Raw genomic sequence first — 140,406 nt, forward strand, 5'->3', positions numbered from 1 at the left:
CCCAGCTACAGGAGTAAACATAAATGAAATAAAAACAATGCTATTTGTCCATTTTTACCACTCATCCCCCCCTACAGAGGGGGAGTTGAACAGTTTAATGGCAACTAGGAGAGAGGGTCTCCTGTGGTGTTCTGTGGAGCACTTGACTGTGATCAGTCTCTGGCTAAAAGTGCTCCTCTGTGCAGCCATCACACAGTGGAGAGGGTGGGAGGGATTGTCCAGGATTGAGAGAAGTTTGGACAATATTCTCTGGTTCTGTTCTGAGGGAGAAGCTTCTCAACCAGAACCAGGCCTCCTTATTAATTTGTCTGTTACTGTCTGCCACCTTCATATTGCTGTACCAGCAAACCACAGCATAGAAGATGGAGCTGGCTACTATAGACTCATAAAACATTCGCAGCATGGTGCTGCAGATGTTGAAGGACCTTAGTCTCCTTAGAAAATAGTAGTGCAGGTATTTACTGTACAACTTCTCATTGGCTGAGTATTAGAGAGGGACTCATCACATGTCCTTCCTGACAGATGAAATTGCAGTATAGCAGCTCAGTGTCGCCTCTTGAATCACGGCAAAGATTCTCCTAAACTACTAGACATATTTTTTAGTTTGGGGGCTTAGTTACAGTTTATTTTAACCCCGTTTGCTGCCAACTGCAGCCGTTTAATTATTGAAGTATTGCTAACAACCAGTTTACAGATACAGCACTGTGAAGGCAGCTCGGGTTTTTTGCTGTTTACTCTGTGAGCTCAGCTGGTTTGCCTCGACTGGCTTCCCGTTTTGTGTGTGTGTGTGTGTGTGTGTGTGTGTGTGTGTGAGGGGGGGAGGGGGGTCAAACGGGGTGAGGATCCGACCCGGGCTGAACCGATGAACGGGGGAAGAGCTGATAGAGGGATGCGGAGCTTTTCAGGAGCGAAACCATCCGGACGCCTGTGAGGCTCCGTGCGTTTCCTGCGTTTGACTGAGGAGGTTTTTTAATCACAGATTTGTAAGTTAATCATTTTGTTTTCCACGTGATTTATCACAGATTTCGTTAATTTTATAACTAAAGAGAATCGTTAAATAGGTTTTAAGAACGTGAATATTTTATACATTGAAAGAATTATGATGGGCATTTAATAAGCTACTTTTATATAACAACCTCTTAAGGACTCAACAGTTTGCCTGTCACCACGTATGTCAGCGAAAATATCTTTGTAGCATAATGATAATAATAACTGGTTATTTCCTGTTGCGTGCACATAGTTTGACTCTACATCAAATAAAAAAATGGATTATACGTTTTAATTACTCTTTAGACTTATAGACTTTAGGTAAATATTATAAATCTGAATTGCAGTTTAGTGCCGAAAATACAGACAGAACCGCAGTTTTATGGCAAATTCGAAATTCTTTGTTATTAGTCTATATTTGTATAGCTTCTCCGCTCTGAAATTATTTGTTGTTTATACGTTTGCATTGTTATTATGAAGTAGCTTTCAACGCAGAATTATGGCGATGAAATGTTTCGCAACCTTAAAACAAGTTCCTGCCGTCTGTGTTTGGGTTTTCACCACTAGGTGGCGCCATTGCAGCGCATTTCACCCTGACCCTCCAGCTGGCATTCTAACAGACCAAGCAGCTTCCTGAAGGGATTGAACATGACAACTCAGGCTGTAAAACCAGTCATCCGGGACGTGTCAATGGCCTCAATTGTGGGTGCCGAGGGACTGGAGTCCAGGCCTCTGGGCGGTGCTGTGTCCTTCACTGGTGAGGCTGTTAACATCCTGACCTCCACAAGCCAGCTGGCTCGAACCCTCCTGGGTCAAACCTTTCCCCTTAAACACAAAGCCAGCCCTGCCAACACTGAAACTAAGACTTTCAGCAGCTGTGATGACGATAATGGCAATAATGCACGCCGCAAGCGAGAGTTTATACCAGATGAAAAGAAAGACGAAGGTTATTGGGACAAGCGGAAAAAAAACAATGAGGCAGCCAAGCGGTCCAGACAGAAGAGACGGGCCAATGACATTGTGCTGGAGAGACAAGTTCTGAGTCTGCTGGAGGAGAACGCAAGCCTGAGGGCTGAACTACTGGCCCACAAGTTACGCTTTGGTCTGATCAAGGACCCGTCCGATGTGTCCGCCCTGCCAATGTCTGCGTCCATCTGTGCCCACCCACAACCCAGTGCAAGATATAATTATCATCCTCAAACCAATGTACCATCACACATCAGCACACAGCCTGACACTAGCACTCACCACGTCCATCCTCACCGCTTGCGGCAGAGGGCCATCTATGGACAGGCAGGAGCCAGGCCTCTTTCAAGTCAAAGTGTATCCGAAGAGTCTGGCGTTTCCACCTCGTGCAGCTCAAATGTGGGCAGCCCTGTGTTTTTTGATGACACACTAAGTGAACATGATGGGCCTTCATTGAGGGAGCTGGTGGAGGAGCAGCAGAGCTATAACTCCCACATTTGTCCCGTGGAGGTCAATGAGGGTCCACATGTAATGAGACAAGAGTCACCTGAAGGTTTAAGGAACCTCCCACACAAGCTGCGCTTCAAAGGCCCTGTTGGAAGCAGTGATGCAGGGGAGTTGTCACTGTCTTTTGATACCAGACACAGTAGACCCCCTGTAGCCACAGTGGGGCCAAACATCCAGGTGAGGAGCCAACACCAGGTGTGGTGGGATTCTCAGGCAGAGCGTCAGGTTCATTGGCCCAGGGAGGAGGCCTGTGGTGTGCAGCAGTATCAAGGTCCATCCTCTGGATATTATAACTCTACTCTGCAAACCTCCAGGGATCACAAGCGCAACACAGAGGACATCAGTCTCAGGTCGCAAATCACATGTTTGTCTGAAGAAGTGGCCCAGCTCAAAATGCTCTTCTCTCAGCAGCTGCACACCAAGGTTTTATAAGACGTGTGAAATGGAGGATCAAATCTGGAATGAATAGACTTATAGATTTCATATAACGCCTTTCCAAATCACGGATCTCTGTGCTGACATAACAGTGCAGCATGGAACTGATGGAAAAAAATACTGACCACAACCGCTGTCAGACTTTACTGCTTTACTGGGAAAGCTTAGTTTGGTGATTTGTTTTTTCTGTGACGGTCAAAAAACCTATGCTGTAAACCAAAGTTCTGCACACTCACTGCAAAAACTAAAGCTGGTTCACTGTGTCCAAGGTGATTTCCACAAATTCTAAACACACTACACATCTTATTCAGAAACACTGGAAGAACTTGCTAATAAGCACACATAGAATCATAATTCATGACACTTCTGTCTCACTATTAGCACAGCTGTCAATGCATGTCAGCTGTCAACACAAAATACCTTTGGAAATGACATTATGTTAATTTTAAACATGTGTTAAATATAACAAAAACGAGTGTATTGTGATTTGTATAATGTGTCTTTGTATTTGGTTTATCTGATGACAGCAAGCATTGGAGATGTCATTATCGCTGTAGGGAATTGTAACTGAAATTAACTGTATTTGCAAATAAAAACATATTTTATATAGTGGTTGGGTGTATGTTTTATGAACAACATATTCTTAGGGTAATTGTACTTCCAAAACAGATCTTGGGGATATTACTGTTCTGTTTTTGCACAAATAGAACAGGCCAAGCCATCAATGTGCAACATATCTGCAAGCAATGTAAGAACCTTTGAAACCGTTTCGAATTGCTTTTGTTTTGCATTACACACACCGAGAGTGGCTATGTGTCAGTGGAGAGGGAAGGTGCACTGCGCAAGAGTATAAACATGTCACAAGTTTCTTTTTCAGCTAAAATTGCATCATTTCAATTTAATTTGTGGCCTGCATTCCACCACCTTGATGTCAGTCTGCCTGTACTGAGCTAAGCTTATTAAATGGAGGGTGACGGTGGGGTGTCGGACCATGCCAGGGACGGAGGGGTACATGCAGGCTGAGAAGTGAGTCTCTGCATGAGTCATCTATCACGTCAGCAGTAGGAAAGCTATTTTTAGCATTTAGGCAGCTGTGCTAGAGGCTGATTGGCCCAAATGGGAGTGAAGAATAAAGGTTCATGATACATTAACACCTGGGAAAAGAGCAAATATCAGACTTTCTGATCTCAGACATTTACAGGGAAACCAGAAAGTTACTCTACGTACACTGCGTATTAAGTAGTGACTGGAAATATGACTCATTTAACCTGATGTCATCATTCTGTATTAACTCCAAAACACTAACATTCAGGATCCATTTTCAGCACTTTGTCATTTTTGAAATCAACACCAGGTGGCGCCTGGTGTCTTTGCCAGCATGGTGCACAGATTCTCATTTATTCATTCATTCATTCATTCATCCATTCATTCATTCACTCACAGTAGTTTTGCTACAGAGGTGGTCTTCTCCATTGTGCTCATGGTTGTAGCGCATGCTGTACATTCGGAACAAACACAAAATTGTGCTAAACAAGCAGAGCACTTCCATTTTTCATTCATCAGTTTTATTCGCAAAGCACAGTGAAAGCATGTGACAGGAGCATGGCAATTACATCCACAAATACATTTAATGCCAAAACTGTGAGATTAAAGTGATAGCAGGAGTGCTGCACAGCTGCTGTGAGCCTTTTCCTTAAAGGGGTTGTCCTGCTCATCTACAAAAAGAAGATACACATGAGGTCTTTTGTCTGTGATCAATCTTCATCTGGCCCAGTCTGCAACCCCCCCCAACACCGTAAGCAATATAACAAGGAGTGAGTGCCTTTTGGTTGCTAGGCAGGCGCCACCACACCAACACAGTTGCCAAGGGAATGCCTGCATGCAGAGGCAACTGGAGCAATGGAGGAATATGTTGGGGGTTGGTGGTTCTAACAGAGGACTGGTGGAGGGAGGAGCTAGACAAGTTCAAGGCTGCCGTCTCCCCACTGTGGACTAATGGTGGTGGTGATGGAGTGTGTGTGTGTGTGTGTTTGTGTGTGTGTGTATGTGTGTAGAGACAAAGCAGGGGGAAGGGACGTGAGTGAGAAATTGGGCTGGAAGTGGATGTGTGTATGATATAAAACAGGGCTGACGTAACTGCACATGAGATACAGTGGTGATGAGGACAACAGGCTTTGTGGGATAATAGAAAAGCTCCTAAGCCGACAACACACTTCCATTTCCTGACTGGATAAACAAGAATTGAAAATTGTTGAAGGAAAAAAGAAAAAGTAACAAGGAGGAGTTTATAAGAAGGTACATTTTATTTTAGTTTGACTCCATTTTATTTGCCACGATTAGTAATGAGAATTCACTGGGGGCAGTAGTGACTCAGTTGGGGATAAGTTAAAAGGACAAAAAATAAATAAAATAAATTTAAAAAGTGATGTCAATTGCTCTCCGGGTTTTAGGTGTTTTTTTCATTTAAAGAATGATTTCTGCCACGACTGAGATTCGAAATAGAAACCAGAATTCATTCTTTTCTCTTACTCTTCATTGGGGTAAACCTTACCACAGAGTGTAGCAAAATAAAAATGTAACGAATGTACAATTTATATTAAGCAGGCAAAAAACAAATGAGCAAAAATGGAACAGTGCAGCCAGTATGTGTAGAATAAAGACACAATAAAAAAAATGTAATCAAAGGGTTAAACTCTGTCTGGCTCTAAAAACACAACTCAGTGTACAGGTACTGATCTTACAGACAGTCTGGAGCTGATTGGATACTATGAGAGCAGGTGGAAGACTTAAATAAACAATGCAAAAAACAACTTGATGACAATCACAAGAAGATATTTCCCTGTTTTATTTGAGGATTGTTGGACGTATTTCAGCGACTGGTGAAATGTGTGTGAGGGAAAGTGGTGAACCGTCCTGCTAAAAAAGACTTTCACACAAATATGTGTCTTGATGTCATTTTAAGAGGAAACTCTGCTGTTTAGCAGTTACACAGCAACAGAGTGAAGAAAAAGACATCACAAAGTTAAATGAGGACAAAACGTGAGCTGTGTTACAATGTGTACAGGACACCGTCTGGCCTTAATGTGATTAAAGCAAAAGAATTCCCTCTTTGGACGGGGCAAAGCTTTAGAAACACCTCTTAATATAATGCACTCCACCCACCACTATTACCTCCATAATAAACAGAGAGTTTATTTCTGACAGTTTCAACTTAAAAACTGAGACATTATAACATTATAGAATTTATGGCAGAGCTGCTGTGTTGGATTCAATAGATTGTACAGGTGTACCTAATGAAGTGGCCAGTGAGTGTACATAACATGGTATTGCACTGATATGACCTATATGTCAACCACATTTTTTTTGTTTTTTTACTTTTAATTACTTGTTTTTCAGAGTATTTTGTTGGACTGATGACAGCAACGTATGTTTAAAAGCAAAACCTTTGGGAAAACAAGTGAGAATTTAACATATTGAACACTTATTTTCATATTTCACCATTAAGTATGTAAGTTGATTGTCCTACATAACCTAATTACAGGCTACTCCGGATTTTACACATACATTGTTATGGTTCTGATGTAACAACAGCCTGTATTATAGGTTGTACAGTCAAACTTTGAGTGATGTAAATTCAACAAAACCCAAAACACACAAAGCTCTGATTAGAGAAATCTAAATATATTATGCGTATTCTTGTAATTTCTGTGGCTAAATGCCTTGAGTGAAAAACTATACATCACACGTGTGTCCATCAGAGTTGAAGGACATGTTCTATTATTGGACCTCTCTCGTGGTGTCTGCGTAAACGTATTCGTGGCCTCGTTACAAACTTAACCACTCCCGTGAAAAGAAATGGCATTACACGGTGGAGGAATGATGGTGATGGAGACGGAGATGGAGGGGTGGAGAGGAGAGAGAAAGAGAGGGGTTAACAACACACACACCAACACACACACAGGGAGAGAGACGGTCGCTCGGAGAGAGATAGGGGACAAAAAACGTGACTAGGCAGCCTAAGAGCTGTTATGCAACCACTGACCTACTAACACATATTTCTCGAAAGGGAGCAGGAGAAACTGGAGCAAAGTGTCCGGTAGCGCACAACACACAGCCCGAGCCAAAAGACAGAAGCAGCATCCGCTCGACCCACCGACTCAGCCACAACTGACCCCAACACCGACAGGAGAAGGAGAAGAAAGTTTGTCTATCCTCGTTGTTGGGTTTTCTTTTTAATTTGCGAGGGGGTTTCAAGAACAAGTGAGAGAGAAGGAAACGGGATCGAGACAGCTTTTGTGTCGGGGAAGCCTGAATCGTTTCCCCTCCTCCAGGACACAGAAAGGTATGTTTTGACTGAGCGGCGGGTGCATTCAGGCTTTTGTCTTCGCCCGGTTGCTTTTCTGAGTATATTCCTCGGAACGGTGTGTTTAAATGTGGCCTTTATGTGTCTCGGCTGTGTGTGTGTGAGCATGTGTTGAGATAATAACAGCATTCTTATGGCCGGGTATTGTTTCACATGGCGACTCTCTGCCGGTAGATCCGCGTGTCCGTCCGTGACTTTGAGACGTTTGCTGCAGTTTTTATTTCGGTCACAATACAAGACGTGATACTCGCGAAGGCAATTTGCTACTTTGTTGCTGGTCATTTGCGGTGTTATCGGTATCAAACATGCAGCAGGGGGGTGGTGGTGGGGGGGGACGTGCTCGGCTGAATCCCACATTATGCGTTCAATGTCAAGGCGAGGTAATTTCCCTCATGGTGGTGTTTTCTAGGGAATGGGGGCAGCTGCTGTGCTCGCGCTGTGTTGTCTGCTAAATGCAGACACTCACGCAGCTACTATATTAGCGCCGGCACGTGGAAAGCTGCTGTTTATCTGTGTATTATTGTTTTCACGTAGGTCACCGGATCGCATCAGGTGCTGAGAGAATCATTTGGACTGTTTCGTTGTCCAGCAGGGACAAACATCCGACTTGAGCACAGCATGCCTTCTTTTAGTGCAACTGGTTAAAAATAATCTTTGTGGGGGGGAGAGACTGGTCCAACAAAGATAGACACCACCTGTTAACACTGTATAAACGAGTATTGCAGAGATATTATGAGGAAAAACATGTAAGTGACCTGCTATGTTCTATTACAATAAATGGATTATTTCATTGTGTCATGTTTCCAGCATTACAGACCTAATATCCTCCAGATGTGCAGAGTATTTGCTTATCTTTTACGTCACTCACATATAATTTTTCAGAGGATGAAACGAGGACAAATTGTCAGATTTCTATTCAAATTTCAGTCACTGGATGAATCGTTTTTTTCTTGTAAGGTGGGATAAGTAAAGCACTGAGCTTTGCTTTGAGGGAGTTGGAGGGTATGACATAATCAGTACACAGCAGGGAGAAGCAATAAACAGCAGCTCTCTCCTGGGACAGACAGGCCTGTAATTGATTCCCGTTCACACCCTGCGCTTTCTTGCCATCATTCTTACCCAGATTAACCCTGAATCCTTAGTTCTGAAGCAGATAGTCATTTAGCGAGTCAGCACAAATTGGAAATTGTATTATAGAAACACTTTTATCAGTGATGTAACACGACTGCTCGGTGTCTGCAGGCTATTTTTAACTTGCTCATTCATTCACCTCCAAGGGAAGACATGGAAAAGAAAAAGCAGAAGTGTGGCTAACCCAGATGTAACAATGTTTCATCTTTTGCTTAGGAGTTCATCTCCCAACATCCTGCCAACAACATTGTGAAATTAGAATAACAAGTGAACAACCAGGATGTGATGCAATGCACGGAAACCCCAGTCTGGCGAAGGCAGGCAGAGTTCTGGTGAGCTCTTAGTCTGCCCTCTGCCAGCTGGACTGGTTGTAGAGCTGTCTACATTGCTGTGTCCCAGTCAGCCAGCTAGCACTCTGAATATAGGTCAGAACTCTATCTGGGTGAGGAGACATATGAGGTATACAGGGCAAACTGTGGACTACTTTGACCACTTTGTTGTGGCTCCCAGAAATACAAGATAGGCTGGCTCCTCAGCTAGTTGTCCCAGTTTTCCTATTCTGGTATTTGTTAATCAAAAACCAGATTTATCATTTTTCTAGACTCTTGTTGAGTTTACCTTGTGAATGTCCTGTTTGTAAGTGGCAGAAATGTTTTTACGCGTTGGTAAAAATGTGCAGTTTCTGCTGAATAAAATGTAGGTCACATGTAACCAATTGACCAAGTAGGCTAAAGATCAAAACATAAAACACTGTGCATTGTAACTTTCTTTTATAATGTGGTTTTAGCATCTGCCTCCGATCATTATTAGAAATGCCTTTAGTCACATATCACTTTGAGGAGGCGTTAAATGACACATTGTCCAGCTCAGTGTCACGGATTGACCTGGAATGTCTGGATTCTTCATTTCACACACAACCATGGGGCAAAATGGAGGCTCATAGCAGGGGCCCCTCCACGTGTGTGGTGTTGGATCATCTAAAACATGGAGGAGGGGAAGAGGATGCCGAATGTTTTACTCACACTTGCCTCAGAGGGGGTCAGAGGTGAAGCATTCCTTCCTGAGTGGCAAGTGGCTGGGAGGTATATTAGAGCAATATTTTCCCCAGCCAAAAACAAACAAACCGCTTACAGTAGCTGCAGTGGGTCATTGCTTTGAATAGGAAATACTGCTAAAAATGTGAGACAATTAACCCCAGTCAGTGTCCCTTTCATTTCCAACTTGACTTCTCGCTGTTATTCGGGGCTCAACGTGCACTAAGCGGATAGGGAAAAGGAAGAATGCGGGACATTCACAGCCAAAAACCTACGGCTTCTGTTGCTATGTAATATGCATGCGTTACACAAGCTTTGCTCCGCAACAAGAGAAATTCAGAGCACGTACGTTACAAGCAACAACAGCAGCCCCTCCCCATGCAGTCCTGAGAGGGAGCCCGTTATGTGTGAATTCGGCTGCAGATATGGGTGTGTGTTCTGACGTCAAAGCCATCTCCCTGTCTCTCACTGGCTTTTTTCATCTGCTACTGATGCATATTGTTACGTGCATTGTTAGACGTTGCAGGCTTTCTAGAGCGAACTGGAATTAATGTTGCATAAAAATCACTGGGGCTTTCGTAATGTTATTTTCGGGCAGATAATTTATTCAAGTGTCTGTTTTTTTCGTCCCGCTGGCGTTTCTGCAAAATTCCTCTCAATTCCACCAACTGATTCCCTTATGTCACCCCGCTCTTCTTCCTGCTTCCTCCCTCCCTCACCTCTTTCTGTCGCTCTATTTTTAGAGTGCACTCTAATACTCTTCCTCTCCTGCCCTCCCTCCCTTGCAGTTCCACTGACCTATTTTATGGTGCACCGTACAAGACAGGAGGAGTGTTTACTGCTTAGCGTTGTTTCTAGGTCAGTGGGACAGCAAAGACGTATGCGTGCTTCCTTTCCGCCTGCCTTTGTCCCCCACCCCTTCCATTTAAGTCTAAATGAAAATAGTTCTGAGTTGCGGCGGATAGTGGCAGGCCCTACATTTTTCTGTTGACGGTTATGTCCGAATCCCTTTCTGTTTAGCGTATCATTGTTCATGTTCTTTAAGAAAAGAAGACAAAGAAGAGATGAAAAAAATATTTTATCTATGTTACTCGGGGCAGAAAGCAATGTGAAGAACAGCTTGCAGCATATCTAGACTTAGTCCCCAAGTTACAACATAACAAGCGTTGCTAAATATGTGGTTAATTATTCAGAGCAGTAGTCAAGTTTTTTCAAGGTCACGATCTGGGTTTTTTTTTTTTTTTGAAGGTGAGATTATGTAACAGGGCTTCTGACTCTGGGGGAAGATGAAAAATGCAGCTAGCAGAAGATTTTACTAGATGTAATAATTATGTGGCATTGACTGAGTGATCCAAAGCAAGTTTTTTTTTTTTTTTGTTGATATGGGAACAATGCACTGCAGGATGGTGAAAGAAGTCAATGGGAGTCACTTTTGGTCAACAGGAACACTTTTGTTTTCGTCTTTTTTTTTTGCCATATTGCCATTACAGTTTAATGAACAGGAGCAGTCTGGGGCAGTCTATGTTGTGTGGTTTCACAACAAAAGCCTCATTATACAGAGAGAACATGAGACAAAATGGGGTCATGGATTAGGACCAGTTTGCTGATGTTTCAGCAACAGCCCAGAATTCCTCTACACCTTCTTTTACTTGACGTTATCTTTACTGGCAGTGTTTACATAGCAAAAGGTTGCAGATGTTTCGCAGTGATTTAGCCACTGTAACAAAAATCCTGAACATGACTCATTTAGCAGTATGTTGTTTGCATCCTTATGTTTTTTATGGACAGGATTTCAGTGTTTCAAACTGGGTGTTCGGATACATTACCAGAAAATAAATATGGAAACACGATTCTAGTGAAAGCATTCAGGATGATAAAAGTTCCAATTTGCGCTCCGTTTAATTCCCATGTTGCCAGGGAAAAGCGACACCAGAGGGGTCATTGTTACTCACAGGCAGGGTGACCTAGATTATTCCACTCACTCCGTGTGTGTCATAAAAAGATGTTTTCATGTTTGTAATGGACTCCGGGGCTCAGTGTAATGTATTAATAATTACTACATATCAACTGTGTAATGCCGTACAGCGAGAGACCCAGAAAGAATCACAAATCAGGCCTAAAACATGAGCAGATCTGGTTATTACATAACACCGAGTTGCCGTCAACATCCGTCTGTGCCGCATTCTCTATTGTTGTGAACTTAATGGCATAAGACACGCTGGGTGGGGACAGCTTCCTGTTGAGCTAAAACATTGACACAACATAAGGAAGTTCACCAGCTTGTGGTGTTGTGTAATTTCAGTGTGTGACTAACAGCTACCAGGTAAACACACACACACAACACAGCTGTGTGTCCTCATGTGTCAGTAACTGATGAACCCCCCCCCCCCCCCCCCCCCCCTCCCCCTATTCGCCCATTTTAGCCAGACTTCAATGACATACAGACATGTCATACAGAGTATTCCATTTGGTCTAATTATTCTTAACAGATTTTATTCTGCTGTGATGCACTTATGAAAATGAAACCAATGAAAAACAGAGATAATGTTTACACATAATTTGTTTCACAATACATATGATTATAACAAGCGTAAACAAGATGATATGCCTGTATCCTCCTCCCCCCAGCTTTTTATCTGTCAGTCTCTGCAGAGCTGGCAGCAGGTCAACCTACCTCAGATGTCGTTATGAGACTATGGCAGTGTCTTACACAAGAGCTCTGCAGCAAAACTAGCACATACATTATGTTTCATCTCAGCCAAATCCCCATGTTCTTGTGTGCGCTGCTACTTTAGACTGCTATTCCACCCACTTTGTCTCTGTGAAGTCAAGGGAACAAAACATGAAAGACCAACATTGTGTAACTCAGTGTCAAAGGTTTTGTGGTGAAGGTTGAATTGTGATAAAGTGTTTACTGATTTCATGCTGATTTCAACAGGTCACACTAAAGCAGCACAGAATAAAGATTTGCCCTACAGTTCATAAATCAAAGTTGATGTGATTAAAATGTACAATGTGCCATAATAAACTGCAGTGGTTTTGTAACTAATCTAACTCTCTTCTCTCTCTGTCTCTCTCCCTCTCCCCCTCTGTCTCCATAACTCAGTTAGTGGTCAGCGAACAGCAGCACTGAAGCTGGATCCTCAGGGAGCTCCGCAGTAGACAGACTGACCTACATCCTATGTAAGATAGCAAGAGAAGCAGGCCAGCGAACTGAGAGCCATTGCAGCGCTGCTGAAGATTGAGGAAGGCAATAATAAACTCAAAACCGCCTCCAGCGAAACTCCAGAAGCTGCTTTCAGCTACCTGCCAAGACAGCTGGAAGTGTCTCTGCTCAAAACACAGAATTTGTTTTTTTTCTAGGTTCTTTATTCCGAACACTAGTTCAATGTCTGAGGTTTTTGTGGAGTTCCACCTCTTTTTAATCTTCCTGGCCAATTTGGACACTTGAACATCTTTTAAATAGTAACAGAAATCAATGAGGCAATCTCTTCAAGGAGCACAAATACCTCATCCAGAAGTTTTTGCAGATCCTGCAACATAGGTCAGATTTCTTAGTAACAAAGCAGAAGATTCATATAGTTTTACATCTGATCCCTTCCCCCTTGCCCTTTGCTAGAGTCACACTCTGGCCCCAAGCTGGAAATAAATGGCAAGTCTCAGTATACACCTCACATCCACAAGCGACAAGAATGCCATGGAGGTAGACACATTTTCTTCCTACAGTGGGAGTCTCCCATCCCCTGGCCCAGAAGGTGGAGCACGGATTAGCCGCCAGGCTAAAGGTAGCAAGCCTGCTGTGAGCTCCCGTCGCAAGCGAGAGTTCATATCTGATGATAAGAAAGATGCTTCCTATTGGGAAAAACGAAGAAAGAACAATGAAGCAGCCAAGCGCTCAAGGGAAAAGCGTCGTCTCAATGACATGGTGCTAGAGAACAGGGTCATGGCGCTGAATGAGGAAAACGTTCGTCTTAAGACAGAGCTTCTTCAGCTCAAGCTGCGCTTTGGCCTCATTAGCACAGCTTCATACATGGAGAAAAGTCAGCAGATTTCCAACAGTGCTGCAGCTGCCGAGACTGGCAGCAATGGGAGTTGCAGCAACGGCACCCCAAATAATAACACCTACCACTTCAGCAGTGGCTACTCCAGCGCGTCCCAGGTGATGCTGAATTCGGATTCATCTGAAGCGGAACAGTCGAGCCTTGGTGAGCGCCATGCCACACTCCATAAGTACTCTCCACGGGGTTCTGTCTCTGACATGTCTGATGGCTCCTCCAGAGACAGCCCCGAACCAATGGGCTACAACATAAAAAAAGAGCCCTCTAGTATGGAGATGGCCAGGCTGGAAAGCAACGCGATTCTCAATGGCATCTCTAATGGGATACCCAGTGGAATGACAAATGGGGCTTATCATAGCAGCCACACTGGTCTGGTTTCTCCTCACCAGCAGGGCACCCAATCAGCTGAAAGTGACATGGACTACCAGCACCACCAACAGCAGCCACAGTCCCACATAGAAGCCTCCAGTCCTGCTCCTCAGGCCACTTCTGCACAGAGGAGTGTCATCTTGTACCGCTCCAGCAGCGGGTGTTTCCCCATGGAGAGCCAAAGGCCCGAGGACCAGCAGCCCCACCAGAGCAGACCTCCACAACATGGCCAGCACACATCCACCCTAAAGTTCTCTGACTGCTCAGTGACCATCACAGAGGTTGCTGAGAAGCTAGAGAGGACAAAGACCTTGGACTCGCCTCAGTATGACTACACCACTGGTCATGCTGACTCAGCAGACGAGCTGCAGCAAAGGTTCAATCCCAGTGCCCAGCAGCAGCATGACAGCCATCATCATTACAGCTACAAGGGTCAGGAGAACAACCTTCAGCATGCAGAAAGCCACCAGAACCCCTTTGCTCCTGATTTGATCCATAACACTGAGGAGGACAAGTCCTCCTTCACACAGCACAACGGTTACCTCAACACACTGGACGAAGAGCCCCCGCTGCTTACATATGAGGGGGGCCCCAGAGCTGATGGTTTTTACCAGGAAAACTCCTCGACTAAAGACACCTCATCCAGCGATGGGGACCCTCGTAGCTCTGACAAGGAGGGCTCCACAGATGACGAGTCCCCCTCCTCATCCTCCTCAGACATCAGCAGCTACCGCCAGAAGGTGACAGGAGCTGCTGGTTTTCACGGAGAGTGCCAGGCTGAGGTCAAAGCCACTGCCCTGCCTCACAAGCTCCGGCTCAAGTACAGAGCACTGTCTAATGGGGCTGCAGGAGAAGGGCCAGTTAGCACCTCAATGTCCCCCTCCCCCACCTTGCCCCAGCACCCTTACTTAGCACTACCCAGCAATCACAGCAGCCAGGCCAACGGGGAAAGCAAAGAGGTGGAGAATGAGACTGAGTATGCAGAGGAGCATCAGGTGAATGAGAGGATGGAGGCTAAAAAAGAGGGAGGGAAAAAGGGATCTGGCAGTGGGAGAAGTGGGCGTAATAGGAGGCGAGATTAGGGACAAATAGGTGCAGCTCAAGCATTTTCCTGTCACCTCTTTTGTCTAGAGCAGACAACTAGGACTCACATCGACACCTTACGGGACAGAAAAGAACTAAGTGATCTGTGTGGGGTGTAGTTAGGATGTGAATTCACCATTAAGATTCACTGTGTCACCTGTTTTCCTTCCCTTTATTATCTCTACCTCCCAACAATTCCTCTTTTTAAAATAATCAATCACTTAATAAGGAAGGGGACAGAATAAAACTCTCCCGAGCTGGAGTTTAGAAAATTTCCCTTGTGGAAAAATCAACCTTTCTTTAATTATTCATTCAGTGTAAACTGCCTCGGTGGCTGACGAGCATTTATTGTGGCATTATAGGAACATTCCTTTGACCAAAGATTTACATCCTTCCTTTAGCGTCTCCCTTTGGCAAAGAGTTACATTCTTCTTCCCTCTGAACTGTACCATTTGATCCTCCACCCTGTTACCATCTGCACACAAGTCCCCTTCACATCTGAAGCACTTAGATTGTATATTACTGTGACATATAAATTTGCATATATGGAATATATATTTTAAGAAAAAAATGTGGCAAAACAACAAAAAATAATAATAAAGCAGTGGGATGTGGAAATTGTAGACTTAAAAAGTGATCAGTTTGTTCTTGTTGAGACACCGTGTACAGTTCCTTTTGAGAATGCCTCAAATTTCTTTGTAGCTATGAGTAAGAGCCACAAATTTTGACTTCTTGAAAAAGGAAAGTAAGTTATTTTCAGATGTACTGATCAGTTCGGGTTGCTTATTGTGATGGTCCATGTTCTGAGACACTTGAGAGCTGTCTAAACAGTCAAGGCCAGTAATCCGCATATCAGTCAAGGCTATGCAGTCACACATTGCTGTTGGCAAAACCTGACAAGCACAAAGTGAGCCTCGCTTGCCAGCCGATCTACTAATATTAATCAACCTCCATTTTCAATGAAATGGCTCTCAAGGCGCAACCAGCAAAGCTGCTCTCTCTTCATAAGGTGCCTCTTTCTTGTGTTGTCCCTCGTCCCCACATTGGCCAATGTCTTAATGACCCCACTCACCTCCACACTGACTTGTTTTAGCTAAAGTAGCCGCAGTAGATCACACAGTCTGTACCAGTTTAACTGTTTCACTTCCTGGTGCCTGCCTCTGGCCGCTATGTATAAATGTAAAGTTGTCTCTCTATCTCTTGTATACTGCTGTCATTATTTTATTATTATTTTATTAATATTGTTATTTTCTATTTGGTCATAATTATTTTGACTATCCTGTTGTGTCATTTTGCTCTATGCTCTTCCTGGTTGTGCTGTGTATTTACCAATTGTGCCCTTTGCCCCATTTACCATTTGTACTCTGTGTTACTGTATAATCTTTGTTGTTTGCCGAAAAGGTTTTCCAAAAATGGGAAAAAAATGAACAAGGCTAGTCCAGAAGTGATTATGTATTGCTAAACTTCACGTGGATATGCAAAAGGTTACAAAAAATAAAACCCATTTGTAATTGTGAACGGTTCAAAATGGGGAAAAAAATAAAAGGTTGTTGAATTTATGTCTTGTTTGGGTATTTCTAAGTCTCTGTCATGAAATGCACTTACACATCCAGTCTTTTTCTAGCCGGAGTAGCTGATTCACAGACAGCCCACAGACAGCAACATCCCAGTCTGCCAGTACAGCTCAGTGTAAGCCAGAAAAACTTCACTAGTTCACCACGTCAATACTACAGGCTCTCTACTGCCTACTGGCAGAGATTCACTGAAAATAACATTGGAACAATACACAGACTGTGAGGTGCAGCCGTACAGAAGAGAATCTGTTATACTTAACCTCAGTCTAAATATTCATGCCATATATTCATAGTCTCAAGATACACGTGGCTGCAACATAAACCATGTATTTAATTAACAGTCTCCTCATTAAAGTATGCACAGAAGATAAATTATTAAATACATAGACATATTTAAGGTTTGAGCAGGTATCCCACGAAGAAATAATGTGCATTAATAAAATATGACAAATACTTAAAATGGTACAGAAAGGCATTGGGGAAATCAGTTAATGTACCAGACAAGGACGTCAACTTCAAAACACTATTTGTCCCCATGGGGCAATTTAAGTAGTTTAACAGCAGTTCAAGTGCAGAAATGATTTGTCCCGATTTAACCTGCTCTTGAAGAGAATGTTTGGACTATTTTAGCATCAGCTGCCCAGAATGTAATGTTTGGTTCAGCCTTGCAGTGTATTTCAGAGCAGGCAGACACTTGAGTAAAATTATGGCCTGATAAATCAACTGCACTACAGGTCCCCAGCTCATGTTGACAACTAGCTTTTGAGCAAATAGCAGCATTCAAAAGAGCCTGATGGTTCCCTGACAGGGTTGAAACCAAAGCAAATAAAAGGAAAATGATCATTAGACTGTGAAACTTTATGAGGTGTAGTAGACTATATTTTTGTGTTATTTACACTTAAGCCACTGTCTTTAAATAATAAAAACAGGCTATGTTTACAGTAACTCAGCTGAAGGAAAAGGTTCGGGCTTAAAACTTACGGTTAGTTAAGAATACAAGGCTTAATTTGCTGTCTATTTCTGAAGTAGTCCAGAATTGCTCAACATTATGAACCAATAACAAACTTCACTTTGAGAATCAGGGAGATAACATTTACTGAATGTATCAGAGTGCAACAAGCAAAAACAAGTTACACAAGTGTCTTGGGAGAGAACTGCATCAGACTGAACAGTGAGTGTGGCAACCTCCGTCTGACCCTGCTTTTAAAAAAGCAATAGCTGATGGGAAACCCAAGTTGGCATGGCCACAGAGTACCACTGACAGTGGTTACATAAGAGGTATCAAAGCCACAACAGCCAAATCTAATAAAGAGGTGTTGCAATTTCAGGGAAAACGCTCAAGTTTCTTAACAATCTTAGGACAGCAGCTCTGGAGTGACAGTCCGAAATAAAGCAACAGAGCCCCTTTCATCCTCACCAGTTTATAACCACTGTGCTTCAACATTGGGCAATTTTGTGACGCAAATCATGTGCATTTACAGCACTTCTTATAACCAGCAATTGACGTTCACATGTCTCATTTTCAGAAGTAAAAGAAGGACGCGTGTGACCATAATATAAAAGGCTTATTTGTTTTCACTTCTGCACTTCATGCCACCCATCGGCTAAGACGTTAACATTCCTGAGGAAACCGCAGTGTTTTGTAATGCACTATCCTTTCCTCATTCTTTCTCTACACCTTCCCCCTACTCTCCTTACCACCCTCCCTCCTTGTATCTCTTGTTCTCTCACTCACTTATACCCATTTTTCCCCCCCCCAACCTATCTTTGAGCTGTAAAAGCAGCTTTGTATTGTGCAGAGGCTCATGAAAACGGGCCAGCAGAGTAAAAGTAGGTCAGTGAGGAGGGATAGGGCAGGGTGGAGGAGAGGAAAATGAGGGGAGGGGGTGAGGAGAGCGGGAGATAGAGAGAGTGCAGGGTTATTCAAAGTGAAGCGCTGAGAGAGAGATGGAGGGAGAACAAGCGCGAGGGGAGTAAGAAGGGAGGGTTACATCACATGCCTCTACACTGTAGACTTAAGCAAACTAGTCAGAAAGAAGCTCACTCTCTTTTGTTGCCTAAGGGAGCAGGTCAGCACACACATACACACACACGTACACACACTTGGCTTACATTGGTCAACTGTGTTTGCTGTTGTATCAAGCTGACATTTTAAAATAAATATGAGCACACTGCCTGATTAGAGCTTACAGGATTATGTAATGGAAAGCTCCATGACATTTTCATACGATTAGATTATTACTGTTGTTAAAGTTTGATGATCGCTATTATTAATTTAATGGGTCATTGTGTAGTTTTACTGATTTAAAATATTCTAGCTTTTTTTTTTTGCTCATAAACAAAGTGGAATTGTTGTGGGGAAAAGTTCGACTTTTGAGCAAAACTGTTACAGTAACATCCACTGTGACTGCGACAGTGAATCATGATGGTGCCAGTTGATAGAGTCCATTTGGATGCTCAGAACATTTTAGTTTGACCTCATTTGTATGATTGTCTCAATGTTTGCTCATGCACATTTTTTAAATCCACCTGTTCTTCAAGGGTGTTCACAATATTATAGGTATGACCCTTGATCTTACATTTCCTAAAAAATTGAAAAAGTTAATAAAACTTTATAGGTCATAGCCTATGTGGTGTGTGTGAATTTGTGAAGCAGAGAAGGGGGTGTTGGCCCAGCGCTGCCTGTGGTGATCAACAGCCCTGGCTGGTTATGTAACCAGGATGCTGCAGTATGTAGGTCAGCAGCACAGGGAGTGCCAGGGATGGGGTAAGAGGGATGAAGCTGAGGAGTGTGTTTTAGACTGTGCTGTGTGTGTGTGTGTGTGTGTGTGTTCACACTTTTGTATTACAAAATTGAGTAATTTCAGCCAGTTGTTCGCACACACACACAAACTCTTAGGATTTACCATTGATATTATGCAAAGCAGATGTGAAAACAACACTGTCACTGCAAAATTGAAGCTGAAACTCACAGGATGAGAAGAGGAAATCAAGAGATGCTCAATACTGTCATTGTGAACCTAACTAAATAACCTGCACTGAAATCCCAATAAATAGGTGGAATTAATTAAAATGAGATATGATAGAAACCTATGCTGTGTCTGTTGGAAAATTTAGACATGAAATGAAAATAAGGCTAATCATCATTTAAATAACCTGTATTTTGATATAGCCACTGTGATGTTCCCTAGTTAAGGCATAAACTTTTTTGTACCATGACTGGACATGGAGCAAATCAAGCATTTCAAGCTCTTTCAGTGAATTTTATCCGAGCTGGTAAAAATCCTTATAGTGCACTGTTTGAATTAAGTTATATGAATAAATCAAGGATCAACTTTGTGTCTCTACTACAATTTTAAAAGTGCAGGTTCTGTCCTTCCAAAGATTTTTTTATTTTTTTTTACTTGGGAATATACTTTTTTAAAGTATATTGCTGCTGATATTAATTAGCAACCTAGGGCCAAATGAATCCTGACTATTTCACATGATAATTTCTAAATGAAACCATCATGTCCTCTGATGAATAAAAACCCCATAAAAAACCACCGGGCAATGTGAGATCAGTACAAATAACAAAAGCTATATATTATATTTCCACCCTAAGAACTGGAGCTCAGATTTAGGACACGCCTGAAGAAAGCCAAAAACTGAAAGAGCAAGGAAGAAAAACGACTCCTCTGTTGAACATGCTTGGTTGGCTGCGGTTCAGGACAGAGTTATGTTGCCTGCTGTGACCCTGCTGCCTCTGTCCCACACAGAACTGCAAAATAGGTCAGAGTGTGTGTGTGTGTGTGTGTGTGTGTGTGTGTGTGTGTGTGTTTGCAGATATGTGTATGACAATGATTTGTGGACTGCCAACCTCTGTGGCGCACACACACATGCATACAAGTTAACACACACTGTTCATGCATTTACATCATGACAGAAATAGGCCACAAGAAAGTTGTTCACTCTTGAAAAGAAAGTAGGCCACTAGAAATAAATGTGTATGTGACTGTGTTTGAGAGATGAATCAGCTCTATGTTATGCAATGCTAAACCACCCTTGGGTCCCATTACCATATCTTGTGCCCTCGTGATACAGGAAGTAGCCAGTTGACGTTTGAGTGTGCGTTTGTCCAAATGGAGGGCACCTAATTTCAATAGTTTTCAAATTGTAACTGTAAAGCAGCAAATACCTGCTTTTAGTCAAAACCAAATCATAATAATTAAAAATAATAATTAAAGAAGATTTGAAGAAAGAGTTGGTGTATCTTTTTTTTAACTAAAAATATTAAATCTGTTCCAAAATGTATCAGAATGTAGAGAGGTGCTGGCTTAGCGTTAGAATAGGACTCTCAGAGTCTCATCTGGAGATTTTTGCTTGTAAAGGTTTTGAGCGAGGGTCCCCCTTCTAACCAGTAACTTCAATTATTTTTGAACCACAGTGCAAAGAGTATAATAGAGCAGGGGGAGGCAGAGCAGAGGGGTTTGGTTTTGAGTCTAGCTTAGCATATTGTAGCTCTATATATCTAGTGTAGCCTGTCAACCTGCTGCTGGCTGTAAATGTTGACAGTATATTTCTTGAAATGTAGAACTAACCCTTTATTAAAGGGCGGGTGCACCAATTTTCAACTTGCATTCTATGGCTGTAGTTTAGGGTATAAATGGACATTAAATGTCCCTCTGACCTATATCCAATCCAGACTAGACAGGAAACGTTTCCCATTACCTACTCTCATGTAAAATACTGATTCAGTCAAGACACAAAACTTCCCACAGAGCTAAAAGTGCTGACTCAGGGGTTGTGAATGCTTCTCCTGGGTTTTGATGTCAAAAGACTCACATTTGTGAGTTTACCTGTATCAGGTCAAATGTTTTACTAATAGTTCATGAACACTAATGGCTCTTGAACACACTGGCTGAAGAGCACAGTATTGAATCCAAGCCACCTCGTTGTTCCATAAATATTGTAACTGAACATCAGTGGAGATCAATATAGTTAATTAGATTATAGAGTAGGTAGAATGCATGCCTTTTTAAGGAACTTATCTATAGCATCATTACAAAGGTTTATACACTGTAACAAACATTATCTTTATCAGTGAGAAACATCATCATCGGCAATAAATTGCACATTTAAAAATTACAATGCAGCTGTGCTCAGTTAGTGTTTCTGCTGTAGTGTAATACAGAAATGTTGTTGCCTTTGTCTTTAAGCTTTCAGCTCAATAACCCTTTAATAATGAAATGCCCTACTTATATCATCAAAAATGTAATTAAAGGCAATGTTGAATAAATGTTCAAGCCTGCACCCAGCTTGCTAACATGTAGCTGCCTGCACATAGTTACGCATTAGGCAGCAAGTTAGAGGGCATGAAGAAACATGTGGCCTCAGTGTGGCCTACTGATGGGAAGGTTGTAATCATGGAGCTCATTTGGCACTGAGGAAAAAGCTAAGTCAAGTTCTGGATTTGTAAACCATTTAGAAATTCATTCACAATGACATTAATATGTCACTGCTGCTCAATTTCAGCATTGTAAATTTAAAAAAAATAACAATTTGGCAAACACAGAGTGCTTATTAAGCCTATAGGAGGCCTGCTGGCTAACTGGTAGAGCATTGGGTTGAGTAAGCTTCATACCTCTTCACAGAGAGTGTGAAACTAGAGAACACTATTAAAGTGACTAATAACTCCCTCACTGTACACATACGGGCTTCTGATCGTTACTAACAGACTTAAGTCCTTTAGCAAACTTTGCTATCTCAGTTTGATGCTTCATTATCGGTAGAGTACACTGATGATGACTGACTAGATTGCTGATACTTTGCTGTTTCATCAAGAATTGTGCACAGTGGGCATTTTCCACATAAGCCAACATGACTGGAGCTGCAGTGGCCTGACAGACAAATAGCACGCTGGAGCTGTGGTGAGTGAGGTAACCTGCAGTCCTTTGTGGTGGATATTAAGTGGATTAACCCCTTTAGATTAGTCTCAGCCATTTCTCCCATCTGTCTACTATTACACCTCAGGCCTGCTACTGTACAACCACCAAAGGACACATACGCAGAAACACGCACAGGAAAACACAACAATAGACAATTTAGAAATACGTCTACATGACCAAATGACCAAATCTTCTTCAACTGACCTACTGTGCAGTATACCTGTGTATTACTTCACAGCTGCACACACAAGTTGTTTTTTTTTTTCCACATTAAATGCGTACGTTTAATGTAGGCACGCAGTCAGTTGAAATTACACAGTGACCTCGTCCTCGCATGCAAGAAAACACGCACACACAGACTAATCTGGGATTAGTTGTTGGTTATTATTCCCAGTTGAGTGAACAGGAGAAATGCCACTGGTACAGTGCTGACACAACGAGGTGAATGTGACATGTGGCTTCAGATGCAGCTGCCTGTGTGGAGGAATTTAGACTAAATGGAAAAGTGTGTCACTGTGCCTCTGTCTGTGTGACACTGCTGAAGGTGTAATTTGAAATGGATCAGTATCATCTGGGTTTTTGAAAAGAGAAAATGAAAGAAAAATACATTTAAAGAAATCACAAAAGAGCTGCACGCAAGGTACAACCGTCTGAAACTTCTTCATGATTGATCATGTTATTGACATTGTAAATTTGCTAAAGAGTTTATTTCTGCTGGTAAAAACACTCAATATAAAGTAATTTCAACAGTTTGGAATGAACCTTCTGTGAATCACCCTGGGATGAACTGAAACAAATTAATATTCAACTTTCACAAGATCCCTATTCCCTGAATATTAGTCAGCCTGTTGGTTGATTGAACAGTTCATGCGAGCAAAGTGGACGTAACTGGCCCTGTGTATGCTGGGAGTCATTAAGACTCAATTAGCCAAGAGACAGCAAGGCAGAGGAGGACGAGATGAAACCACAACCACCAACAAAGAAAAAGATCCAGCTCTGCCTCCAGTGTAATGTTACTGCTTGGTTATTTCTGTTCTTTGTATAGTTGTAAGCTCTCATTCACACAAGAATGTCTTAATGTAATATATGCAGTCAGCTGAGGGTGAGGGGAGCTTGTGACTGTCCCTGTGACGTCCTGCACAGGTGGTCACACAGGAAACGAATATAGCTAATGACACACATACACTATGAAGGATGGATTTATTTCCCTTTTGATGTGAAGAGAAACAGACAAAGAGAGAGACAGAGAGAAAAAGAGAGAGAGTAAAGAGAAATACTGTATGACTAAAAGAGATGAGGAGGGAAGTGGAAAATATGAGACACGCTTGTACAGAAAACATTACAGTAATGAAATCTAACCCTGCTGGCAGTAGAACTGTTAAAGTGATGAGAAATGTGTTCAAAATATGGAAATTAAGACTTGAAAAATATGTGGCAGAACAGGCCAGACAGGTCACAACCTCGCATTAACACACACATCTGTCACTGGGACCTTTGACCTGATTGAGGATGGATCAGGGTGAAGAGGCGTGAGAAACCACCCTTTTAGCCGGATTCTGGGTTCCTCTCATTCTATTTTAGCTACATCTCTGCTGCACTTCAGTCATGGTGCTTTGGTTTTTTTTATTTCATCTCTAGCCTTTTTTTAAAATGCTCCAGCCACATTGTTTCCCTGTGGAGATTTTCTCTGACTTTGCTTTACGCTATTTAGGTCACTGCTGAAAAGCCTGATGTTTGACTGAAGGACAAACCAGTTGTTTGTGTTTCAATGGAACCAGGGTGAGCACGGCAGGGTGAGCACGGCAGGGAAAACATTCACAGTGTGAGGGGGGGACTCCACCTAGTGGTCGGCTACAGCCATTATATCAAGTCAGTGTTTCACTTATAACTTATAACACACAGTTACACCCTCACAGACCCACAAATCCAGTGTTTCTTAAATACTTACTGTTTATTGAAGTCTAAATTTTATATTAACCACAACAGTGGAGCATGTGTTGATGGCAACAGATCCACTACAAGATGTTTCCCTTTCTGATTTCACGAAATTCTCTTGTCATATGCAATCATGGATGTATTACTGAACAGGCCTTTTGGGCACAAGGGGCTCAAGAGTTTACTGTGTCCTGCTGTCATTCAGTTTGAAGTGAGAGCTGATATTTCTTGTTTGAAAATCACAGACAACACACAACAACATAGGCATGTAAATTTTTGCAGACCCTCTGGAAGTTCATAACTAACTTGTGTGCGCATGGATGCTTTATCATTTACATAGGCAAATTGAAATCTATCTGATAAATAAGATTTAAACCCACCGAGTGCAGTTCTTAAAATCCCAATGACATGTTGTGGTCTCTGTAATAAATTGTTGGGGTTGGTCAGTGGTGTCAAATGCAGCGCAACGATCAAAAAGGATGAGTATAGAGACAAGTCCATTATCTGAAGCTGATGACTCTTACTTGGACTGCTTCTGTAACAGGATGTACTTTGAATAATGAACAATCCTCTAGCCAATGATTATTCCTGTGCAGGTGGTCAAATTATTGCTTTGCAACTACTCTTTCAAGGACTTTAGAAACCACAGGTAGATTAAATATTGGTCTATCGTTGGCTAAAACACCTGGTCAAGACAAGGTTTGTAAGTTGGGATTTGATTACAGCAACCTTGTAAGCCTTTGGTACATAGCCTATTATTATAGATTGATCAAATCTAATATGTCAAAATGGGGACCAAGAAACATGTTGGTAAGTTGGATGAAGCAATAGCTGAAGTTGGCTCAGAGATATACAGAGAAGAGGCTGATGCAAGTGAAGATCTATCTGGGATAATTGTGGGATCAGGCGAAAGAAAGTCATTGTAGCTGAGAGCTTTGTGAATACTGGACTCAACAGAGCTATGGCTCTTTGTGAGCCTGGTTACAATGCTAAGAGGAAACCCGGGTTGTTCTTATTTTCCTCTATTCATGTCATATGGAAGGCTTTTATAAATATACAGTATCATAAAACCGATTTTCCAGGGTAAACAGGATTTTTTAAATTAGGGAAACATCACTTCCTTTCCAGTTTTAGTGATTTCTGATTTAAACTGCTGGTTTGTGAAGGAATAACCCCCCTCCCTCCTATTCTCTCCCTTCTTTTTCAGAGGGGCAACAGTATTGAATATTGTACACAGTGAGGCTGCAGCCTTATCAACAAAATAATCAACTTGTTTGTGACTAAAGTTTAAGCGGTTACTCTCCATTGTATTGAGATCTCGTGGTGAAGTAAATGATGAAGGAATCATTTCCCTAAATTTGTAAACAGTATTTTTAGACAAAAACCTGCCAATGGATTTTTTTCCCTGAATGCTTTATGGTCTATTATTGTCAATTCATTATTGTCAATTTAAAAAGGGCAAGTAACATTAATGGTTTTTTGTCTTTGTTACTCTAGTCCTATATAGGAACAGTAGAGGGCAGGCTCACTTTCTCCTAATTTGTCCATGTATTCAACACAATAAATAAAGATGATAAATCTTGGCTTTATTAGTGAAATTAAAAACTAAAACAAGTGCTTAGATCACATGTGAAAAATAAAGAATCTGAATATACTAGGATAAAGACATTTAGGTTTAAATTACAATGTGCATAATGTCAACAGTTTCATGCACATTTACGGCACATGACAAGAATGGATTTAAAAGCAGGTGAACAACAAAGTCACGCTATAGACCCTTCATTTATGTATTGCAGCTGCCAGACCTTGCTTATAAACCTTTCACTTGACTTTTAACAAGTTTAGCTTTAGAACTGGACTTAGTGATGTAAAATCACATGAAACACAGACAGGGTCTCTGCCGGTTTGTGTGTTTACATCTTTAATGTAATATATCCAATATTAGTACTTGCAGAAAGCTACCCGTTTGCTTTGGGGAGGATTTCACATCACCAAGTTGATTACAGATGGCAGTTATACTTCACCTACTGAGACGCTTCTTGTTCACATACAAGAGCCATACTTGAGGTAAATCTAATTCACAGAATTGCACATGGGCAGGTGGAGCTAGTTTCCACGTGAGGCACAAGGCTTGAACCTTCATGCTGAATCAACATTCTCTGTATTACAGACCTCAGCTGGCTTGCCTCAATCAGAACCTTTAACTTACACGAAAGATACATTCGCGTCACCATTTCTGCTTTTCTTTGACAAACTTCAGTCCAGGCAAGACTACTGAATCTAAACATGTATAACGTGCACGCTATGCTCACATACAGACATCTTTATTTAATAACAGTGGCTGAAATCTGCATTCAAACTGATGCAAACTTTAGCTGAGCTTATGAGATACTAAAGGAACTTAAGGACATGTACAGTATGTCTGAGAACCACATAGCCATTAAAGACTGAATAGAGGATCCAAAATGAACTAACACAAAGAACAAACCATTTCTATCATGCCACTTTTGTTCTAAAAGCTTAATACTGAACTTTATAATAATAATTTAATAAAAATCCCATTTACTTACAATAAAATATTTAAAACCTCCACTATAACATGACTAAATACTTTTACAGAGAAATTGTCTCTCCTCTATGATTGGAATGAGTCTTCTTGTTTTTCAGTGTGGCTGGCACACGACGTTAACATTTAACCCAGATCTGTGCAGGACCATCCCACCCTTTGTCAGTCTGACTAACATTTCTTCATTTCATACAGAGTGGTAAATTGAATCAGCAGTCCTGATAAAAGTCCCACATCTGTTCAACAAGTCCCCTGTGGAGTCATGACAAAGAACTGTTTTGTCAGGTCAGCTGCTCCAGATGTTTGTAAGTAGCTGCAGTAAAAGCTGAAGTGTCTTCCACAATATAACACAAGTGTGTTTTACTAAGGACAAGCTGTCCTGCATAATTGTAGTTCCTTTATCTACATGTTTCTGTATGCAGAAACATTTCCCTCAAGCAGTCCAGAGTAATACTTGGTATTGATTCTGGTTAAGACCATTTCCTGATAGGAAATCCCCAGGTTTGTTTTTCAGTCAATGCTTTTAGGCTTCTCCACTGCAGAGCCCCCCATATCTATTGCACAACAGCAGTTCTTCGGTTATCTAGTTGTGCTCCTATCCCTCATTCAGGACAGATGATTTAGACTTGTCATGGCGGATCTTGGGTTGAGTTCCCGGGCTGGAAGTACTGCCCAGATATCCACTGTGACTCCTCCAACGCTGGCGCAGCACAAAGTCATAGTTGGCAGAGGTGCACATGGCATAAAATACATTGGCTTTGTCAGGGATCTGAAGCTCTAAGGCAAAAAAATAAATAAATAAAGGAATGAAGTGATGAAGTGTTGCAATTTATTTTCCATTAGTCTACATCTCTTTCATTTCCTTCATGTCCCACACCATGGATAGTAGTGTTTGAATTATACATTGATATAGGCAGTGCGACTGGAGGAAATGATGTTCGCTTTCTTTACGATGGATTTTTTTGATGCACTAAAGTGGCAAACACATTTCCTCCATTTAAATAAAATAGTTTCAAATATTTATATTTATATTTAATATGTTTTTGTCTATCCATTTTATTACTTTTATTAAGTTACTATCCAAAAACAGAAACATTGACAAGAGGGAGGAAGTTAGACCTGAGAAAAAAAATCTAATTGCCATAGAAGAGCTTTACCTTTGCCATTGTTGAGCATCTGCCAGAGGCTGAAGTCTTGGCAGCTGGCAGACATGTTGTGTTTTTCAAGAGCCCTCTGAATCACCTGAGGTGTGTGGTCCTGACTGGTCAGCTGGAGAAAACGTCAACGTAAGATTTCAAAATCTAGTCAAAGTCCATACCAATCTTTTACATTCACTAGGAATGGCTGATTATAGTAGATTGCTTTTATTGACAGTATAGTATTAACTAGTAATTTTCTTTGTGTATTTACCTACATTTTTCTTTCATATTTCAAGGAAAAGTTAAATATCATCAGAAAGAAACTGGGGGGAGAATACATTGTAATTGCAGTGAAAATCAATCGATAATTAAGTTAAAAACAGTCAAATGACTGAGGAGATGCAGGACTCATTCATGAATCTCTTCTAAGGTCATTTGAAAATATCACAAAGCAATTGCAAAACTTAACTGCTCAAAAGCAATTTTATGACTTAAATTCTCTAGAAAAGAACATGCATTTTTTCCACATTACAGATCAACACAGGCCACTGAGCACAGAACTTCCTATACATCTGCTTTCCAGTCAGCCAACAAGAGGGCAACTGTCCACACACACACACACACACACACACACACACACACACACACACAGTTCTTACCAGTATGCTCTTGTAGACATTTCCGTTGCTGACACACTCCACACTGACCCTGATGATACACAAGTCTGCAACCTGTTTGTTGTAGACGGGCAGCACGGCCTGAGGAGAGCAGCTGGAGGATGATGACTCAGGGCTCAGCACCAAAGAGGAAGAGCTAAGGTCTGGATGAGAGGAGCTGCAGGAGGAGCAGGAAAGACTGGGAGACGAGGAGGACGACGTGGCGCTAGGGCAGGAATCCTCTGCTACGTTGTGAAAAGAACTCGAGAGAGACTGAGGGTGAAGGCAGAGAGCGAGAAAATATTTAATAACTTATTGTAGGCAAATTTCTACCATTTTCAAACTAACTAAAGTAAATCCACATATAATAATACTTGAATGTTTTATGGTTTTAGCCATGTCCTTATTGTCCTCCGCACACAACAAACCAGCAGTGGTCATACCTTGATTTTGAGTCTGGTGGTGCAGAGCTGAGGGGCAGACAGGTCCTCAATGTCAGAGCTGCTGGAGCCAGATGATGACACACTGATCTGATCAGCGTGCGTCTTTCTGACAGAGCAGTCACTGCCTGGTCGCAACCTGTGCACAAACAGACGATTTAAGCTGAGGACCTCTATGCTGAAATTTAGCTGAAAGCCCTTTGTTATTCATCAAGTATTGAATTTTTAGGTGTAAAAATACTAATATTTCAGTGATCGGGAAAATCAAGATTATGCAATGTTGTGTTGGGTAAGACAACATCTAAAAAATGCCTAGTGTATGTATCTCACAATTATCTATTACTGTGGTTATGTTGGTTGAGTCACAATAACATTTTAAATACATTCAAAAGCACCTAGTTCTGACAGATTTTTCATAGAGGTGCTTCTCTATACTTACGAGGTGAGCTTCTTGGCAAGACGACAGTTGCTCCATGTGTTGGGAGAGCTGGGACAGGGGTCAACTGGAGGCTCCAGGTCACGAGACAGCTCATAGCTGTTGGGGGTAAAAAAAAAAAAAAAAAACACTGAGTAAGACATGATGTGAGGGGCACTGATTGGAAATTGTACTGCAGAGCTGTCTGTGTAAGTCTCACCTTTCCTGGTCTGTTAACAAGGTGTGTGCCTGTAGCCAGGAGGTTATAAGAGGATTCACTGGAAGATGGTAATGGGAACAAGAAGTCTGAAGCTGTCGAATCTGTGAAAGAATTTCAAATTCCTAAAGGAGAAAGAAATCAAAACAAAAACTCAGTATAAAACCAAGTTGAGGATGCTGGTAGTCATTAATGATGGCGTTTTTGCTCCACTGGGAGGCGACACCTACCCTTCGGCGCTTCTCGAAGTTGATTAGTCCTCCCTGTGGTAAAGGAAAAACAGCCAGTTTTATACAGTGTCATAAATCTAAAGCATCATAAAAAAAGAACCAGTTGGGTTTGTGAGTGTGATGTATACTCACTTCCACAGTGTCAGGCAATGCTGTGTCCAACATCGTGAGGACAGTCAGGTAAGTTCCCAGGTATGGCACAACGCCATTGGTAAAGTTCTGAGGACAAAAAACGAGCCATGTTTATAATTACAGTATGGCTGGAAAATTACAAAATGAACTTCCGTTGTCATATCAGGGCATTGTTAGCTTGCAATAAACATCCGGTGTCTGAGGGAGGGGCAGGGAAAACACAGAGACGGTCACTATTTAAACAGAGTGAATATTGGAGTATAAAATGTTTTACAAACTGCTTACTTAGTGTTAATAAAGTCTGACATGTATTTCCCACAGTATGCATTTCCCTAGACTAACAGTCATGTGCATTTTTGAGTGTGTAATTTCTTCCACTGAAAAAGAAGAAGGGAACTGGAATTTTTGTGGCAGCATGAGAAAAGCATTCCAGCTTCAAAATGCCCGATTGACTTTAGGGAAGTAGAACTGAGAAATTCAAGCCTTTGTCTTTCATTTATTACGAGCTGGCATAGCTGACATATTGACCGTTTTGGAGGTCGAACAGAAATCAAAGAATTCAAAGGCAAAGAAACGACAGCTCTTCCATGTGTAGAGGAGGATTAAAATTACCATCTGTCTAGACACTGAGCAGAACAGGGATGACTTGGAGGTTGGGGTGGCACTGCTGTCTGGGGAACTCCCATCCTGCAGAAAACACACAACAATGCTGTCACCTGTGATGAAACAAAATTACTCACGTACGAGAAGTTAATGTGATAGTGTCCTGTGTAGGACAAGGACAAAGTTTTACATAACTGTTCTTTTCAGGGTAAAGCACCTGTTGACAAGTGGGAGGCGACTCTGTGGTACAGGCTGTGAGACAACGACAAGTTCGAAAACAATCGCTGCCACTTACTGTATTTAAAGCCCTTTGTACTCAGATGTGCGTGCATGTGTGCATGGACAGTATTAGATACTATGGACAATATCAAATTCAATAACTGCTTTATTAACTGTTGTTATAGGTGTGTCCACTATTAACAATGGTTTTATAGAAATTGGGCTGCTGATATCAGCAGTATCACTAAATACACAGCAGTAACTCTAAGAAAAAGGGACACAGTGACAGGTGAGGAAAAAAAATCGACACAAGATAAGGCCACTAAGAGGACAACTAATTCACTATTAAAGACGAAATGTAGACACTATAATAAAAGGTGTGAAAAGTCCTCCAATCACTATCAAAGGACAGGAAGTAGATTATATAATACGAAGCAATTAAATCCAATTCAATCATGAAAACCTCCCTCAGCTCCCTTCTGGGAAAAGGTGCTTCACCCCAAATAACAACTACAACCATCTTTCTTTCAGACGGAGAAATTATCAGTCCACATTGTCGCACCTGTGTTGTGTGTGTGTGTGTGTGTGTGTGTGTGTGTGTGTGTGTGTGTGTGTGTGTGTGTGTGTGTGTGTGTGTGTGTGTGTACCTCCACCAGGATCTCTCTGCTGGTTAGCACACAGTTCTCATCAGGGAAAGTCTCACATAAGGTGTCAAATATGGCCATGCTTTCCCTAAAAACAAACAAGTTTGACGTTACATTACAGCTTTGTAGCATCTTTATTCACCTTGACCAAAGACAAACAGATATGTAATTTGAGAATTCAAACAGGCTGTTAAGTAATGCATTTTCTTTGTCAATTACCAAAACTCAGCCAATTTCACCTTTTACATATCCTGTTGAGTGGAACTTTTTGTTCACAACAACTCAGGACAGTTACATATACGTCAAGTAAAAACAACCTTGTCGTGTTTACCTGCTGACAGCTGCCCAGGTCTTCTTGAGGCGATACACAGCATTGGACTGTAGGGCTGAAAGGATAGCCCTCAAAGAGGAGAAATTCTTCAGCTCTCTGCACTCCTACAGTTACACAAACACCTTTTTGTTATGTTGTGCTGAGAAACGTTTCACACAGCTGTGTGGGCTAGTAACAATATTTTTTGACCCCGACCTGTGCAATAGCAATCCATCTCTCGATGATCCGTGCTCTGTGGGAGGGAGTGGTGTCCAAACAGTGAGGTGAGCTCGGGGCAACGGCGGAGGGGTACAGGAAGGCAGAGGAGGAGCTGGATGGTGAGACAGGAGAGGATGTGGAAGGGCTGAGTGACGACGGACAGAGAAGTGAAGTGATGACACGATTAGTGATGGCGTTGAACTGTGAAATAGTGGCACGGATGGTTGGGGCCAGGTTTCGGTTTTCCTTCTTGTCACGCTGGGACCAGACACAGCCCAAGCAGTGGAAGGGCAACACTCTAACAAACAGTTCCTGAGGGAGACACAACAGCGTGGACTGTGAAGCGATTCAATTGCTCACATTAACATATATATTTGAGAGACTTATGAATAAAACCTACAGCATCCAGTCTGGTCAGCTGCTCTGCCACATCTCTCACAGGGAAATCCATAAAGCTGCATTTATCCTCATCCTTAGAGGATATCTCCCCTCTATCCGCGTGATCTCTGTCATCCTGCTGCGGTGAGTCACAGCTGTTGTCTAATGGAGACTGACTGCAATCTGGCAAACACACTGAATTGTTATTGAGGAAAGAAAGGCCACTCACACTAAACAGAAAATATAGACAATAATGTCTTTGTCAGATCATGTAACAATAAAAGAGCAACTAACAATTTTTACAATTCTACAGTTTCTACAAATTCAGTATTGGGTCATTTAAAAAACAAAAACAAAAAAAAAGCTAAATAATATTTTTTCTCTTCTCACTATTTCAATATTCATGTGTAGCATATTGTTTTTGCACTCATTGACAAATAAACTAGAGAACAAACTATATATCTCATGTTCCCTTGTACCTTGATCCTGGAGCCTCTTGAGGAGGCTCTCAGCATTCTTGGCCAGGCGTCTGTAGCAAAGACGATGCTGCAAGTGGACACACAACAGCCTGAGGGCCTGAATCTGCGAAGGCTCACGAAAGTCTTCATTGTATTCCTCTAGCCACAGACGGATCACCGATGGTAAGGGGCTAATAGGGTGAGAAAGACTCCTTGTTACTGAATTGGTCTGTCTTTCTAATAATGAGTGCAAATTGGGGCTGATGAGATTTATTTGTTATGCGGCAAAGTCTCAAAATGTGGGAAACCAGTATAAAATGTGTTTTTGCTCAGTTAAGAGTGCCATGCATGCATCCATCCATCTCCATAAGTAGTACCCATAAGGAACCCACACAGAGGAAGCAAACTTCACAAAGAAAGGTTGGAGCTGGAAGCAGAAGATTCGAACCAGAACCTTTAAGTGTGAGGTGGCACTGCTAACCACTCCATCACTGTGCTGCCTTAGAAGCAAAAAGTAAATAAACAATGTAAACACACACACACACACACACACACACACACACACACACACACACACACACACACACACACACACACACACACACACACACACACAGGTGTGACTGCACTCACCTGCAAGGGCAAACGGTGTTATTCAGGTTGGCAACTGAGTCATCTCTGTGAAAAAGGTCAACACAAACAAGTGTCAGCTGAATTGTAATGATACCACCACATAAAAGCACAACATGGTGCACACGCGAGGGAAGAAAATATCCTGCAGATAAAACAGATCAGTTGTTTCAACCTTTGCAAGTGTTCATCCTGAGGAAATGTCCTACATCACTAAACATCCCTGCAGAGATACTGTGGCCTTGTTACAGAGTGTGGAAAGAAAAAAAAAGTATACTGTATACACTACATGATATAATATTACTGTAGCTATGAACTTTACATTTTACACAAAGGTCACCCAAAGTCAAACATCCCTAACTTTTAGTGAGTAGTGTATTAGTATAACTGACATATAATACCAGGAAGTCACACACATCCAAAAATGTATATAATGGCATCTCTGCTGCATCACAGTTTTACATACCTCATGTTTAAAACCAGGTTGTTTGCACAATTAAAAGTCACAATTATGAAGCAACCCAATGAATGGGAGAAATGGAATTTATTCTTTACAAACATGATTCAGTCGTTGCAGGTGGTTCATAGGCAACAGCAACAAAATGCAACATCCTTTACAACATCCTGTTAGAAAACACACTTCCCAGGTTGTCCCGAGGCTCAACTCATATAAAGCTCAAAGGAAACTGGTTGTCACCATATGGGGTGCTGTCACTGGGTGTCAGCGGGGTACACCCTGGATAAACTGTCCCAGCTTATGTAAGGGCTAAAATGCATGTTTCCAGTTTCACTAAGGCATTCCTGAAGGTAATTTCTCCCCCTAGGGCACTGTAAGTTCTCTGAGCTTCAGCCAAGTGGAGAGGCACTGGGTGTGGAGGGTATAGTCATGACCACTTGTCAGTGGCACAAAGCTACTGACTGCTTTGTTTAGCTCATTACGATAAGACTCTCCCTGTCATAGAAACTTGGCTTATATCAAAACAGGTTCGCTGTATGAAAACCTGGGGTGTGTTATTTAGTATTGCTGCATCTTTTGTCAGATATTCGCAACTGGCATGGTGTTACACCTTTTTATACATGTGCTCCACTTACAATTGTATGCTGGGATGACCTTTTTTTAAAAAGTAAGACAAACGAGTATAACAAACCAATGTCGCCAACTTAAAATTAAACATTAAAGCTCTCAAATCTGTACATGGTTTCAGGTATAAAGTGGCACCAGGTCCAATAAGGAAATTTCAACACACTTTTCACAAATTATTTTCCATTTTTCCATTTTAAACTATTACAAAACAGAAAGAAAAAAGAAAACAGCCATTTTTACACTTTCACAGGTGCTGCTGTTTGCAGTTCTTATGGCAAACTAAACTAAATGCAGCTGGCTGTAAGAAAGGATGCACATAAGGAGTATAAGGGTTTTATCTATCTAGTCTATGTTCCTTTCAAAATGCAAAGTTCATCAGAATGAGACTTTCGTGCTAGATTGTGTAGATCTCTGTCATACAGCAACAAATATCTCATGTTTAGAGCAGCTGACTGAGCCCTCATGGTGGTTTTTGTTAACATGTGTTTTCATTAAACAAGAACATGCTGTTTCTTACCTCTGAAACAGCAGCTCGATGAGGGTGCTGGTGGTTGTGAAGGCCCTGTAAGTGGAGAGAAAGATTGGGGGGAAGTCCGGCTCCCGGTGCTCCGAGTCCAGTAGGTGGGTGATGAGTCGCTCCAGGGTGCCGGCCTTCAGCCTGCGCACCTTTACTGTGTGGTACTGGACGAAGCTGAAGCCAGAGGGCAGCTCTGGCGGTTCTGAGCTGGCTATGACAGGCTCCCTGCGGAGGGTGACGCCAAAAACCGCCCCGTCCTCCTCCTCCTCTCCCCACTCCTGCACTGGGTCCTGCAGGAACAGATGCAAGGTCATCAAGATCTAGCAACCAAGAACATGTTATGGCTTTTTATTCTGCTACTTTTTTTTAATTTTGTTGATAAAAACAGCCTAAAAACTTTGACTGTGGCACAAGTGGCATATAATGGAAAAACAATAATTCACTGAACTTTATAGTGGAAACTTTTTGAGAAGCTGCACTACCATTACATTAATTTGAATTTGTGCAAAAACACACGAGGTACAAATGGGATCCTGAAATAGCCTGAGAATGTTTCAAAACTTCCCTCAACACAATAACTGAAATAAAAGTTTCTTTAATAGTCCTGCATAGTTCCTATGACACTGCCGGTTTAGCTGAAGTACTGCGACAGCCTCATACTACCCCACGATGAATGCAATAAGCCTTCAACCCAAGTCCTTCCACTGGAAAGATAAAATCTCAAACATTAACCTTGTTTTTGAGATTCTACTTGTGACCCAGCCTTAACCTCTGAGGCAGACACCCGGTGCCACGGACAGACGATTAAGCAAAGAGATACTTCCTGACTTCTGTTTTTATATTTACAGACAGGGAGATAATTTATTGAACAGTGACACTGTTTGCCATGGGTAAATTCGCACTGGTTTACGAAAGCAACAGCACATAACATGATGTTACAACAAAGCAGAGAAAACATTAAGAGTGAGCAGAGATCAGACCTTTGTTTGGCACTAGACTATTTTATCAAAAGGAAAAAGCCAAAAAAACGACTGGAATGGTACATCACTGTACTATTTTAACAATACGCCCTTAAATGAAACCAATTTCATCTCTGCATATTCAGGTGTTAAGATTTTTACTTACAAGGATTCAAATACAAGTTAATGTTGAAGAAGTATTAAAAGTTAAAACTTCACCAGAATTAATCATTTTGTTATAGCTGACAAGCAAATCTTAAGAGGCCCCATTTGCCTGTAAATACTCTTCAGTGACATTATACACATGACTGACTGGATTGTATAAGGTTGTGAGACCTTCAGGTGGTGTTTTCTAAATGTAACATCTGTCCGCAGACATGCTGTATGAGACCCCGTTGTTGTTTAGCGGCACATGCGTGATAGCAGAAGCCGAACACACTTGAATCACCAAAACCTGATACAACATGACAGAAACTCAGACAAAAAACAGTGTGCTGTCTCCAATGAGACACGGGTGGATCCTCACAGCCTGCAGTGAATGGAATCATTATATGTCGTTATGGCCGAAAACATACAATCACATTCACATGTAGATGACAACAAATCAAATCTAATAAAAAATATTTAATTTCTTAAACTTTTTCTGCTCACGAGTAAGTAGACAGTAGCACTAGTATTAGTACGAGTGGCCAGTAATTGAACGTACCATTGAGAAATGCCATTTTCCCATGTCCGTCTTGCTCTTTGCGTGAATTAATCCCAAATCTTCAGTATATAAAATCCTGCAGCGGCCAGGACCGAGGCGCAGGAACAAATCAGTAATTTTGTTCCGTTATTCCACAGTTTCCCTCAGTCGGAAATATAGCCGCTATTTTCCATAGCAAATAAATCAAGACTTAATAAAAATTGTGTCCAGACAGTGAACGCAGCTGGTTGTGAAAGTGAGACGAGGACTAAGTATGAACAAGATCTGACTGGGCGGGGCTTATCGGACAGGTGTGGGCGGACTCTATGACACTGACCTAAAAGAGGAGGGCAAAACATTTTAATTATGAGGCTATGATAATAAGGCAACTAATAAAATAATGTCACCAGGCTACCTGAACGCTCCATTTTGAATAATGCTCCAGTTAAATGACAACAAGTGTGCTTGTTAATACCTATATGACAATTATTTTATTTTATCTTATTAGTATATGACAACAAGCTACTTTAGTTGGTAAATTATAGGTCTTAGTGTAATGTTTGCATTACACTACAAAGTGCAGGTAAATGTAGTGGTGTGATTCATGAAATTACGACCCCTCTCTCTTTGAAATTTAAGAAAGTAACAGTAAAGTATTCATTTTAATTATTTCATTTTACACAGTGTAATGCTCAAAATGATCTCAAGGTGCTTCAAAACGTCAAAATGCATTTTACTGTCTTCCAATATCATTTGGAAACTTAAATTGTATCTATTATATTTAACAAGGTTAAGGGACACATATTGTATTGTATGTAGTATTCATTAGTAATTCAGTGATACTATGGTTTGTGATATTTTGTGATTAAGTATGCATCCTACACTGTGGTGTCTGCTGGCCAGGGAGAGCCAGTATTCCCAGTTAAAGATGCAGGCTGTTTCTTGGTTTTATGTATATCCTGCCTATGTTGGAGCCCTGCAGCAGTAAAATAAAAAGTACTTAGAACAACAATAAGGTTTGTAAGATGTAACTTTTCATGCAAAGCAGCGAATTACATTATGAATTATGATCTGATGCTTGATTCTCTACCACACCTTATACTAGTTAGTTTGCTATAGATAATGGTTTATTAAGGGTCACAGTAGATATATTCAATCTAAGAATTCCTCCTTAGGAAGAGGAAATTAAGTGGAAGACATTAGGTGCAAAATAGACCAACATCATTGTGCAAGAATCCAGTCAGGACAGTTTTTTCTCCACAGCCTCCAGCACAGTTTGCTTCCTGAATAAAGAAGTATGTGTATTAACAACCTAAAAAACACAAACTCAAACTGTCATAAAACATTGATGAGCAGAGCAGGTGTCTTAAAACAAGCCCCTCATGTCTCTTTAAGTTCAAAGAGAACAATCGTCTTTTTGTTTCTCTAATGAGCTTCCATCCCTATTCTGACATGAAAATGTCCCATTATTCTTCTAAGTTTGCCCGTACCCTCCCCATCCCCAGTCTCTCTACAGAGGCTGAACCAAAGGGCAGATAAACAAACAGTGTAAAACAGTGCCAGGGGAGCTCTCAATTAGTGCAGATTAGACACATGAATGGGTGATGAGGTGGCAGGCAGGATACAAGAGGAAACATGCCAGCAACATGACAAGTTTTATCCTAAAAGATGTACGTGGAAATAAATCATATAATGGGAAATACAAGACTACATTCACAAAAATATGTTACTATTTATTTACTAATGAGTCCACTGTAGTAATTGATGAAGTTCTATGTGACAAAAATTATCAATTGAATGGGCAGAAAAAAGCTGTATAGCGGAAGTTCCTGCAGGAAAAACCTGAAATGAGTAATGACAACTATTTAATCACAGAATCAGCATGTGTATTACACCAGTAGTCAAGCCCTAATAATTTACTGCTTAATCACATGCAAGAAGACACTAAATGTAAAAGATAAGTAAATAAAGGTATGTGCTATTGCACACAATTATAATAGTTAAAATGACAACTTAAGCAAAAGAATGTAACTTTTTAAAACTATATTTTAACTAAAATTACGCTTTAACTTATCTTAATGTGGAGAGGTGCTGTCGATACACGAAGAGATTTACTGGGACTAGCAAAGGCATAGAGATCTTTACTTCTGATTTGAGTGATGAGAAAATTTCTACTATTTCTGCTTGATAACTACATTTTGGAGCATTCTTATGTATTATTATTTCAAAATGACAACTGGGCATAGTATGGTATGGTGTGGCAGAAAGGGGTGGAATAGAGTAATAAGTGCTAGCTTAAGTGGCAATATTTAGCTTTAACATAGGTGTTTAAGAGTCTTCTGTAATTAAGAAATTTACATTTTTTGAGTGTTGGGTTATTTTTTTTCAAATCAAAATTTCCCACTATTTTACAAGTGAATTGATCAATTGAGAAAATACTGTGTAGATTAATCAGTACTGAAAGGAATTGTTAGCCATGACCTCAGCAGTAAAATTCCATCCATGTATGTGATGACGTCAAGAACATTGACAGCTAGACGTAAGTACTTTAACGTCAAACAAATTCCTTGAAGAACAGACGTATGAATTATGTTCTCTTAAAAACAACGTGGTGGTAACCTTAGGGCTATGGAGCAGCTCTGCAAACACATCATCACAGCATGGCATTTTGACAACCTTGGTAAAATATTATCATGAAGGTGTAAACTGCAGCAAAATCAAGGCAAAATAAGATGATAAGAATGAAGCAGCATACAAAGCAGCTGTTGGAGTAAACTGCAGCATCCCTCATTTGGACAGGAACAGAAGAGACGGGTCTCTACGATGTTAGAAACGCAGCGCAGTTGTGTTGTAACTCACCTCTAACTGTGAATCAGTGTCCAGCAGATGGAAGCTCCTCAACCACACGCCAGGCTCCGTGTCCATGTGGACATGCACGTAGTGGCTCGGCCTGAGCCATAGTAGCTTTCTCATCCTGCCCACTCTGTTGCAGAGGCCACGGGACTCCCTTCCATCACTGCCTCCACACACAGGAAGAGTAGTCCTCATCTCTCGCTCAGTGTCACACTGGCCCACACACCTCGTCAGATCTCTCCCACACCTGCTGCCTCATCTGTGGCAGGGAGGAAAGCGTGAATACAAATAGCCACAGTATCATTTTCTTTATATTTTTCCAACCATCAAAAAGCTCTAAGCAATAGCAACATATACTACCAAACCTCCTGTTTCCAGCCACTTGGTGGCTCTTTGATTTAAGTGTAAAATTATAATTTAAATAACAACGATGAGTAAGAAATAGGCTAATGTTTTTCCATAACTCAATTGATTATGAGCCACATTAAACAGGCTAGATAAAACCATCCCCCGCCCCCCCCCTTTTTTTTTAACACATGAATTGCCAAATCTAACTCAAGACTTTACATAAAGATATAAATGCCAGTATCAATTACAATACATGCACCATAAATCAGTGAACTGCACTGAGACAAAAATCGATGTTCAATTTAACCACAAAATGTGAAATTCATGTATTGACATATACGAAACAAAATCATAACTACGGAGAGAACCAACGTTTCCTTCAAATCTACCCCAAGAAAAATCTGTATATTTAAACATTAAAAATATTATTGGCGTATATTCAGGAGGGAATAGAAAAAATAGTCACTTAACTGTAATCCTGCTGCTGTAGAATCTGTGCCTTCTGAATCCTGATGAAGCCCATGTTAAGAGCTGGCATATTCATGCAAAGACAGTGTGAACTAGGAAGAAGAGACTCTGGCTTTTAATACCTAAGACTGATTGTTCTTTGTGTTTGTGGGTGGGTGATGTACAGCCTGCTTGTTTGTGTGCGCATGTGTTGGAATGTCCTCCTCCTTGTTTGGCACTGTGATATATAATTATGTGCCAGTTCAATTGCATTTCACATTCTCTCATTCCAGGTCGCTACCTCCTCATTAGAATAAACTACAAACACTTTAACTTTTCCAGTAGATACTCTGAAAAATATACGAGTTTCTAAAGAAACTAGACAGAAAAGCCGGGTCATCAATTTTCATTAATTGCTGTGTAAACTGTGCTGACTTGATTTAAATCCCCTGGCTGTTTATGTCAGCTTGGCTGATCAGCTGCATCTTACCTGGGAGGGTTACAGTACTTTTCAGACGCGGGGAACAAACCAAAACATGACAATTTCACGCTTTAAAACACACATGTTAAAGTAAAGTCATGTTTGTGGGAGGTGTTGAGGAAACGCATTCACGATGTTGGCAGCAGTTCAAACTCTGAACACGGAAGCGCAGCTCCGTATCTTCTTAATGATTGGTCAGGAAAACACCAATAAACTGTTTGCGTATTACATCAGCTCTGCATCTTCTTAATGATTGGTCAGGAAAACACCAATAAAATGTTTGCGTATTACATCAATTCCGTATCTGCTTAATAATTGGTCAGGAAAACACCAATAAAATGTTTACGTATTACATCAATTCCGCATCTGCTTAATAATTGGTCAGGAAAACACCAATAAAATGTTTGCGCATTACATCACACTATACGCATGGGTAGAACGGCAATTTATCAATACTACGTATTGTGCTATAAATTCTATATATTTAGCAGTTTCCTTTTGACGTTAAAATAATGCATAGCTCAAAGTTCCGCTGTAAGAAGAACTGTTGTAAAAATGTACCCCCCTCCCCACTATTTAGAATGAGTGATTGTAAAACAGAGGCAGTGATCTGTGATACAGACTTCATCTAAAAGGGTCGTATTTCAAAGTGGTTGGGAAACATTAGTCTAAGTAAATAAGTAAATGAGCAGTCCAGATGACTCAAATCTAAACATGGGCTATTATGGTCCTTGGTAAATGATAAATGTCCGCTTATATTTACAATGTTGCTTTTCATTCACCCATTCACGGACATTTATAAATGATGGCGGTAGTTGCCATAAACAGTGTAACCATGCCAGTTTTTTATACTGTAGTCCAAAACCTTTGACCCTGACCAGAAAGAACCAACTGTCAAGAATAACATAAAAAAATTACAAAAAATTAATTTACTATAATTAAGGGCACAGCCATAACTTCTATTTTACTAGTTCCAATTCATGTGCTCCGAGAGTCTTTTGCTTGCAAACCAAAGTTGTATAGTAACATGTTGTTAGTCATTCAATCACTGTTGCTGTGGCAACCCTGTGTTAGTTGTCAGACAATTAATGAGAGGGAAACCTGCTCTGACGTTCAGGTATGAGGATCTATTATTCTGCTAGTGACTCTGTCATATAACAGGTAAATCGGCCTAATAACCAAGATCTGGCTCCTTCAATTGTGGAGCATTTCAGAAAACAGGTAGTGACATTTCTGAAATGCTGAACATAGCAGAGATTGTTCAGGTGTTTGTGCTACATGTCTACAACCATGGGTGGCTTCACATGCAGGTTTGTGTTTTACCTTACACTGGGACAAAGCATGAGCGTCTTAATTCCGCCAACATTCACCCATGAACAAAGGTTAACATTCGTCATAGGTGTGACGTTTCAGTGCACTGCAGGCTACAGTGTATCATATCTGTAAGATAAAACCTGTTTCTTTCAGAATGGGTTGGTTTCGATCATCACAAAAATAGGTCAAAAATCCTTTGAAAAACCACATATGGTGAAGACGAAAAAAAAAGATTGTTTTAGAAAAGTGTCAGCATTGTCCTGACTGTTTTTTCAGCATTCCCATTAGGCAGCAGGGTGGAACTGTGAAATGTGAGAACGTGAGGTTGAGAAACAAGTGCTGATGAAAAAATGACACCTGACTGAGAACATTGCTGTTCTCCATGGTAATCAACTTATATAAGTAACCAGCTTTAAATTGACAAACATATCTATCGACAACTATGATCCAATACCTGTTTATTTGTGGTCATATTTTACTGTAAAAAATATGTTTTCATTTGTATCTTATGCCAGTGTGTGTCCCACACTGCCGGTACCGGTCGGACCCCTGTTGGTCGGTTTTCAACTTGTTAAATCGGCATCTGTCCCAACGGTTAGACACCTTTCTAAGTGGCTCCTCAGCTTGAACCAGTGTATGAGATGAACAGACGGAATTAACAAATCCAGTGCAATTTGTATCTTTCTATCAAACATATCCTTAATTTGAAGTAGTTAGAAACTATGTGTGGTAAGTGGGAGTGGTGTGAAAATAGTACGATATGCTGTTTGCATATCTGCATTCGTAGGACTTCCACTTTCTGTTCTTTTCACCTGTCACACAGAATCTACATGCTTCGTTGCCAATAATTCTTTGACGTCAGCTTCCTGTGTCATGGCCAAGATTCCTGGGTGGGACTGTTAAGACATAGCAATTCTAGAGGTAAAATATAAAATTGTTACAATATTTTAAAAATGCACTCAAAGGTATTTATAGGTTCTTTGTTATTAACGTAAGCTCATATTACATTGAAAATAGTTTTTGGTTTAGAGTGTTCATTGTTGTATCAGGTCAAAATTTTCCTTTCTTTTTCCATGGTTTCTTCTTGGAATTTGTCTCAATGATCAGCTGAGACTGACGCTTCAGAGCCTCTCGTGAGATGATCTCAACTTCATCTTCTTCACTTTCTTCCTCTGAGGGACAAACGGTGACAGTTTAAAATACAATTGGACTGTGTGTGTGTGTGTGTGTGTGTGTGTGTGTGTGTGTGTGTGTGTGTGTTTGTGTGTGTGTTTATGTGTGTGAGTGTGGGTATCTGAGAGCGAGAGAGAGTGACCCTAAACCCACCTTCATCAAATTCATCCAGTCTTGGGTCTCCGGGGAGTTTGACACGGGTGTTGTAAGCCGGCAGTTTCCCTTCAATCTTTACATAGAACTGTGCAGAGAAACACAGACACAAAGTGCAGATAGCCAATGATCTATGAATAGCAGAACAAGCATTTTCTATCTCAGATTTTTTTCCTAGGATGTATATCTTTCTAAATAAGACATTACTTTCCCAAGATTATTGGGTCTATTTCACTTTTGATTAGTTTAGCAAATGTATAACATTCAGAATCTATTGTATCAGACAAGGAGCCCAGTGCTTTTTACCATGACACCCTGTGTCTATACAGTTCACAAACCCTTATTAAGATGGAGACATATTTCACAGACTTAAAAAACTAGAAAATTAAATTAGATCAACAAACAATGCATAGAAATAACTAGTTACCTCAGAACTTTCAAGAGAGTCATTAATAATATTTACCATTGTCTCTATTTCTTGTTTTATATGCAAAGACCAGGCTATTTATTTTAGGTCTTTAGAAACTTAATTTCACATTTATCTTGTTTTTTTTTTTTTTAATTAAATTCGTGCTGGAAAGAAATTCTGTAAATGAGCCATTTTAAAGTGCATGATTGGAGGTTCTTCTTAAGATTTGGCCAGAAATAGATAAGTTCAGTGAGCTGTGGATGATTTCATTTTGCTAGATGTAGCTGAACTAATAACCACAGTTTTATTATTTTTAGTGCATTTAGCCTAATTGTATCCACCTATTGTGATGGTTTATTATGATAATTATTAGCACTGTGTGCTGCAACATTTTGGTGTTTATGATTTTAACATTTGAGAGTTAAGAGACCAGCAGATCCGTGTTTTCCAGTCTTAATGTTTTCATTAATGGTCCAGTTGTAAGACATTTGATCAGGACAGTCAAGCATATTCCAACTGTACCAGTCTAAAACAAGGCTGGACTGATTTTGAAATTATCAGCTCAGAGTTACGTCAGTTATAATGATTATGACCTCTAAAACTGGATGTAAGGGTAAAACTGTCAATGTCATTAGTAAATGGTCTACAGAATGTTTCACGTTTCCTGTGAAACAATCTGATATTGCTTGTTCCCAAACACAAAAGGTGCTGCCAAGTGTTACTAATCAAGAGCAAACACTCCGGGCTGCTCTGATGACTGCCACTTCATTTAGATAATTTGCAAGCACAGCAGCATGCATGCATGCTCAAATACGCTATGCTCATTTGTTGCACTGTGTAATGTAGGTGTAAGCAGAAGTCATACCGTGCTCTTTGCCAGAAAAAAAAGGCAAATACCTATATAGGACAAATCAACACTTCACAGTCAATTCCCATGCTAAAGTAAACCAATAGGGCTGATATGGCCTAAAAATAATATCACATAATATATCACATTTGATTAGTTTGTTCCTGCACAATATTGCAAAAATTCCAAATAATACAACTGATTTTAATACAATACTGGTAAACTGTACATAAATGAGAGGCAGAAAATGCTGAATTAATAATTTTAAAAGAAGCTTGAGCTTCTTATCTACTGTGGCTTCAAGTAGAAGTAGTGACAGGGTTTGCTGCAGTGTCAATGGTACTGACTAGAAACATAAAAAAGTACTGAACAGCTTCCTGTTACACAATTCATTGTATGTAACATCTAGTGACAGCCGTCAATCTCATACAATAACATTTTATAACAACCATTCATGCCTTTGACAAAACATAAAATTGAAAACTTGCTATTTTTGAGACTTTATATACCTAAGAACGCTTTCTGCTTCCCTTGTTAAGGCTGATGCACACTTCTCACAAAACACTCAGTGCACACATTAGTGCTATTAATTCTACACACATGTCCTAAAGCTCATGGGCCATAGCTCATGCATAGGTTTATGACAGCTACCACTGGAAAAAGTGGATCAGTTTTCAGTGTTGTCTTCAAATCAAGGAACTGTCCTTTAAACCACTGTGATGCTGCCTGAGAGATGGTATAGCTCTGTCTCACCTCTTCTTCCTCCATCTCCTTCATAATAGCAGCCAGATCCTTTCCTTGAAACTCCTCACACAGTAAGTGTATTTTTAGCTCACACTGGGTCATCAGCTCCACCACATACTCATCTGAGTCTGGAGACAACTCGGCTACTCTGTCCTTGCTCTGGAGAGAAAATAAAAAAGAATAGTAAACGGACATGAGCTTGGATTCCTTTTATGAGAACTGGTGGGAAAAAATGATTGCTGAGGATGCATTTACGAGAGTGATGTGTTGAAGTTTTTCTGCCAGGTGCTCCACTCCAGCTCGGACAGTATTCAGAGTTTTAACAAGCCAATCCAGGTGCTCTTTAGTTTGATCACGCCTCTGCTGCTGAGCCTGCAGTTGGTGCTCACACTCCTCCAGCATCTGTTGAGCACTGTTAAATCCACAGAGAATTTAAAAACAATATTAATTATTATCTTTGTTCAACTGCTACTATCTTCCCAGCGTTATCACTGTCGCACCTGGAGGGTATAGCCTCTCCAGAATATTTCATATCCTGGAACTGTTGAGTCAGAAGTTCCTTCTGCTCCTTGAGCTGCTGCAGGATTTTCTCATTGTCTCCTTTCAGCTTCTCCAACTGCTCATGTGTCGTCTTTTGTGAGATGAAGCGCCCCGCTACCTCCTATATGAAGGAAATATTAATAAGGTATGTAAAATACTTAAATGAAAAGTAATGAGCAGTTATGAATGACCAGTATATATGAAATGTTTGGTCATATTATACACTAGTTATAGTAAATCCTTCACCATCCACATCCACACCTGTATATCTGTGACTCCAGTGGCCTCCTTGATCTTTTGGAAAGCTTTCTCAAAAGTGGAGATAGCTTTCTCTTCTTCAACCACCATCCCGGTGGGGCTGGGGTGGGGTTCACTGCTCAGGTCATCAGGCTGCATAGGCATTCTCTGTGCCTGCAGGTACAGTAGCAATGTTTACAACCAGTACAATAAACAGATATAAGCACGTTTAATCATGTGCACATGAAAGAGTAGGATACACCATCAAGATAAAATCATAAACTAAAATAATAATCTGATGGTGTACATGCAGTATGTATCTCACCTTTCTGTCGACCTTTTCAGCCTGGGCCTTGCGTTCCTCAACCTTTTTCCTGTAGCTGGCTATAATAGTAGTATAATAGTCTCTCTCTTTGCGCTCCTTGTTTAGCAGTGCCTCCTGCTGCTGTAATTCGGTCTGTAAGGACAAAGAAACAGAAGGAGAGACGGAAAGGGAGTGGGGGAAATATAGAAAGGAGAGAAGAAAAGGGACAGGAGTGTACTGTTGTTAACTATAATACAAATACACGAGGGTATTATTTGTGAAGAATGTACATCCTCATTCTGACACTTTAAAGAAACAATGCATGTTGTTTAACATATAGAGGAAGTTGCATGTGACCTTAGCAGCTTCTTTAGACAGCTGGGCATCATTGTACATGACTTGCAGGTTGTGAAGTTCATCTCTGTGCTTTAGGATTTCTGCTTCCAGACTGTCCAATTGGCCCTGGAAAGTCAGACTTTCTTCCTGAAATGTTGGAAAAAGAAAAGTGAGGAACAAAAATAAATAAATAAAATAAATAAATATATATATATATATATAAAAATCAGCTGGATGACTTTATTAGATAACCTAAATATAAAGTTATTTAAGTTGAATGACTGCTACATTTCTAAAAATTAATAAAAGAGGTCAAGTTAAGTGCAAATAGAGGTACTTGGAGCAGGAGGCACTGTGGACATCTCACTTGATGTTAACCCAAACAAAGAGTGCCATATTATAGGCACATTAAAATCTCACAGGACAAGCTCAGCACTAGAGAGCAGTGAATGCCGAATGTTTCTAACTGAAAAAAAAAGATAAGCAAACTGTGCATAAACTATTTATCATTTTTATCATTTTTCACGGAAGGCTCTATTAATTCTATAGGTTTCCAGTGAAAAGGGGATATGTATGTCACTAGCTAATTTTTTTTAAATATGAAGTTATGCTTAGTAATTGCTTTTTGACGCACATTGGAGATGATGCAAACAAATTTGTCTAACCTGCAAGTGACTTTTGAGTTTCAGATAGTTAGTCATGATGTTCTCAGCCTCCTTGCACTTAAACTGGGTCTTTTCCAGACTGTTCTCCAGTGCTCGCAAGTTCTGAAGACAGAGACAAAAACATTATTCTAAGAGCTGTTTACATTTTTTTTGCACTTCCTTAAAAGATTAGCACAAAGTTCACAAACATTAACAAGCTTTGAAGAAGAATCTTAAGAGGTATAGTAACTACCATGGCATCTTCCTCTTTTTTTCGAGTGATAGCATCAGCAGAGTGCCCCTCACTGTTGCCCTCTGGTTTCAATCTCTGGTATTTCAGTTTCAGCTCTTCAAGGCGTTGCTGGTAGGTCTGGGTGGTGTGTTTTGAGGCATTGAGGCGCTTCATCTTGGACAGCACTCTCTGGTCTAGTGTTTTCAGAGCCTCCTGAGGAAAGCGCAGTAAAAGGAAAGGTTTAAGTGCATAGAGACATACAGTGGAAGGCAGATTACATTGTACTGATTAGAAATAAGGCTGAGAGGACTGAAAGGATTTAATTTTTGTTGTCACATAGCTGTCAACACAAACTTATGTATTAAAATTTGGGAGAGTGAATCCTACTTTGAAAATAGATCAATCAAAATGTTTGCTGTCTTTTATATGAATTTGGTAAAAATATTCTAGTCTGAACAACAAAACAATGATGTTTCTGCTTTATCTTCAGCCGCTTTGCTCTTACCTTTCCTGACATGTTGCGATAGGCATCCTTCTCGATGCCTCTGTTATGAAAGGCCACTTTAATGATACATTCATCACCCTAGGAGGTAAAAGAACAACTTCAGCTACACTGTAACTGCCGAAAAACAAAGGTACGATCTGTTTAGTTGCATTGTATCTGGTAGAAATGAAAAGCAATCAGAAACAAGGAAAAATATTAACTAAAATTTAGTGTGGACCCAAGTTAACTCACTGAATTAGCCTCTGCCAGTTTTTTGTAGAGCCTCTTGTTGTCCTGCCTTAGCTGCTGGATGGTCTCTCTGTTCTTCTTGATGGTGGCCTGAGAGGTCTCGTAGAATGCAGTTCTGTCGCCCTCTGGTGGACACGTTTAATAATTACAACAATGATATGTGGCTGCAAGTGTCCAAATGTTCACTAATGCTGCTGCAAAACGTAGCAGCAGTTTCTGTTGGATGCAACGCTAGTTATGGGCTTGCAGAAGTTAGTCATATGGTTAATGGCTAAAAAATTTCTTGTAACATTCACGTGGCAGCTAGCGTAGCTAACGTTAGATAGCGATCTATCTAACTAGCCAACTGTAGCAGAGCTCACGTTCTTTGGCATGAACAGAAATCAATGATCAAGAAACCCACTTACCCAGCACCTGTATTTTACGCTGCATCTCCAGTATCTGGTCATGCAGGGGAGGTTTCATTTTGTCAGTAGTGAGCGGCATTTTCTACTGCGTTACCGCTGTAAACAATTTGCGAAGAAAATACCGTCGCAATCGGTGCAGGCTTCACCCAACGAAGTGCTCTGTTAGTGTGTTGTGTTGCTTAGCAACCCGTAAACTGAAAGTGAGAACCAGGGTTTCAAAGTCCGGTAGTGCAGCGGCTGCTACGATCATACATAAGCCTTTCGCCATTGGTTCTCATTAAAAGAGGCTTAATGTTTTAAATAAAACAATAAATTATTAGGCAAATAATAAAGCAAAATGCTCCTATAATAAATACGTTCCATTGACATTTTAAGGAAACTTTAAAGCAAACAATAAAACAGCACGTTTTTATTTTACATGTATAAACGTAAGAAGCAGTAACACTTCTTTCTCTGAAAACTGTTATGGAGATAAAGTTTTATTAGTTTGTAAATGAAAAGGGATTTACACACTTGAATAGCTTACATCAATTATGGGTTTTATTACATTCACTAAAAAGTACAAGGGAAAAAAAACACACACACAAGCTATTAGATATCAATAGTTAAAATTTTAACCACTTGAGTTGCAATCTCTTAAGGCCTTAAGTATGTCTGAACTTTTCCATGAGTGAAGTTTAGCAATTTTGCTTTGGTGAGTTTCAAACAGTGCAACATGCTTAGCTTAAATAATAAAGCAGAGCTTTACTCGTGTATCAACAGGCTAGAGCGGGCAGAAATGACATCTCATTAACTGTGTAAAAGAAAACAAATATGACACAAAACAACGTACTCTTTCGATTAATTCACTGCAACTTTCATATTCCTTCTGTAATACAATCACCTTGTTGGGCCAGTATGTAGTGACAATGCACTTACATACCAAAGGATGACTGATATACAGACATTAAAAAAATCCCATTTGACAACTAGTATAGTACTAGTGCGCACACACGCGCACACACACACACGCACACACACACGGTGATTTAATCTACAGATTTTGCAACTTCATTGGACTTCTTTAGGAGGCTCAGCAGGTTCTGTGACATGAAATATGGCCTCTCTGCTGATCCATCGTTGCGCTCCAGGTCCTCCACTGTGACATGAACAGAAGTAGTTGAGGCACAACATGCTAACATTGATGCTGATATAATTATCCTAATCATGATTGTTCTTTCAGCTAATTGAGATATAAAGGGCCACTAAGACATTTAGTATTGAACTAGTGAGATACAGTTACTGAATAATGAAAAATTAATAAAACAGTGTTTTGCTGCCCTAATCTAACCTCCTAAGGGTTAAGAAATAAAAAACTGATTTCTTTTATAAATAACAGTCTACTCTGACTTTTCTTGACTTGTTGACTACTTTTATGTTCTTTCTAGATACAATTCTGCAGGTATTTTCAAATCTTTTTAGTCAACAAGGAGTAGTTGTTATAAATATGTCCATTTGGCTTTAAGTACATAAGTGGTTTTTTTTTTTTGAGTTTAGAGAGCTTCTCTAGATCCAGGAAACATATACAATTAATTTACAGGCTCTGTTATAATTCTCATAGTAAGTAATTCAGTTCAACATGCGAAACTACATGAGTGCCACTTTAATACAAAAATCAGCATCTCTGCTGACTTTGTTGGATGTGAAAACTCACCTCCTCCAAGCCGACGGACATCCGTGACACACAAGTTTACCCATAACAGAACTAATATCATTAAATACAATCACCTTTAATCGAGTTTTACATCCACTAAATATGGAATGTCATAAGTCATTTCACTGGAAAATCAATTTACATCTTTCACAATGTGACAAACATGAAAAAAGGTACAAAAGCATCCAGAGATTAAGATGTTAGTTGCGAGCATTCAGAAGGCCATATCAACACCATGCAGCACTTAAAGATAGGGAGATAGGGAGAAAGATACGGACAGAGCAAGGTGGTTGGGTTCAGTAAACAGCTGGGGCGTCCGCAGGGTAGGTCACAATGGCTGCGTCATGGAAACACAATCACAGCAATTACGCCAGTCCGAAATATCAAGGCATAGTAGGTGGCTATGCAATACATGGGATCCCATTTTGGTGAGAATCTCAACAAAAGTACAGTATTAATACAGAATATCAAATGTGTTTAAAACATTTTGGCGTCAGCTGGTATTATTGTAAACAGTGAAAGAGATTCACCATTGATTGAGATGTGTTTGTTCTGACTGTAAACCCGGCGTATAAGTGTTTCTGAAGTGCATTCATTAACAGGATTAAGACAACAATTATTAGTGACAGTAATCAGGCACAGGGTCAGCACTCACAATGTTCCACAGATCTTCACAATATAGAAACCAACAACTGCTCTAAAACCAACACAACAGAGCATTTTATCAAGCTACAGAGATGCACTGGGCTTTTGACCTGCTTGTGTCCATCACAGTCCTCTCCAGCTAGACGTCACATCACTCACATAGCAAGGCGATCGGGCATTTTAGTTTACTTAATGCCGTACATTTAACAGGTCCATAATCACAAAGCTGTTGGTGCAGTTCTTTCATATTTCACACGAGGTTTTATCAAGGCTCACTATTTTGAAATAACGTTACTGCTAACATCTACTCCTGTGGCACAGATGGTGGGGTTTCTTCCTTGGATTCTTCTTTTTCCACTGCCTTTTTATCAGTCTCCTCTTTCCCAGCCTCATCAGCTGGGGGTGACACTGCCTCTGTCTTCTCCCCCTGTTTTTCTGCCAGTTCTTTTTCGTCTGCTTCCTTCTTTTCAGACTCCTGGGCCGGACTGAGCTTTAGTTCCCCTGTCTTCTCCTCTTTTGGTTCGTCAGCATCTGTCTTGGACTGCAGCGGTTGCTCTTCTTCGTTGCCTTGCTTCAGCACCTCCTGCTGTTTCAGCTGGATCTCTCCATCTTGTTGCTGCAGAGGCATTTCCTCTTCCAGTTTCACCTCGTCCACTTGTTTTGCAGAATCTGCCTGCTCAACGCCATCTTGATCTTCCTCTAACCTTTTTGTTTTGGAGAGGATCTCATGCAGCTTGGGGGACATGAAGTAAGGCCTTTCAGACGAGCCGTCATTTCTTTCCAAGTCCTCGCCTTATGAGTGTGTAGAGATGTGTGTAGTGCATTTAAGTGCATGAAAAATTAATGGAAAATTAGGGGGAAAATGAAGAGTAAAAAAAGGGGTTGTGTGAAAATAAACATAAAGTGAAAAACAAGACAAAGAGAAGAGTAGTCAGAAACATTTCACAAAGAAAAGAAAAGCAGTAGCTTAGCTTGAGACTGTTTTATGAGTCCTTGAAATCAGGCAGAAGACAGAGGCTCTACAGGGCAAATGCAAAGGTACTCACAGAAGCAGAGGAAGAGCGTGTCCACACACATGCCGTACACGCTGAAGAAGCCATGGGCGATGAGGTAGGATCCCACCACCACTGTCTATGTGGACAAAATCACATACATGTCAGGACTTGTCTTGTAGCATTAAAAGTGAGCTCAAAACTATGGATTACTTCATAATATGGGAACTTCTTACCAGTATTGGAACCCAATAATAGTTTAAAGATGGTGCAGCATTCTCTACTGCTTTAATCCTTCCAGAGAAGAAGAAGAAAGAGAAGATTCCTATATGGAAAAAAAGTGTTTTTTAGTTAAACTAGGAAGCCAAACAGAACACTAGACTGCAGAATAGACACGTTGGGTTTCCAAAGAAACTCCCTTACCAACAATCCCAACAATGAGGAGCTTTCCAAGGAACAGCAGGAAGTCAGTCACTTTATCTAATACAGCCACCCTGTGTTGTGGGTACAGTGCAAAATACAAGAGGGATTCCAATTAAACTAGGCTGGGAACAGCTTATGTTGTCAAAACATACAATAGTCTAATAATTGTAGAAGTAATGTAATGAAATCCCACCTCACAATATTCCTCATGAGAAGGAAAAATGCATCTCGAGCTGAGGTACAGAAGTTTTTCCCATAAACTGCAATCTGGAAATACAAAATGAATTTATAAGCAGATCAAACACCACATCTCTTATGCAGCTGTATCTGTCAGGAAGAACTTACCATGATGTAGGCATTTCTGTTGAGGAACTTAATACATTTTTCAAGACACCAGAAGCAGCACTTCATGCAGCTTAACAAGAATTTTGCAAACTTGTTCTGTGCACCTGAAGGATGAGAGCAAGAATATTATGAGGAATTACGTTCTACATTGATAGGTTTAAGTGTCTCTGTTGCATAAAATACACCATAGAAGACTTTTTTGTGAACTTACAAGATCCTGCAGACAGACAGTGTGAAAAAAGTATAGAATGTGTGTCGTGGGATTGAGGTATAAAAAGATTTACTCTATGAAAGTTGTTAAACAAACTTGTTAGGGGAATAAATTAATGTTGGGATCTACCATAATAGCAATAAAGACAAGGTTTGCCATCATAACACAAGTACCTAGTTTATGTACACTTAAGTAACACAGGTAATCAAGAAATTACTTTATATGCACTTAGAAAACCTGGTTACTGTACTTCTGTGTATATATTAAGAGGTATCAATCAATCAACAACAACAAATCAAACCAATGCACTAATTATTTTGACATTTTACTGGCACAAAAACTGGGACTAATTATTGTTGACATTGTGAACATTCTTACTATAGATCACATGTCATCCATGGTGATGGCTTTGAGAATAGCTCTTAAGAGCTTTCAGCTCACTCAGTGATAAAAGCAATGAAGTGAAACAGGTAGTTATAACATTGATTACTGAATTTAAGTTGGTCTGAGTTTAAAATTTCTTACCTTTCAGCTTGTGATCCAGGTACTCTAGAAGGACCCTGATGACCTGAACCATAGATAGGATTAGAGAACCAAATGCCAGGGATCCTGTGTGGTATCTACACAAGAGGAGTAAACAGAAGCAGACTGTCAAATGGCACTAGATAACATCACTTGGAGGACAGTTCAGTTCGGATGATGTCTTCTCATTGCTCAAACTATGGAGGTTGTAATTATGGTCAACCTGCTTTTCCAGAGCTCCCCCGGATAATATTATCTGAACTCCTAATGACAAAACTCTTTTGATGCTGTCTGGAGGCATTTTTCAGCCAGAAGAAAAGAAATATTTTAAAATTGGGATGTCAGAGAGAAGTTTAAAAGCGTTATTGTATATTTACACCCTAAACTCCTTGCTCCAAGATCAGAGCAAGTAACAAATTGGCAAAGTTGCCCATTAAGAAACAAAGGACATAAAATCTAGCTTTGCTTTCGATTTTTTAACTGAATATTTTGGATAACAAACAGCAGATTAACTGCTTTTCTCTATTTAAAATAGGCTAAATGAATTGTGAAGACTTGCTTGATGGTAAACCGTTTAAAATATCACAATAATAATTTCTAAAAAATCATTTTCATTTGTTGTATTTTTTTTTCTTTTATTATGTTTGTCAGTTTTAAGTTATGAAAACTCTGAGTTTCCTCTGTAAGTGTTAGTTCACCCATACTTCAAATTTAACTTCTGTGGTTGATGAACCTACATTCTTAAGTACCCGCCCAGGTCTATACAAAAGTAGAAGACAAATTCTGTCTCTAACCTAAGAGCACGTCCCAGTGATGAGAAGATAGGGGAGGAAGGAATATCATCTGGCTTCTTGAAGGCCCAGTAATACGAGGCAAAGGCCCCCGACAGAGTGACCTGACCAAGGGCTGTCACAAAGTTGGCACACCAGAAGAAGAGGAAGACGTTGTAGAATTGGAACAAGATTAGGTATCTGTGGTAGAGAGTCTCCCCACCATAGAAGGCAAACAGGCACTGTGCATCAGGACACTGAGCTGAGGCATTAGAAATGTTGAATGTCTGGAAAAACAAATAATAATTATTGAGACAATTTTTCATACAGCAACAAAACAAACTCTTCCTAAAAGATAGAGAAAGAAATATTAACTATGTATTCGGCTTTTGGACAGGCCCTTCTGAAACTATTACCTCACACATACAGTGTATTCTACCGTATCATTAAATTAAGTTGACAGTGACATTTAGAGACATACCTGTGGGTCGCAGGTCTCTCGTGAGTATGCACACTCAGAATTGTTAAACACTTTGTACACCTGCTCATTAGAGGTGGACAAGAAACTGGTCAAATATGTTAAGGAAACTATGCCAACAAGGGGAGGAGATGTATGAAAATGACAAGAGTCATCTGCATCTACATGCCTCTACTGAAATACTAGTTTTTTATTTGTTATCTTTAACCAACATCTAAAAACTGAAGGATACACAGCTGTAACAGCCCAGTATGCAATCACCACGGCCAAGAGGGCAAAGGTCAGCAGTGGGTAGAACAGAGATGACATCACGTGCCCAACAGCTCTGACAAAATAGACAATGGTTAAAGTATTTGATGCAATTTAAAACAACCTTAATTATATAAAAGAAAGTGCTTTCTGTACAACAAAATCAGATCATCACAACTGTTAAGTGATGTTTAAGTGTAACAACTAAAGGACTCTTTTATATGTTAAGGTTATACAGCATAAATATATTTGTTCACCTATAGGGGGAAACATGATTGTGAATGCAGAATAACCTTGATATGCAATTACATTAGAAAGCTAAAAGTGTGTGAGCAACCAGTTAGTTATTTACAGATCTATCAAACATAGAACATGATTAGCAATAATTTGAACACCCGGACAACGTAAGTCCAATATACAGTCCAATTTTAACTGTGCTAGCTGCTAAATGCTCTACCTGCAGTATAATATTGAACAAGTAGAAAATAGTCAGTTTTTCAGGGCTTTGTAGCTAAACCCAAACAAAAAGGGTTAATAGAAGCTGTGAAAATGAAACAAAACATTAAGGCTAGGTGAAACAAAACCTAAATATTTAGGTAGTATAATAACAAAATGCAGAAAATCTGCATAATAAAGTGACAATTCTGTGTGAGCATTAAAAGGTGCACACACAGAACTGATTCTTTGTTCAAAGCAGAAATATTGACTGATGCAGCTTTAAATATCTGAGTACATCCAATCACCTTTTCAGTTCATCTAGGAAAAGAGAAGCAAATGATGCCTCACAATGTACAACTGGAATGAATAAATAACAATAAATAATCAACTGGGACTGACCTGCTGGCCTCTTTGATGAGCGCGATGGCAAGCAGGATTCTCTTCCTGAGGAAGACTAGTAGCAAGATGATGATGACCTCCACAATAGCGAGGATGATCACTGCAAAACAGTGAATTACAATAATCAGAATACAATAACAGTTCATACAGAGACAAAGGTCAAGAAGAAAAAGTGTGTGCAAACCGAAGGCCAGCCAGGTCTGTCTGATTTGCAGGTAGACAGAGAAGTCCGTCTGGAGGCCCAGGTCACGGATGGTGACATCAGCACCAGGCTCTCCCTTCAAACTGGAATACTCCATGTAACAATGAACGATACCTAAGAGGATTTTAAAATATTTAGGCGCTTTATTCAATATCATTGAAAGCAGAAAAATCTTCATAATCTCCAAAATCTTACCATATCCAATTACTAGAATAACCAAAACAATCATGACCCACACCATAATACCAGCCAGGTATCGCAGCAGGACGATGAAAATCAAGCTGATGACCATGGCTATCAGCAGACCACTGGAGAAGTGACAAGTGAAACATTTTATTATATGAAGAATTTACAACTGTCTCAGCATTTTCACCCTGTCAGTAGCAGAAAGATATGTTCTTCACATACAGTTATAAAAATTTCATCTGTGAGTTTGTGCTTAAACAACTGTAGTATTGCCCTTGCCTGTCTAAAATGTAAAAGTAAATATGGAAAAAGATGGTCTTTTTTAAAATGTGTAACTAGTAAAGAGCAGGGAGACTCACAGCAATATCCAATGCCAAGACTGAGTGTAGTCCTCAAAGATTCTCATAGCCACCTGGCGAGCTTCAACAGCAATATTAGACTTCCTGTAAGAAACAGAAATCGCAATTAAAATTAGCAACCACTGTCTGAAACTTTGGTAAAAAAAAAGATTTAACAAGTCAAATATAGTAAGCCAATAGCTGGCACATCAATAATTAATACTGGTTGAATAATTAAAATGCAGCGGAATTTAGTGGGTATGTATAACATCAGTGGAAAAATTGTAGATGTAGATACAGCCAATTTCAGCTAGTTCCTGTGAAGGTAATATTCCTCATAAACCATTTGTGCATGCAATGTTTTTCTTCCATGCTTCATTTTCCTATGTATACATCTGCACAGACACATGTAACAGTACCTATAGCATTGTAAAAGCAAGTTAGCACTAATTAGGTAGACTAAGTTCCTGTTTTACACGCTTAAGAAACAAAATGGTAGCTGACTTTATGATGCTGAATTTAAAATGTATATAATGGACAAAGTTTTTATATTAGCCTTGCTTTGTCACATTGCATAGAGTGAAAGGGACTCACTTGGATGCCTCCAGGACCTCTGTAGCATTGACTTTGACGCCCCCCTCAGTTTCTATGACTGTTTCGTTGCCCACCACCACCACCCCACCTTTTAAAGTACCCAAAGCCGGAAGGCAGCGACGCGTAACTGTAGAGAGAGAGAGAGGGAGGATATTGTCCATTTAAATATGTTTCTATTTGTTTCAAAAGAGAAGAAATTACACACCAGCTTGTTATGTGGGTGAGAATGCAGTGAATACAGGCAGCCTTGAACAAACATGTCACTTACAGGCTTTACTGGGCATGATTATAGCTGGACACAAGCCATCCCTTAGGATTTCAGGAGGACTCTGAGTAAAGTAAAACAGGACTAAAATATAGTGCTTCCAAACATTTTTTTCATACTATAAATTTTGTGGTATTATTTCAGAATGCATAGAATTAAAGTGTATTTACCAATTTGGTGAAATTCACTCCTTCCTTGCAGTATTGTTGGTAGTATTGACGGTCTTTTTGGCTTCCTAGCTTGGCTTTTATCAGGGTAAGATGCCTGTCTGGACAGCTTTCCACACATAACTGGACACAAATAGCAACATATAGAACAGTCATGATAATTAATGGGATTGATAGAAATGATACATCAGTTGCATAGCAGCTTTTTTCTGACCTGTGTAGTGGGACACTGAAACTCCAGCAGCACCAGAGGACTGGCACATTTCAGGATGTTAAAGTAGAACAGAAGAGTCTTCTTCCTGTTGTATTAAACAAAGAAATCAAAACTAATAAGATCAGAGTACAGCAATTCATATAATCTGAAACGTACAGTTGCATGTGAAGACAACATATTTTTACTATGTAACTCACTCCAGAGGGGTTCCAGCTTGTCCACAGAACTGCCCCCTGCTGTCTGTAGGGTAAATCACTTTCCTGGGGTCACCCTGAGACCAGGCTGCACAGTGCAAAATTCAAATCATTGAGAACACAAGCGGACATTAAATCATGTATTGCATTATTATTAAGCTGAATGTTGCTTTGTTTGTATAAATATGCATTTCCCTGCAAGCAACATTTAAACAAAGCTCTGATCACCCTTTAAATAAGACACAAAACAAGGTATTTGGTCTTAACTTGTACAAAATCATGTTACTGACTGTGACTGATAAACAGATATTTACAAAACATCAAACCATACAATCAAATCATACCATGTGATCAATAGAAAGAATAGAACATTTTAAAATAAATAAAACTCTAATTGTCTAAAAATTATACATATTGCAGTGAATGAAGAGCAGTCTTACCAATGATCCCGACCGCAAAGTATCCCAACAAGGCTATCATAAAGAGAATACAGCAGAGGATATCTGTGCAGCCCCTGAGGTCAGGATAAGACGGGAGAGGAGAGGAGAAGAGACGAGAAATAGTGTTGTCACTTTTTGTGTTTTGTTCTACAAAGAGGTAAAAAATAGTAGTGACAGAAACAAATGTTTTACCTGTTGTGAATCGGTCCTTTAAAGTTTGGGTCAAACTTCCTAGACTCCCCTGAGGATAAAAAGAAACAATACGCTTGTTAATACCTCTACCTTCAAACTGAATTTGAGATTTCCAACTTCAATCTCCCATTTATGACACTGTAAAAAAACAGAACATGTGCATTAAGGCTAGTTAAACAAAACCTGTGGTTTTACTTCAGGGACTGACCCTAAACTATTTATTGTATACAGTGAAATCATAAAGGAAAGCTTAACTACAACTACAGGAAACAATGTAGGTCACCCATCATGTAGAGTAGTTAACCATCTAAAACAGTAGCACTTCAAACCTCCAATGATTAATCTTCATAGGAACATTTGTCCAATAATAATAATAATAATAATAATACATCCATGGGCTTTGGCAAAAGTGACATGTAAAATTGTCATGTTTAATGCAATAACATAAAGTATGTATTTAATAATTAATTATATATGGTAATAAGAAATGACTGTACAGACAAATGTCCCTGTCTCTCTGTGCCCATAGTAAAATGTACTCTGTAAACTCTAAACTACACAGTATAAATATGAGCACCTCCTGGCACAATTAGTGCAAATGTTTAAGAATGACTGTAATACCAGAGCATAAACATATAGAGTATTAAATACCAATTGTAAAACTGATTAGGGACTTTATGTCCATTATGTTACTATTTTCTGACATTTTACAACCAAACAACTAATCAAGAAAACCATCCACAATAAGTTGCATCTATAACTAAAATCAGACAGGCATCATACTGTATGGGACTGAAGCTTTAAAAGGTCAATGGACAAATTATTTGCATATGTTGATGTGGCCTTTGAACTATATTTCTTCATCCGTTATCTGTAACTGTATATTGTACAGCATAGCAGGTGCCTCCTATCCCAGCGGAAATTTGGTGAGAGGCAGGACAGAGACACCATGGACAGATTTCCAGTCTCTCTCAGGGCCAACACAGAGAGAGAGAGACACGCTGACAGACAACCATTCACACTCACATGCACACCATAATGACTATATAATTGCAATTTACGCTAAAATTGGTTGTGCAAGACACAGACATTCATATGTAGACGAACAAAGAAATCTCTTGATTTAATGCAGGAAAAGAACATTTTTCTGTTAGTTAAACAGGCAATGTAGCTAAAAATCATGGGTTGAATATGTCTTTGAACACAAACTCTAGAGTGTAACTAAGACGTGCATGACAACAATATATGGGTAACCCCATGTATTGGCAAAGGCAGGACATTCTTCAGAACAAAAGGATGTTTTTGCGTGACGTTCATGCCTAGAAACCCACAAAATGGCTCCCCGCCAATAGTGGGGTTCCTATGGACATCACCAGCCGTCATAGAAACAGTCAGCAAAGGAGAAGCAGCAACTTAGCCCACGCTCCCTACAGTGCAATCATCATGAGCTAACAATGTGAGTATGATTGCAAAAAAAAAAAAAAAAAATTTAAAAACCACAACTTCATTTTACAGAGGACATTTAGCTTGGCTTGCATGAATATCGTCTCTTTAAGCAACGTCCTCCTGTGCAACAGCCATACCCTCTGAGTAACTGCATATCCTGTTAAATGACTGTAAACATCTGCCACACCTTCACAACAATTCACATGACAACGTAGCATTTTACCCATTTTAAATGCCGTTCTTTAAAACAGAAAGTTGGAGACAAAGCCCGGACACATATTGTTACTGCCTACTGCCTTCCACACACACGGACAGACCCAAACGCAGACACAGACCTACTGCCCACAGATATGAAACATTTCTGCAGTACGGCATCCCAGCTGAATGTAATATACGACTTCTAACAGGCTACTAACAGTCACATTAGCAAACCATGAGCCTTTTGTCAAAAAGGCTTAGATCTGACAAGCCTGGGTGAGGTCCACAAGACGTTTCACAGCACATCAACTTCCACCTTATAATAAATCCAACTGTGCAGACTGTTACAGTACCTTGTCTTTCGTATTTTGTCATTTCGTCGTTTTTCAGAATTTCTCTCATGAACGAAGTTATAGATGTCTTTCAGTGTGCTGTGTATAGTAGTTTCTTTTCTTGAAGTTGTCTTCCTGTATGTGGTCTGTGTCCTCTGTCCTTACTCATGTCTTCCTTTTATCAGTGCACTGCCTCTCTTTGCTCCCCCTCTTTGCTCATGGGCTGCCTGGGGAATTGCAGCAAAATAAGTAATGATAGGGGAATTGAGAGCACAACTCAGAAGACTTGTGGCGCCTGCGTTTACACACAAACACACGACAAAAGTGTGTGAGTTTTACACTTGTGCGTGGTTGTTCCGTGGAGGGTGAGTGCCCCGAAATTAAAATGGTCTTTAAACGCAGCACAGTAACAGAAGATTTTGCCTAATATTTCTAGGCCACAAATCAAAAGTGATAAACTGTGGCCACTGTTTCCTTGTTACAGCAGTTATGTTTGTTTCAGGGTGCAACACACACAGAGCAGCTGCACCTTGCAGTAGTCACATGACCCAGAAATAGGTCACTTCTGCAACACAACACTTGACAACGGCTATGCCAGAATACGCTGCTATTACACATTTCAGTCCATGAGAGATTCATTTCTTGGTTCCCGATTTCTATTTTGAACTGCAGACAGCAGCTTGTTGCATCATTATGACATCCACCTTTAAAGTAGTTTTAAATACAAACTTTAAATCACTAACTTCCTAAACAATTGTCACAAATAACTTGATATGTGCATCAATTAGACAATGACTTGGTTATGGCGACAATGAGACTGAACTGCACATCAGAGATAGGACCATCTTAATGGTTTTCTTGTCGGCTAAACACTGCTACCATGTGACAGACTGGCAACATGTCAGAGCAAGAAAATACAATTCTAACTATTGAGCTCACAAATGTGCCTAGTTCATAATCACTGTTATGCCCTTGTCCATAGAAATTCAGGCTTTGTTCATTTTATACAATACAATATGCTGCTTGATTAGCAGTATAGCAGAACGGGTAAATATTTAGAACAATCTTTTGTACTTTTTGCTGAGGTTTGAGAAACCACTACTATACATACATATCAAATATCATCATTAGCAACATGCTGACCAGCTATTTTGGCTCAGTGTAAAGGAAACCAACTCATTAACTAACATTTAACTCAGTCCCTTTGTGTGTTTCAACTGTAGAAATTTACAGTTTTTCAAGTGGTATTTTTGTCACTGTTTCTTGGCTGAGAGCTGTTACTTCCTGGAGTTACAAAAAAAAAAAAAAAAAAACTGTCATCACAAAAAACGAAACTATCACATGGAACTTTGATACGATCGCAGTACTTCAAAACAAACAAGATAACAATTTGCTAGCTGGCAGTAGGTTATACTTACACACAAACATTAGTCTGGTGTCAGTCTTTGCACTGATCTCTGAGCGAGAATATGAAAGAGCTAACTTTCCCAAATAATATAATAATATAATTATAATAATATTCCCAAATATTCAGAAAAATATATTGTGATTATTAGCAAATAACTTTTTACCAGGCTGACAAAAGGAACATTTTGGCTAAGAAAAAAAAGCTAAAAATATGACAATAACCTTTAAGTTAATTTGCATAATGTTTTTTATTGTATTGTAGTTATAAAATTAGGAGGCTTCATATTTTTTCAGCATCTAAAAAAAACTGTGATATAGGTCTATTGGGGTAATGTAATATTGGGTTGTAACATTGTATAGTGTGCAATATTATGTAGACCTACATAAAACCGTTGAACCTATGTTGAGTACCCTGGCTTTGGTCTTTATTTATTGGGTGTACTTTCACTGAGACCCCACTTCTTTTACAGGAAGGCTCTGATGAGCTTTCTGTTGACTTCTGGTCTTATTCCCACGCCTTGTCAACACTCTTTGTTTATAAATCTCCGTTTCCTCTATATTAAAAAAACCTAAACATTGAAATAGAGTTTTCCATCAGCCGTTCACCTGTAGTAACATCTGTAAATGTGAGAAAAGCAGCTTCATCAGAGCCTATTGGTGCCATAAAACAATCCGTGATTGTGGTGAAAAGAATTCCTGCAGAGGTGTTGTTGTGTATAGGCTGCCAAATGTCTGGGAAATGGTCTAAATAATGCAATAATGTCAATCAGCTACAGTATATGTGGTAAGTATAAGATAGAGGTTGAGGCTAAATTTATAATATATAATTGACTTTAATGTAAATGGTCATTTATTAATAATTAAGTCTCTGCATTTGCTGATTATTGCCTACGTTTAACAATCAACTGTGTGTGTGTGTGTGTGTGTGTGTGTGTGTGTGTGTGTGTGTGTGTGTGTGTGTGTGTGTGTGTGTGTGTGTGTGTGTGTGTTATAGGAAGTAATGATGTCATGACTGCTGTGATTCACTAATGAGCCCGGAGGGGTTATCAGATAAACCCTTTTTAGGCTACCTTAATGGGTTTGTGGCTACTGTGTTTGTGAGCTTGTGTGTGTATACAGATTTTTACAAGCAAGTACACATTATTAGGAATAAAGCAAAGGAGTCATAATGTTATCTATTCAGTGCATTTTGGATAAATTGTTTACAAAGGCAGTGATTAAATGAATTACTGACAACTATTGTATGTGTGCACTGCTGTTCTACTACTGTAACAAAAAGCGGCCACTGCCTCAAAAAGCTAAATTTTAAACCCCATCACACACATTTTAAAGGCAAAGATAAAACACATGTGATCTGTGGCTCTGTTCATCACAGTCACAACTTGGATCCAATAGCAACAGTTTTGTCTCATTTTCACAAAGCAACAGCCAAGGTCCAAATGACAAGTGATCATTGTAAAACTGTCAGCAGAATTGCCATTGTGTGTGTGTGTGTGTGTGTGTGTTTGTGTGTGTGCATGAAGTGTGTGTGATAATGCATCCAAGTGTTTGCCAGCTAAATATTGACTGAAGGCCCCTTGACTGTGTCTGCTGCTGAGTTGGTAGAGCAGACAAGGCTGGGCACAATCCAGACAGTTCAAGCTGCAGCCTGCCTGCCTGCCTGCCTGCCTGCCTGACGGCCTACATGTACTCTGGCCTAGTCAGAGTAAAAGGGCTGCAGGTTTTGACCTTTTAGAGTTTGTACAATGGGGGCCGAACAAAAGGAGGTGTTAACATGGTAACTAGAAAGCAATAAGAAAATGCTCAGCAGTTGACTGATGGACGAAGATGTGCATGTATGGGATGTGGGGAGCATTTTACATCATAAAAGAAGGAATATCTCTGTGTATCTCTGTAAGGCAGCATTCATTCAGACTTCCTAATAAAATGCCTGCATGAAGACTAAAGATTACTTTTGAGCAGTCGACGACCATCCTGTCATGTAAAAGCTGACACATGAATAACAGGAATTGTGGAAAATTGATGACTCATCAGTCCATATGAAACACAATCCAGCCCCAACAGGACCACAGCAGACTGCAGTAGGCCACTAAGTTGGTACTAGTGGAGAAAATGCATGTGTGACACACATAATAATCAGCAGTGAGTCATGTCTTTGGCTGGCGTTAAGATGATTTTACTTTCCAGTGCATGTCAATGCAAAGAAATTACTGTGAGCAAAAGCAATGAAAATCTGTGAAGTGCATGAATTTCTATGTTTTTCCAAGTATCTGTTTGTGTGTGCATGTGCATCTGTTAATGAAACCACCATGTCAATCTAAAAAACACCAAACGTTTTTTTCTATTTAGCCCTGAGGAAAACACAAAAAACCAAAAATACTATCCATGCATCTGTTCTCTCTCAGCACAGAATAACCTAAATATGAGGCCAATAAATAACTTCAGTCAAATACAACCCCCCTTTGCAATAATTCTCCCCGTTTCCCCTGTGTATTGTGAAAAAACAAAATTAGAGACAAATTCAGTGCTTATTTTCTACGATTAAAAGACTTCCCTGAAAAACAAACGTGGAGGATGAGAACGGCTACAGTTCCTATGTGGATAAGACCCATGAGGTCCACACCCATCCATCCATTGCAGTCATTGTTTCCATTTTTTTGCCCGTTCAGAGAAAATCAAACATCGTGCAAAGAGTAGTAACCTTAAGCTCCTCTTACCGTATTTGGGGTCGGGTTTTTTCTCCTCCAGCTCCATTCTCACACGCTGCTCGGCTCCTCACTGCTGATCAGACCTTGGACAGGAGAGTTACCATAGAAATGTCGAGGAAAAAACATCAATAACAGTAGCTGATTGCGAGATCTACAGAGCAGAGGAGGAGACAGGGACCATCCCAAACCAAAGTGAGACACGGCACATGCCAGACTGACGGAGGGGCAAGACAGCCAATAAGAGAGCTACGATTGGTTGATTGGCAGCCGCTACAGCCATTTGGGGAACGCTTTAACGGGACACCTCTACTTCAGCGGAATGTGGGAGTGTTTGTATGGGGAGTAAATGGAAACATGCGTTCACGAGTGACCTATAGGGGGCGCTTTAGCAAATAAATAAGCAGATTGTTTAGTGAGCCTATGTCATCTATTTTTATATCGTTATTTGATGCGCTCGCGTCTGGAAGGAAACTTACAAGCTACTACTACTAATATTACTACCACCACACTTAGTTATTAGACGAGTGTTTCATTCCAAATCATTCTTCTTATGCATGGAAACATGTTTGGCAGCTTTTTTTCTTTTTATGCCTCCAGATAAACTCGCTAATGAACCTTCTGCAGGATCACTACACTGCAAACTGACACTAACCCATGGTTCCAAACTCCATGTGTGTGGAGGTGAGGTCCTGAGTGGACGGTGGGCTTTTGAAATGTCTGCTGAAACTTCAGTGGTATACTTTAGATTAAGGGATGCTACTTATGATGAAAGGGAGGTTATTGTTCAATTAATATATCAAGAGGGGATGCAAACTTTACTTCTGGTGGTAAAATAGCATTTGTAATGACTGAATGTGTATTATTGTTATCCCTCTTGATAAATTAACAAAAAAGTAACTGTATTTTAATTCTTTATGTCTTTTTGACATTTCACAATAAGGCAAAGCAAACTTTTGCACCCAAATGTATATGAAAACCAGTGATTGAGTTTAATTGTGTATTTAATTATTCAAAGAAAAATGTCCTTAAATTTAAATGGATTGAGATTGAGGTTTTTTTTTTAAATGACCATATGGTATGAAAATGTTAATATTTGAACAGAACCTCAGGGAGGCGCTGTAGACAAGCAAGATATAACAACAATGTGCAGAGCAGGCTTCTCCTGCCAAATGCATTTAAAATGCTGAAGATTTACTTGAACGTTCACAGAAAAAAATGTTCTTAATATAAAATGTTGTTGTTTTGTCACTTGCAGTTTCGATGTGATGTTTGTGACCAGTATGGTTCTTTTTTTTTTTACGACTACTAACCTCAGCTACCACCTGCAGAATCATGCCAGACTCTTATAGGTTAACCTGCAGCCCAACCCTCTACTTTAAACGTCCTCCAGCTGCTGACTCTGGCAGATACCTGTTTCCCAACAGTACACAAGATTTGGAAGTGAAAGTTTGCATATCCAAATTTTCCTGGCAACCTGCACCTCTGTCTCCCTTTAAATCTGGTATTTATTGATACCTGCTGAATGAATTTCCACCTCTAACCACCAGCGGCAACCGCTACTGTAGCGCTATTGCCTCCTTTAACAAATTGTGACACACAGCAGCAGCCTGGAGCACCTCCCACCAGATGTATTCAGCCTTTTCCTTCACATTATGTGTGTTGCTTCTCTTTGCTCCCCAACCAGCTGAGGGACATGAGCTACCATGTGCCTGCTTCTGTCTGAGCTTTCTTACATTCTTAGATTTTTCCTTCCCACTGTCACATAGTGCTTACTCAAGGGGGAATTGTTGGGCTCTTTTCTTTAATTTGCACTGTTCACCTTGAGAGGATTTTTGTTCTAAATAACTAAAATGGAATTCAATTGACTTGACATCCACCTTGCATTTTTTTTTTTGGTAATTATTTGCCTGTTGTTTCTAATGACAGGTACCCTTGTCGTTTTCCCCTAACTCCTGTCACTATTTCTACTGCAGTTTAATGCGATGTAGAAGTCTTTCTCAGGTCGAACCTCCTCAGACTCCAGAAATGACAGGATCGTTGCAGTTGATAAAGTCACCGTCTACAGCCCAATGGTTGCAAATGACAACATCTGGGGTCTTTGTCTACGTAAAGATGTTCATGCAAAGTAAAGATGGTGGTCATCATGTAGAAATGTGCTTCAATTTAATGTAACTGAAGTAAACTCAGGGTCACAACAAATCTATCCAAGTGTAAAACATGAAGAGTGAACTAAAAGAGTCAGAAATAAAGGATAAAAGCATGACAACTAGTTTTTGGTCCTATATTTGGCTTTGCGTCATATTAGCTCAAATTTCAGCTGATAGGAGAAGTATCTCGTTACAAGTAGAGAAGGAGTAAAAAATATTTCTCATGGTGGCAGCAATATGTTGTCATAATGCCCCGTTGTAGTTTCTGTCTTCAAATCAATTTCACATGTGCTTTACCCTTTGTTGGCTGTTTGTTCTCTTTTCTCATCAAATAAAACTTTTTCTTTGATGAAATTGTTTTTATACTATAGAGTAGCACAAGAGATGATCTCTGTGTTAAAGAGGAATAATTGTGGCAAGGCTGTGGATATTGCAGGACAAGCCAGAGACATGCTGGGAGAAAATGCCCTTGCAGTTGAGTACCACATTATCTGTCATGTCATGAACCTGGAGGCTGTCAGCACATATAAGGGTAGGCGCACACAAGGAGTACATCAAAACCAAAATGGTAAATACTTTTTGATATTACCAACAGCTTGCGGTTTCAAAATGTACTGCAGTAATTTAAATCCACCACCAAAGCAGTGCACACATTATTACAGGCTGACACTGAACAGAACTGTCCAATTGTGGTTAATTAAATTCAGTGGTTAGTACAAAGTACAATTTTAAATCCATTATCTTTAATATTTCAATGACATGTTTACTAGTAGTCTGAACAATGACAAATTGTTGCAGCTGTATTTAAAGTTTAGTGAAATAGATGCTTATCAGTGTGATATTGAAAAATCCTGAAAACAATCTGAATTGTTCACACGAGCAAGCCAGTAATTAACCTCTTTTTCTCAGCTTTTGAATATTTTTTAATGGAATAAGCATATATTGAAGCTGCACATAAAAACATGAACTCAGCGCTTGTTTACCTTGAGTGCAGTTTTGAACTGTAACCTGACGTACTAACACACACACAACCTTGTATTCTTAGAGAAAGAGGAAAAAGAAAGAGGAAACCAAAATTACTCATCTTCCCCACTCCGGTATTTGGGAAAAAAATAAAACAAAGAATGTTCTAAATATTCAAAATAGTTACATAAGAACATTAACTGAACGACACAAATGAGTTCAATATATTAACAGAACAGAAAGTGGTTCACTGGGATTCTGATGTCGGAGTAATGGCCAGACGCTCTCTGAGATTTGCCAGGGCCCTGTTGGCCTCCTGGAGCTCATTGTTGAGTTTAGTACAGCTGTCCAGCACTTCAGACAGCTCCTGCAGCTTCACCTGCATCTCATTACCATTCTCTTCATAGACTGTGTACATGTGTTCCTTCATTTGCAGGCACTTCTCCATAACCTGGGGCAGGATAATAATCGAATCGCTGGTCAGATCAGGCTTTTGTGAGTAGGGATACTCCAGAGTACACTGATCAACAAACCCTGCATTATTAAACTTTGCACCTTTGCAACTAACTTCTCCTGTAGGCTGTCCATTACTGTCTGGTTATTCGCACGGCTGCTGTTTATCTTTTCTATCAGCTCCTGCACTCTTCTGCTGGTGACATCTATATCTGAGCTGCAATAGACATTAGTATACAAATCTTGACTTAAAAGTTGAATAATCATTCATTTAGGAACAATAATAGTTAATTAATTAATTCATAGTTTAATCCTTTGGCAGTTGGACAGCACCGCTCAGGGTGACTCTATACCTTCTGGGCTGCTCTCGAACCTCGGTCATGCAGTAGTTGTCTGTTTTTTCAATCTGTATTGCCAAGGACAATGTGAAATCAGCAGATGTTTTTTTTTTATTATTAATTTCAAAGATCAAAAACCAGACCCTATAAAATTGCTTTTCAGGCTTGTAAAAAACAAATTTTAACTTGGAGAAATAAGTTATCATCAGGGACAGCATGAGACAGTGTGTGTAACCAAGTGAATATTATAAGGTCTATTTTATCATCTATTCATCATTCAATCCAAATGTGATTAGAGCACAACATACAGTAATAGTTATGCTGTTCCGTTTCAGAGGTAGGTAACTTGTTCACACAGCATATACTTTTTTCTGGAGGATTACACTCCTACAAACGACTATTTTCCTTACACAACCCTACATATATTTTGGGACATGGGAGCTCTTCGAGATTATATAATTACATGTTACCATTTCTGAGTCTTCATGTCCCTTCTTGCCTGTAGACTCGCAGATGGATGATGAAGCCGGGTCCTCTAAGAAAAAATCCATTTTGAGCCGATTTTTTGGAAAGTCACACCTGCAGAAATGAAATTAACCACACTACTTAAAAGAGTAAATTGAGTGTATTGAAAAATATGCTGCTTCTTTGTAGTTCACTTAACAAAATGCTGAAAGGAGCAGGTTGGTTGACAAACTATTTTCTTAACGCTAGTTAGCTAGGTTAGCTTTAGCTGCAAACTCGTTCGCCTAAGGTAATGTTAGCTAACTCTTCTTATATGCAAATAAGGTCATCACACCAGATGCAAACCACCAGATGAATATATAATATAATAGAGTATATATAAGCTTACAGTATGTCACAATTGCTTATACTGTTGGCTTTTAGCAGGAGGGATGTGTGAAATGAAATTACATTTTAGTGTCAGAATTGTAGCTAGCTGACAGCTATTGCTAGCTACCGTCTAACTTAGATAACTAGTCATTGCAGCCTCTTATTACCCATTTAAGATTGTTTTATATTGGATTAATTTCAAATATGTTAATCTATAACAAAATGAAATTGAAACTGCTTTTTTCTTTAAGTTGTGGAAACTACAATTCAGCAGTGAAATGGATATAGAGTATAAGCACAATATTTCCACCGCCATGTATAGGTGCAGAGTACAGCAGTATAAAATGAAAATACTCTGATAAAGTACAATTAGCCTACCTCAAGATTATCAGTACTGCACTTATTTATCATTAAAATATACACTGCAATGTAATTGCATATGGTCAAATACTTCCTGTTTGCAAGTTAAACACCACGAGAAATGATCTTACAGTAGTGAAAAATCTGCTAGTGGAGCAGGATTGGAATTTATTTTAACCGGATTTATTTCAAGAAGTATTTGTTTCTCATAAATTACCTTGAAAAAAACAATTGTTTCGGCCATTGTGATCTTTGTGATGTGTGTGTGTGTGTGTGTTTTAGTGGGCTTAATGTGTGTGATCATCGCGGAGAAAGCACTCACTTAGATTGATGTGGATTAAGTGTGGGATTGGATGCGGATGGGAAGAGAGTGATTGATAATTGCTGTGATAGGAAGTTTAATCCCTCTTTTCCTCCCTCTGTAACACCGCCCACAGTCTGGATTATATCCCCATGGAGCACACAACCGCCAGGCACACAAGCCGTGGGAAATGTCCTGATGTCTGTTTGATGGAGGACAAACTGGTGGAAACAACATGATACTAATTGCAGTAACTAGCTAAGTACAAACATGTTGGTGAATTCGCTTTGCAAAGACTGGTCTTGACAGGTGGGTGTGGACTTATTTACTGGCTTATTTTCTAATTTGTTAAGGGTCATTAATGAGTAGACAGTAAAAACCATTGCATCGAAGGGCTAACATGGTTTAAACTTTTCAATCTGTTGTCCACTTTATAATAAAGTTAAATAAACAATATGTAATTGATTCATGTTGTTCTATGGCAGTACACCTAACGTTGAATGTACTTCTATGTATTTTAGGGCATGACATCTCAGCAGTGGAAGTGGACCATTAAAATTACGAACATTTCACATTGACTAAAATGGAATAACTAATACCCACAGGAGCTCTCAATTCTGGGATTATGAACCACTTTAATCACACAGACGGTGGACAGCCGTTCCAGTACCTGGTTCAGAGTGTGGAGCCTTTGTATAAGGAGTACAAACCTCCTCCCAGGGACCTTATTCAGCTCCCTAAATCTGTTCTTTACCTCTTGATGGCTGCCCTGGTTGTGGTTGCTGTGGCTTATGCTATTGTGGGCCACCTCATCAAAGATCTCATGCTGGACATTACAGGTATTCAAGTTTATTGGAAGGTGCAGCTGAACTCTAGTTAAAGTCAACGTTTTTGTCATTGAACGTTACAATAGTTTAAATTTGGAAATAACATCAAAGTTATCAGACATTCCTTAATTTAACTTTGGTGACATGTATAGCGTTGTGATTGTGTATTCTGCAACTGCACATTTGTTCTGAAATTTTGTACTGTGGAGGTTAACAAAGCCTCTTGTTGTATGTATCACTGTCGCTACATCAAATTTCTCCTTATTAAATTGAAAATGCAGAAAAATGTATATTTTATTTTGGGGAATAAAGCGTTTGGGAATGAAGCGGAATGAAGTGTAATAGTGAGCCAGAAATCTTCCCTTAAGAGTTAGGGTTAGTTTCTACAAGTGCTACTAGTTAAATTAAAAACGACTTTAATAAAGTTAGTGGAATAGTGACACTTTTACAATACACTTTTAGGTTGCTCAATTTATCTCCATCCACAGACTGTCTGCTGGGCCCAGTCGATGAGGACCTGAAAAAAGAGGGAGAGATGGAAGGTGTCAGCCCGCTGCACATGCCGCCTGTCCTCAGCCACTCACACCCAAATGCCTTTCACGTGTGGGACCAGGACGACGTCATCATCCCCATGACTCCCCTGGATGAGAGCACACTCTCAAGCCCACTGATGGCAGTAATCCCATACATACCTTCATTTTTTCCCACCTCCCTCAGCATCGGCAGCCCGTCCCACAATCACCCAATCCCGAAGGAGAGTGACACGTAAGGGAAAGGATCCATGATGGGCTTAATATTGTGCATCTTTGGTGTTACTTCATTTTTCCCTTCTCTTTGGTTGTGTTCTTCTTTGATTGACCTTTAGCTCCTTTTCATCTCTGAAACACCTGTAAGCCATTTCCTTTTTACAGTGGTGGATAAGGTTGAACAGTTTTAAACAAATCTAACAAGAACACGCGATTGGCAAAAATGTGCAAAAGGTACAAAACATAAGATGTTTTATTTGGGACATTTACCTGAAAGCACACAAGCAGCAATCGATGCGTTTCTGGATGAATGGGTTTACATCTCGGATCGACTGATTCGTATTTGACCAAGATCTGACTGTATATTTTCACAGGGTCTAAAATCAGACTAAGCAGTGGGACGGCCTTCGCTTGTTAATTTTCCCAGTGGATTTGTGCCAAGTAGGCTCATGATTATTCTTCTCCTGACAGACTTTCAAGCTGTTATATATGTTGGATCTGATTACACAAAACTTCAGATGTAGTTCAGTTATAAAGTGCTTTTGACTCTATTCCACACAAAAACAATCCAAGTTATAATTACTTCATGTTTGGAGATGGACAGGAGTGTGTCATTAGTTCAATGAATAATAGAAACACTTAACATTATGTTTAAAAAATTCACTTTTCACTCAGTGACCATTAAACGCAGTAGATTATACAGTATATTGTCAGAAAGCAGAGCATACATTGGAGAATGATAGTGTCTAATTCTTGTGTCAATTAAAGGCAGACACTATTATCTATGAAGATAACGTTTGCTAAGACATGTGTCTCATTCTTATTCTGATTCTAAATATATTTACACGCTTTAGAAGGATCGGCCTAAATTAGGGTAAAGTTAAATCAATTAGTGGAGGTGACTACTTTAAAGTGACACAGTATGTGATACAATATCTTTTAAGGATAGGTACCATGTATACTCATGAGTGTCATCAGGAATAGAGCTATTACATCCAGCGGTCTGTTTTAAGCCAGTAAAGAATAAATCTGACAACAAAATGCATTTTTGAAAGTATATGATTGTGATGTAACAGCAAAAAGCACGTAGCTCTCTCTCTCTCTAAAAAACAACCAAACCAAAAAAACACAAGCACTGTTACACAACACAAAAAGACAGATTCAGGGGCCGTTTTAAGCAGGATATTAGCTGAGATGTAGAAATCCACAGATATTAAAAGCTCATGAAGGCTGTGACAACACAAACATGAACACACACATACTTTTGTTTTACACCCACAAACACGCAGGTTCATGTTTCTGTCCTTACTAGAAGTTTCAGTAGTACAATGCATTTCACAGCCCTTTACCCGATTCCTAACACCATAACTAAATGTCTAACCCTAAACCTAATTCTAACCCTCAGACAAATGTCCTAACTTCACCTAAAGGTTCTAACTAGGTGACAAATACAATATGTAATTTACACACACACAGCACCAGCACTTTAATTAACGTCTAATGTCTGTGTCCAAACTAAACAAGAAAACTCTCACTGAGATACAATTGCTCATTCCGAGTGTCTATATTCAGTGAGGGATAGAGATTAAGTAGAGAAGATTAGATGAGCAGCTTAGCCTTTAATACAACATGCTTTTATTACTTTTGAGCTGTGGATTAAATGATCGGACAGCGGCAGACCAAACTGACTGGATAAATCTACATTGGTATTGTATGAGAGGGCTGATTGGATCCAGACTAAAGATTATCAGTGAAAATCAGAAACAATGTGTGGAATCAGTGATAAAAATAAATAAAAACTGACTGTGCAGCAGAAACTCAAACTGCTGAAATGCTTCCTCAGTATAGACCTTGAGACCATCATCTGGGTAGCCACAATTTGTGGTGTGTGTTTAAGACTGGGGGGGTCCTCCCACTGAGAGACTTCTTGACATAAGTCTTATTTTTTGCACAGTCCTGTATTTTGATGCTGCTATTTTCTCACACTTTTATCGCTGTTAAAGTAGAAATCAGCAAGAATGTGCTTAGTTCACGAGGGATGTTGGTGCATGACTGTTTTGGTACACTGCAGCTTCAGTTCTCCCCTGTGGTTATCTAAGCAAACATTTTATGTGATTACATGAACTGCTATGATAAACGAAACATTTAAAGTTCCCCAATTTAAATGTCTAGTTAAATTATCCTATTCCACCTGTTCAAATGTTTTATTAATTATAAATAGAACTTTGTTTCTATTTTTCTTAATAATAAATGTCCCATTATCCCGGTGTTCCAAAAATAGCACTTTTATTTCAGAAAATAATGCTGAAACCTAAATTTAGCTTTTTTTAAATGGCTTCTAAGCTGTTACTTGAAATAAATTTTGCTAATCCTATTTCCTCAGGTGCAAGATCTCAGTTTCAAACCCTACACGCATACTGTGCTCTAATTAGAGCAGAAGGGTTAAAGCTTAAAGTAGAGCCAGTAGAGATTCAAATGAGGTCAGACTGTGAGGAAGCGATGCATCATGATATCATGTTAACCCAATGGTACAAATTGAGAAAGCTGTTTCGGAATTTAAATATTTAATCATGTCTGTCATTAATCTATATATTTTATGTACGCATAGGACACAATGTCATAATCTGTATATGACACAACTTCTATTATTTTCTAGAGTATAACAACAAGTGTGTTTCAGGACTTCACAGTGTTGTGAAATGACAATGCATCAGTTCATATGCAGCACACTTTCTGAATATCAGGTGTTTGATGAGATTAACGTGTCTACCTGCATTTTAAGAAAAGCTTATCTGGGATCATGTGAGACTTTGCAGCTCTGTGTTTGTTTCAGCAATTCATCTTTGCCAATACAGCTAATCTCAGTAAGTGTTTTGACCAAGCACATAAATCCAGTAATCAAGAATCAACAGATACAGCAGTGCTTAACAATGAGCTGAAGCTCACTAAATTGTTTCAAAAGGGTGAGGGGACTTGCGGATTCATGTGAAAATTCTTTATCGCTTTAAGTGATGCCTTTCACATTGTCACTAGATACATTGTATTTGTGAAAACAGTAAACAGTGTCTAATCATCAGTCCTGTGTAAACTGATGTACAACTCAGCAAGGTTTTCAATTGATCTCCTGGGACGTTATGTCAGTCATGCTTATGTGCTCCTTACCTGCCCTTTATCCTTATGTGACACCTCACCTTTGTCCAGGTCTTTATTGGCTTTGAGCTTTCAGTCTGACAATGCATGACACCAACAGACTGCAACTCATGCTACCGGGATCAGGACAGCACGCCGCAACACTCAGCAGCCATATTGTAAGCATACTGGGAAAAAGAATATTTCCATAGCATTATTTTATATAATATGTGGATGAATGAATTGTCTCTTATTTTAACTTATCAACATACTAGAGTTATTTGCATCAGTTTTTAAAATTATAATAAAACACTTCTCCTGCTTACATCACATAGACAGAGGGAAACCAAACAATTTGTCATATCAGCTGGAGATGGAAGTATAAATAGAAACAAGTCTGTTATAGTTCTCTGCTTTGCGCCCAGGTTAATTGTCATTGGATTGCTGAGTTTATCCTGGTTACAGTTACTGCCAATCTGCTACCACCCAGCATAATCCTCTGTTGGCAGGCCAGGGGGGTTCTCTGTGATTGACAAAAGGCCAGTGACAGCAGGTCTTGACTTCTCCTGTCCTTCAGCAGCAACCAACCATGTCAGCACTGGAATTCTACACGAGCATAAAACTATTGTATGTAAACAAGATACTTGACAACAGGATCAAAATATGCCAATATTTATATATAAGTGTTGCACTTTTAAAGAAATATAGTGAAGACCATTCACCTGCAACATATAGGCAAGCTTGGAGCAATAGATTGAAAACATGATTCTGAAGCAAGGGTCTTGAGATAGACCCTTTTCTGTAATTTGCAAGTGGATTTAGCAATTGTGCTCAAATTTACATTACTGGCAGAATTTAAAGTAGGACACTTTAGTGTGGTCATGAAGCCACACATTAAAAGGTTTACTATAGGATATTAAGCCTTGGAGAAAGCAGGATTAGAACAGCTCAGTTGTAGAATATATGCAACTTGATATAGACATGCAAAAATATATATATATAAAAGTGCTGTGTTCAATATCGTGCCAGCCAGGTAGACCAAAGATTTCAGTTTGAAAAATTTGCAGTGGTATGAAATCTTCGGGATGTATTAAATATAGAGAACTTTGGTCAACATTGCTAGATTAAACACAAGTTAATATTTTAACATGGGACACATTTTATACAGTCAGGTTTTCACTGGCTACAGCAAAATGAAAGGCTGTGTGACACATTGACCAACACTCCAACTTTGGAGTGTTACAATATCAAGTTGCAGATGTGGCACTATGCTTGAACTAGTTCAAGTCCAGGTGAAACTTTAAAAACCCAGATCATTTCAAAGCACACACAAACTGATCTAAAGTTTAGGACATATTTCAGCCACAGCCTCCCATTTCACAATGATATATTTTCTCCACAAAGCACATTGGGCTTAAAAAAAAAAAAAAAAAAATTTAAGGTAGTTTCACCCATTGCAACCAAAGCGATGCAAATCAAGAAAGATAAGTCACAAGTCTACAACAGAGGAGACAAGATGCATACTTTAAAAGACATTTATTCTTCATCATAAAAAGATTTGCATATAAAAACAAGTTGATTTGGTAAAACATTAAATGATAATATTAACAGTCATTACTTTGATCTAAAAACTGTACTGCAGAGTACCATTGCAAGTACTTGACACCTTAACACTATCCGTGTTTGGGTATTTAGTCCAAATCCCTATCAGAGAGCACAGTACGATAAAGAGAAGTGCCTTTAGCCTGGAAGAAGGTCACAATCATCTTGTTTTTTGTGACTTCTGCATGGACAAATCCTCCCAGTGTTGAGGCCTGGCCAGTGAAGAACTTCACTGAACCTTTGGGAACGTGCTTCCAGTGATGGGTATCAGGATCCAGGAAGTTTCCAGCACCACTCACCACATAGCCAATATCAGACTCTTCAATGTACTGTCGGGAGAAAGGCCAAGTAAATTTAGGGAATGTGGAAAAAAAAAAAAAAAAAAAAACGCAATTACACATTTAAGGTTTCCATGAACCAACCTGCAGATTGTGGTCATGGCCACAGAGGTAGGCAGTCGCCTTGTATTTATTGAGCAAGGGATGAAGCTTCTGCAGCAGACATTGTGTGGGTCCATGTTTGGACACAGACCAGACAGGATAGTGGCCTGCCACCAACAGGAAGTCTGCCTTGGACAGAGCCAGTCTCTCCTCCAACCAAGTCAGCTGCCTGTTTGCATCCACCACACTTAGGGGGCCTCGGGGCTTCTCATCTACATGGTCCAGGGAGTTGCCACAAAGCATTATGGTGTCAAGCATGATAATGGTCAAGGTTTTCCCAGAGTTGGGAATGCGGAAGTTCAGTTCATAATAATAAGAGGGGAATTTCCTAAGTCAGGGAAGAGTAAGCAGGACACATTTAGTTTAACTTAAATTTAGGACAGACTGTGTGCAAATATTTAAGAATCTGAAGATTGACCTTAAGACTGCACCTTACCATCTGTTAGACCTTTGGCTGTACTCAATCTGGGCTTTAACATTCCCAGCATGATCATGATTGCCTGCAATCACATACCAGGGGACTTGGAGAGACTTTGCCGTGAACACCGCCTCAAACGTTTCCTGATATGGACATTTAAAAAAGAAACTTCAGTACTTTATGCTGCATGGTGCTGTTTGACAATTAGTTTCACTCAACTGACCTTAAACCGAGGAGAATCCACACTGTTTACACCTTTGTAGTAGAAGTTATCGCCGAGGGCAAGAATAAAGTCAGCTCCCATCTGCTCTGCTACGATGCCCATTTCTTGAGCAGTAGATTTCTGCACAGCTGTGACATAAGGGGAATAAGGTAACCCACCCCAGTCCCCTACAGCCAGGAACTTAATGGAGGTTCTGTTCTCTGTAAGAGGACAAGAGATAAAGTCCTAAGGCCTGAGAATGTGAGGAACAGCAGCAGCAACAAGTAAAAGGTCAAGAGAGAGAGAGAGAGAATCAAAGCCAAGTTTTAAACAATACTCACTTTTCGACAGATCTTGAAAGGCAGTAGGATAGCAATAGGCCACAGAAATGGCAGCAATCAAGATGGATACCAGGGTCAATGCCATCTTTATGAACCAAAAAAATAAATAAAATCAAGTCAGATCTTCAGTTAAAAGCAGGTGTAAACAGCTTAAACAGAAAAAAGTGTTAAGCCATAAATGAAAGTAAACATGCGAGCGCCATAAAAAACAGGAACATGAAACAAGCACAACAAACCACAACTGCATTACCATGTAAGCCTACGCTTCCGTCCCTCCTCTTCCTCGTTTCTTTAAGTTCTACCTCATGCAACTACATACGCTCTTAGTATTTATGCCTAATGGTGACTTGTGATTGGCTGCAGCCAGAAGTTGACACATCCCAGCTGGGGCTAATAGACACTAATCAAAGCAGCAGGTCAGAGGTAACAACTCCATGTTTGTCTAAGCATATCACTGCAAGTGTGCTCCTTTTGAATAAGAAAAGCAAGAGATCAGATTAACTCTGGGTCAAATGATCTTCCATCTAAAAACAAAAGTGAAGCCAAATCTTCTCAGGTAACAAGAATACAAACCTGGATGGCAAGAAAAACAAGTTGAGTGTGTGGAGAGTGGGCATCAATGTGCTGAGATAATAATGTCAAAGATAAAACACTCACAGCTGATTAGTGGTGAAGAGTGCTCAGGATGACTTGATGGGATGCTGTCCACACAATGCTCTTCCTGCCCACTTTTTATCAGCATTCCAGGAAGGAAGGCTCCAAGAGCACAGCACACGCCATAGGAGCATGATCATTGCTCACACCCTGACACAGTCTTAGGACTGGAATATCACCCAGACCACGTGTGGTCTTCAACGATTATTTTAGCAAGTGTCCAGACTTTTTCCAGTGCTGAACACTGTTTTCCTTCTTCATTTTGTCCATCTGTTTCAATCTTTTTTTGCTCACCATAGGAGTTTGTTCTGGGCTAATATAATGCACAATACAATTTCAAGTTATAAGTAAAATGTGAAGCCTCAAAAAATGTAGTCTTGTACTTTTTGTTTTTCATTATACAACTGTATACGCTTTTTGCTGATTCTCCCTTTGCCCATGACAAAACAAAATCAAATCAGGAGTTGATATTTTCTTCGTCTGACTTTTTTTAACACACATCATAAATGCAACAACGGTAACAAAAGTAACACTGGTCAGTTTTAATACAAATAGATTATGATACATACTCTTACTCACCATAATTACACTACAGACATAAAAGAAACATTATGGGAAATGTAGGATCTGTATATCTCATTTCAATTCTTACAAACTACCTCAAACTTCACTGTCAGACTACACGTTTACGTAAGTAACTTTGTCACACATTCAGGTTTGCATATTTAGAGCAACAGTGTCGGAGGATTCGCCTCTGAAAGCAGGATACTGAATATTCAAATCTCTGTAAAGATTGTAAATGTCTTGAAGGTCAAAGATCAAAAAGAAAAATATTAACTAGTGTTATGTTGTTCTACAAAACAGATTGTATTGTATTGCTTATTTTTCATTTGTATCCCTGTTCTTTCATTAATTTCTCCCCAAGGAACTGCAGGTCTTTGTACGTGAACGCGAACGAGCAGTATCTTTGGCCTTTTTACAGGAAAGCTCAAGTTGACTCTACTTTGACCTCTTTAAATACATAGTTCATTGTCCAACAAATGGTTGCCAAACTCTGACCTGAACTGCAGATCTTCTGTCAAAGAAACTGAAAAGATATAGATAGTTCTACAAGCTCACCACACTCAACTTTGTACTTTGCTCCAAAATAAGTCATTTATTTTGCAAGAACGTTCAGAGCATGTTATGTGACAAAAGAATAGCTCTTTAGTTAAAAACTACAAGCGGCTTTAAAACAAAACCACATTTACTTACACGGAAACAATACGCAATTAAAAAACATCCAAAGAAACAATAATAAACCAGGTATGCTCTTTTTAAAAAAAAGAAATCTCATGTCAACATGTTCATGATTGGGACTAATGCAGTTTCAAAACAAAACAAACAAAACACAAAAGGAGATTTAAATAAATCAAAAACTTGCATCAGTCACCTGCAATTGTTTTTACCAGATAAGTGACAGAACACAAAGCTCAATTTGAGATTTAGAGACGATGAGAGCATTTTCCTCCTTCTTCAGAAGTGTCAACCCTGGATCGTTGTCGAGGGAGGACAAGAGTCAAAATGTCATAGTGAGGTGAGAACGGCTGTGCATGATGTGATGATTAGTAATTCATGTTGCTGTACCCAGAGTATGAGCCCTGGTTTTGTCCTCCGAAGCCTTGATACATGCCATACCCCTGCTGATTCACCCATGATGACTGGTTTCCCCACCCTGCAAAACAGCAAACCAGGAGGTGTCACGTTCTGTGTTAAAAAGTTACACCAGGCAGTTTTGAATTAATTCAACTGGACAAACAGATTTTGCTACATTCATACTCACCATAATTATTATACACTTGGCCTCCAGTCACTGAGCTGGGGTAAGCTGTGCTGTACATAGAGTAGTATCCTCCTGGGCCCTGGGCCTCATTTGGACCTTGCGTCAGCATCTTCTTCTTTTCATCTCCATAACCATAGCTATAAGGGCTCTCCTGATCAGCGGGGGGAGGCATTGACTGGTAGCTGTCTCCTTTTGTTGTGCTGGAGTTGGAGCTGGAGATGGGAGGGGATGAGTAGGTGGTGCTGCTGCTCTCAGGGTAAAAGGTGCCATAGCCTGTGTTGCTACCCGATCCGCTGGAGCCAGTGCCTCTTTCTGTGGTGCTTGCTGAGTTGCTACCATAGAGTTTATCTGAAAAATAAGCAATATATGTGCTGTTTAAAGTCATTTGTTTTATAAATGGTAAAAATTAAAAATAAGCAAATATTATTTTCATTCAATTGTGTCTACATAATGTTTGAAAATTGTCATCAAAACTTCACAGAGCCCAAGATAACAGGTTGGTTTTGTATAATAGTCACATTACATTCGTCCATCAAAGTGCAGATATTCATACTTGAGAAACTGAAACCAATATTATTCATTTTTCATTCATCATTTTTTGCTACAATCAAATATCACGCAACAAAGATCAGGGGCCGACACAGAGGAATGTGTTCTGCACGTTGATTTGGCATGAGTTTTTGTGCTGGATGCCCTTCCTGCCGCAACCCTCCCATATTATCTGGGCTTGAAACCGGCACCAAGGCTGCCCCTGGAGGCTGGGTGGGGGGCCATTTTTGGTGGGATGTGATTCGAACCCACAGCCTTCTGCATCCCAACCCAATGCTCTACCACTGAGCCACCAGACCCCCTTAAAATCAAATATCACACAATTATCACACGCAAAATATACAGCAATACAAATGTCCAGATGTTATTTGTGAAAGACAGCTAGGGGAACATTTTCTGAAGTAAAGATTCTCTATAAATTTAGAGGATCTTACTTTTTAGATAAACTTTTGGAAATCAAAAGCAGTTACAACACACACACACAGACTATTCAATAAAAAAAACAGTAAGACGAGCAGTGTGTACTTACGATAGCCTGTGCCAGTGTTGCTCTCGTAACTGTAGTTAGCTTTTAAAGTAAAGGGCAGGAATTACTATTTAGTTCATTTACTTATAAGGATTTTTAATGAATCCTATTGTGTCAGTTTTTGCAAAAATTCATTACTCTTGTTATAGCTGGGTCCTGAGGGAAACTGTTTGCCTTGGCCTCTGCCTCGACCTCTGTTGGGACCCCAGCCCCGGGACCCGGAGTCTGAAGGAATGCCACGTATGGTACCGAACCCTGGAATGTGCTGTTGAACAAGAAATGACAGAAAACTAAATGTAAAACGCCGAACAAATACATAACGCTAATAATAATACATTATGAGTTCCATTTGCTAGATAAATGACCATGTCAGTGTAGGTGACTTTCTTCTTTGTAGAATTTCTGTTAGTGTTTAACACTCCACTGTCGTCTGGAAACAGCTTCTCCAAGGCAGCGAGGGCAGCGTAGGCCTTCGCCTCCTTCTTGTTAGAGCCTCTGCCTTTGAACTTCTGCCCATCAACCTCAACCTGAGACACAGGAAAAGCACATGTTCAAAAATCTGCAATCATTACTTTCAATTATTGTTTACTTGTTTAATTCTACCAAATCTGTGACATGCGATGCTGCTGATTGACCTCCATGACAAAACACTTTTCATGAGAACCCCCTGTCTCTGCAGACAGCTCATATTTCAGGCTGCGGCGCTTCTCATTCAGCTCCATCACAGGGTTCTTGCCATTTTTGGTCAAGATAGGACCCTGACCACTCTGTTCATGACAAAGGGACAAAACATTGGCTGTTAAATACACATAGCTGTAAACCATTTTACTCAAAATCACATCATTTGTTGCTCTTCTAACAGCTTTACTATGGGGCTTTTTATTAAAAGAGGATTTTAAATGCACAAATCTAGAGGGAACTTGAGCACATACATCTTCTGATGTGATAAAGGTCGTGGGAGCAGCTTTTAATGATTCCTGGGTTCCTCCAGCGTCACTACTCGACTCAGATTTAGTTTCTGAGCCTGTTGGAAGACCGAGATCCTGCAGGACCTGTGATTAACAAAAGTCAAAAATGAAACTGGCAGGAACCTACAACAGCAACAAGAATTTAAAGTGCAAGTGAAGTGTTTTGTCCTAAAATGACATTGAAGTGGCATTTGTTATAGCAAAGAGCATTTGAGACACATATTCTGTCATATGTGCAGAAAAGATAAATACACTTTAACATCAATACAGCAGATGACTAGCTGCGTTTAATCTGTGCTCATGTCAGGGAGCCAATCCATTAAACGACAGCAGAATCCAGATAAACAAAATAGTAGGTCCTGCAGGGTAGCTATGGTGAGGAAGCTGAAGTTGACTGGCACAGTGTTACAGAACACAACTTGAGCAATTCGCTTGAAGGTTAACTAAAGCAAATATGTTTACACAAATAGAAGAATCTTGCCTTGGTGGCTACATTAAGTTTGGCAGCTCGTTTTGAAGGCCCACTGGCCTCATACGTTTTCCCATTCAAGTCTACAGCCATTGAGAAGACGGGTTCGTGGACAGGACCAGTCTGAGATGTAAGACGGTATTCCAGGCCAGGTCTATACTGGTTCAGACGCATCACAGCGTTCATGTTAAAATCATCAGAGACTACATGGGAAAGGAAAAGACAGAAATGATTAGTTATTGAATTCAATTAATACGTTTGGAGATTAGGCCAGCAAAAAAGGTGGGGATTTAGCAGAACGTTATCATTAAATTACTACTATATATTACCAAAGGTGGTAGCCTTTAATTTTCTATTTCTTCAGGAAATTTACAGCAAATACTAAAGTTTTGTATTAATATAGCTCAGCACAGTCAAACTAATGTATGAATAAATGTTATTTCTTAGGTAGGTAAAAGTACTAAATAGCATTTGGGTTAGCTACAGTTGTACATACAGTAATGAATTGGCACCTAAGATCATGTTGGGACCTGCTGGATTATGTGTATTTCTAAAAACTGAAACAATTGTCATTACAATGGACAGTTAAAAAAATAAACTAATTAAACCTTTAACTATTACCAATTTAAATGACAGTGGAGAGCTCCTCTACTTGGCTACACATCTGCAATATCCAATTTATCTTTTTTTATGCAGTCGAAGATAAAGACTTTAATGTGGGTAATATTTTATTGTCCAGGAAAATATTTGAAATGTGCTACGTCATGTTTCCTCTATTAATGCAGATCATTTGACAGGTAAAAGTCTATGCAAAGGCCTCTGATACCCTGTACTTACATGATTTCTTCTGAAAGCGCTTTTGAAATTTGAGAAACTTCCTCTGTTTGCTGTTGAGATGGGGCTCATCTTCTCCTTTCTCCACATCTGTGTATGGTCTCTTTGCTTGCAGACTGAAGTGTTCAGCAGGTGCTATCTGGGCTGCATGAAACAAGACCAGCTTGAGAACAGATTTTTTTCCCCAGAATGATATAAGTGAAATGTACAAAAATAAAGGAAAATGACATATTACTTACCCATAGCATCTTTGCTGATAGCTCCCACTGATTTTCGTGGCTTTACAGGTTTGTAGTCCATCCCCAGCACCTTGTGCATTTGTCCAAATGCAGAAAGCCTCAAGGCAAACTGAGACACATAAAAGTTAGGCTCTATTGCTGAGGTTTATTAATTCAGGTTTACTTTTGTTTATATTCATTAGCAGCCTCTTCTTACCTGAGCACTTTGTGTGATGTCTTCACGCTGCTGCATGGTCAGATTGGCAATGGCATCAACCGTTTCCTTTTCACACGGATCTTTAATTCCAGGGCCGTCTTTACACAGATAATAAAATATCTTTGTAATATTTCATAGATCACGTTCATGTTGGTTTGATAACTGGATAAAAATCTCACCTTCCAAAAGGATTCCAGATGCAACACACTCCAAAACCCTGCGGAAGGACTCGCCTGCTCCCATTGGTCTCTCAGATGTAACAATGGCCTTCTCTACTAACAGTTCCAGAGGCTATACAGGAAAAAAAAAAAAACAGCAGAGACCCTAATGCTTAGTGTATATATGAATATAAAAAAAGTTAAGGTTTTGATCATAGCTAGAACAAGGTTTAAATAAAAAGATAATAATCCTGTGGATAGCAACACACTAACCAAAGGTGCACTGGAGCAGAAAAATACAAAATATTTAATTACCAAAAATTCAGTGCACTTCACAGAATTTTAGATCTTCAATTTATTAATAGTCATCATAAACCAGTCTGTGAGCAACGCCTTTTTTTAAGTTCTTTGGATTTTGTGCTAATAAATATACAACAGTTTTCTTACCCATCCTGAGAGTGGAGCCCATGTAGGGACACGGTTACACAAGTCCCTCATGATGCGGATCACCACAACGGCAGAATTCAGGTTGTTGACTTTAGCCTGGGGACACAAAGAAAAGCCACTTCAGTCAGAAGAGCTGCTTCTACAGACGTATTCTAAGCGATGTGCTTTTGGGCTTCCACAAAACAACCTCAAAAACAATGTACAGAAAGGTCAGAACAGGTGAGCCATTTCCATATCAACAACTGCTTAAACTAAGGAATTTATGTTCACGTGCTTTTCTTTGTAGTGGAGCTGAAATTGAGAGAGCTCAGGTAAGCATAGGACATTTTGAGAAATCAAATTAAATGCTGGAGTCGATACCAATGATTTGTCCAATTCTATCATTGGTATGGATTAACAGAATATTTCAACTTACCTAAAACTCCTAAATTTCAATATTTTACGATTATAAACTGCAATATCTAAGAACTTAGTTTACAAAAACTGTTTACAGTCTCTTAATGATTAATGGACACAAAAAACAGATAATTTACAGAAACAATTCAACCTCTACAAATAAGGACGTGAATGCAAACCTGGAACCACTTGGCGTGGCGGAGAGACGCCAAGGCAGTAAGGCATTTCTGCCTGTCCAGAATGTCCGGCGGATCGTTGACTGTTCGCGTTTCTATTGACGAGGTGGGGTAAGAAGAAAAGGTACAGTTTGACCAAGGGGGTCGGCTCTGTCTTGCAGCTCAGGGAGTAGCAGCTTTCCACAAACCAGCAGGAACAAGGACAGGGGGTTAAAAGCACCTTATGTGTAAACGATGGTCTCAACAAGCCTAAAGGTGACCTGTCAGAGATCCCAGCTAATGTTTCCAAAGGGTGTTAAAGTGAAGGCAACATAAGAGCTTTTTTTTGGTTGTTGTTGTTTAATGCATACTATGTTTTCAATGTGTGCACTAGATAATCTATGTTAAATACCCCCTTCCCTCAGACCCTGGGTTTGGGTTTGCTACTTTAGCCCCCCTCCTGAGACAGTCTGTCCAGTTGGTCAAAGGTCCATTGTTCCTAAAAGAACTTCACAAACTAAAAGGCAATCAGTTGTAAATCACAGGCATTTAGAGAATCTTTACGTCTGCCCCACATTGCAGCAAAACTGATGTTGTCCCTGATCCAAATGTGACTTAAAATAATCTTCTGAAAGTTTGGGATCACAAACAGCCATACCAGTTTCGTGCAAGTTTTTACTCATTTTCTACAGTTGACAATTATCAATACACAGTTAAAATGTGCCAAAGGTTGGCTGAGAATTTTGCTAGAAGGCCCTTAATTCCTTACGAATACTAGGCTTCCACAGGAATTCCTCACAATCATGTACACATTCAACTGTGTCTTCATAGCTAGCTGTATTAATCTATCCCCAGCAAGATACAGTAGTCACATTAATTTCAATACTTGAATATGAAAAGTGTAAATGTAAGTGTTTGAATAAAATGTAAAATGTCTCCATATGACAGTGTTTTGTTACACATGCAATTCTTAAAATAATTGAGCTAATATCAATACCAAGGGTACCACAGCAATACGATGTTATGAGATAAAAAAAAGTTACACTACTGTAGCAATTTTTCTTTTTAATGAAGTCTCCCATATACAGAAAAAAAACTTTTGAAATCAAAAACCTGTACATTGTCTGCACTTACCTAACATCTTACTGGTGGGAGTGTTTCCTGTGTGTTTACTTTGTTGAACTAGAACAGCCCACACTGACACGCTGTGTCACCTGATTAATACTGACTAACTATGGCTAAAATGAGTTACAATTACTATATTACATGATTTTAACTGTGCAGCAGCAGTGTGCATTGTAGCAAAGAACTAATCTGCACTGAGGCTGGTATGGTTTTTTTCATGTGAGGCTTCAACATACTCCCTGCCCTTTAAATTACCATATGACTCTGACGAAAATACAGACTGTGCAGATTAACACAGAACCTCCATTAACCTATGCATACATTTTTGAAACAATTACGTTGCTACATTTCCTGTCTTAATTCTCTCAAGAACAGCCACAAAAATTTACTTATCAGTTTTGCTGCAGCTGGTGCAAAATGTACATGTTCAGCATCAAGTACATGCAATGCGCGCTTTAACTTTTTATTCTTGAAAAAGCCTTCACTTTAAACATGAAAACAATTCAACAAGAATAAACAAACTAGATTTTAAGACTGGGATATTGGCATTATCAACACTGCTTCACTGAGGATTAACAAGATGATGCAGATGGATGCCGTGTGTGATTTAAACTGTCAGAATAGGGTTAAACATCAGTGGAGCAGTACAATGTCTCCACACTGAGAACACACAGAACTGGCCTGTGGGAGCTAATGTCTAGCCAGAGGCTGGAACATCACACGTACCTTCTGTTTCTGCAGCTTTAATCTCCTGCTCCATTCTGACAAGAGGTGATGTCAGGTGAATAGTGAGAGACAAGACCGATTCCTTGGTGTTTGTCACAACAATGGTTGCATCCTCTGAACACTGGCTTACTGTGTATGTCCCCGCGGAAGTCTCCTATTAAAAACATGAAGGAAATTAGGATAGCAAAACAATCTAATTCCATTTATGTATAATGATGTAAACAGCAAGAAATCATTTCTACCTCTAACTGTGTGTTTAGTTTTTCAGCCACTTGTTGAAGCAGGGTGACTGTTGGCTTGTTCGAACAAAGCAGCACCAGCTCCAGGTCCTTGTCTCCCTTCAGCAGGAGTCCTTTGGCCACCAGGCCAACCCTCATTACCCCACGCAGGACACGCTCCTGGGAATTATCACCAGGACTAGAACAGGAAAAGAAGAGAATAATTTTCAAAATGATTCAGTTATTAAGAGTAAGAGAAGATATGTTGCATTTGGCATTAATAAGCTATTTGATACACTTTTTATTAACTGGGATAACTGCCATTTGGACACTTCACTTACCTCTCTGCCTCTGTATTTTCGTTGCCATCTTTTGGATTATCCATCTGGTCAGACACATTCTTCAGAGCACACTCCACATGGGAAATAATTTTTTGCACAGCCTCCAACTCCTCTAAAGAGGGATAGACTTCAGAGTGTTTGGCCATAACATGGCGATCATATGGCCCTGTGTGCACCTGGTTGGACGCAACTTCCTTAATTTCAAAAAAGAAAATGATAAAACATGATGTTTATATTGGAGAGTGAGAGCAAATGTATGCTTACTGTAACTAATGACCTAAAACATTATTCTAATGAATGTCAAATATTAGCATCTGTAAAAGGAGCTCAGACAATCGTTACTTCATTGCTACTTTGATATATTCTAGGATTAAGAAATAATCTGCAAGTCAACATAGAATTAGGAAGTATGGGTATTAGAAGCGTACAGTTAGATTTTTTTTTCTTTTCACTTATGCTGTGAGTTCAGGGTAGCTACAGCAAATAATTTTGTCCGCATGTCGATTTGGCACACTTTTTTATGACGAATGCCCTTCCTGGATGCAACACTCGCCAATTTTTTCTAATAGTCTCAAGCGGCCTTGAGACCGGCACTGCATGGCAGGGGATGGGCTGTTGGGGATTCAGTGTCTTGCCCAGGGACACCTCAACATGTGGCCGGGACCCTATGACTCTATGGTCAGTGGGCGGCCACTCTACCAATTGAGCAACTGCCACCCCTGAGTAAGATGGTGTTAGTAAGTTCACAATTTTTTTTAAAAGTGGAAAAACTAACATCATGTAAAGGATGGAGCATCTGTGCCAGAGGAAGAGCAATCATTGTAAAGTGCAGAAGGAAATACAATGTTGATGGAAAATAGTAGATGTTCAGTCCTAATAAGAATGGAATGCGTAAATTAAAAGCCCAACACACTACTTGACGTCTATAACCTCATGATGCCGTTTATCCTCAAACTCCTCGATAGCAGCAATGTAGTCATGGTACTGTCTCAGCTCCTCCTCGTAGCAGAGGCAGTCATACCAGTAACGAAGCTCCTCATATCTGAAAAGTTGCACATGACATACTCTTAAGGTCAAGACCCAGTATGCAAGTCAAAAGCAGGTTTTACAACAATGAATAAATGTGAGGAAGAGGTTCACAACTGTGCACGTCTTACCCAATTGTAGACAACACTTACCCAGATCCTTTGTTTAACAATGGTGTATTTTAGATCTTTTAGGTCTTTAATTAAGTCAAGAGATTGTGATCATTTAATTGATTTCTATATGTATGTTTGCACTTACAGTGATCTTCACTTCTCTAAGTGATGTTTACTACAATTTTTAAATACTTAACACCAATAATAAATAATGAATTAAAGGGTAGTTTACAAGTTCTTTTTTTTTCGTTTTTATGTGCTATATAATTGTTAATAATTATAATTAATCCATTTTGATGAATTTTACTTCGTTTAGAGCCAAACGCTATGTGTACCTATCAAAATCGTGCGGGAGGAGCCGGTGGCCCTGTTGTATCAGACTGTCCCAGTACAGCAGCTCCTCATACGCCTGATGCTCGTCCCACATCGGCGCTGCAGCGGCCGCCATGCTGTCGTGACTTCCAGCTCTAAGTTGCCTCCTGTTTTGTCAGTAAAAACTTTGTTATTCGTCCTGCAACTGGTTGCTTGTTAAATGACAGTATAGGAACAATTAAACCAAACGTAATGAATGACACTAAATTGGACACATGCATGTTCTACTAATCGCTCTCGTTATCTAGCTAACAAGGAAACCTGCTCAGCAGATTGAGTGGGCTTGTCCACAAACAAAAAACCCGTATAAACGTCTGTGGGCTCGTCCATATGTAAATTAACGCAAATCAAATATACATAATCTAAGACGGCTGTCAAATAAACACAACATTTATCCTCCTAACGTATGTAAAACCCAGAGAATGTGGTAGTACTACTGATACCTGGTTAGTTAGGATAAACATTTATTATAGGGATCGTCCACTTGATGCTAGCTAGCTAGCTAACATTAGATAGCATGTCAATGCCATTTTGGTCCGTTTACCATTAAATGGCCAATTTTACACATTGCTACTGACATCTATTCAAGTTTCGTCCATGCATGTAACACCCACCCTTATCAACGAGCAAATTTACAGGTCACCCTTTCATGCTACCTTTATGTTGCTGTCAACCAGCGACGCGTCGCATTAATATGACGTCAGAACGTCACCTTAAAAAGCCTTCTTTCCAATCCGCAAGTGGCGTTTTTCCAATGGATGAACATTTATTTTGTGTTTGGTTTCATAAACTCTCTAACTTTTCATTGATTGCGCCCATAAAAAAAGGATGATATGCACAGTAACGTTAATATGGCAATTAAATGAAAATGCATGATATTTTAAATCTGGTTGCAAATGTTTTGTATTTTATTATTCCGTCCTTCATTTTGTAATAGTGTCTTTATTCTTTACATCTTCGTCTTGTGATTTTATCTTTCCTATCTTTGTAAAGATGAAAGCTAAACTATATCTGTGTAACACAGAAACTGTACCAACACGCAAATGTTTCTGCTTCCCTAAAAGTTTTTTTTACAGTTGACAAAGTTAGTTATTATAAATAATGTAATAAATATAACATATTTGTAATAAAATGCAAAGACAGCTAAAATGTAGTAATTAATGTTAAATGTAGGCTATTTGTACTATTTGTAGTAATCTGTCACTCATCTCTTTCTTTTACTTCATTGCCAAAATTGGAGCAGTTGTAAACACAACTGTAAAACCTTCTGTCAAATAGGCCACAATATATCATAAAATAATTAGGATTAGAATATAATTATTTAGTTAATCTTATAGAAAACTTGTTTCATATTATTATTATTATTATTTTTATTATTTTTATTATTATTATTATTATTATTATTATTATTATTATTATTATTATTATATTAGGAATTATTATTACTGTATTAGGGAAATAGTTTTTATAGCTAATATTTAAATATATTGAAATCATATTTCTATACTATAATAATATTTAAATAATATTTTTATATACATTTTTAAAAATGACATTGCATATTAGTATGGTTGGAAAGAAACGATGCAGAGGAAATAAATTGAAAAAAAGCAGGACACTGAAATTATAGTATTTTGAGTTACTTGCTTGCCTATAGATTCATGTCCTTATAAAGAAAGATACTCATAACAATTTTCTACAGTTTACCTGCATGACCTTTGCAGATAATGCTTTTAGATTAATCATCATAGTTGGTGGCAAGTGAAGTCCAGGTTGCCCTGCAGGAAAATCTTGCTGCTGATTGCAGTCATTTTTTCTCGTGTACTGATTAAAGTACAGATTTTTATCAATACATTAAAAAGCAGACTGCTTTCAAATATACTGCAAAAACTCTGTACGTAGTTCAGTTCACACTTAAAGCATTGCTTAGTTACCAGAATAATTAGATTTAATATTATATAAAATGTATACAACAATTTGATATCACCACTCTTAGGGGTGAAGTATATTTATTAACCAGACAAATATACTCCAAATATACTCCTAAAACTTTCCTAAAACATGTCTTAGGAAAGTCGTGGAAAAGACAGAGAAACATAAATCTTAAATGTCAAAGTAAAGGTTGTATTTTTTATTTACATTCATTCTTTACATGTCCTCAGACAATTGAGGCTACGGTTCAAGTAATAACTTATAAAATCTTATCAGTTCACATAACGCACTGTATGAACACATGTTTAAGGTTGTACTTAAACATCTCAAACTCCACAGTATTTTAACATCAAGATTGATTTATGAAATACATTCAGCAGAATGTCTAACATCACAAATATACTAAAGACTTTTTGGTTTGGAGCTCCCTCTGTTGGCTACAGTGATGCAGCCCATTTCCATCATGTTTCTTTCACATTTACCCAATTAATGACCAAGTGTGCAATTTATTTATTGTGTTTACTTTCAAAGCAGCTGTAAAAGGTGTTGAGAATTAAAAACAAACAAGCCTTAGTCCCTTTAAAAGTAATATCCCTCCGAACCTTGCCTGGGGTCTCAACATAGGGCATTTTGAATACTGCATTATGCAGCCTACAACATTCCTGTTGATAACTGTTGTCCAAACAAGGGTATAAATTATGCAATAAGGAATATTTACTTATTATGAGTAAACTGGGGGAATGTTTATGATAACTTGTGCAAAATCACAGCATTGGTTAGCTTCATTTGTGAAGTCAGTCAATGACCGCACGCTATATGGAAAACATTTATAAAGTGAGCCACCCATAAAATGTCAGCAAATCAGCCACAAAGTTTGTTTCTATCAGCTGCAAGTTTCTCCTTGTCAATATCTTTGTACACTGAAATCTTTGTATATCCATCCTGGTTCATTCTTTTTTCAGTTCACACTTGATTGACTTCCTTCTTCTCTGAGCTGTGAAAAGATGTGGGCTCCCAGCGACCTAATTTATTACCCCTCAAGCCTGCCTGACACTTTGCGATGAGGTAGATTTTGCGGAGGACAGTGCGGCGCAGCAGAATGTAGACCCAGGGGTCAAGGATCTGATTCCATGTGGCCAGCCTCACGCCCATAACCATCAGGGATTTATAGCTGGACAGGTCATCGCCGATGGATCCTGTGTAGGAGCGGATTGCTAACATCAGGCCAAAGATCTGCAGACATATAACACATTGTTGCATTTATTGTACAAAAAATAAGCCGTTCAGACTGTTATCAAGATGTTATTGGATTACCTGGTTCTGCTGGGCTTCTAAAACCTTTGCCCTGATATCATAAAGCTAACACTGCTTAGAAGTAAGCAGTAATTTTGGTAGTGTTTCTGATTACTATAGGCTTTTGCATTAAAATTAACATTGCATCCTCCAGCATAATATTAACAATGGCAAAGTGGGAAATTATAAGGCTTGCGAGAAAAATAAAGACGTCTTTCTGGTCCTAACAAGTACATACAATATTTTTAAAAAAATGCAAATTTGATACCAAAATTATTTATAATTTAATGACAAAATTGTATAAAAATGTGGGCATTAATAACATGCAAACGGCCCACAAATGCGCCGTGGTATTTTTAATTTCCCTGTTTGATTTGACATGTGGTCAGGATAAAGTTGGCAGAAGCGAATTGTGTGATATTTACACCAGTTTTGTTTCCATCTAATCAGTTTGAGGCAAGAGTTGAACATCTCATTCATGTTTTATAACTGCAGATTATACAGGCAGCAACAAGAAAGAGATGCTGCTTGGCTGTGGTGAGTAGAAGTAGAGAGGGGAATGACTCGAAAATATACATTTTAAAGCTGTTTCATTTCTGCTTTTCTGAACCACTATGGCTAAACTGTTTACCATTCTAGCTCCAGCACGACCTGTTTCCTGTCACTTCCTGCTCTTGGCCACACCACATGTGTGTGACTGTACCCTAACAGGTGTGATAAAAACTGACATAGAGGAAGTTGTCAATCAAGCCTCAGCATGTTCACACAGACTGGTGTGAAGGTCTTAACAGGAGAGAGAAAGAGAAAACACCTGTGTGAGTGAACTACTAATGTGTAAGAGCTTATTACTGAGGTGATAGTGTTTTAAGCAGGTAATAGCAACAGCTGTACCAGTAACTGACTTTTATATTTCTGGCTTATGTCAATAGCAGTATGTAAAGTAACACAGTGCTCCCAGTAAGTGTGTACTGAACTGTAGGATTCCATCATATTGTCCTTCCAGATACTCACCAGCAGAGGGCTCCAGCAGATACACGAGGTAACCATGATCCCGACCAGCTGCACCACCATCTCTATGTCATGGGACTTGGCTGAGTGATGGGAGCCAGGCTGCCTCCTGAGCCGAGCGACCACGAGTGTCAGTCCACTGATGGTGTTACACACCAGCGCCACAGCTAGAGAGGTTAGACCAAGTCCAGAGAACAGCACCACAAAGGCCACATCTACCTCCTCAGTGTCTCTGAGCACTTTAATGAAACACCAGGTCCCTGGGTCCTGGTAGGTGTAAGAGCCTAGCTGAAAGCAGGGCAGCAAGGCCACACACAGAGCTGCCAGCCAGATGACAAACAGGCAGGTCTTTGTGCGGGTTTTGGTGACCAGGGATGAGTGCAGCAGTGGCTTAGTGACACCCAGGCAGCGCTCAGCAGCCATGGCACAGCCCATGAAGAGTGGGCACAGACCAAAGAACACCATGCTGCCACCCAGGAACTGGCACATGCCATCAGAGGTGTTGAAGGCTTCAGGGCGCACACCTCCATGGAGGTAGAGTCGGAGAACCAAAGCACCAGGGATCACGTGGCCAACAAAATCTGTGACCACTAATGAGGAAGCAAACAAAAGGAATGATGCTTTGGAGCGCCGGCGCTGGAGGGAGTATGCATTGACCAGGATAAAGAGAGCAACAATGTTGGAGATGATGCCCAGTGTCATAGACAATATTACGACAACGGCACCGCTGGTAGGAGGCAGATCAAAGGTCAAGTTTCCCTGCTGCTGCACCTCTGCAACAGCCACTCTGGCCTCCAGCGTTCCTTCACTGTCATTATTGGAAAAAGGGAGGAGTGGGGACGTGGAGTTGTAGTGGCTCAAAGCTAACATCACTGAACACTGGAGGTCATGAGGTCCATAGTGAAGGGGATCTGCGAGAGAAAGAAGAGGACTTTGATTCACTTACTTTTTGTTGATAAAATAATAAATAAAACAGGAAATGTTACATACTTACAAATCTGCAAAAACATAACTTCAAAAACTGTCTTATATGTGCTTCTAAGTCAACAGATTTCAGCCCAGCTGAAGCCCCATGAAAAATTTTAGTGGACAACTTAGTCAGCACTGCCTCCCACCATAGACAAAACACCAAATGAGGAAATATCTTTTGCCAGAATGGTGTTCATCCTTCAAGTAGAGTTCAAAGAATCCATGACAAGAAGCCGTGTGGAATCAATACCTTAAGCCAGAATCATTATGTTGTTTTTCCTTTAACTTTGTAACCCCAAAATGTTTTGTTAATAAGATTTGAGGTGTTCTCAAAGTTACACACATACTCCTACAAATTCTTTATGGCTGACTGAAGATCTGAGTTAATTCCTTTTCACTCTGACTTGACAACTGGTCAAACTGTCCATAGTATGAAAGAAAAGGCTGAAGTTCATAAATTTAAAACATATTTCAACAGCCATGACAGACACAATACATTTGTGTCAATTAATGCTGCAACTGTAAGGATGTCTCCCCATATTATATTAATTACATACTTTATTAAATATTAATCGAATTCTACAAAGCTATTTGTAACTGCAGCGGTCATACACATGCAGTGAAGTAGAAAGATCAATTTTAAGATGTAAAATGTAGTTAAATAAAAGTAATGGGCTACTGGAAATACTCGAGTAAAGGAGGCTACAAATACTACAAAACTGTATCGAGGTACTTACTTAAACTTCAATGCTTTCTATCGTGTGTTTTACACAGATTTGCTCGCATATGTGTTGTGCACTAAGTCACTATAAAATGAGAAAATTCAGTTTACAGTAATAATAATAATTGAGATGTCCATCGAGGAATAAAAGTTTTAAAAAAAACACACAATCAGGTCCTGAAATATAGGTTACTTCTTTAAAAAGTCATCTTTATTGTTTACTTTTATTATGAGATTTAAGATTAGCATTGCTTACCACTACATATTTCGCGAATCCTTTCCAGTCCGGCTGAACATCCCAAAGATAGTTTTCCTTATAGTTATCCACAGAAACTTTCAGCAGTTCACGGATGAAAACACATTTTCCCCCTTAAGATCAGAAATCATATTTCCTTCCGATAAAGTTCAAGACATCCGTGTCCACTGCGGAGTATCTTCCTCGTCTGAGTCCGTCTGGTTTGGTCATGATGGATTGCAAGTTGTAAAAGAGCCTCACTGACACTAAAATATCAGGTCACCTTTTATATAGCGCGTTTCTCTGTGTGGGTGGGCGTCTCTGCTTCTGTGCGCCCCCTTGAGTCAAGTTCACGCCTCAAACCTCCGCTGCTGCACTTTCTCTGCAGCTCCTGTTTACATTACCTGCACGCTCATCGAACACGTGTTCATGCTGCTACTCATTTTATGTGTGTCACCTCCATTTCCAAGAAATTATCTCCAACAGATCTGTTTCGTCTTTGTAGTGCAATAGGTATAAGGGTTAGGAGTTTTACCGGCCGGGTCCAATTTCTGGCGAGGAGACAGTGGGGTCTTTCATTTGTTTTATTTGTGAGCATGGATCGATGTGAACGGATCATTTTCATAGCCTACGCTAATTCTTTGCTGTTTAATGCGCAACTCTGTGCTCGAAATAACTTCTGCGGTATATCAGTTTTCCAGAGCCGTAGTGGATATGCTGTTTATCAGTCTGCTGTTGGAGAGGTTTTCTATTTCAGTTCTCTGGATAAATTACCTCAGCTAACGGGAGGTAGGTCAGAAAGTTTTTGGGGGGTTAACATATGAATGAATATTCATTTAAATTTTAATTACATTAAATTGTGAAATGTTTTTCTTCATCCAAATAGCTAGATATCATGGAAAGTAATATGAAAAGCTTGGAAAAGCCATACTGTCTTTACCCTCAGAAAAGATCCAGATGTTCTTCAAGGACTCTCTTGTTGTGAAATATGTCAAAATGTTTTAGTTGATTGACAGTCAGAGAGGTGAAACCACAAGAAGCCTGAGTGTAGCTCTGATTTACATTCTTTCGCCACATACTATGAACAGGTGGCCCTGTTTGTTTTAATTCTACAAGAGCCTGGCAGCTCACTTGGACTCACAAACCGTGGTTTGGAACCTGAGTAAAAGCAACATCTCAAACTGGCCACCAGTTCACGGGAAGAAGAGTGGAGGTAGCCACTGACACATAAATTGGTTTTCAGAAATTAAAAACTGGGGCAGTTGAAAGAAAAAACTCTATAGCTGTCTTCTGTTGAAAGGCAGTACATGTTAAACTATGAAACTTTAAAATAAAGCATAAAAGGTGCAAGAGCTTGGGTTGAAGGTTTAATTAGTGATAAAAACAAACACATTTAAGAACAACAGAATTGGGATCTGAATGATGTTAAACATCAGTTCAAGTGATGTTGATGGCTGATCACAGTAGTTTTCGGTTTTGACAACATGCTCCTCCAGATGATATCATCTGAACTGAAAAATTCCTCTTGATTATGGAGGAGTTTTAAACTAAACCAGAAATGCATTTAAATATAGGGAAAGCAGAGGCAAGTTTAATTCTTTCCCGAATTAGAGCCATAGGAAGCAAGTTAAAAATCAGTGAAGTCACCCTTTAATGTCAGCATGCTGCTCACAATAACCATTCATTATCCTGACATTTAGCAGACGGAATGTTTGTCATATTCCCCATTAGTGTGTTAGCATGTTGACATTTGCTAATTTGCAAATGACAATGACATTGGGTTTAAAAGTATTTAAACCAAACCAAACTATTGGACAAAGAAAATATTTTGCCGTGATCTTGGCAATAGACGACCCAAACTGCTGGAATGCCTCAGTTGCTGAGGGGGTTTATGGCTCTGACGGTGAACCACCGTGTTCCTGGCTTGCGATCGGCTGGGGACCTGTTTGAAGTTGTTTCCTATGTGTCCCATCTCATTTGGCTGTTGACCCTCTAATGAAGGCATACAATGCCAAAAAAAAAAAAAAAAAAACAAACAACTGCGGCGCCCTCACAATTAGTCATGGTTGTATCCAAAGCAACGTATGAGGAAGGAGTGCACACCAAATGCAACTCCCCAAAGACACTTTCACATGTGGCAGAGAAGCTGGATGTTGAACTGCTATCCATGCGGTTGGTGGACAACTGCTCCACTAACAGAGCCACAGAACGTATAGCTTAGCGGCTTGGATACTGACTGTGGTCTCCATAATCCTTTGTTAGGGACTGAGTGGATGTGTGTGTATGTCTTTCTCTTTCTCTTCTCCTTTCATCACTGCACTGCCTGTAATAAAGGAATTAAATGCTACCCCCCAAACACACTCTCTCTCTCTCTCTCTCTCTCACACACACACTAGTAAAATCCTCAAAGCCTGTATTATTCATCTGCAGACAATGAATATCTATCTTATTTTAATGTAACTGATTGAATAGCTGCCATTGTTTAACCTCCTCTGATAACAGAACTAAAAGTCACTGCAAAGAGCATGTTCACAGATTCATTTAGCATGAATTTTCCTACAGACAAACTAAAGCACTTGGAAACTGTCATAACACATGGTGAATTTATGCACATTTAGTTCTGCACAGACTGTGCTTGATTTCAAAGCCCACAGAAAGGATACAGAGTCAGAAATTACAGGGCATGTGGGGAAGTCAGTTCTGATTTTGATTGCTTTTTATCTTATTACCTTCATACATCTTATTAGCACGTCACGACAGACATGTTTTTAGTGTATGTTGCTCTTGGACTAAACAGTGAATAATTCATTCTGGATTGTTTTTTGGCCCTGGTGCCCATTTAGACTCCTAAGTGAAACAATCAAGCATTTGGCCGCCATGTGCGTTTTTCCTCCAGCTCTGAAAAGAGACCCTGTGGCCCCCATTTTATTCCTCAGTTGCTCTTACAAATGTTGCCATTTGGCCTATAAAGAGCTCTGTTTCTTCCAATACTAAGTCTGGGGTTTACAAATTTGAGGTTCCCTCTTCACCCGATTCCCTTCTGCTGACCACAAAGGGAAAAAAAAGAAAAAACCCACCGACTGCATACCTGGTGATCATAGAAGCCCTGCGATAGAGCAGATAGAGATACAGAGGTCTTCAGCTTCGAAAAGTTTGTGCTCAGACCTCAATCTTTTCTCAGTTGTTGGAAATGTAATATTGAATAAAAGGCAGTAAGTTATCTTGTGGCATGTGCATACAAATATCCCATCTTGGCTTTGACTCAAAACTCCTCCACCACAAGTGTTCAATGGTTGTTCTCATCTCCCATTTTGCAAACCTTTCTGCAGAGCACATGTGTGTGTGTTTGTCTTTGGGAGAGATTTGAGTATTTCGTACTATCTGAGTAACTTTGAAGCTGACAGAAGTTTGGTTTGCCAGTAACTTTTCTCCCTAAAATATGAAATAAAACCTCTATTAGTGAGGAAATTCAGTCCTAAGAGTAATTTTCACAACTTCAATGTGCTAGTTTCAATCAAACAATATGCCATCATGTAAATGCATTCAGTCTGGCAAAGGTACCAATGGAACAATATGCTTGGACATTCCTTGCTGACATTTTAAGGAGAAGCTGGCTTCTGTAATTGGAAAGCCACACTTTATCAGTCTGGGTGCTTCAGAAACTACAAGACAAAACTGAAAGAGTGGAATATTCAGAGAATATTCAGTCGAGAGAAGAGGAGACAAATGTGCTGTCAAAGACAGAAACAGGTTTGGATGCTTGTCTCTGATGGCGCACACACTCCATGCAGTGCAAATTGTTTGAAAACTTTCTGTCTGACTTTCTGGCTAGAACTCAGAGTTTACCTCTAATATTTGGTTACTGTTTGGCCTACAGTGTCTCTCCAACTCTCTCATAATATGGCAAATTCACAAAGAGGTTTATCACAGGTGATGTTCTTAGTTAAAAGTTCAGGTGAATGTTGTGGTAAAAACAGCAAAGTAGTAGCCGCTGTATTAGCGGTTGTGAGTAGTTGTTTCTAAGCCTTGATCAGTGTTGTGCAACATCTATTACAATAACACTAGATGAGATGACTCTGAGTTCTGGATTGGTTTTTCAGGATGGAGGGGTTTGCCACTGTTTTTGACAAAAAAACTTAAGGATATTAATGCTGTATAAACCTGCACTTTGTTTATGTAGAGACAAAATGCAGAGACACATGCACCTGAATATTTAGTATCTGATTGAACAGAACTACAATGTTTAGACAGCTTTAACAGTGGACTGGTCTATTCAGATTCTTTCTCCACAGCAATGCAGATTAACCCCCTGATGTGACATGATGTGAAAGAAACCAAAAGGCTGTGAAGTTACAAATGGATGATTTAAGCTTAAAGTCCTGAAGCACTGTGCATTTATTCTGAGACTCTGTGTTTTATTTAGACCTTTCAGAAGCTTATCCAGACCAAACATTTTCCCTTGCGGTGCTAAAACAGTTGTCATTGTCCACCTTTGGCTTTGATTTGTTGTTCTATTTCCAAGCCGGAAAATATTCAGAGGACTTAACAGTAAATTTAGAACTCAGTCAATTGATCTTCTTCATAAAGGCTTTCAGTGAGAAATAAAATATAGTGTATGATAAAAGCCTGGATTAGTGTGCACGTACATTCTGGCTCTACTGATTAAAAACAGACATTCCTACATAGTACACAACTGCTTTAAACACGTTTATGCCATGACAGTGGGAAGAGAGCGTTCTTGAATTGGCCACCTTTTCATTCAGACTGAAATATCCGAGCAGCTATTTAATAGATTGCTGTGGTATTTTATACAGACATTGTATTGGCTCAGTACATGGCCCCTGCCCTTTTCCCAAAGTAATCAAAGGTGCCTCTCTCAAAATTAATTAACAAAATATAATCTAAATAAATGATATGATGGCCATAACTATTAATGCATTTGAACTGAGTTAATCATGCACATGTGGCATGTTGATGCGGTGGCTAGTCCTGTGGCTGCCCTCTGGGGATGCCCAGGAAATTGTGTGTGAGTGTGTATGCATGTGACTCCATCACCCCTCGGACCCTGCACAGAACAGTAACAATCACAGGAAAGTCTAAGTCAACATGTTGCTGGGCATCATGGTTTAATGAGTCTTGCTTCAGACTGCAGTGGCATGTAGGCATGTACCTGGAAGCCCTGAGACCCTCAGGTCTTGAGAAAACTCAAAAGACCCCAAGAATCTTTGTGCACGTACCTTGTTTGATTGGCATTTACATTAACACTTAATCATACAGAAGAGACTTTTTTCCATAGCGACTTAAAAGTGAGGTACAAGCCTAGAGAAGATGTATTTCAGTTTAATGAGATGCAATTGCAAGAAAGAACAAGAAAGATTGAAATGCATAGGAAGCTGAGTTCTGTTTTTAGCAGTTTTTGGAATACTGGGATTGAGGCTGCTTAGCATGCAGAGTTTGGAAGCTCATTCCACCATGGTATGGTCACTGAGCCAAAGAGTTTGGCTTGGGATCTTTTGTGTGGTGATGGGACCAGTAGACGCCTTTCGAAGGCAGAGCGCAGTGGGCGGGAGGGATTGTAGACTTGAATGACGAAACGGATGCAGGCAGCTACAGGGAAGCCAGTGCAGAGATCTAAGCAGTGGTGGAATGTGTGTCATTCCAGTGCAGTTTCTAATAATTTTGTAAATCCCCTAACTTGCAATCTGAAAATTCCAGTTTAGTCAAATATTTTGGCATATGTCCAAACACCTGAAAAATCAAAGACATTAAAGACAGTGAAGAAGCATATTGTGTTTGCCAATCAATTACCCATTTAGCATGCTAATGTGCTAAAGCAATAAAGTGAGCATTGCTTACTAGGTGAAAACACCAGAAATACACACACAATGGTTTCACACAAAACTGCAAGTGCAGTGTATTAACTTCAGGGTATTTATACAGAGTTTGTTGTATGCAGCTGTTCTCAGATATTGTTACAGTCAATATGAAAATGGAGAAAGGTCATGAAGTTACACGGCTCGATATTCACACATGACACTAAATGTGTGGCAGTGTTTTTCCGTGGATCTGCAGCCATATAAAGGCATTATGATTATTATCCTCTATTACTGTTAGTTTTACCAGCGGTTTGACTCTGTGTTCAGTAAAGGGAAATTAGTTAATGATACCTCTCTGTCTGGGTAAAAAATATGCTTTCAGAGACTGAGAACTGTGTCAAAGCAACTTCACTGGCAAAACCAACATATAATGAGCTTCTAAATTTAAGATGAGTGTCAGGATTTTGTTGTTGCAGTTTAGGGAGTTGGAAATAAAGGAGGAATGAAGAGAAGACTCCAACTACTTCAGAGTTAGTCCACTGAAGAGTCATTAAATGTACAAATTGAAAAAGGAAGACATAGTTTTGGTGACTGGGACGCAACTTTTTAACCTTCCTTTTTTACAGACATCCTTTATCTGCCCCATCTGTGGCTAAATAACCAAATGCTTTGTACTACTAGTTTCCTGGGTAAGAAAATATGCTCCTTCTAAGTGTGGAATGAAGGAAAAAGCAGCCCTACAAGTTAGTGATACTTAAGGCCAAGTGCAGCCTGGTTCTATTGGCTCTTATTTTCTCCATGTAGTATATATTCTCCAGGATCACACAAAAGAGCACTGTGACCTTTTTCAGACAGAAATATCTTAATGTATTTTTCTTTTAAACTTTATTCCAATGTCTTGGTGTCAGTCAGCAGCTTAAGAGTCTTGAAAGGTGTTCAAAAAATACTTCCAGTACAGGAACTCCTGATAGTCTTTGAACCAGATCCGAGGAGAGACGTTCTCATATTTTCCTTTTCATTGCAACATAAATCTAACATTTCTGTGCCTTTTTCCCCCTCGTGCATTTTATTTTTCCTATTTAAAATACAGTGAAGTGCCTCCATATCAGTGTTTTGTAGCCCACATGAAATATTCCCACAGCGAACCGGTTTTTAGTCTATTTGACAATGTTCTAATTAGCCTAAAAGGGTTTATGTTGGACACAAGCCAACATTTTTTTTGCAAGAATGACAATAACTTAAACAGCAAAATCTCCTATAGCACCAGGCTTAAAAAATAAGTTGAACAACAGTGCCAACCATTACACCACATGGGTTGTTATTGCACTCAGTTATTTTGCTGAGCTCTTTGTGTGTAATAAACTGAGGGGCTTGGCTCTGTGTTGTGATTAACAGACAGTCCTCTCAGTGTGAATAAAAGAGAGGAAGTGGTAATTGAAGTCAGTCTGCTGTAGAGCACGATTTATTAATACAACTGAGATGTTATTAATAACAGTTGGTGTCACAAGCAGCAAACACCCATCAACCACACACAATTACTCCAGTCACACACATTTACCTATTACAGTGCTGCAACAAAATGCTCATTCCCCTCCTAATGTCTTCTCTTTGTTTTAAATGTACATTTATATAATGCAACTTTTGAATATTTTTATTCCTTTTAAGGTTGACTTCCACTTATGTTGTCCTTCAGGATTCTCTGATAGTGATCAGAATTCATGTTTCCTGGCCCTAATGCAGCGGCGCATTCCCATCACATTACTTTGCCACTGTGCTTGACTATAGCTGTGGAATTCTGTGTTTGGTTTACTCTGCATGTAACGGGACCTCATTTCATAGGCTCATCATTCAATTGAATATTCTGATGTCATTTTGGATTAGCAGTGGCTCGCCCCACTACTCCACTACAATGCCTTTTCTACCATGTGTCTTTCAGATAGAGACTTAAAACTGATATCGATTGGTGTGTTGCAGTTCGTTGTTTTCCTCTGATCTTTTGTAACTTCCTGGATGAGTTGAGGCTCTTGGACTCATTTCTGAAGTTCGACCGCTTCTGGGAAAGTACACTATTGTTCCAGGTGTTGTCCATTTGTAGATAGTGTCTCTCACTGTGGATCTGTGGAGTCCCAAACCCTTATGAACAGCTTTGTAACTATTTGTAACTATTTGAGTTTTGGTCTTTGTTTTGGATGTACTGCTGTAACTAAGGAGGAAACTATTTTATGTATTTCGTGCTTTCTCAACTTACTGAAACAGTTTAGTATAAGATACATGCAAAGGGATCAGAAGGAGGTCAAATGTTTTTTCACAGCACTGCACATTGAACTAAACGTAAATGGTTTGAATGTTTCCATAGATTTTCTACTGACATTTCAGATGTCAAATTAAACAGCTTTTAATTCCATTGGCACTGTTTACTTGGTAACATTACATTGCCCTTGCAAAGGAATTTTCAACATGTTAACGGAACTTTTTGACATTTCTCAAGTAGGATTTTTGAGTTCTGGGGAGAAATAGGTGAATAGATTGAGACCACTCAGTAAATAGATTTAACTAACATCAATATTTTCTAACTCTGAATTTAAACCTGTCACAGTCTATGTCAGGGCAAACACAGAGCGACATACACAGACAGACAACTAGTCACACTCACATTTGCACTACGGCAAATTTATAGTCACCACTTAACCTAAGATGCATGTGGTTGGACTGTGGAATGAAACTGTAGTACCTGGAGGAAACCCACACAAGCACAGGGAGAACATGCAAACTCCAATCTCCAAGGCAGCGATAACCACTCCATCACCGTGCTGTCCCTCATACAATGTCTATAAAAGAAATTTCGAAGAACATTTATTGCATCCACTTCGCTCCATTCTTTTCAGTTACATTTCAGTCAGTCCGACATCATTGATAAAATGGGTTTTCTCGATTACACTACAGTATTTCAACAGCAAAATATTAAAAACACTGCTAACATTTAACTATAAATGGTCCAGAGGGATTATGTATTTGGACACTTGCCTCCTGTTACTATTCTCTGCATTTGTCTTCAGCCAGAACAGTTGTGCAGGGATGACTGTGCAGTACTGTGTGGCAGATTTAGTGCAGGCCTCACACGGCCCTGACGCTACAGGAGACAGTGCAGGCAGACGGACAGATAACTCACATTCTCCTGACCTTGAAGCTATTGCCGCTTTCATGACAGTGAACTTGCTCAGCGTAGTTCTCCCCCAAGGAACACACTGTACTGTGGTGACACAGCGAAAGTGAAGTGCCAGCTCACTGATTCTGGTAATGTTACTGATAGTTATTATGCTGTGTTTATATTCATATCCATATAAGTGTCCACATAAACATAAGCACATACTAACACAATAAATGTAGTGTTTATTTTAAACAACTTATATAACTTATATTACAACTTATGAGACTTATCTGTAACTGACGCAAACAGAATGATTAATAATGCAGAAATATGTTGTTCACTTTCAATCTGTTATACACAGACACAGACTCATTTAATTGCACTGGCAGCAGTACAGAGATATTATCTTCTACAAGCCTTCGAACGAGACTCACTCTACAGACCAATTAGAGAAGAGCAATGTTTTCTGCTTGATTATAAAAAACAACAATAAACTAAAAATGTCATCTTGATTCATCACTTGAACCTAAGTTGAGTTACCACATATTTTTAAACCAGCAGGGGAACTTAAGTTTCCAGGGTGAACCAGCTTCAAATGACAAATTATATTTGTTTATACATATAAATCATGCTCTGGCAGTTCTGAAATGTTAAAAAAATGTCAGATGTTATGCTTCAGAGTCTATTCTTGACCTCAGAAATGATGAATAATGAAAAATTCTTAATTTTTACTTCTCACAGAGATTTATGTAGCAAAAGATGAAGCACACTAATGTTGTCTCGGAGAGTGAGGTAAGATCACATCTTTCCATTGTATATGGATTTAGTATGATTACAGTTGTTAGTCATTTATTAGAAATAAAAATAAAAAATCATCTATACTTCACAAGTTGTCCTTAGAGATCCTGTTTACTGTGTTACAATTTAGATTAAAAACAAGTTATTCAAAGACATGCAAGATGTATGCAAAATTAAGAATTTAGAAATAAAGAAAATTAGTGTCATTCAGCCTATGTGACCTGTACAAACATAACTCTACACTAGTACATATGTAAATTCATTCACGCAAAGCCTCAAAGAGAACAAATGTTTTATTCATTCTAATTCAATCTCATACTGAAAATTGTAAGGCAATCTCTACAGTAATTTATTCATTTTAACTTTTAAACCTGCAAACAACAAAAAAGTTTGTTGGGCTTAAAGGTCATGGTGCTAGTGGTACAGTTAATCCTGTTCACCTGGAGAGTGAATGTAGGACATTACACCATCCACAAACTGAATCAATAATATTGATAAATTGCACAGAAATTGTTAGTGTGATAGTGACTCACCAAGAATGACATGCTTTGAGGCTCCTGTTTGTTTTCTCTGTTGCGGTATCTCAGTGATGATGAAAACCAGACAGCTGGGATCAAGTACAACTGCGATCTGTCAGTGTTCTGCTGTTTCGTGAACCCGTTGAGACTTTATGTAGGATCAAAGGCTCATCACTGAGCTCTGCCCCAAGAGCGTCACTGCAATCCAAGCTCAAAAACACGTGATGGCATCACTGGAAAGTAAATGCCACAAAAATAAACATGACCTGAAGTTTGAGCAACGCAGTTGAACGCTGACACATCTGTTTCCAGAAACCATATTTGTTTTTTACAAAACCAAAGAGAAATTGGAAAAAAAGAATGAAAATAAAAAAAAATTCTTGTTCTTTCCTAACTATAAGAAGGTTTGTGTTCATGTTTACATGTAGATTTGTGATATTATCATTATCATTTAAAAAAACACAAAATAAACACCTGTTTGCATCGAGACCCATTATTCAATCACTGATTTCTTTATCACATTGCGACTTTAAAAGAAGGCATCTGCCATTATGGCGCCTTAACTCAAAAGGGGGGCAATTTCAACTGATGTCCACTCCCCACATGGGGAGGGAGGCAGACATCTTGTTCGTTAAAAGGCCTTTTGCTGTTTGGACAGAGGCTTCTTTTGGAGGACCGACAGTTTAAATGCCCAAATATGATCCTATTTTGTTTTGGCAAACTAACCCGAAACAAATATATGAATTCACCCAAAAACCTAAACATACAAGATAGAAATGACAAGCCCAGCTCTATCCAAGATCGGCCCATCAACACCTCTGAACTTCACTAATTAACCGATGTTCACTAAGAAACTGTGGTGTCCCTACTACCTGCCTGCCAACCTCACAGTGATGAGCCATAAGGCCTCAAAACACAGTTTCCTAGTGAGCTGTGGGCTGAACAGGCTGTTTCCATATTTCCTGTCTTTATGCTAAGCTAAACTAAAGGACAATGCAATCTTATTTACCATATGGCAACTCTCAGCAACAAAACTAAATAATGTATTTCCAAAAATATTAGGCTCCATTTGTAAAGTCTGGGCTTAAAGTAAAAACTAAAAAGATTATTGATCTTTCTTTTTCAGCACAAACTCTACAACTGTGATTCATCCAGATGTGGATCCAGTGGAAGTAAAGTGAGCTGAGATGAGTGAGCTGGCTAAGAGAAAGATTAAAGTTTGACGCCTGCCCTTTTGTCTTTCTCACACTAGAAACTTAAAACATGTGCTTAAAATATCAGTGAAGTACATCAGCAGGGCATTTTACAGCTCCATACTATTTATACATATGTGTGTGTTACACTTATCAATGTGCCCTGGCATCCTCCTACACTAAACCCACACGTTTGGCACTTTCTGCTCCCCACCACAGCCAGACTCTGAGCCAAGAACAGCTGTGGATCCATGTAAGAGTAGGGCAGGATACATTTAATCTGGTTAGGAAGTTGTTTTTGGTTAGTTCTGCATTGATCAAGATGGTGTTATAGAGTTAATTATTATACAAGATTAGTGATCCAGACTTTCAAACATCTGGTCCAAATGAAGCCCATGTTTTCCTACAAGATCTGGGCAAGAGTTCAGATTTTTGACATTTCATACATAGCATGAGCAGGTGTTAGTGATAAATACATATTATACTAAATATTAGTTCAAACACAGTCAGAAGGGTCCTATATTTGAAATGTCAAAAGGGCAAATCTGATGAAGATAAATGATGTATCAGATGTCTTTAAAACCATGGGTGCTTTTAATGTGTATCTGACCTAATGACCCTTGTTTGAAGATCAGTAATGAATTTGGGTCAGTAGTATATCATAATGTATTCCCAAAGATTACAGTGTCTTGGGAGAAATTCATGATTTTATTACCAATTTTGCCTCATGATATTTTAAAATGTCGGAAACAAAATGGCTGCATGGAACTTTTCCAAGGAAAGTATAAGTATTGCAGATTAAATCGTGCTAATGCAATGCAGAAATATAATTTAAAATAACCTTTAAATTAGCAGCAAAGTGTGTACATTTGTGAGCCAAGCAATGTCTCCACAGAAAATGTCCCTAAACCAGAGAACAAAAGAAGGACCTGAAGGTTATGCTGACTCAGATATTGTGATTAAAATCAGATAAGATGTCTCTTCCCCCCAGGCACCAGCATTTTTCCAGAACATGATAGTAAATATTACTGTTAACATATCTACTACTGAAGTTGTCATTGCAATTAATCAAGTCATACTGATAGCAGTTATTTGGAAAGCATTTGGAACAACATGCTCGTGTCACAAAAACATCTTAATTGAAATCATCTGCCATTGAATTGTCACAAATTATCCTGCAGATAACATCAGATGAGAAATAATGTCTTGATTTCCTCAATTTGTATCACAATTAAGTATGTGACTCTCTATTATTACTATTATTATTATTATTATTGTTGTTGTTATTGTTATTGTTTTGACATCTTGGTCCCTATGTTATAGTGATCAGCAATGATGTGGGGAGAGAGAAAGAGAAGAATCTGACATGCAACAAAAGTCCTCAGACAGACAGGACTTGTGGCATGTGCGTAAACCATTCACCAAGCAGAGCGCTCCAAGGGACATGACTCTTATGAAATTCTCCTCGACTCTCATGTCAAAGCTCAGATGTGAAATAGGGAAACCATATGTTGAGTCCGTCCATTAATAACTAAGGGATGTTCTATCCAACTGTGAGGTAAGAACTCGAGATGCTGGACACACGATCGTTTTCCCAGTGGCAACTGTGATTCAGGGAAAACCTGGAAAAAGTGAGGGTCTGCTTCTAAAATTAGGATACCTACATGAAAAATAATTTCTAAGCCTGGAAAATACCTTGGAAGTAAATGTGTGTGGTGTGTATGTCTGAGGGCCTCAGTGTTTCAGATTGTTTAACAGTGTTTCAAACCCCATCAATTTCCAGGGGACTTCGTCCTACATTTTTCTGTCCCTATCACAACATTTTTTACATGATCACAACATTTACTACATTTTTTTAGTCCAACTCACAAAAAACGGGTTGGGCAACAGCTCATATAGACTAGTTCATTTCAAGTACATCCCAGGTCCAACAGCTTATCTGTGCCAAATGTCAGGCTTCAGGTGTGTTTGAAGTTCATGCCAGTGGGGAGGTGGTCAAACTCTGATTTAGGTCTTTTCTGTGGACACAGTTGAACCAGTTCTTGTTAAATGAATAATGTGTTGGCATAGACGTTTATGATAAAGTGCTGCTGGACAGAAGGCAGCAACGGGACTGGAGGCCAGTGCAGTGGAGGAGGCCAATTAGCAATTTGTGTTTGCAGCAATGTTTTACCTACATTAATATCAGATGGCTTTAATATGTTTAGAGCAGCTTATTTTTTTAAAAATATGTAGCCTAGCAAACAATCCCAAATATAGGTTTTAAGAGGTGGAGATTAAGGATCTTGACTTTATTATTATTCTGACAATTCACACAAGCTGTTTAATATACATCTGTGAACCATTATAGCACTTTCCTGCTAGACATAATCTCTGTTACTTCAAACTCATGTTGGTCTTTGATTTCTGGCATATAGTGTTTACTATTTATGCTGCATTACCCCATTAACTTTAAATGTGGAGGGTTAAATTAGAAACCAGCCAAAAAAAAACATGACATTATGGCCAAACTGAAATCCTTGCCTGTGATTAGGTTCGCAAAAGAGGAAATAGCCTGCATGTTGGCTGCTTTTGTATGTCTGTGGGACGGGCTGGTTTTGATTTAAAAATCTGGAATCTGAATAAAGCTAATATTGAGAGATGAACAGATCAACTGGAGGACTGCTGGAGACAGGGGTTGGTTTCTGGCCAAATCTTCTGGATGGCCACACCATTGCTGCAACTCTTTTATATGATCAGTCTATGGGACGTAAAATACCTGCTGATATACACTGACTGCCATTTATTTTCCAACTTTTGTGACTGTGTTGACAATCTTAAAGCCTGAACCAGATGTTAAAAATCATTGCAGCTGTTTGACTGTTCACTAAACCCATTCTCTGAACAATTATTGTCCAGTCTGAAACTGTCCACACTGAAACTGCTGTGCAATGAGGCACAGCAGGCCTGTCTAAGCTTTGAATTTCTCCATATGCTGAAGTGGAGAGGCTGTAATAAGAGTAGTACTTTATTTGTATAATAGGGCTAAGGAATAAATTAAACTTGTCAGCATGTCTGGCCAACCAACTTACTACTTTTGGAAATAACAATAAAGATTCACTCAAAGTATCTGCTAATGACAGTTGCCCTAATTATTTCCAATGGGATGAGACCCAATCGCTTCATAGGAAATGTGGGATGGCTGGTTATGCCATTGAACAGACAGATCAGCAAAAAAAGGAAATAAGGAGGGAGGAGGAGGGGAGGAGAACTTTTGAACCTTATGCAGATGAGGGAAACACCTGCCTGCTGGCTAAGCAATATATGGGTATAGTTTTTGCTTGCTGTGAATTCAAGTCGATGAAGATGATCATTATTAGACCTTGTGGGATAACAGGAAAAACAAGGCTGCTCACTGAGCGTCACCTCAGCTGTTGGAGAATGCTGGCTGTTCTGTCATCTCCTTTTTTTGAGGTCTGATCATATCTATTTTCCAGCCTACATTAGTGAACAGTTAATTTTTCATTTGTTGATGCAAACACAAGTTCTACACATTCCCACTACAAAACATGATGTAATATTTGTTTTATGTTTTTCTCATATTTATTGTAGACTGTAGACTGTAGACTGTTGTAGATTGTATTGTAAGTTTTTATATTTGACAACAATTAGCATTCTTCATTTCTATATTTCCCACTTGAAAACAGGTCAGTTTTGTCAGGGTCATTTCAGTTTAAAAAAGTCTTGTTGAGCTTTCCCAGAAATGACCCATTCACTATTCCCCAATGAATAGGGTCACAACAGTGTACTCATCAGTGAGCAGTAAATTGAAATTGTTGGACCACCTTATCATTAATTATTTTGCACCTGTAGAGCTGAACAATAATCATTTTTATAGACATGGACCAAACTCAAGTCAATATGAAAGTGTGCAGCAGGTGCAACATGTGCTGTAGAGGTTTTCCTGTCTGTGTTCTTTCTTACTGGGAATTTTTTAGGCTTTTGTAATCAGAACAAGAAAATTTCTCTCCCCCAGGCAAAAGTGATTTCTTCACCACACAATGTCTGTACTCTGAACCCTGTCCTCTGTGGGCTTCTGAACATTTTAAACTAATGAATTACAGATCGCAGTGGAAAGGAGAAGAAGGTGATGAAAATCAAGAAAGTGCATGGAGAGGTGATCTGAATTATAGGCAGACTCGGGGGGACCTACATCCCCCACAGTCAACTAGGACAACCAATAGTGCAAAAGTGCCCTCAAACATGTCCTCAAAGTAAAGCAAACATGATTAAGTGACATAGTCTATTACCAATCATGCAGCATTGTTTCATCTGATATCAGATGCCCATTAAAATGTTTTGCCCCTGCCCACAGATTGAGTTGGCCACTTATCCCAATGGATGTGGAGCTTAACATTGAGGCATCTCAGCCATTTAGTGTACATGTTGTCCAATACACTGGCTAAATCTGTTTCCTAACGGCCCTCAGGAGATCAGTTCTAGTTTTTCCTTTCTTTCGCTCTGGGTTCTAGCTGGAATTTGTCTGGGTGGGTCTGTTGCTATAAATCATTACACATCCATATTTTTGGCCGTTGCAGTTTAGGAGGTGCAGAGTGTACTGAGGTGGTCATTGTGTGCATTTGTGGGAAATTTCACAGACAACTTTTGGATACACCAAAAACACTGTCAGTATGCAGCTGTTAAACTTTCCACCTCAATCAAATTAAAATACCTCATTGCTAATATGTTGACTGACCTCTGTGTACTGTGGGTGGAAAGGATTACTGGATTGGTACCATTTAGTTAAAAATGGGTGGAGTCTGCTGGCTGACTTCCATGATAATCTAAAAACAGCACATGTGAGATTTGAAAGGAGCCAATGGGCTAAAGATGCGTCGTATATACACAGTCCACTGAGTGTGTGTGTATGTATGCGTGAAATAATGGTGACAATGAGACTAACGGGCCTGCTGGACAACCTGTTGGTGAGTTCAGTCGGGTGTTTTCCTTATTTTACACAATTAATCAACATTTCTGCCTCAAATCTAATCAGATTGCTCTGCTTCTTACCAAGCACGTCTTCATTGCACCAACAGGTCTGCCATTGTAGCTCTGACATCAGGTAGTAAACAACATCCATCATGAAAATGTCATTACTGTCCATTCACAACCTCAGGGGGCTTAAAAACAATTAACCCTGGTTTTGTTGGCAGTGATTGATGGGGAATTTGAGTACCTCTCTGAATTGGTTTCTAATCACATGTGCTTTATTGGTGGTAAACAGTGGCTTTGGTTACTCAAGTAATGGCTAGCTTTTAAAGGAAGGAAAATCAAAACATTAAGGAGTTAAAATGACTCAAATAAGGTAAGAGAAAATCTTCAGGGTGTGTTAACGTGTTTTTCCACCTTAACATGTTTTGATTTTTGAAGGAACTCCCGTTGAGGTAAACCTCCGCAGAGAGCACAGGCCGAACAAAGTGAGACAAATCAAAGAGGAGAGTGAACAATCTATTACGAAACAACATGAGTCAACTGCTGTGAAGCAGCCAAACTCAGTTTGTTCCTGCAGTGGGATCAAGATGAGTGAGGCAGTTACATTAGCCTGCACTCGCTGCAGAACGAAGCATCGGTGTAAACATCACAGAAATAAAATCATACAATGAGCTTTTAGAGATTTCAGTCACTCCCCAGTATTTTTGGTTCCATATTTGGAGCTTGTGCTGCCCTGCTGAGCATCACAGCTTTGTAGAGAAGTCATGTGTTTATGTGACACATGCAAGAGTCATTGAATGTTATGTACAAATTTGCAATGTACAGTATACTTTACCGCTCTGTTCAGAAAATGACGTGAGACATACACATATTTCACACAGGGGTTTATTATTCTGTTATCAAGTATATAGCTAATGCTCACCTTAACATTAAATGACTCATATTGCATCATATTATCCCCAGGTTGATGTAAATTCTATTATATATACATATACATATACTGTACATAGTTTTAATGTATGTTGAAATATTCTATGTATATAAATGTATACATTTCTGTGTATATTATTATCATTCATTAATATCATTTATTACTTGGTTGTGTTACTTTATTTAGTTAGTATATTTAATTCACATCTCCTATGTCAAAGATAATTTGTCTGAAATAGTCTCCAGTGATAGTTAATGGTGGGGTGTTGTTAGGGGAGGAAAACCATGAATAAATCAGGGGTCCATGGTTCGGAGCTGAACATGGGGCTTGGAAAATCCCAGAGACTGTATTGAAAATATATATTGTGTATGAGCAGAAAATGGAAAAAGTTTATAGAATACTATTTTCTGTTTGGTCAAGTTCAAATCCAGAACACTTATTAGCAAGAGTGACAAGCAAGGTCCAAAATCGAATCTGCAAGTGACACTTTTCCTTAAATACGCAAACTTTCATATTGCTGAAAGTAAAAACTCTAGAGAAACAACTTATATGCAAAAAAGCTGCTGCTTCCTTATGCCTTCAAAGAGGCCACATTTATATTTTTTATTCTGGGGCTAAACTGTTTTGAATAATTTAAAAATCTTATAATGGGCACAAACAACCTCCCCTTCAGCTCTATATGAAACAATTTGTTTTAGCCTCCTTCCTTCCTCCTGAGTCCTGTATTCTGATTGGCCAGTTTGCTGGTAACCTGTGTGGCTAAACTGAGCCACAGATGTAAAATGAAAGCGGGTGGGTGTGACTGTACGTTTTGTGAGCATGCAGACCCAATATGGAGCTCCGTTTATGGACTGAGAATGTTTGTATGACTGTTGGTAATGTTTCAGGGAAGTCCAAAGGAGGAGCCAGGGATCCTGAGGAAAGCCTGATATCTTCCATTCTATTTTGATTTCTATACAAATAAACATATAAAAAGGCGTAATATAGAGTATGTTTTTCTCAGCACAAATTTCAGGAAGCAATTTGATCTGTGTCACATTTTTTATAATGACAAATGTCTGAATCATAATGCCTATTTCCATCTGTATTAGTAATGCGATGCACTGGCAACCTGCCCTGGGTCTGTCCTGCACCTCCAATTTATTGCCACAGAATGTTTTGTTGCCTTTGTACAGTGAAAATGTCCACATTACCTTTGTCCAGGTCGGGGGAAATACTTTGTTGGCCAAATACTTTTACTGGCACCATATGTACAAATTCATGTCTGGGCAGAAAAGCAACTACAGGCCATTCAGAGACTGGTAGCTAATTTAAGATATATTAGCTGTTCAGTTTTAGCGTGGCTGAACTAAGCAGCAAAGCTGTGCACGCATGCCCCTGACAAATACCAAAAGTGCTAATCACATAGTTCCCTAAATGATAATGAGCACTACAACGAATATTATTTATTACATTTCTCTCGACAGTGAGCAGTTACTGGAGCACAGTCATTTGAAATCAAGCAGAGGAGAAGAAAAAAACCTGCATGATTAAGCCCATTCGTCTTCAAAACCAAAACCACTCCCTGAAAGAATTATGGTTTGATTAAAATGGCCCAGTGATGAAAATGGCCTACTCAGTCAATGCCAAATAGTTTTATAAATAGCATGTGGTGTTATTAGGAGTATTACGTGGCAAGATAATGAAAATTACAGCTCAGTCTTGTTCCATCTCTTCTTACCTAAGTAAGACAAACTCTAACCAGCGCTGCTTCACTGCTGCAGAAAATTCTGAAAACATTCTTGGACATTATCTGGTGCAATATATCCACTGAGACGAAAGAATGATTTTTAACCTTAGAAAGATTTCTACCTGGTTAAATAAAGGTTGAATAAAATCAAAAGGTGTATTTGTACTCATATCTTTTTACTGATGAACATAGTGTCAGTGAGTCACAAAGATCAGTAGCAGTTTGGTGCCCATGCACACAGTGTTCTTGTTTTTCAGTAGTCAAGCTAATTTACAGTTAGGCGTAACTATTGATTTATCAAGTATTAAAAGTTTGTGTCCAACGTTTTTCACATATTTTCTAGTAAAAAAATGTTCTCTAACTTATCTAACTAAGGAGAGGTGTAGGGGAAGCCTGCAAAAGTGCAGCGTGACCTGCTGACCAATCACAGAAGAGCAACAAGTTCTGCTTCATTATTAAATTTCAGAACATTATTATTAATTGTAATGGATAACTAAGACTACCTGAGCAAACTGAATTAGCCATAAACGTGATGAATCATATGTTACATGTGACACACTGACTATACAGTACCTTGTGTTGATGTGCAGAATTTTACACTGTGGCAGAACACAGGCCTTTTCCCAGATGCAAGCCAAAAAAAACTTGATGATGGACATTTAGGGCTGGCCTGCAGCCACTGTCAGGCTGTCAGTTAATGACTGTCGCCTTAGTTTTTGTGTTGCATCCCAAACATACACTACATGGCCTTTGACATTCCAGCTGATTCAGCATGTTGAACTGGTCCCAACAGGAAGAGAAGACTTACAGGACGATCCAAACTGTCTGTGGTGAGTAAGGTTGGTGGGTGATAAGCTAAAGTAAGTCTTCTTCTTTACAGTCTTCTGCTTAAATTACCCACAAGGCAATTTGAAAACTGATAGGTTATTCAGGTGTTATACTACCAGTGGCTAATAAGGCCTCTTACTGCTGACTTCAACCAGAGTTGAAGGCTACAGAGGTCTGGCGAGCTCACTACTTTCTAAATTCTATGTTGTAAATTCTGAATTCTATGCCCTCTACTCCTTTAGTGTGATATACTGTAGTTCTCTTGTTGTCCCAGCAGGGCTGTGCCTTCATCCATGTGACTGGACAGATACCTTCAAAGCATCTACTTTATCTTGACAGCAGACAGACACATACACACAAATAAAGCAATTAAATACAGTACGTACACATACCAGATGAGAGCTTCACTGTGTCCATGCACACAAACATGGGGCAGAAATGTTTTGCTACTTATCATAATTCAGAGTGACAGAAGTCTGTTCTGAATCTCTCCAGTGGCCATAATTTCATGGTCACATCTGTCTGGGGGCGGAATAATTATCTGAAATACTGAATCAATCATTAACACACATCAGTTTTTAGAAAATTCAAAGCAGGACTCAAATGAGTAAGGCCTGCATGTAATTTGTGACTTTGGAATACACTAGTCCATCTGACATTTAGAAAAGCATTTTTTAAATTATGATGATATAAGAGTAGAGGATGAAAATATTTTTTCTTTTTCTAATATTATATTTTAAATATTGATAGGTTTCTAAGTTGTAAAAAGGAATGTTCAACGTGTCATTTGTTTGCAGATATTTCTATAATTCCAGCAATACCTCGAGGGTCAGGCGTCTAGTTTCAGCCTGTCTGACTTACATCTGGTGCTGTTGCATCTGTTGAATCAGCTGGTGATCTGGTGTCTTGTTTTGTTCCCCAGGCTTGCATGACTTTGCTTGTTAACTTCTTGTAAAGCTGACCTGTTATACACACACGTTTCTGGGTCGGATTTCTAAAAAAGCATTTGGGCAGATTGTGTGTTTGTTCCACCGTAAATCACTGGAGTGATTGGCTGCTTGTGGCAAGTAGGTTTCAAATTCACGTTGACTGATCCAGGGCCTGTAGTGACCTCAACACAGAGGTTATGCGAGGTCATCTGACCAAAATCAAAAATATAGGTATGATGACACCACCAGCAGCAGCAGCACTGCCAACAGGGAACGGGTCACAGACTGTCTCTGGTATCTAGTGTCACTGGAGCCTGAAAACTGCACAGTTACCTAAGTCCTCAAATCACATAATCATAAGCTTTCAGCCTGAAAATAATTTAGCAGTAAAATGGTGAATTTCACTGTGTGAACAGGGGGAATAACGGTTTAAGTCCTGATGCACACTTTTGAGATGGAGGTTGCTTGACTAATAAAGCAAATACAAATAATAATGAAATAATCACTATTCACTTTAGTGTCTGTGTGAATTTGTATCCTCAGTCGCAAACTAGAAACAATTACAAAGCCTAAATGGAAAAGTACAAATGAAACACTGCCAGAGTTGCATAGTCTTGGGAAATCTTTCCTCTCTGTGGGAAGATTGAAAAGCCTCAAGTTGTGTGATAAAACTCTGTTTTCTGCCAAGCCCCCAAAACATACTATAAATCACAGTAAAGATGCTGGAAGAATTTAATTCCAGACACATGAGTCAGAGACAAACACGAGGAAGAGGAGAAAGCCTCATTACCCCGTTTTCTCCCCATCAACAAAGCACTTGTCGTAAACTTCTACTCTTTCCTCCCTTTCAAGGAACAAATCGAAACCATCTCAGAGAAAAAGTGATGCAGAGTTGTTGCACATTTGATGACTGGATATCATGAAAATATACTGTATCAAGCATAAACATGGCTGATTTTCAATTTTCATGTTTGTGTCTCCATTCCATGCTGCCTTGACTGATCCCTGGGGAAAAATCTGACTTTTCAAGTTGGTAAATGTTTTGGTAACTAGACGATAACATGAAAAAAGAAAAACTGTTCCTAAGAAATAGTTCCTAAATTCTTTTACATTTCCAAATGGAAACTGGGAACCAAATTATATACCATGTGTGTACGTATTCTTGCTTCAAACCCCTTAAGGCAGCAGCAAATATTAAAGCTATGCAGTAATTCCTGACTGTTATTATATATAGACCTAGGCTGCTCTGCTGCGAATAACGGGTAAGAAAAGCTACATTAAAGTTTCTGATTTTCATCTTAGATCAAACCCCAGTTTAGCTACGCATTAATATTCTACTTTAGTGAAAAAAATGAAAATGAATAGACGTTATTTGGCAATTTTTAAAAGTTCCTTTGCTTAAAATGCCTCAAACAGTTTCCTCACAACATAAAAGACTGTATGACTTTATCCTTTCCACGTCCCCAAAATGGTCACTGACAACATCCTAAATAATTGTTCATGAAAAAAATCATTGGCACTTATAAATATGATTTTAAGTTTCCTGGATATGCTCCTTCTTCAAGAATCAAATAATTGTATTAGACTGTTCGAGTTCCTTGCAACATGGAGCCTAAATAAACCATGAACCACAGTCAGAAACGTAAATTATTCCAAATCCCTACAGCCATTGGAGGAAAAATGTGCTCCTAATGTGGGCTCTCGCTCAGATGAGTCCTTTGAAACTTGCACATTGTGTCCCGTACGCTTGAGTTTTCAACAAACAGGTGTTAACAGCTTTGAACAACAGGCCTGGTCACATCTGGTCAGGTGGGATTACTTGCAGACGAGCAGAGGAGCAGACATCAGATTTATTCATCAGTGGCTCGAGGCAGACTCCTTCTGGTGGTAAATCACACAGAATGAGACTCCAGGGACCGTTGATAGGACGGGAATATCCAACGGAGGCAGTGACAGAGAGACAGGAAGGAGTGGAGACAGTGTACTGTCTATGATGGAGACAAAATAGATAGAAAATGGTGTTTGGAAAGCTATTAGTATTATTAAGTATTAAAACAACGTCTCCTGTAGGGATCTATTCTACATCAATGCACAGAAGGGAGTCCTTTCCACAATTGTCCTATAAATCTAGGACAAGTCGAGGTTTTGCTCTTTGTTAAACTGAATATAGAGGGAAGATTCTTAAAGATTTAATTCTGATTCAAACTTTACCATCCATTGGCCACAACGTTAATACCACCTGGTTAATATGTTATATATTTTTTATAAATATTTTCTATCAAAAATATTCAGAACTACCACCTTTACCAACATTGATTTTTGATCCTTTTAATTAATTGCTGTACATGTTTTGCCATAATAAACAGTAATGTTTTTCTTAGTGGAGAACTTTTACTTTTGTACTCTCAGTATAATGTAGATAATCTGCTTAGTAGTTTTACTTGAGGATTTGGTATGACACTTGTAGTGTAGAATATGTTAGATCAATACTTGCACTTTTACCTGAGTATTAAGTTTGGGTTCTTCTACCACCTCTACACACACATTTTGCTGTGTAGCTGTAGACTGCTCAGAGTGGCCATGCTGACCCTTGTCCTCCATGACAATATTAAGACCACTTGTAATGTTGAGTCTGTTGGGTGTGTACAGCAATACAGCAAATAAATGTGTACTGCCACTCCATAACATTCATTTTGTTGGTTTGGAACCAAGACTTTGCTCGTTTACTAGTGTGTTTGGGGTCTTTGTCTTCTTGAAACAACCATTTCAAGGGCATGTCCTCTTTAACATAAGGCAACAAGACCTCTTCAAGTATTTTGACATATGCAAACTGAACATGATCCCTGGTATGCGATAAATAGGCCCAACACCATAGTAGGAGAAACATGCCCATATCATGATGCTTGCACCACCATGCTTCACTGTCTTTACTGTGTAATGTAGCTTGAGTTTGGGGGTTGACTCACAAACTGTCTGTGGCCCTTGGACCCAAAAAGAACAAATTTTACGTTCATCAGTCCACAAAATGTTCCTCCATTTCTCTTTAGGACAGTTGATGTGTTCTTTGGCAAATTGTAACCTCTTCTGCACATGGCTTTTTTTTAACACAGGGACTTTGCGGGGGTTTCTTGAAAATAGATTAGCTTCACACAGACATCTTCTAACTGTCACAGTACTTACAGGTAACTCCAGACTGTCTTTGATCATCCTGGAGCTGATCATTGGCTGATCCAATGATCCATCTTCGATCCATTTTGATGGTTGTCTTCCGTTTTCTTCCACGTCTCTCTGGTTTTGTTCTCCATTTTAAGGCATTGGAGATCATTTTAGCTGAACAGCCTATAATTTTTTGCACCTCTTTATAGTTTTTCCCTTCTCCAATCAACTTTTTAATCGGTACACTGTTCTTCTGAACAATGTCTTGAACGACCCATTTTCCTCAGGCTTTCAAATGCTATTCAACAAGTGCTGGCTTCATCCTTAAATAGGGGCCACGTGATTCACACCTGTTTTTTCACAAAATTGATTGCCTCAGTGATTGAATGCCACACTGATATTGTTTTTAACACAGCCCTTTCAACTAATTGCCCAATTGCACAGCCTTACGAGCGTGCATATCATGAATGCTGGGTCTTGTTCGTTTTTATGAGAATCTACTGCACCTACTGGAAACTTGTTTGCCATGTACCAATAAAAAATATACTAAAAACCTGGATTATTCTGGTTGGTCACATTGTACTGCTATTATTTTGAACAATGCTGTAAATGCCATTTATTTACCAATTTTTGAGATCCACTTATATCTCCTTTGTCTTGCCGAATGTTTCACAGTCCACCACAGAAAAGGCAATATAATACAGATAGACCTACTAAAGCACTAATACAGGACAGTATAATAAAGGACCTACTGTCAAAACGCTGATGGCTACAGCTCTGGAGTGTGGAAGAATTCAGATCATAAGCCACAGCATAAACAATGTGCGTAGAAAAAATATTCACCAATTGGTTGCATGAAGACATGACAATCAACATCACGATGTGTATAAAACAGAAACATCCTCAGCACTGGTGAGTACAGAAACACACACAGTCACAAGTAACAGTTATGACACTGTTTGCAATTTACTAGTTTTCTGTATAAATTGGTCATGAAATGTTAACTGATCTTCATCAAAGTCACAAATATTAACAAACACAGTATTTCTAAGCTGATAAAACACAGTCGTAGGTAATGGCAACAGTGTTTTAATAACTGGATGAATCATGTTTGGCAGCAATAACCTCAAGCAAACACTTCCTGTAGCTATGGATTAGACCTGCAAAATGTTCAGGAGGAATTCTGGACCTTTCTTCTTTACAGTACTGCTTTAGTTCAGCCATATTCTTAGGACATCTGATTTTAATGGCTCTCTCGGGGGTCACTTCATGACATCTCTATTGGGTTGAGGTTGGGCTCCAACTGGGCCATTTCATACTATGCATTTTATTTGTGAAGCCATTCTGTAGTAGGTTTACTTTGATGTTTAGGGTCATTGCAGACAGCTACCCAAACATTATCCTGCAGGACACCTAGTTTTCCGAAGGTTCCGAAGGTACAAAGCCCCCTCAAATCATGATGTTCCAAACAATTCTACCTTTGTTTCATCTGTCGACGAAACATTTTCCCAGTGATTAAATTGGGCTTTGGCAAGATCCGGTTGTGCGTCACATTTTTTAAGAGCAATACCTTCCTCTGTTGTGTCCTGCCATGGATACTGTGCCTGTTTAATATTGTGCCTATGGTTAGGGGTCTTTTTTACTTAATTTAACATTCTGTGTTTTGCCTTTGGAGTGATCCTTGTTGAAAGCCTATTTCTGTGGAGAGTAGCCACTGTCTTCATTCATACACAATATGTTTAACTGGGAACTGATGAACAGCTGAAGTCTTTGACATTACTCTGTAACCCTTTCTAGTATACATGCACATCAAAAACTCTTGATCGCTGGTCTTCTGAGATCTGTTTTTTGCAAGGCATGGCTACCAGCTTATGCTTCGCTCAGTTCAGTTCAAAAATATTTCATTTGTCCCCAGGGGGCAATTTAAGAAAAACTGTGACAAGTTGAATGTTTTCGTAAGTCAAGGTAAGTCTCAAACACACATCAATTTTTGTTTCATCGATTGGACTCCAGGTTCACCAACACCTGACTCCAGTTGTCAACTAAGTGCTTTGCTTGGCTTGTACCTCACTTGTAAGTCGGTTTGGATAAAAGCGTCTGCTAATTGATTAAATGTAAATGTAAGTGTTGTGATTAGTTTTTCCACAATCACTTTGTAAGTTTAACACTTGCATTTAATAAAGACTTGAAAGATCACAAGTTTTTGCTTTATTTAGATTAGCAATATTAGTTATTAGCAGATATTTGTGACTTTGCAGCTCACATTGCAGGACCAATTTATACAGAAAACTAGTAAATTGCAAAGAGTAGCATTACCCTTTTTGTTGTGAATGTACTTTTGTTGTTGAAGATCAACTAGATTTTTAATTCAAAGCTCAATATGCAGCTTTTCTCTCAGTGATTTCTCCACTTATAAAACAATGCTTCATGAAATCTTAACTGTGACTATGAGCAGGAGATGGCCGGTTTACACAATGGAAATAAGCTATAATTACAATGTGGCAGGCAAGGAACATTTATGACTTGATTTTCAAGGAATGTGTAAACAAATGAACTGAAAGAGCAAAAATTACAAGCACCAAGAGAATAAAAGCAAAATGCAGTGAAGACTAGAATAGAATAGACTGCACATCTATTCAATACAATATAATTCATTCATTTACAGTCATTCAACACCACGCTGTTAACACCTTTTAGAAAGAAAAAAAAAAATTCACACCTTGGTTGGTTTTTGCATGTGAAAATGTTTAATGAGTCTGAAGCACATCAAGGTTTTAGATAAGGAAAGTAAAAATGGATTTACTGATGATAGGAAAGCACCTGTTAGTGATTGATTATGTAATAAACTGTCATATCTGTTATAAATATACTTGTTCACATTCAAGTGCGCCCTTTGGTGCATGTCATTATGCAACTCTTTCTGTGTCTGGTATCAGATACAAAAAAGGGAAACACAACGCAAATGAGAATCTACTAAACGATGAAGAAATGAAAGAATGTGTGTCCTCAGTTACATTAAAAAGGTTTTAATCAATTCAAATGTGTTTTTGTCTTATCTTACAGACTTGCACTTGCAGAGTGTGTCCTAAGCCTGCGAGTGCCGATTAAAAACTATTAAAGAGAATTATATTCACTGAGTTTCATTAGTATGGCCTTTGTGAATAAAAACATGTTTACATACACACACACTGTACCTTTTATATACAAAACAGACTTAAATTTACATAACATCTCTTTAGAGTGAGTGTAACAAGACCAGAATAGCAGTACACAACTGGTAGTTATACCTGAAGAAAATATTAATAAAAATCACAGTGTCACTTGGCTCATGACAGGATTTTGGGATTTACCATTACAGCTTTACCACAAATATGGCATCAGTTTGTAACAAATCATATGTCTAACTTTATGGCATCGGTCATACTTATTACTCAAAAACATTTCAAATTAAAGCTAAATGTATAAAACAAGGCTGAATTCATATATAGCTATAAGAGAGAGAATACACAGTAAAAAGGGAACCATAAAAGTCAACTCAGTATCAACAAAAGCAAAAAAATTATTATTTTGGCCATGATTGATTATAACATGTGTAGGTCATGTTATTCCTTAATGACAAACACATTTAATATTGTAGAAGGACGTTAAAGACATTGAAGGAATGTATGAGTAGGATGAATTTCTTTTCCCTAAAACATCTAGTGATTAGTATTGTGTCTATATCCTGCTTCTGTCCTCATATAGCTCCAGTTTGCCCTCTGAAGGACAAACAATGAACCTCTACTTTTCTGATATCGGTTATATCAAAGAATACAAACACTTCTCAACTGTGACGCAGGATGCCGACCTTGTTTAGAGTGAATTACAGAAACATTTCTGACTAGACAGCTACTGGGTGGACAAGGGCTGGAGCTGCCACCGATGCAGCTGGAGGAGACGCTTTGCCTTTGTAGCCCAGTGACAGGATGTGTTTCTGTAGGTGTATGATCCACTGCTCCTGAACAGACAAAGGTCCGTGAAATACTACTTCACAGAACCTAAACACAGAGAGTACACAGAGAAATGGGTAGTCTGATGCATGAGGTACAGCAATGTCTGCAATTAAACAACAGGGTGAATATTCTGTATGACTAGATAGCAAATAAAAATGAGGTTTTTATCACTTTATCACTGTAATTGTACCATGTTTTTTAAATAAATTATTATTCCTGTCAAAATACACCAATCAGGCATAACAATATAACAGCCTGTGCAATTTAATGCAATCCAATACAGTGGCTCTGCCACGATTTCTACTTTTAAAAGGTTGTCATTTCGTTTTTAGGTTGAAACTGTCAGAAAGTTGTTAAAGTGTTTATTATTGAGGTCAAAATGGGTATTGGAGTGTACTACATTATAAGAAGAAGTGGTTCTAAAGATTTCATTTTATATATGTTGGCCAAAACTTTAGAACCACCTCTTCTTGTAATGGACTCCAGTATTTAGTTATTTATTACTTGGTCCATTGGGCTTATCCTGTGAGTTCAGGGTCGCCACAGCGGATCATTTTGTTCGCATGTTGATTTGGCACAGTTTTTTTACCGGATGCCCTTCCTGATGCAACCCTCCCCCATTTCTACCTGGCTTGGGAACGGCACTGCACGGCTGGGGATGGGGATGGGCTGTTGGGGGTATAGTGTCTTGCCCAGGGACAGTTCGACATGTGGTTGGGAAGAGCATGGCACAAACCTCCAACCCTATGGTTGGTAGGTGGCCACTCTACCATGTGAGTTACTGCCGCCCCTACAATGCACTCCAACATGACTATCCACAAAAAACTGGAGCTCCAGTGTTTCCTTGTATAAGTCTACCAGCCTGGTCCAATGTGGCAGTAAATGTAATGTATCGCATCAATGGACAGAAGCGGCCAATGGAGCATCTGTGCATACATGTCTGTGGTTTAATTTATAGACTGACCTGCACTTGAGGTAGTACATTTTGCCCACTAGTTTGACCAACGGTGTTAGCGGGGGCTTAGGTAAAAGAGCAGGGATGCTGCCAGAACGGGATGGTTGCTGGGGGTCCTGACTTTCGTCTCCCATAGGCACTACATGTTTTGAAGGATGAACCCCTATAATTATGCAGAGAGGAATTAGCATTCAGAAACAAGCTTTGTTTTACAGCTATCTTCCTGAGACTATCACATCTCACCTCTTGGAGAACGCACACCAGGGTCATTAGTGCGTATGTGGCCTTGTCTAGATGTTCCGGGAGGGACACCTGAGTTCTCCCTGCTCACCTTCTGCTCAGGCTTCAAGCTCGCTCCAGGCACAGAGTCAGACTTTATGAATATAGAAGGCGAAGCAGCAGTTCTCCCAGACTGAAAGAAAATGTATGTAAAGTTAACTAAACTTTATTCATTGTGTGAATGTGAATATAAATTGAAACTGTTAAGAGGATAATTTAGAGCATAGCCCACCTTCTTGATGTAAAGGCTGCCCATTCGATAGCGTTGGGTTATTGCTGCCACTTTGACTGGGTCCCTCTGGATCAACTCACTGAGGAGTTCAATTGGTGAAGTTGCTCCGTCTGCCTTCCATTCGATGAGCCCTAGCTGTCGAAGGTGAGCGCGTGCGTGACTGGCCAGAGCTTTACGATTTTCAAAGTCAAACCCACAAAGCTCACAGGATGTGTCTGACAAAAAGATGAGACATTAGTCAAGTATTAGCTGTTTAGTACATTTACGAAGTCAAATCAACAGAAGAGTAAGTACAAGTGTTAATTTTGATACTGTAGAAAAACGTCGAATGGTAGATTAATGTGGGAAAAAAGATAATTGTCAGGAATAAGCCAGGGATGTCAAAGAAGAAGACTGGTGTTATTCCTTTTTCTTACCAAAACAGGTCAAAGACATATAGTCTACTATTAACTGACACCCATTTGGTTCTTCAATGAGTATTTATGGCACCAGGACAGTGCTGGTTGTAGTTAGGAAACATGTCATTGACTGCCATAATGGGAGCAGAGTCATACAAAAACATAGACTAGCCCCTTAATACAGATCCACCACATTTAGAGAAACATGTACTTCAGTGGAGTCCAACACAAATACTAATTATGGCTTTACAGTAATATTAGTTTCTTACCTGTGTGTGAAGGCCCACTCTTGCTAGATGGGGACTTCTCCTTCATGGAATAATCAAGAGGTGTGGCGCAGGTGCTTGAGGATGATTCGCCCATTTGGAGGCTGTCCCGGGGCCTTTTGGAGCCTTGAGGGCTCCACGAGGCTTTGCCTGTTGATAAAGATCCTTTCTTGCCTTCGTCACCATGCATCATGACCTCCTTGAGGAGGTCAATTGGTGACGTTTTGATCGACCAGGTGAGTCCAAGCTGGCGTAGATGGGCACGAGCGTGACATGACAGGGCTTTGCGGGTCTCAAACAGCTGCCCACAGAAGTCACAAAGAACTGATGGGGAAGAGTGTACATCTATGAAACAGAGGATACATACGAATGCTGACATACAGATACAAAAAAATTATTGGAAAAAACAAAACCTAATCTAATCAACTTCTGCATGTAATAACAGGTCCAAAAGTCATCTAACAATTAGCCAATGGAGGTATAGCTGTCTACTTTACCTTCATTAGAAAGGTTTGAAGCAACAGCAGTGGGTGACTTCTGCATGGGAGAGTCTCGGTTGGGACTGAATTCCTTTGGCTGAGTGGACACGTCAATCTCCACAGGCTCAGGCTTGGGCTTTCTATGTAGGGGATCTACTGCTAAGCGAAAACCTTTCTTAGCTTTTGGGGCTTTGTTAACAGGAGGTTGAGGAGAATGGGTACTCTTTGCAGGGCTTTGGGAAAGGGTTGCTGAGAAAAGAGGTGCCTGTGATTGGCCAGGGGACACAGCCTGGGCTGCAGGAGAGGCTGGGGCGAGAGATGGCTCGGCAGATGAGCTGGTTGTACTATTTGTTTTAGAGGGGAACATGGCTTTTAACACGCCACTGCTGACCAGCTCCTGGACAGTGTCGATTGCAGAGGTTTTCCCCAGTAAGTCATACACCCCGATCTGACGAAGGTGAGAGCGAGCATGGCTGGACAGGCCTTTTCGATTCTCAAACTCCTCTCCACACAGAATACAGGTACACTCCTCAGATGTTTTAGGCCGTTTGTTGGGGGTAGATGCAGGTGACAATGACATATCAGAGGTACGTTTGGAGGGCGAAATAGGAAAACTGTTTGAGGCGAGCTGCTCCGGGAGATCACTGCTGATGGGTTTGAGGTCCTCATCCTCCACAACCTGGTAAAGAAAATCAATGGGGCTGCCTTTGATCTCACTGTCAGGGATTCCTATCTGGCGCAGATGGGCACGAGCATGACTGGACAGACCCTTGCGTGTCTCGTACCAGCACCCACAAAGTTGACAAACATATACTTCATTGCTGGTGTCTGAAGCTGCAACAATGAAAACCACGATATGAAAAAGAAATGTTACATTAACAGACATAGAACTGCATAAGGTACTTAAAGTTTGTGTCTTTGTCATACAACTCATCACTCCACTCAATTACTCCAGATACAGCCATACCTAAGGTGATGGGGGCGTCGGTTTCCAGTGGAGCCCAGAGTGGCTTGGTTGATGATGTTTGGTGCTCTATGGAGGAAGAGCTGCCGCCTTCACTAAGCCTACTTGCAGAAGGAGAAGAGGGGAGCAAAGTGGCTTCTTTTAATTTAACTGGAGATCCTTGATGATCCATCTTTTGTGGGGTTATCTTAGTTGTAACCCCTGCCCTGCAGGAATTACTTTTGTCCTCCTGTGCTGAAGGACTCCTGGTATCCTGCTGTATTGATTTTTTTAAAGGGGTTGGCCCGAGTGCAGAGGGGTCTACTTTAACATCTGGGAGTGAGCCACCTTTCTCCTGCATAAGCTGGTAGAGGAGCTCTATAGGAGCTCCACTGCTTTCTGACAACGTCACACCAAGCTGCCGAAGATGGAGGCGAGCGTGGCTGGACAGGCCTCGTCGTGTTTCAAAGTACGTTCCACAGACTTCACATATAACCGGTTGTGGGGTGGCTGTGGGCAGATGGGAGTTGATTACCACAAATCTTAATTCAGTTTGGTTGAAATGAACTCAAACAGCAATAATTTGTGCACCAGTAAATTTACACAAGGAACACAGACACATAAGGCAACATCAGACATACAGTACATAATAAAAGATAAACAGTGTGTACAGAAAAACCTGTTCTAAAAACCCATATGGAAAGTATTCAGTTTACCATATCCCCTCCAAATTCACTATAGTAATGGCAGAGAGTAAAATGGGGTTTCCAGTCAATAGATACCAGCTCTTTCTTTCCCCAAATTTAACATATGCTGACCTCTGTTACCCTGCTTGAAACTCACTGGGACCAAATTTCTTTACTATAATATGAGGGCCACAATTACTGAATAAATACATCTGACAGCAAAAAGACTGAATTTTATCTTAGGCTTATCAAACACATGTGGCCAAAGTCAATGTTAGTAAACTAGTGCATCCCTACAAATCAAGGCTTGAAAAAATGTTTATGTGTTGAAGAATCAAGTCTACTAGGATTTAGATAAAATGATGTAAGCACCAGTATTAATTAATAATGTATGAACATTGCCCTCACCTTGTGAATCCATGGTTAATGATATTATTTGAGGGATGAGTCAGTCGACTTCCTGTGTATCTGAGTGGAAAAGGAAGATATAAACTGAATGAAAATAATTTAGTGGAAGCAATGTGTTGTATTGTTAACCAAATTTTAAAGATCAGCAAAGAGTTTTACTTGTCGTGGCGTTACATACCGTAACGTTATAAAAGAAACGTTTTACTGTTTAACTGTCCTGAAACACCCACACTTTATTCGCTTAAGACAAACTTTCCTTTTCTAGTTTTATTACAGGCATTATTACACTCTATCGGGCCAAAAGCGAATAGACAAAATATAAACCTTGAAGTGGCTGAAGCATCTTGTAACTGAAGCTAGAAAAGCTAGTTTAAGCTACCTCTGTTGCACCCTTTGCTGTTTTAGCATGCTAGCATGTTAGCCCTTATTAGAGTTTATCTACCCAGTATTGAGTGTACCGCCACATCCTACGCCCTAAAAGTGATACCAAGCTAATACTAATACTTACAAATAAAATTAAATGTACCTGCAACCTGCACAGACTGCCTCAAAATATCAAACACGGGCTAAATTGACGGAAGTATTGATCGTCATTTTGCCGTTGTTGTGCCTTTTCAAAATAAAAGCCCGAGGTTATCAAAGGGGTGTGTGTTTACTTCCAGATTTCTGGTGATCTTTTAAACTGTTGCAAACCTTTTTCAAAGCAGTTACTTCACAAAATCTGTTCTTGGATTTACTGTGCAAACAAAAGAAAAGATTTCATGTAATCTGATGCAGTACAATCCACCAACAAATTGTGTCTGATTTTGGGTAGGATTTGCTCATTTAAATTGAAAACAAAAGTACAGTTTAACCATCATACCATTGTGAATGTCATCAAACCATTTTTTCCAGACCATCTCAAAAAAAATGCAGGTGCAGAGTGCAGCTGGATTTGTTATTTGCTTTTGCTCTAGTAAAATCACATTGAAAGGATAGATACAATTTAGAATGAGGTATGCTTGCATGACTTTTTGCTTTGGTACATACTCTATGTAAACTACATCACCCTTCCTCTCTTTCAAATGGGTTAATACTTTTCAGTTGGTTTCATAAATGTTATTCATCATTTTCCAAAACAGTTGACACACGTGTCATTGAAAGACCCCAAACTCCATTAGATTACAGTTTTTTTCTCCTCTGCTTAGACACCTGTGTCCACTCTTAAGTCACATTTTTAAATTAATTAATACACACTACAGTTGAGCATTTGTACTGTATTCTGCATCAGATTTCATAAGGTTTTTTTATACTGTTCAAACAAAAAAGATGAATATGATAAATACTAAGATGAAAATACAGACAGCTAAAAAACAACAAATTGAAAGTTTTGGTTGGAAACATTAAAAATTTGACAAAGACTTGAAATTTTGTTTATTCTATTTGCTCATGTCAAGTAGGCCACAGGTTCTGATCAGCATCATACTTGGATTGTTCCCATGTCTTGATAATTCAATACAGCTTTGGGTCACCAAATGACACATGGAAAATGGTGTAAAACATGTGTGAAACCAATGGAAAAGTGGTAAGATAAGAGAAGATTTCTACTGTTCCCAGAAGATGATGATGAAAATCAAGTGGATCCCATTATCGTTACACTTTTTCCCAATTGCAAAAACAAATTTCTTGAAACCCATTTTCTCAAAACATTAAACACAAATCCAAAACTTCAAACTACAGTAACAAAACCCCAGACTTTTCTATCAAAACCAAACTATTGCCTCAAAACCAGTTATCCTGTGTTCAAAACTAAACAATGTGTTCACATCATACATCTTTGCTCAGAGCCCCAGAGGTCCTGCAGGGTCTGGTTTTCTCAGGGCTAATAGATATGTGTGTGGTCTGTGTGTCTGGTTGCAGCAGAACTTGCTCTTGGCTACCCAGTCTTTCCTGCAGTTAATATTTGTCAGTGTATTATACTGAATTTAGAAATTTCAGTATCATGACATCCCTACACTGCATCATGGAAAGGTCAAAGTCCTCTGGGACACAGTACAGAAAACAAAAGAAAGAGGAGGGAGAGAGAAAAAAGGAAAGTCTACTTAATAAATTATTATAAGAAAAACACATGAATGAGCAAAAGAATGAGTGATTGTAAATATACCATTAGGTGCAGGACGATATGTGTGATGTGTTCTGTATGGAAATTAGTATTTTTTAATTTTGTTCCATATTACTGATACTAGTTTATACTTGAATTAAAAAGAAATTCCTAGCACAATTTTTGTAGTTCTATGTTCCGGGGAGAGCGATAAGAAGCTTTCTTGCATCTGAAAACAACAAACATCTGAAGTCTAAAAACACAATGTAGCAGAAATTCTCAAAATTCAACTTAAGAAAAGGTACAGAAATGTTAATAGTGTGATGTAATCAAATAATAAAGTAAAAGTGTTTGTAATCCAGCAAAATGGTTGCTGACAATTTTTACACAACACTCCTACTATTATATTATGCAATCAGATCATTAATAATGCAATAACACGTGTTTAGTTACTGTAATGTTCATTTTAACTGGGCTATTTTATATCCTGTTGGGTTTTTTAGGCTTTATATCTAAAAAGTAATGCAGTTAAAGTTAAAAAATTGGAAATTTGCACATCAAAATTGTGAAGTTTGAAAAAACTTAACCACATTGGGCGCCCGCTGTGAGCTCAGCATTGAACACTACACGCAACCCTTAGTCACAAAACAAACCCAAAATAATGTCAGGGAGGACAAAGGCTGAGCACTCTGCAGCTACACAGCCCCATACACAACAACATTTGATACACTGTGCACTACCCCACAATGATCCTCAGCATTTATTACTTCTCAGTATTTTTATAAAACATATATTATTTTTATGTTAAAATGGCCACATGTATAACAGTTATATTTTTGCAAATAAAGGCTCACCTGTCCACAACATCACACAGGCAGACGCGCTAATTTCGACTTTTACTTTGAAATAAATTATTTTCACTTCCGGATGCCACAGCTGGCGCTGCCTACGTCTTGCACGCAGCTTTCCCTCTTTTGACCCTCTTTTCTCTGTCAGCAGTGGACCTGTGCCCCGCAAACTTCTCCACCGCCTTTCGCTACGCAGGTGAGATAAAGGTTATTTTTCTTGTTTTTTACTTTCAGAAGTTTGCTTCATTTTGCACGACTCACCCAGGAGTAGTTACTGTTTGGACTAGAACAAAGAGAAGCTCAAAGACCGCTTTAAGGAGATTAAGCTAACGTTGAGCTAGCCAAGCAGTGCGGCTCTGTTGCTCCACTCATTCTTTAAGTGTGTGGGCCTGATTCCGGCTCCTTCTTTGGCCCTGTGATGCATTTTGCATGAAGTACTGCTCCTTTTTATTTTGTTCTGTGGCCGCTGCTGTTTGACAAAGGACATTTCACGTGAATCCCTGAACTGTAGTTTAAGGTTACCCTGCTGGACTTTGGCCAGCCAATGTTTGCAGCAACCGTAACGTTAGAACTCCATAGAAACCGTTCAAGACGACATAGATGTGTTTTCAAAAATTTGCTCTTGTTACTGCTTAAAACTAAGAGTGGCAACCTTTTTCATTTAGTGCATGTTGCTGCCTAAATAAAGCAAATTTATATCCAGTAATTATCCCCTTACTAGCTTTTGCTTATGTAAGCTTTCTGACGGGCTTTTGTTCCCTGTTGGTTGAGCATGACTTGCATGTGACTTTATGTGGTTTGCCTGGCTGAACAAGCTTTAGAGCACCGCAAGAATTGTCAATGGGCTTGAAAAGAATTGTGTGCCATGTGAAACCTGAAGCGCTGATGTTTTTTATTCGAAATGTCACAATTGTTCTTTTCAGCTGTGTTGAAGATGTGACTGCTGTCAGAGCAGCAGGTGGTGCCTCAGGCTCCACCCAGCTGCACTTATCTAAATGGACTAAGATCAGCAGGATTTTTCTACTAACCGTATTTGCTTTCTCGGCTTCAGAAAGGTACCACCAGCACCGCCATGTCCTCTGGAAATGCTAAGATTGGCAAGCCTGCCCCACAATTCAAAGCCACAGCAGTAGTGGATGGACAGTTCAAGGACATCAAACTGTCAGACTACAGAGGTAACGTGGTTTTAGGGTGGACACCACTTGTAGTGGATGTATCCCTTCCTTTTTTTAGGAACTCTGTCTAATGCTTTCAGACGACTTCTGTATTTACACCCAGACTTCTTGAATAATTACTTTTTTTAACTTGTACAGTATATCTAATGTTGGAGTTTTTTGCCTTTCGTGCCCTTTAGGGAAGTATGTGATATTCTTCTTCTACCCCCTGGACTTCACATTTGTGTGCCCCACTGAGATCATCGCTTTCAGTGACAGGGCAGAGGAATTCCGCAGTATTGGCTGTGAGGTTATTGGCTGCTCCGTAGACTCTCACTTCAGTCACTTGGCATGGTAAGAATTGCTGTTTAGCTAAAAGTAAACTTGAGTTTTTCTGTAGTCTGTGTGTGATTGCATGCTGTGTGGACTATATAGCAGCAGTTTTGAGATAATATCCACACAACTATTGCTTATTAGCTACTACACCTAAACTTCTTCACAGGAATGCACTGTGCAACAATATTTCATTTATTAAGTAACATGAGTCTCCACAAATATCCAATAAATAGGATGCAGTAAATTTAAGTTGCAGACTAAACTTTACTTTGTATTAATTTTACAGTTTTGTTGGTTTTGTCACTTTCCAAATACACCGTTAAAGGTTGGGCAGATGCGAAGCGACACCCACCCCTTCGGTTTATCTCCTTTCACTCAGTTTCTCTGTGTAGTTTTGATAAGTTCTGAGGTAACGGTTTCTGAATCAACTGCACTTTCTTGAGTATCTTATTTTTATTTTTATTAAAGGTGGGCCATGGATTCCGGGGCCACAAATTACACCACATACAAAATTATAGATTGACTTTTGATGTTACATTTTTACTTCATTGTGGAACGTGCCTCATTGTGACCACCTTCATTTGTCCTATTGTATTATGTGACGAAGGTCTTGAAGCATCTCTGCTTATTTATTCTGTTAAACAATCTCTTTAATGTGCCTTGAGTCTTTACTTATTCAAAAAGACTTGGCACATGTAGAGATGGGGAGTTTTAATTTTCTTTAAAATATTTGCAGGGCACAGAATCTCTAAATAACTGGGTGCACTTGAAATTTAGACTTTATTCATCCCACAATGGGAATTCCAGTGTTCAAGCAGCAAAAAGACAATCCCCAGGTGTTGCACCCCACATTAAATTTACAACACAACTTGAATTTCTAACTTTGTAATTATGTTGTAATTTGATCCCCACAGGATTAACACACCCAGGAAGCAGGGAGGTCTGGGTACCATGAAAATCCCGCTTGTGGCAGACCTCTCCAAGACAATCTCCACAGACTATGGTGTGCTCAAGGAAGATGAAGGCATTTCATACAGGTCAGTGAAACGTCTTGTGTGATGGCAAGTAAAAGGTTTCTGAAAGACTCTGCACTGTGATCACTACTCTAAACACTACTGTAGACAGTTTTGAGGGCTAAAGAAATGTAGCAACAAGTTTTATGCCATACTCTAACCCCATATGTGCCTCTCTCAGAGGTCTGTTTGTGATTGATGACAAAGGCATCCTGAGGCAGATCACCATCAATGACTTGCCCGTGGGTCGCTCTGTCGATGAGACTCTGCGCCTGGTCCAGGCCTTCCAGCACACTGACAAATATGGGGAGGGTAAGTAATCCTTGTTTCATGTTCTGGCAACACTTAGTTTAACCATTGCACATTAACATGAGATGTTAAAAGGTTTTTGTTATCCTCTTTATTTACTCCCCCCCCCCCCCCCCCCCCCCCCCCCCCCAAAAAAAAACCCCAAACAAAATCATTACTTTGCAGCACAATGCTGATTGTTGATTACTCGCATGTTGAGGTGTTTGGTTTGTAGTTTTCCAAGACCTTCAATGAAACTGATTTATTACTCCTACTTTAGCATTTGATTTTATATTTGTATGATCAAATACTGTACTTTACATTGCAAATTTCATAACTACCATGTAAATATCTTGGATAAAAATTTATTTTAAATTATGCTTAAATGGCTTTGGATTGCATTAATTATTTACTTAATCATCTTCCCCAGGTATTTAAATATATTTCCTGAGGTTATGCAAAGTTCAGTGCCTGTCACTAATGTCTCATGGTGCACTTTGTCCTGTCTCCCTCCCCACTCAGTCTGCCCTGCTGGCTGGAAACCTGGGAGCGACACCATCATCCCAGACGTGGAGAAGAGCAAAGCATACTTCTCCAAGAGTTAAATGTGAAGGTCTTCTTAGCTGACTTCCTAACCAGAGCACTTGCCATTGGATGAGTGGGTCCCTGTGAAGCAGTATCTCATGGCGTCCAGTCTAATCCTTTAACCCAACAAATTTCAGAACTTGTTAGATAAAGAAATACTTTGTTGCAACTCTTTGTTCATCCAGTGTACTATTGGTGAGATGACCTATTAGTCTTAAGCACTGAAAGTATAGTTTTGTTCTTTTTTTCAGAAAAAAGTGTTAACATTTTTCTTGCTGTCAGAAATAAATCACATTACCACCTCGATTAAAGCAGTGGGAAAAAATATGACTAAAGGTTTTTTGTTTTAGAAATGTGGAAGTAATTTAGTTCATGGCCTGTAGATGGCACCATGAGCCTTCCTAAATCTGTCTTAAGCGCTTTATAGTTCAAGTTTAAAGTAACGCCAACAGACATTATGGAGATTAACTCAGTGTGTCACTCCCGGTTCTTGTGTCTGGCAATGAATCTGGACTACGTCACAGTGTTGAATATTGGAGTTCTTGTGGTGTTTGACTCAGCACAACAAGCTGATGTTGGTACATGGAACTGAATTGGGTAAGACTTGTTGAAATAATTAAATGCAGGTCTCCATGTCTGTCCCAGCTACAAATGATTTTCACTGAGAAATGAAATGTATGTTATTGCACCTGGTGGTATAAAACTATTGCCTTTACTTTTAGCTTTATACCATCTACTGGGCATTTTGTTTTTGGCTACAGGCAACTCCTACACAACTTACTCAAACACGCATTTCTGGCCGCTTTTGTTGTCACTGCTTCTTGTAATTTCAAAGTAGCTGTCAACCATCAGAAAGTCTATTATGCTTGTTTGTCTGGAACTTTCTGCAACCCATTTTTCCTGAACTAGTGTTCTCAGGGCTTGTTTTGGGAAATTGAAAGCAGAATGGGGAAACTCCCTGAACTCGAATAAACCTCTTCTATATATACACACACACACACACACACACACACACACACACACACACAAAACTGTGGTGTGAAGGGGAGAGCACAGCTTTTGTGACGGGTAATGTAGGAGGGAGTTCCCGGAAACCTTTTCGCGATGTGACGTTTGCAAGTCTACATTGCCCATATATGGAGGGACGCATGTACGTCAATAGGGAAACAATCCTACGCTGGGACGTCTCCAACGTCAAGCAACTACTGCCGCTGTAAACCGAATTGCTGATCGGAGAGATGACTGACAACAGTGTGGTTAAAATGACAAGAATAGGGCTACTGTAACTATTCCTTAGAATTGAAAGTTTAAAAATACAACCTCAATAAGAAACAACAGCATATCTTGTTCTCACAATTTCATTTACTTAAATATATGTTACAAGTAAAAAAAAATCCGGATGTTTCAAAAACGAATAACTTACATACGCGTCACATATAGCATTTAAAGAAAAATGTAAACAGGCAAAGTCAAGATGACACTTTCAAAAATGCCCAAAGTGTTTTAGTCTTTTATGATTTCTGTGTCTAGGCTTTTTAACACAGAGAAATCGTAAAGAGCCAGGTCTGCATTGCGCAGACATTGTTTATTGTGGCGTCAGTGCAGTTCGTGTCCAGTGTTTTTAAAAGTGCATTGTTTCTTCAATAAGACTTTACTTTGGGCGCTAACATGAGCTGGCAGCCACTGCTAACATGCGTCATGACTTTCTGTTTGAGTTGAGCCACCTGCTCCCGCAGTACAGACGCCGTGTTTGACAGTCCGGCGTTGTCCGTTTTCAACACTTTGACCTTGTCCTCTAGACGAGCGATGCGCTCCAGTTTGCGCTTGCGACATTTCGAGGCGGCGAGCCGGTTCCTCTGCCGCTTGCGCTCCGCTTTGATCCGCTCCTGGTTCTCCATATCGATGGGGGACATCGGCGGAGAGCTGTTGTCGCTGCTATGCATGTCAGGGACGGTCTGTGGCTCCTCTTTCAACCCAGCGAAGCGCTGCGAATGGATGCTGGCTCCAGACAGTGAGTGTTGGAAATGGTGAGATCCATGCGCAACAGCCTGGGGATGCTGGTGGTACTGGTGGTGAGGCAGGTAGCTGATGTTGGTAGAGGGATAGCTGGCTGCAGAAGACAGACTGGGGTTCGTGGTGCAGCTACTCAGGGTGGTGTACTCGAGTGATTCTGGCTGCATGGAGGACCCGAACACAGAGGCTGAAGCCGAGCATGCAACGCCACCGGTGCCGATGGACACGTTAGGAGGAGCCATCTGGTTCATCTTGTGCAGGTCGTCTAGCGCTTTCACAAAACCTTCCGCAAAACCCTCCTGCTCCTCTGTGATCCCGCGGTTGTAATGGTACGGAGCAGGTGTCGGTGTTGTAGTGATGACCCCGTTGCTGTTTTGGATGATCAGTCGCTCCAGTTCAGGAGAGGCGAGCTTCAGGGAGCCCAAGTCCGCCGTCCCCGCTGAATAGAAATCACTCTCGGCGCGCAGGTGCTGGGACTTGAAGTTTGAGTTCCGATATGAGTCGGAGAAGTTCAAGTTCATATTCTGCTTTAGCAGCTTGTAGTCTGGCAGGGCTGCGCCTGGATGGCCATAAGCAGAGAGAAACGAGTCGTCATAAAAAGGCTGTTCCATAATTGTGGACATATTTGCAAATCAGACAGTCAAATACAAGAGTGCGCTGCAATGATGTGGCTTGGACACCGAGGCGTCAGTGTCCCAACTGATTCAATCTCCAGCACAAAGTCCCGCTGTATTATTATACTGAAGATCAAAGCTATCAAAACAGAGCAAAACTTCCAAAATAGTGGAACAGTACTGTACCAAGTCGTCGTTTTGTACCTTTAGTTGGATTCAAAGCGGAGTCCAGTGACTAATTCAGATGTTTTCAATCCACTCGTATGTAGAAGCCGCTTTTCTGCTCTTTACCAACAGTTTCTCTTCGGTTTCCTCTGTAATGACAGGCGGCCGACAAGTTCCTCTGTATTTATATGATCCGATACCACGAGCGTTGCGACAAACATGCCGATTGGTTGTTTCCTTTCTATTCCCCGCCTCACGCACTTGATGACGTTGTTGCCGGGAACTAGAACAGTAAACAAGACAAGGCCTATTCGGCATGGAATAAACTCAGCCGCACTCTAGGTAGGTACGTACAGTAGCCTACCTCAAGGGCATATCCGCACTCATCATTTAATAATAAGTCAGTTCAAAAAATTTCCCACGGCTCAAAGTCATATAAGACACAACAAGCCCCAGTCTTATTGGCAGATGTAATACTCTCCAAGATCCACTTTGCCTTTTAGCCTCACCTACAAATCCCATCGGATATATACTCTGATGCTGAGTCATGCGATCCAAACTGATATCGGCTGGTCCATATTTGGGTATCCTGGCGCACCGGTTCCTCCCTTACAGGAGCGGGAAGCCAATCCCATTCCTGGCCCGCTTCCAGCACTCCGGGATGTGGGAGGAGGAGGAGGAGGAGGCGCCCTGCTGCCCTCCTTCACCCAGGCAGGCCGTGGCGTCAACTCTTGGGCGCGAGGTCTTGAAAACACAATGAACCATAAAGTGTGTCTGGCAAAGGAAGACACAATTAAGACAAAACTATGAATGAATATGAATACGTGTTTAAAACAAACATTTAAAGATGGGAGTAAACAACCCACTGAATAAAGTGTTGCTCACTACATTTAAACAGTCCTGTAGGATTTGGATAGTCCTAGTTGTATCATTAAAAATAATAATATATCATGTTTATTGCACTTACTAGCCAGTTGTCTATGTTTATTAAATATGGGCTACTGTATTCATATTTCTATAGTCTATAAACTGCAAAGAAGTGACACAATCCCTAACGTATGCTTTTTGAAAGCAGACATTCTCCCTTAACTGAATGTTGGTTGATGGAAAGACAAAATTGTCTTCTCTGTATAGTAATGACCTCTGAATAGCCTCCCAGCCATGCCATGCCTCCACGGACACTGATTCAACGTTGCATCCTTTTCCTTATAAGTCACGTATCCTAAGGTCATGATCCTGTGTGCGTGTTTTTTTCATTATCAAGCAGGACAGCATACGTTAATATTTTTAGCCTTTTCTTGTGATGCATTGATTCGACTAGTTAAGTTTATTCTTAGTAGAACTAATTAATAGTTAACTCATACTTGCAGATGTGTAACTGGAAAGACCTTGGAGAGAAAATCGTGGTACATGGTAAGGTAATACCTGGACTTTTGGTCCCTTTGTGTCGAGGAAATTGACTGAAAACACGGTGTCTGTATTTTGAGCTTTAAAAGGACACTCATGTGAACTTAGATGCACAAAAACAGGCTTTTAAAGAAAAGGTCAAAATTAAAGTGGCAGTGGCTGAAATGCTATACTCTGTTTCCCATAATAAATTTGCCTTCCAAATGCAAACTTCTGTCAAACACCCCACCTCCAGTTTGAAACACAGATTTCCTGAAATACCCCAGATGACATCATCAGATTATTTCCTCAGACCTGAAAAAGCTCCCATGAGAAGCCACAGAAGACGCTACATCGCTGTGTTTACAGGGGGTGTAAAATAGTGAGTTACTGTTCTTAATGTGTTAAATTGCTGGTGTGACCCTTAACCTTAGTGCGATGGGTACCTGGCTGTGTTTAGTGGTCACATTAATGTGAGCACTTTCAGTTCATAGTGAATTTGAATCACATATCAAACTATGTATGGAAACAATAAAACCACACTTAGCTTTGCTCGTTACTTTGTGTCAACTGCGTACCTCATGAAAAGATAAATGAGGTGTACTACGCCAAAGCAGACTTGCTGCATTCGCCTTTTTAGGCATTAAGCAATTTTTTTCATATGCCATGCACTTCCTCTGGTTGTGGGAGTCAAAGGTTTCAGAGGTTTAGACAGCTGTTATCCACTGGTCAGCTTGGTCCTCCCACTAAAACAGTGGTCCAACATGCCAGTCAGCTCTCCTGTCAGTGAAAAGAAATATCAAGGGGAAACAGAGAAACAGAAGTAGTTTCAGGGAAACAGAATGAAGTATCAGTCAGTGGTCGGTTCCAGTTTCAGAGTGACCTCACGCACTCACTAAAGGTCACTATAGTTGCTACTTTTGGATGTCACAGATGTCCAACCTCTCATTGCACCTGGTGTGAAACTGATAAATGCATTTATAGGATGACATTTCTTAGTAAGATTTGGTTAGATTTTCATATTCTATTTTTATTTATTTATTTTGCTTTTTTTGATTACCTAAATGAAATTGTCTCACCCTATCATTGCTAAATTCGCATGTACTAAAGATTTGCATGTGCTGTGGAATTCTAACATATCACATAAAAAGAAAAAAAAAGAATATCCTGTTTGAGATCTTTAATTGCCTCTGTTGCTCTGAGTAATTTCTGCACAATGACTATCTGGCTATGCAGAGAAATTCACAGAAACATTGTTCAAACACCTGATATAGGACATGGAATCCTGTCACCTTCTTTGAAGACCGGTGGTATCCAGGATGATAAGAGCACGGAGAACAAGAGCAACAGCCTAAGTTGAACACATACAGTGGCTTAAAAATGTAGTCAGATCCCTTCAAATTGTGCACAATTATTCTTATTAAAATTTAATTTTGAAATTCATAAAATTATGCTTGTCAATAATGAAAAAGCAAAGAAATTTTTTATAAATTTAGCAAATGTATTTGTATTACAAATCAAAAGCTGAGCTTAGTCTTGACGGTAGAGATGGTGCC

General features: G+C 39.6%; 12 protein-coding genes across 33 annotated transcripts; 3 read left to right on the forward strand and 9 right to left on the reverse strand.

Annotated features, from left to right (window-relative positions):
• Positions 1-823: 823 nt before the first annotated feature.
• LOC137124400 (nuclear factor interleukin-3-regulated protein-like) lies at positions 824-3,507 on the forward strand. Its single transcript, XM_067499299.1, has 2 exons — positions 824-983; positions 1,555-3,507. Exon 2 carries the CDS (start codon positions 1,636-1,638, stop codon positions 2,890-2,892), a length of 1,257 nt encoding a protein of 418 aa, XP_067355400.1. The 5' UTR covers positions 824-983; positions 1,555-1,635; the 3' UTR covers positions 2,893-3,507.
• Positions 3,508-6,814: 3,307 nt separating this feature from the next.
• Positions 6,815-16,492, forward strand: nfil3-5 (nuclear factor, interleukin 3 regulated, member 5). 2 transcript variants are annotated; one of them, XM_067498192.1, is made up of 3 exons: positions 6,815-7,237; positions 7,793-8,004; positions 12,530-16,492. In XM_067498192.1, exon 3 carries the CDS (start codon positions 13,073-13,075, stop codon positions 14,930-14,932), a length of 1,860 nt encoding a protein of 619 aa, XP_067354293.1. In that variant the 5' UTR covers positions 6,815-7,237; positions 7,793-8,004; positions 12,530-13,072; the 3' UTR covers positions 14,933-16,492. The 2 variants fall into 2 exon arrangements, with proteins under 2 accessions (XP_067354293.1, XP_067354292.1); XM_067498191.1 differs by lacking the exon at positions 7,793-8,004.
• Positions 16,493-25,934: 9,442 nt separating this feature from the next.
• LOC137124249 (ral guanine nucleotide dissociation stimulator-like 1) lies at positions 25,935-40,697 on the reverse strand. Of its 4 annotated transcripts, none has more exons than XM_067499038.1 (18): positions 40,543-40,697; positions 39,730-39,982; positions 35,227-35,516; positions 33,629-33,673; positions 33,017-33,186; positions 32,560-32,720; positions 32,157-32,471; positions 31,962-32,065; positions 31,634-31,718; positions 30,777-30,851; positions 30,165-30,251; positions 30,033-30,065; positions 29,806-29,927; positions 29,610-29,705; positions 29,174-29,309; positions 28,734-29,003; positions 28,093-28,204; positions 25,935-27,712 (listed from the first exon to the last, which is right to left on the reverse strand). In XM_067499038.1, exons 2-18 carry the CDS (start codon positions 39,916-39,918, stop codon positions 27,531-27,533), a joined length of 2,472 nt encoding a protein of 823 aa, XP_067355139.1. In that variant the 5' UTR covers positions 39,919-39,982; positions 40,543-40,697; the 3' UTR covers positions 25,935-27,530. The 4 variants fall into 4 exon arrangements, with proteins under 4 accessions (XP_067355139.1, XP_067355138.1, XP_067355140.1 ...); XM_067499037.1 differs by having other exon boundaries at positions 35,227-35,546; XM_067499039.1 differs by lacking the exons at positions 39,730-39,982; positions 40,543-40,697 and adding an exon at positions 36,892-37,346 and having other exon boundaries at positions 35,227-35,546.
• Positions 40,698-42,760: 2,063 nt separating this feature from the next.
• On the reverse strand, positions 42,761-49,281 carry odad3 (outer dynein arm docking complex subunit 3). Its single transcript, XM_067498611.1, has 13 exons — positions 49,073-49,281; positions 48,669-48,790; positions 48,438-48,515; positions 47,954-48,145; positions 47,722-47,823; positions 47,078-47,203; positions 46,742-46,873; positions 46,441-46,590; positions 46,140-46,300; positions 45,895-46,051; positions 45,649-45,798; positions 43,640-43,727; positions 42,761-43,485 (listed from the first exon to the last, which is right to left on the reverse strand). Exons 1-13 carry the CDS (start codon positions 49,149-49,151, stop codon positions 43,364-43,366), a joined length of 1,659 nt encoding a protein of 552 aa, XP_067354712.1. The 5' UTR covers positions 49,152-49,281; the 3' UTR covers positions 42,761-43,363.
• Positions 49,282-49,590: 309 nt separating this feature from the next.
• Positions 49,591-65,315, reverse strand: slc44a2 (solute carrier family 44 member 2 (CTL2 blood group)). 4 transcript variants are annotated; one of them, XM_067498610.1, is made up of 22 exons: positions 65,130-65,314; positions 59,030-59,078; positions 58,838-58,911; positions 58,401-58,485; positions 58,204-58,288; positions 57,993-58,112; positions 57,826-57,886; positions 57,558-57,684; positions 56,985-57,068; positions 56,635-56,747; positions 56,422-56,553; positions 56,238-56,337; positions 55,384-55,476; positions 55,155-55,239; positions 54,698-54,960; positions 53,907-54,001; positions 53,171-53,274; positions 53,019-53,092; positions 52,826-52,896; positions 52,639-52,727; positions 52,457-52,541; positions 49,591-50,210 (listed from the first exon to the last, which is right to left on the reverse strand). In XM_067498610.1, exons 1-22 carry the CDS (start codon positions 65,164-65,166, stop codon positions 50,101-50,103), a joined length of 2,136 nt encoding a protein of 711 aa, XP_067354711.1. In that variant the 5' UTR covers positions 65,167-65,314; the 3' UTR covers positions 49,591-50,100. The 4 variants fall into 4 exon arrangements, with proteins under 4 accessions (XP_067354711.1, XP_067354710.1, XP_067354709.1 ...); XM_067498609.1 differs by lacking the exon at positions 65,130-65,314 and adding an exon at positions 61,027-61,232; XM_067498608.1 differs by lacking the exon at positions 49,591-50,210 and adding an exon at positions 50,826-52,202 and having other exon boundaries at positions 65,130-65,315.
• A 3,162-nt stretch (positions 65,316-68,477) lies between these two features.
• On the reverse strand, positions 68,478-69,572 carry syce2 (synaptonemal complex central element protein 2). The gene is made up of 4 exons (XM_067496615.1): positions 69,492-69,572; positions 69,037-69,089; positions 68,786-68,900; positions 68,478-68,681 (listed from the first exon to the last, which is right to left on the reverse strand). Exons 1-4 carry the CDS (start codon positions 69,570-69,572, stop codon positions 68,478-68,480), a joined length of 453 nt encoding a protein of 150 aa, XP_067352716.1.
• Positions 69,573-76,737: 7,165 nt separating this feature from the next.
• On the reverse strand, positions 76,738-78,953 carry acp5a (acid phosphatase 5a, tartrate resistant). 3 transcript variants are annotated; one of them, XM_067499378.1, is made up of 6 exons: positions 78,879-78,953; positions 78,222-78,306; positions 77,902-78,101; positions 77,697-77,821; positions 77,243-77,588; positions 76,738-77,149 (listed from the first exon to the last, which is right to left on the reverse strand). In XM_067499378.1, the coding sequence occupies exons 2-6, from the start codon at positions 78,304-78,306 to the stop codon at positions 76,910-76,912; spliced, it is 996 nt and encodes a 331-aa protein (XP_067355479.1). In that variant the 5' UTR covers positions 78,879-78,953; the 3' UTR covers positions 76,738-76,909. The 3 variants fall into 3 exon arrangements, with proteins under 3 accessions (XP_067355479.1, XP_067355477.1, XP_067355478.1); XM_067499376.1 differs by lacking the exon at positions 78,879-78,953 and adding an exon at positions 78,472-78,647; XM_067499377.1 differs by lacking the exon at positions 78,879-78,953 and having other exon boundaries at positions 78,222-78,455.
• A 440-nt stretch (positions 78,954-79,393) lies between these two features.
• On the reverse strand, positions 79,394-90,262 carry LOC137123982 (interleukin enhancer-binding factor 3 homolog). 5 transcript variants are annotated; one of them, XM_067498509.1, is made up of 20 exons: positions 90,212-90,262; positions 89,519-89,662; positions 88,975-89,086; positions 88,045-88,238; positions 87,728-87,902; positions 87,486-87,639; positions 85,659-85,750; positions 85,084-85,179; positions 84,658-84,769; positions 84,479-84,576; positions 84,283-84,391; positions 84,047-84,187; positions 83,222-83,412; positions 82,705-82,824; positions 82,408-82,539; positions 82,138-82,299; positions 81,911-82,037; positions 81,776-81,814; positions 80,698-81,045; positions 79,394-80,589 (listed from the first exon to the last, which is right to left on the reverse strand). In XM_067498509.1, the coding sequence occupies exons 2-20, from the start codon at positions 89,629-89,631 to the stop codon at positions 80,480-80,482; spliced, it is 2,625 nt and encodes an 874-aa protein (XP_067354610.1). In that variant the 5' UTR covers positions 89,632-89,662; positions 90,212-90,262; the 3' UTR covers positions 79,394-80,479. The 5 variants fall into 5 exon arrangements, 4 of the variants coding, with proteins under 4 accessions (XP_067354610.1, XP_067354609.1, XP_067354611.1 ...); XM_067498508.1 differs by having other exon boundaries at positions 90,170-90,243; XM_067498510.1 differs by lacking the exon at positions 90,212-90,262 and adding an exon at positions 89,999-90,133.
• A 1,403-nt stretch (positions 90,263-91,665) lies between these two features.
• ptger1a (prostaglandin E receptor 1a (subtype EP1)) lies at positions 91,666-96,034 on the reverse strand. Of its 2 annotated transcripts, none has more exons than XM_067498514.1 (3): positions 95,741-96,034; positions 93,792-94,699; positions 91,666-92,720 (listed from the first exon to the last, which is right to left on the reverse strand). In XM_067498514.1, the coding sequence occupies exons 2-3, from the start codon at positions 94,656-94,658 to the stop codon at positions 92,451-92,453; spliced, it is 1,137 nt and encodes a 378-aa protein (XP_067354615.1). In that variant the 5' UTR covers positions 94,659-94,699; positions 95,741-96,034; the 3' UTR covers positions 91,666-92,450. The 2 variants fall into 2 exon arrangements, with proteins under 2 accessions (XP_067354615.1, XP_067354614.1); XM_067498513.1 differs by having other exon boundaries at positions 95,735-96,030.
• Positions 96,035-122,414: 26,380 nt separating this feature from the next.
• On the reverse strand, positions 122,415-128,984 carry wiza (WIZ zinc finger a). 6 transcript variants are annotated; one of them, XM_067499140.1, is made up of 9 exons: positions 128,895-128,984; positions 128,369-128,428; positions 127,299-127,784; positions 126,350-127,165; positions 125,856-126,197; positions 125,189-125,403; positions 124,921-125,089; positions 124,687-124,840; positions 122,415-123,727 (listed from the first exon to the last, which is right to left on the reverse strand). In XM_067499140.1, exons 2-9 carry the CDS (start codon positions 128,379-128,381, stop codon positions 123,619-123,621), a joined length of 2,304 nt encoding a protein of 767 aa, XP_067355241.1. In that variant the 5' UTR covers positions 128,382-128,428; positions 128,895-128,984; the 3' UTR covers positions 122,415-123,618. The 6 variants fall into 6 exon arrangements, with proteins under 6 accessions (XP_067355241.1, XP_067355240.1, XP_067355239.1 ...); XM_067499139.1 differs by having other exon boundaries at positions 122,419-123,767; positions 125,856-126,176; XM_067499138.1 differs by lacking the exon at positions 128,895-128,984 and adding an exon at positions 128,547-128,784 and having other exon boundaries at positions 122,423-123,767.
• A 2,374-nt stretch (positions 128,985-131,358) lies between these two features.
• On the forward strand, positions 131,359-134,999 carry prdx2 (peroxiredoxin 2). 2 transcript variants are annotated; one of them, XM_067498276.1, is made up of 6 exons: positions 131,359-131,492; positions 132,348-132,471; positions 132,651-132,804; positions 133,701-133,823; positions 133,981-134,111; positions 134,610-134,999. In XM_067498276.1, the coding sequence occupies exons 2-6, from the start codon at positions 132,369-132,371 to the stop codon at positions 134,690-134,692; spliced, it is 594 nt and encodes a 197-aa protein (XP_067354377.1). In that variant the 5' UTR covers positions 131,359-131,492; positions 132,348-132,368; the 3' UTR covers positions 134,693-134,999. The 2 variants fall into 2 exon arrangements, with proteins under 2 accessions (XP_067354377.1, XP_067354378.1); XM_067498277.1 differs by having other exon boundaries at positions 131,386-131,503.
• Positions 135,000-136,014: 1,015 nt separating this feature from the next.
• On the reverse strand, positions 136,015-137,941 carry LOC137123900 (transcription factor JunB-like). Of its 2 annotated transcripts, XM_067498275.1 has the most exons (2): positions 137,504-137,939; positions 136,015-137,244 (listed from the first exon to the last, which is right to left on the reverse strand). In XM_067498275.1, exon 2 carries the CDS (start codon positions 137,204-137,206, stop codon positions 136,313-136,315), a length of 894 nt encoding a protein of 297 aa, XP_067354376.1. In that variant the 5' UTR covers positions 137,207-137,244; positions 137,504-137,939; the 3' UTR covers positions 136,015-136,312. The 2 variants fall into 2 exon arrangements, with proteins under 2 accessions (XP_067354376.1, XP_067354375.1); XM_067498274.1 differs by having other exon boundaries at positions 136,015-137,941.
• Positions 137,942-140,406: the final 2,465 nt, after the last annotated feature.

The sequence above is a fragment of the Channa argus genome, chromosome 3 (assembly GCF_033026475.1).
Source record: "Channa argus isolate prfri chromosome 3, Channa argus male v1.0, whole genome shotgun sequence".
Taxonomy (NCBI): domain Eukaryota; kingdom Metazoa; phylum Chordata; class Actinopteri; order Anabantiformes; family Channidae; genus Channa; species Channa argus.

Coding starts and splice junctions, on each gene's coding strand:
- slc44a2 (XM_067498606.1), bottom strand. CDS start 61,075: ATGAGAGAAATTCTGAAAAACGACGAAATGACAAAATACGAAAGACAA. Junction 55,240..55,383: donor TACTGGGCTGTTACAGCTGT/GTATCCTTCAGT, acceptor ATATTTGACCAG/TTTCTTGTCCACCTCTAATG. Junction 52,728..52,825: donor CCTCATTGTTGGGATTGTTG/GTAAGGGAGTTT, acceptor TTTTCCATATAG/GAATCTTCTCTTTCTTCTTC.
- odad3 (XM_067498611.1), bottom strand. CDS start 49,151: ATGCCGCTCACTACTGACAAAATGAAACCTCCCCTGCATGACCAGATA. Junction 45,799..45,894: donor AACTTCAACACATCACTCTC/GTAAATGCATCC, acceptor TTTTCTCTCCAG/AGCAAGGACAGAGTAGCCGA. Junction 43,486..43,639: donor ACTGGATGAATTTGATGAAG/GTGGGTTTAGGG, acceptor TTTGTCCCTCAG/AGGAAGAAAGTGAAGAAGAT.
- acp5a (XM_067499376.1), bottom strand. Junction 78,102..78,221: donor CTTTCAAGATCTGTCGAAAA/GTGAGTATTGTT, acceptor GTCCTCTTACAG/AGAACAGAACCTCCATTAAG. Junction 77,150..77,242: donor GCCATGACCACAATCTGCAG/GTTGGTTCATGG, acceptor TTCTCCCGACAG/TACATTGAAGAGTCTGATAT.
- wiza (XM_067499138.1), bottom strand. Junction 127,166..127,298: donor CGACGCCCCCATCACCTTAG/GTATGGCTGTAT, acceptor TCATTGTTGCAG/CTTCAGACACCAGCAATGAA. Junction 126,198..126,349: donor TTCAAACCTTTCTAATGAAG/GTAAAGTAGACA, acceptor TCTGTTTCATAG/ATGTACACTCTTCCCCATCA.
- nfil3-5 (XM_067498192.1), top strand. CDS start 13,073: ATGGCAAGTCTCAGTATACACCTCACATCCACAAGCGACAAGAATGCC.
- ptger1a (XM_067498514.1), bottom strand. CDS start 94,658: ATGTTAGCTTTGAGCCACTACAACTCCACGTCCCCACTCCTCCCTTTT. Junction 92,721..93,791: donor TCTGCTGGAGCCCTCTGCTG/GTGAGTATCTGG, acceptor ATATGTCTGCAG/ATCTTTGGCCTGATGTTAGC.
- LOC137123900 (XM_067498274.1), bottom strand. CDS start 137,308: ATGTCCACAATTATGGAACAGCCTTTTTATGACGACTCGTTTCTCTCT.
- LOC137124400 (XM_067499299.1), top strand. CDS start 1,636: ATGACAACTCAGGCTGTAAAACCAGTCATCCGGGACGTGTCAATGGCC.
- LOC137124249 (XM_067499037.1), bottom strand. CDS start 39,918: ATGAGGACTACTCTTCCTGTGTGTGGAGGCAGTGATGGAAGGGAGTCC. Junction 30,252..30,776: donor GCTCAGTGTCTAGACAGATG/GTAATTTTAATC, acceptor TTTTGTCCTCAG/AACTTTACCAATGGCGTTGT. Junction 29,310..29,609: donor CTTGCCAAGAAGCTCACCTC/GTAAGTATAGAG, acceptor GTTTGTGCACAG/GTTGCGACCAGGCAGTGACT.
- syce2 (XM_067496615.1), bottom strand. CDS start 69,572: ATGGATTTTTTCTTAGAGGACCCGGCTTCATCATCCATCTGCGAGTCT. Junction 69,090..69,491: donor GACATGAAGACTCAGAAATG/GTAACATGTAAT, acceptor TTGGCAATACAG/ATTGAAAAAACAGACAACTA. Junction 68,682..68,785: donor AGGAGAAGTTAGTTGCAAAG/GTGCAAAGTTTA, acceptor ATCCTGCCCCAG/GTTATGGAGAAGTGCCTGCA.
- LOC137123982 (XM_067498509.1), bottom strand. CDS start 89,631: ATGGCGGCCGCTGCAGCGCCGATGTGGGACGAGCATCAGGCGTATGAG. Junction 85,751..87,485: donor TAAAGCTGCAGAAACAGAAG/GTACGTGTGATG, acceptor CCTCGTCAATAG/AAACGCGAACAGTCAACGAT. Junction 81,046..81,775: donor CAACACTGGCACAGGCTATC/GTAAGTACACAC, acceptor CTTATTTTTCAG/ATAAACTCTATGGTAGCAAC.
- prdx2 (XM_067498276.1), top strand. CDS start 132,369: ATGTCCTCTGGAAATGCTAAGATTGGCAAGCCTGCCCCACAATTCAAA. Junction 132,472..132,650: donor CAAACTGTCAGACTACAGAG/GTAACGTGGTTT, acceptor CGTGCCCTTTAG/GGAAGTATGTGATATTCTTC. Junction 132,805..133,700: donor CACTTCAGTCACTTGGCATG/GTAAGAATTGCT, acceptor TGATCCCCACAG/GATTAACACACCCAGGAAGC.